General features: G+C 41.8%; 3 protein-coding genes across 5 annotated transcripts in view; 2 read left to right on the top strand and 1 right to left on the bottom strand.

Moving 5' to 3' along the window:
• Window positions 1–22,592: 22,592 nt before the first annotated feature.
• On the top strand, window positions 22,593–51,218 carry LOC134607789 (carbonic anhydrase 13-like). Of its 2 annotated transcripts, XR_010090692.1 has the most exons (8): window positions 22,593–22,822; window positions 31,745–31,939; window positions 42,571–42,689; window positions 45,225–45,320; window positions 47,930–47,992; window positions 48,823–48,978; window positions 50,810–50,995; window positions 51,039–51,218. XR_010090692.1 is itself a non-coding variant. In XM_063450343.1 (7 exons), exons 1-7 carry the CDS (start codon window positions 22,792–22,794, stop codon window positions 50,933–50,935), a joined length of 786 nt encoding a protein of 261 aa, XP_063306413.1. In that variant the 5' UTR covers window positions 22,593–22,791; the 3' UTR covers window positions 50,936–51,218. The 2 variants fall into 2 exon arrangements, 1 of the variants encoding a protein (XP_063306413.1); XM_063450343.1 differs by having other exon boundaries at window positions 50,810–51,218.
• Window positions 51,219–56,993: 5,775 nt separating this feature from the next.
• On the bottom strand, window positions 56,994–69,659 carry LOC134608468 (carbonic anhydrase 1-like). Its single transcript, XM_063451293.1, has 7 exons — window positions 69,357–69,659; window positions 61,861–62,058; window positions 61,071–61,189; window positions 60,298–60,393; window positions 58,856–58,918; window positions 58,272–58,427; window positions 56,994–57,201 (listed from the first exon to the last, which is right to left on the bottom strand). The coding sequence occupies exons 1-7, from the start codon at window positions 69,391–69,393 to the stop codon at window positions 57,085–57,087; spliced, it is 786 nt and encodes a 261-aa protein (XP_063307363.1). The 5' UTR covers window positions 69,394–69,659; the 3' UTR covers window positions 56,994–57,084.
• A 43,928-nt stretch (window positions 69,660–113,587) lies between these two features.
• LOC134607788 (carbonic anhydrase 2-like) overlaps window positions 113,588–119,416 on the top strand; it is a 7,279-nt gene continuing 1,450 nt past the window's right edge. The window contains exons 1-5 of one of the 2 annotated variants that reach the window (XM_063450341.1): window positions 113,588–113,675; window positions 113,930–114,127; window positions 117,842–117,960; window positions 118,180–118,272; window positions 119,384–119,416. The exon at window positions 119,384–119,416 is cut by the window's right edge and continues 30 nt beyond it. In XM_063450341.1, the coding sequence (XP_063306411.1) occupies window positions 113,642–113,675; window positions 113,930–114,127; window positions 117,842–117,960; window positions 118,180–118,272; window positions 119,384–119,416 (477 nt within the window). In that variant the 5' untranslated portion in view covers window positions 113,588–113,641. The remainder of the gene's footprint in view (window positions 113,676–113,929; window positions 114,128–117,841; window positions 117,961–118,179; window positions 118,273–119,383) is intronic. The other variant, XM_063450342.1, reaches the window with a different exon arrangement.

Here is a 119,416-nt window from a genome sequence, read left to right as displayed (position 1 = left end):
TTTACATTGGAAGCTTGGAACACCTCTTGTTGCAGTCAATCAGACGGCCACCAGAGGGACTTCCGAGTTCAGAGGCCCTAAAAAGGCCTCTCGTCTGATGCATTCTGGGTGAATACATCAGACGGGCTATCAGCACACAAAGCACTGTGAACGCGCTTTGTGTGCTGATAGCCTGTCAGCACTGCTGTGGGCGTGGCTTCAGCTGACAGCTGAAGCCCGAACCCACAGGGACGCTTACTGTCCACAATAGTGGTTGAAGGGGGGGGGAGACCTACTCTCCTTCCCCCCCCGGCCCCCACCGCTGTGCGGCGGGTGGGGGCCCTAAAATTATCAATAAGGGGGGACATACTGTCCCCCCCGGCCCCCACCACTGTGCGGCGGGTGGGGGCCCTAAAATTATCAATGAGGGGGGGGACCTACTGTCCCCCCGGCCCCCACCCCTGTGCGGCGGGTGGGGGCCCTAAAATTATCAATGAGGGGGGGGGACCTACTGTCCCCCCCCGGCCCCCACCCCTGTGCGGCGGGTGGGGGCCCTAAAGCTATCAATAAGGGGGGGGCCTACTGTCCCCCCCCGGCCCCCACCCCTGAGCGGCGGGTGGGGGCCCTAAAATTATCGATAAGGGGGGAAACCTACTGCCCCCCCCGGCCCCCACCCCTGTGCGGCGGGTGGGGGCCCTAAAATTATCAATAAGGGGGGGACCTACTGTCCCCCCCCGGCCCCCACCCCTGTGCGGCGGGTGGGGGCCCTAAAATTATCAATAAGGGGAGGTCCAATTGTTCTTTGGAATTTTCCCACGCTTGTAAAATGACACAGAGCACTGTGATTGGATGGGTTTCAAGCCATCCAATCACAGTGCTCTGTGCACTGTGATTGGATGGCTTGAAACCCATCCAATCACAGTGCTCTGTGTCATTTTACAAGCGTGGGAAAGTTCATTGGAATTTTCCCACGCTTGTAAAATGACACAGAGCACTGTGATTGGATGGATTTCAAGCCATCCAATCACACTGCTCTGTGTCATTTTACAAGCATGGGAAAGTTCTTTGGAATTTTCCCACGCTTGTAAAATGACACAGAGCACTGTGATTGGATGGATTTCAAGCCATCCAATCACAGTGCTCTGTGTCATTTTACAAGCGTGGGAAAGTTCTTTGGAATTTTCCCACGCTTGTAAAATGACACAAAGCACTGTGATTGGATGGGTTTCAAGCCATCCAATCACAGTGCTCTGTGCACTGTGATTGGATGGCTTGAAATCCATCCAATCACAGTGCTCTGTGTCATTTTACAAGCGTGGGAAAGTTCTTTGGAATTTTCCCACGCTTGTAAAATGACACAGAGCACTGTGATTGGATGTATTTCAAGCCATCCAATCACAGTGCTCTGTGTCATTTTACAAGCGTGGGAAAGTTCATTGGAATTTTCCCACGCTTGTAAAATGACACAGAGCACTGTGATTGGATGGATTTCAAGCCATCCAATCACAGTGCTCTGTGTCATTTTACAAGCGTGGGCAATTCCAAATAACTTTCCCACGCTTGTAAAATGACAAAGAGCACTCTGATTGGCTTAAACCCACCAATCAGAGTGTTTTTAGCCTAATTGCAGGGCGGGGCAAGGCTTTATAAGCCTTCCCCCGCCCTGCGGAGCTCAGTCTGCGCGGAGCCCTCCATTGGTGAACATGGATTGTTTTTTTTGCGCTCGTTATTTTTTTTTAATTGCGGCGGTTATTATGGCTTTTTACTTGGCCTTTTTGGGGCTGAAGAAAGAAGATTTTAGAAGAAAGAAAACATCGAATGGTAAGTTGTTTTTATCTCATTTTTTTTTTTTTTACAGGTTTTTAGTTAATGGTCCCCCCTCATTATTTTTAGGGTGAGGGGGTAGGTAGGGAGATATATTTTTTTTGGGGGGGGGAGGGTTAACTAGGGTCCCCCCCTTTGTATTTAGGGCCCCCACCCACCGCTCAGGGGTGGGGGCCGGGGGGGACAATATGTCCCCCCCTTATTGATAATTTTAGGGCCCCACCCGCCGCACAGGGGTGGGGGCCGGGGGGGGGACAATAGGTCCCCCCCCCTTATTTTTTATTTTAGGGCCCCCACCCGCCGCTCAGGGGTGGGGGCCGGGGGTGGGGGCCCGGGGGTGGGGACAGTAGGTTCCCCCCCCTTATTGATAATTTTAGGGCCCCCACCTGCCGCTCAGGGGTGGGGGCCGGGGGGGAACGTAGGTTCCCCCCCCTTATTGATAATTTTAGGGCCCTCACCCACCGCTCAGGGGTGGGGGCCGGGGGGGGACAGTAGATCCCCCCCCTTATTGATAATTTTAGGGCCCCCACCCGCCGCTCAGGGGTGGGGGCCGGGGGGGACAGTAGGTCCCCCCCCCTTATTGATAATTTTAGGGCCCCCACCCGCCGAACAGGGGTGGGGGCCGGGGGGGACAGTAGGTCCCCCCCCTTATTGATAATTTTAGGGCCCCCACCCGCCGCTCAGGGGTGGGGGCCGGGGGGGACAGTAGGTCCCCCCCCTTATTGATAATTTTAGAAAGCGAGCTGAGCTGTCAGTCAGACAGCTCAGCTCGCGAACGCGCATTCCGCGCACATGCGCGGTATAGCGCTGACCATCTTCATAGGGCGGCATTCAATGCCGCTCTATGAAGAACGCGATTGGTGCAGCGCGAAGCCGCGCATGCGCACCACATCGCGATGACGCTTCTCTGTGATGCAAAATGATAACCGACTTATGAACAGGCAAATTACTAGAAATAGAACCAAACGTATGACTATTTCACTGGCACCTCGTTTCTCCAAACCTATTGTCCCTGGCCTCTCTGTTCAGTCTGAACCTGAACCCATGCAGTTAGGGGTTATGAGACTGTCAGAGGCAGACGAACAATATAGGAGAAAGGAGGGCCTTTGTTTACACTGTGGCAAGAAAGTACATATGAGAGATACTTGTCCCATACATCCGGCAAACTTCTGCACCTAAGAACTTTAAGGAGACAGGTCTTGGGTGTGATGGATATGTCCTCTGGTAATACCCAAAGTAGATTTCTCCTTCATATCACTGCCCTTTGCAACAAGAAAAGCTTTTGCAATGCCCTGACAGGTGGGCAGAAAACTTTATCAACATGTATTTTGTTGAAAAACTCTTCCTACTTATCAAGGAGAGATCATCACCTCTGGCCATTGAGGCTATTGACGGTAGACCTCTCTCTCAACCTCTGATTGCCCATGAAACCATACCTATTAGCATTTCTATAGGAGCCTTACACAAGGAAGATATGACATTTCAGATAATTGCTTTCCCTTCTTGTCCCATCATATTAGGATTTCCATGGCTCATCAAGCACAACCCTCATATTGGCTGGGCTTCAGGGAAAATACTGGAATGGGGTAAAGCCTGTATTGGGAGATGCATGTTACCCATTACTAAGAGAGTGGGCATCATTACTTTGCCTACTTCTACACCTCAGACCTCTGAAATTCCTATGCATTACTGGGAGGTTAGAGAGGCGTTCAGTAAGAATCAGACTAATACTCTACCTCCTCACAGATCTTATGATTGCTCCATACACCTTCTACTGCCTCCTATGCTTTATCCCCACAGGAGAGTAGAATCATGGAAGAGTACATCAAATATTCTTTAATTAAGGGCCACATACGTAAGTCATCCTCACCTGCTGGAGCAGAGTTCTTTTTTGTATCCCAAAAAAAATGGAGAATTACGCCCATGCATTGATTATAGGGCATTAAACAAGATCACCATAAAAATGCCTGTCCCTTTCCCCTTATCTCCGAGTTGTTTGACAGACTCTTTACTAAACTTGACATTAGGAGTGCTTACAATTTGGTAAGAATTAAGGAGGGTCACGAGTGGAGAATGGCATTTAACACTAGAAGTGGACACTATGAGTACCTTGTCATGCCCTTCTCCGGCCGTATTTCAGGACTTTATCAATGATGTGCTCATAGACTACATTTTTTCTTTTGTACCTGGTTGATATCCTTATTTATTCCACCGACCTCCAGACCCATTATAAACATGTCAAACAAGTACTGCAAACTTTGCTGGAAAATGGGCTTTATTGCAAACTTGAAAAGACCATATTTGACCAAACGGAGGTACAGTTTTTAGGATAGAATAGTTTGGCCTCTTGTTTTCAGATGCACCCTCACAAACTAGAAGCCGTTCTGCACAGGCCTTTACCTAATGGGTTAAAAACCATTCAAAGGTTTATTGGGTTTGACAATTATTAAAGGAGTTTCATCAAAGGTTTCTTTTCTGTAATAGCCCTCATCACCAATATGACACGTAAGGGGGCTATTTGTACTACTTGGTCTAAAGAAGCTAAAGAGGCTTTTGAGCATCTTAAAAAATTGTTCGCATCTGCTGACATATTGGTACATCCTGACACTAGCAAATCTTTTATACTTGAGGTTGATGCCTCTGAGACAGGGGTTGGGACTGTTCTTTCCCAGAGGGAGAGTTAGGATACTCATTTGCATCCTCTCCAGAAAGTTATCTCCAGCTGAGCGTAACTATGATATTGGTAACAGAGAATTGTTAGCCATTATACTAGCGCTTAAGGAATGGCAACATCTTTTAGAGGGTTCCAAGGATCCCCTTCTGATCATAACCGATCACAAGAATCTAGCATATATTGGTGATGCCAAACGATTGTCTTCTAGACAGGCTAGGTGGTCTTTGTTCTTGTCCCACTTTAACTGTATTACCACATACAGACCTGGTCCAAAAAACCTTAAAGCTGATGCCTTATCTAGGCAATTCGACATGTTGTCCCCTATTATTCTTCCTGTGTGTATCATTGCATCCACTGTTCTTTCCTTATCGTCCCCTCTGCTTTGTGCTATCATGGGGGCTCAATCCCAGGCACCTTGAAATGAACCTCTAGATACATTGTTTATTCCATTGCTTAAAAAGAGAGGAGGTGCTGAAGGTATTCCACAACAATGTGACTGCTGATCATCCGGGTATTAATAAGGCTATATTCGCTGTCTCAAGATCATTTTGGTGGGATTCACTCAGGAAAGATATCAAAGAGTATGTGGAGGCCTGTTCTGTTTGTGCAGTTTCTATGGTTCTTCATAAACTTCCATGTGGATTATTACATCCGCTTCCTATACCCAGTTTTCCATGGTCTCATTTGTCTATGGATTTCATGGTTGAACTTCCAAATTCTAATGGTTATACCACCATCCTTATGGTGGTTGACCGCTTTTAAAAAAAATGGCACATTTTATTCCAGTCAAAAAATTGCCATCTTCTCAAGATCTAGTTCATATATTTATACGTGACATCGTCAGACTGCATGGTATTCCTCAAAATATTGTATCTGACATGGGTTCCCAGTTTGTTTCACGATTTTGGAGAGCATTCAATAAACAGTTGGGTATTGAAATATCATTTTCTTCTAGTAAGTAAATAACGTTTGTCGATTCGCATGATATAAATATCTATTTATATATATCTATATATATATATATATATATATATATATGATATCCATGCTTGCCACAAGATTCGCTATTTCCACACCAAGTTTCCTCACCAAGTTTCCTGATCTTGCCTGCCCGGTGGGCGGTCTTCAAGTGGGGGGTAATGTCACATGTCCATCCTTTTAGTGTGGGGATTATGGTGAGGGTTGCCTTCCTGGGAGTAGTGGAGGTTCCACCCGGCGGTCCTGCGCCGGGGTGTCTGATTTTTCTGGCATGTCAGTGGATGCTGGCCGCTGCGGATCCACGCTAGTTTATAGCCCCACGTCCGCCCACGGTGGTGACGACGTCGACGTGCGTGTGACGTCACGCAGAGGATGCACACGCACGTTTTGTGGTCAGGGGTCGGGTACGGCCAATCGGATTTGCAGGAGGGTTATTTGAACTCATTTTTCCATCCACTCATTGCCCTGTCTTGGTTTCCCTTTGCTGGTTATCTGAGAGTGTGTTCCTGATCGTATATTTCTGGTTTTTGACTTTGGCTTCATTTTGACTTCCCTGATTTCTGGTATCCTTGACTTTTGGCTTTCTCTCATCATTGTGTCTCATTCTGTATCCCTGACCTCGGCAAGTATTTTGGCCATTCTTGGGTACGTTAAGTCCGGCCATTCTAAGGTCCGGTGAGACGTTATCTTTAGTCCTAGGTGTGATACAATTTCTGTGTGCTGGATCAAATAGTAATCCTGACACCTAGCCGGCAAGTGAGATTGTTAATCTTCCTACTAGCCATGCCACCCATCTCCTGCAATGGCCTTGTTGGCATTCTGGGAAATCTGGCCCTTGTTTTCACTTTTGTCCAAACTGAAAATGTTCTATTAAGGCCCACACCAGACATATACGCTTGAAGTCTGTCATTTTGTGATAGTTTATAAAAGTGACAATGTAAATTTTCAGAAATCAGCACTTTTATAATTGGGGGCAGAAACATTCCACACTCCACATAGCTAACGTAAGTAGCAGGTGTGCTGAGCTTTCTCCCCCCTCCTCCCCCATTTCAATGAGCTGTACTAATTGAATTCCCAACAATTCTCACTTTAGTGAATAAATCCGTATGGTTATACACGAAGGACATGGACTTCAGTTGAACTTGCCAGTCAAACAAGAGAAGTCACATGCTAATCATTAAACGCACTGAACACCCATACCTTTGTGTAAATTATTGAGTTAAATTCCTAATGTAATCCCTAATTTCAAAACATGCAGAGTTCTCATGTCTTTCTCTTTAATGAATTGTAAACTGGAAATGTGATCAAGGAAAATAGACACACATTTCTAAATCTCTGCTTCCCCTACCCCAACTCAAATATTTTAGAATTTGCTATGCCCTTAAAGCTTCTCCATAATTCCATAACACTGTGATATTGCTGAGCTAACAACTAGAGATGCTTATCTCATGTCCTCTATGTAGCAAGATAGCTACTACATTGACTTTTTTCTTCCTGATTATTTTGTAGATAATTATTAAAATATCGTTATTGTGCACGTATTAAATGTGGCTGGGTGGCTAGATATTAAGTAAAAGAGAGACACTCTAAAACACCTAAAGCACTTTAGCTGGTGAAGAGCTTTATGTGTGAAGAGTGTGTCCTCTTTTTTTCATTTTACAAAAATTGGCACAATGATAAATAAACCTTGTTATAACTCTTTGCTGTCAATCAGGAAACCGATCCAGTTACTGCCTGGTTGTTTAGCTCTGTGGAGCTAAATTTAAAGCGGCACTTATTTCCTCTTTCTCTTACTTTCCGTTTATAAGAATGACATCTTGTTTATTCACACTGTCTCTTAACACTAGGCGACACATACCCAATGTAACTACATGCCGATCAGCTCCACTCGACTGATCTTTTCCCAGGTCGGCCAATAGTTGAAGGCACTAACCAACATACTTAGCTCTCTGGCATGGGGTACACCCCTCTGTGATTATAACACCCTCTGGCAATTATGACCCGTATGACATCCACACAGGGCACACAGGTTGTTATTCACTTCTAGATCACTTAATATGATTACATCACAAAATTCATGCTGCATGTACCTTGTCTTACTGTTCAATTTACTGTTATCCCGTCCCACAGGGACATTATTGTACCGTGTTCATTATGTCACAATATATTGAATATTACACATGCAGTGTGACAAAAATAACGATTTTTTTTTTTTTTAAATAAAATATTTAAACCAGCACTGTCTTTCCACTCCTTAAATATGAATATTTCATGAAGAGAAAATCTTAATGAAATACTCATATCAACTGTGTTGGAATTTCAGTGAAAATCTAACACACTAAAGACATATACTGAGAAAAAAAGGACTACTTTGTCTCTGTATATTTCCTACACGTGATACTTCTTGATACTGGGGGGGAGCTATCACCATCAATAATTGTCAATCCCCCCAGCCGTCACCAGGTTGTAGGGAATTGGTTCTGTCTATGGTGTTGCAGGATCCTCCATAGGTCTCAATGCTGTACTCTTGCGCATGTGCAATTTTTCTTCAGTAACGGCAGCTCCTGTAGCTCTAGCGCCCGCAAAGAGCTGAAGAGGACCCGCCAGAATAAGATGGCAGAGCCTGAAAGGGACAGGTTTAGGTCATTAGAACTCACCTTTGCCTGTCCACTGGCACCTACGAGAGACATGTTCAGGTAAGTAGAACTTACCTTTGCCTGCCCCGGTGTAAATTATTGAGTTAAATACCTATTGTAATCCCTCATTTCAAAACACGCAGAGTTCTCGTGTCTTTCTCTTTAATGAATGAAAAAGGAATGAATCAAAATTCTAAATCATTCTGCAAAAATAATAATTATATAATTGTTAACTAATTGGAAGTATGCATAGCTGCTAATTCAGTTATATTGAAAGCAGACATTGGTGTTTATTCACAAAAAAGGCATCATGGAAAATTAACAGATATCGCTAAAACTCTTCATTGTTTCCCCAAATCAAATATTTTCGAATTCGCTATGCCCTTGAAGTTTTTTCATAGTTTATATTTCATTACATTTTCCCTTCTGCCAACACAATGGTACTCTTAATCTCTTACCAGAATATTTTATTGATATTGTCCAAACCTACCTTGTAAGTCTCCGGCACCTGACTAATGATAATACAGTAATAAAATGTGTTAATGATTTCAATATTAATCTCATATCACATTAATAATTCACTGAACTGTGTCATATAACATTTCTTCTTTTTATCTTTCACCTGAATACTGATCTATTTATTTAAAGAACCTACTTTTTTAGTGCATTTAAAGTGACACTCTAAGCACCAGACAGCCACTGTAGGTATGTACTGTTGTGGTCTTGCGAAGATGATTGGCATCTTCACTCTCTGCATCAAGATGCCTAATGCCCCCCACAGAGATGCATTCATGTCATCTGAGAAGATTTGTGCTTGGTGGCGTGTGGCATTTGCTGCTCATGTTCTTTAGCCCCTCCAATGATTTCCCAAGATAGGCGATTAGATAGGCAAACAATTCAACTTTAGAAATAAGGGTTTGTATTTCTAAGCCTAGAACGGTGTTCCTTTAACATATTTATACTTTTTTTTTTCTTATAAATTTATTATTACTTATACATTCTACAGCACTTTACAACCAAAGAATGATGATAATTGACACCAAAGAATGATGATAATTGACAAGTAGTTTACATATGAACAAAATTAACAGAGATAAGAGATCTATTTCCATAACACTGTAATATTGCTGAGCAAACAGATAGAGATACTTATCTCATGTCCTATATATAACAGGGGAGCTGCTACATTCACGTTTTCTTGGTTATTTTGCACGTAACTGTTAAAATATTGTTTTTGTGCACATGTTAAATGTGTCAACATGGATAGTTGTCAAAACAAAAGCTTAAAGAGACACTTTAGCTTGTTTATTCATTTTACAAAAATTAGCACATTTATAACTTTACCTTGTTATAACCCATGGCTGTCAATCAGGCAACCGGTAATGGTACTTCCTGGTTGTTTAGCTCAGTTGAACTTAACTTACAGCAGCACTGTAAATTAGTCTTTCATAAAGAAAAAATATTTATGAAATATTCGTATTGACTTTTTGGTAATTTTACTGAAATTCCAACCCAGTTAAGAGATATAATGAGACAAAGCCCAGTGTCTAAGAAAGTCAGGCGTAGGAAAAATACATAACGGCATCGTAGTCAGAAATAGATTCAGAATGAAAAAAAGAAAGACACAGTATGAAAGAGTAAGAGAGGAGGAAGCGATTGGGGAAAGGTAAGTAAGGAGTGACAGTGCTACTTTAACAGGCAGACAGCACTGGGCCTCCTTTTATCTATTTGTTCTGTGTCATAACTCCCAAATATCTCTATTTAGGAGGGACAGTCCCTATTTTGGGCCCAAATGCTGCTGTGCCTCTTTTTTGATGTACTGTCCCTTTTTTCTAGGAGCTCCATATTGTTGGTGTGCGTAAGTGTATACCAGAGCTCCACAGCAATAATACTCCCAGTAATGTGTCTTTAAACTACAATATATGTGTTTAGAATTCCGTCTGAATAAGTAAGATACATTGTTCTTGTTATAAATTACATTTTAATTACATTTTTTCAGTGCAGCTGTTATGGTACTTTTTCAGTAAACCAAAATGTTTAAGTGTCTATCTGTTCCTGTCCAAATTAAAGAGAATTGAATTGCGTATATACGCTGAAGTAATTCAGTCTGACACACGGAGTTCAGGTTAAAATAACTTCGAGGAAATTTATTGGCAAGTGCAGAATCAACGGGCGCGCAGGCCCTTTTAAGAGACATTTTCGTCATCATTGATTATCAAGATATCAGTGAATAAACATCATTAATTGGATTAATTGTTAAGTGTCTGGGTTAGTGTCCACCTATCAATATAATTAATTGGATCAAAAGCTAAGTGGTTAGTTCCGTGTCCACCCACCAAGAGGTGGTACTTTTTCGGACACGGGTGGGGGACAAGGGGTCTTGAGCGTCATTTTACTCGGTCGGTGATGTCAAATCTCGTGGTTAGGTGCAAGGTCTCTTATGAATAGAACATTTCATTACTACTGTGTTCTCGTGGCCTTTAAATTATACTTTGTTGCGAGTTAGAGGAAATTCAACAGTTCCTGGGTTAGTCATATCCTTATGGAGAATACTGTCCTTGTCTATTGTATTAGATGTGCTGAGAAATTCTGTCATGTAATGTAGTTTTCATATGAAGAAGTCAGGTTATGAGGACAAAATGGAGGATTTGTCACAGTATCAGGTTAATACAGAGTTAGAGCAGCAATTCAATATAAATACAATAAGATTTTTTTTTTTAATAATTCTACATCAGTCCCCCCTATGAAATGTTAGATTCTAAGAGATAAAAACTTTATTTGTTAATACCAGAAGACGTGTTAGCCCAAAGGCACAGAAACCCCGTGGCCGCTAGCTAGGTGTTAATGCAAAGTGCAAGTCTGTCCCTAGATCTGACCCTAATAGGCTAGCTCATCTGTCAGTATGGCTCTCGAACACTTCACACCCAAGGGTATCCCATGGCAGCTAACCCACCACTTCTCCACATGGGGCCTTTACCATTCACCGACAGATGCTGTCCCTAAGGTGGTCCCTTCCTAGAACTCTCGCACTTTATCATCAAAAGGGATGGATTGCAGCGGCAAACAGGGTGAGTTGAGATCCTGGAAATCTTGGTCATCAACATCAAGTAGTGTGAAAGTGGGTGCCGCTTGGTCAATAGTCTTCGTGAGAGCTTTCCTCAGGCAGGGGAAGACACAACAAAAGAGAAGAGCAAAGATAAAAAGAGAAATTAGTATTGCCATACCAATATGCATTAAAGCCTTTTTCCAACCCGTCATCCAACCAAACCATCTGTCCCAGGGATCTTTTATCCCAGAATTCCTTTTTAATTCTTCTGAGAGGTCATTTAATTTTGCTATGGCTAATGTAACTTTACCATTAGGACCTGTGTTTTCTGGGATGTAGGTACAACATGTCATGGTGTCGGGCAAAATTTTACATACCCCTCCTTTTTCGGCTAGGATCATATCCAGGGCTATTCTATTTTGGAAGGCCATTTGGGATGTTGCCTGCAACTGTTCGGCTAATCCCTGGAGGGCATCTCTGGTGTAATTAACAAAACGCTGTTGATTGTAATAAATGTAGTTTATCCAATTTAAGTTCTTGTTTGCAGTAACTATGGTAAAAATTGATTCAAATCCTGCAGCAACTTCATCTCTTGCTTTAAATTCATTGGGTACCCCCCTAGGCACCCCAATGGCATCAATGTAAATGTGAGGGTCAAAACTTCCTTTTACTGGGGCTTCACGCTTGGCCTTAGTGTGGCTGGACTCATGGGTGTTGGTGTGTGTGTCAGAAATAATGTGTATAGGCATAATGGCCTTGGCCAATGTACACTCCCCCCACCACTCTGTGTCCATTCTGGATCTTAACTGTAAATCCCCACACAACCAGTAAATATCTCCCAGTGACCTAGTGTGCTGCTGCAACAAACGTACAGGAACAGTTCTATACGTAGTACAATAACCTGCGGGAAAGTTACCCACAAATTTACCAATCCCATCATGTTTGACATAGCAAGTGTAATTACCTTTATATACGGTAACACCATGAGGAGGTCTTACATTTTTGGCTATAAGAGGATACTCCGATGTCCATGCTTGACATTGAGACCTGTTGAAATTATATTGGTAGGCAAAAAGACTTAAAATGCATTTTTCATCATCTACTGGCAGGGTTAAAGGTACAGTGCCCAGATGAGGCCGGGCACCACCACACACATAGCATGCGGTTCGGTTATGTTTGTTGGCATTATATTTCATCCATTCTAACCATAGGTTAACATCATTAAAACCTGTTTCAGCGGCCATAGTATCTTCAAAGGTGGGGTTAGCAATGGCCATCATGTCCTTAAAGGACTGGATGTGTGGTTTTAATGGGTTTGTGACCATATGAGTAGCTCCTCGCCACTCAGGGGAATTACACATATCTTTAAGGTAGAAATGCCCTAATTTAGTATAGGAACCCTTTTTCCAGTACATTCCCAATACATACTGGTCTGCATCTGTTGGGCTTGGATGCTCAACATTAAGAATTAATTTCATTGGTGTGCCTCCTCCAGGCTTTCTCAGAGTCATTCTTTGAAGGAGGGACCTACCATGATCATCTACTTTAGATAAGGCACTTTTTGGCTTGTAGCCCCAGGAAGGCCCGGCATTCCATCCCGCCGCCCCCCAATGGCCACAATCATGCCCCCATTGTTTGTCAACTACACAAACATATGGATCTTTTACATGAGGGATATCTCTATAGATATTCTGGATTTGTGTTGTAGTAAATGGGCATTCTACGATGTCACAATAATCAAAGGTATAGGTAGCCACACGGGTACATGATGAATTATACCAGAAGGTGTACCCACTAGCATCTTTAGTGATGGCTACTTGCTGGGCCTTAATTAAACTAATTAAGGAGACAATGTACCAGAGGTACATGGTTGTGCGGTATCTGCTTCCTCTGGGGCCGGAGACTTCTTGCAGTGGGAAGCGTGGATCCAATGTGGCCTACCGGCCAATTTGACGGAAGTTGCGGTGATCAGGAGAACTTGGAATGGCCCGTCAAATCTTGGTTCCAGGGAGCTTTTCCGCACGAACTTCTTAACCAGAACCCAATCTCCGGGAAGCAGGTTATGGGTACCTGTGTTCAGATCAGGATCTGGAATTGAAGAGAAAACTTGGGCATGTATTTTGTTCAAGGCACTTGCAAGTTCAGTTACATAGTCTACTAAAACATCTGATTGAAGCTGTAACTGCTGTGGATAATAACAACCTAGCCTGGGTGCTGTCCCAAATAGAATTTCATATGGGGATAACGAGTGTTTCCCTCTAGGTGTGTGCCTAACGCTGAACAAAGCTATTGACAGACTTTCTGGCCAGGGCATTTTTGTTTCTTGTGACATTTTTAACATTCTGGCTTTTAGAGTGCCATTCATGCGCTCTACTTTACCACTACTTTGTGGGTGGTAAGGGGTGTGGAAGGCTAGGGTCACTCCCAGAGCAGTCCAAATTTCTTTAGTCACTGTTGCTGTAAAGGCTGGGCCTTGATCACTTTCAATGACTTCTGGAAGTCCAAATCTACATACAATGTCTGTAAGTAGGCGTCTTGCAGTTGTTTTTGCAGTGATATTGGCTACAGGGTAGGCTTCTGGCCAGCCTGAGAACATATCCACCATTACTAGTGCATATTCATGAGACCCACTCTTGGGCATTTGGATATGATCAATTTGAATTCTCTGGAATGGGTACATGGGTTTTGCTAGGTGCTTTGCAGGCACCTTGATTGGTCTTCCTGGATTACATTTTGCACAAATGACACAGGCCCTGCAGAAGCTGTTGATCAGGGTTGTGATTCCAGGTGCTTCATAATATTTTTGAATGAGGGCGGCCATTAGGTCTTTTGACAGATGTGCAGGCCCATGGGCCCATTGGACAACTGCTGGGTATAAGCTTCTTGGAAGGCAAAATTTAGAATTGTTGTAGTAAATTCCGTCCTTTAGGACAGCTCCTTTCTTCTTCCATTTCTGGATTTCTTCAGGGGTAATTATAGCTTGTTGTTCTCGTAGAATTCTTAGGTCAGTAGGAAGAGTTTGTAAGGTAAAGATAGGAACTTCTTCTTCTTGACCGGACACTTCTTCGTCCACTTCCTGCAAATCTCTGGCTGCTTGCTTAGCAGCCTGATCAGCCAAATGGTTGCCCTTTGCTTCATCTGAATCCAATTTCCCATGTGCCTTTACTTTCAAAACGGCCACTTCTTCAGGGAGTAGGAGGGCATCCATTAGTTCCTTGATTGCAGAGCTGTGTTTGACTGGTGTACCGGCAGTGGTAAGAAATCCTCTTGTCTTCCAAATGAGGCCGAAGTCATGTGCCACACCCAGAGCATATCTTGAATCTGTATAGATGTTAGCACGCTTTCCCTTGGAAATCTTGCATGCTGAAGTCAGGGCTTGCAATTCAGCTTCTTGCGCAGACATTGCTGGCGGTAGAGGTGATGACTTGAGAACTTCCCCTGTTGTGGTTACGGCATATCCTGTATGGTATTTTCCTTCTTCATCAGCATACCTTGAACCGTCCACAAACAGAGTAAAATCCGGATCCGGTAATGGATTCTCATGCACAGTTGGTAAGTGTACTGTTTCCATTTTCATCTGTTCGAAACAGTCATGAGGAGTTTCTGGGTCATAGTCATTTGTTATAACTAGGTCTTTAAATTCTTTTTCTAGGAAGTGGCGTGGCCATGCTTCCAGGAGGTCAGTTGTTGGGTTTTTGACAATACCATTTTCCTGTAGCTGTTCTTCATCCATGGTGGCCCATAACTTTGCCATGGGCCCAAGATCATTCCATGACTTTGTCTTCAATTTGGTAACAGGAATATGTGGGATAGCAGTATCCCAATGGCGGTAAAGGTAGTTAAGTTGTTGAGGTAATTGGACCAAGACCATGCTATTGCCTTCAGAGTCACAATAGAAGTTTTGAGCAGTGAGCTTAACATCAGTCCAATGGTAGAGCTCATCTTCATAGCAAGGCTCGGGAGTAATGTCTGGTTTGTACCACATGGTACAGAAGGCGTAATCTGGGCCTTCACAGAGAGGCTTTTCATCTTCATAAAATGTCAAATGTGGATGCATGACTTTCTTGATACATCCACAAAGCAGGTAAATGTAGGTTTCATCTGTGATAAATCCATAATAGATACCCCCCTCAGGGAGTGGAAGAAGAGTGGATGGGTTAAGAACTTGACATCTTTGGATGGAAATGTTGTCAGGCAGAAGAAGATGGCACTGGAGGCGTAGGTGTCTGGCTGGAGACACGTGCTTGAGCTGGACTTGGTTGATGATGGCAGAAATGTCATGAGGGGCCAAAACAACCAGGGGGTGGCCAAGGACCAGGTCTGAGGTTCTTTCTATGAGCTCTCTTGCAGCAAAAACAGCCCTGAGACAGGAAGGGGTCCCTCTGGCCACAATGTCCAGTTGACATGAGAAATATCCAATAGGCCTCTGGCGGCCTCTTAAGTCATTAGTTTGGGTGAGAACTCCTGTTGCGTGGCCTTGTCTTTCAGAGACAAATAATTTGAAAGGTTTGGAGTAATCAGGTAGGCCCAAGGCAGGAGCAGAAGCAATGGCACGCTTAAGAGATTTGAAATTGTCCAGAGCTTCGTTGGTCAGGCCGAATGGATCTGACTTGAGTGCATCGTAGAGAGGTTGCATAAGCAGAGAGGCCTCTGGGATCCATGCTCTGCAGTAGGAAATGAGGCCTAAGAAGGCATGAAGAGATTTTGAAGTCCTTGGGGGTTGAATGTCCAGAATTGTTCTGACTCGGTCCCGAGTGAGATGTCTGGTACCTTGAGATAGGCAATGTCCAAGGAAAATCACAGAAGGTTGACAGAATTGCAGCTTGAGAAGCGAAGCTTTACATCCTTGTTCTGCCAAATAGCAAAGCAGACTAATTGAACATTCTTCAGTAGTGGGTATATCATCTCCACAGAGCAACAAATCATCCACATACTGGAGTAAAACAACTTCTGGGTGTTCAGCTTGCCATGGATCAAGAATAGTACACATGGCTTTGGCAAATTGACTTGGAGAATTTTGTGCCCCTTGGGGCATGACAGTCCATGTATATTGTTGCATTTCATGGGTGAAAGCGAACAGGTATTGACAGGATGGATCTAGTGGAACACTGAAAAAGGCATTAGCTAGATCAATGACTGTGAAATACTTTGCAGAAGGTGGGACGCCAGAGAGCAGGGTATGGGGGTTTGGTACAAGAGGGGTGTCCAGGACAGTGGCTTCATTGACTGCACGGAGATCCTGAACCATCCTGTACTTTACTGGCTCACCTTTAAGAGTCTTCTTCTTCACGGGAAATAATGGAGTATTACATTCTGATTTACACTCCACTAAAGCACCCTTTTCCAGGAGCGCTTTGATGTGAATAGAAATGGCTGCAGCCTGTGCTGGTTTTAGAGGATATTGTGGTTTCCTTGGTAACTTAGCTCCTGGGATAAGCTTAACCACCACAGGTGGGACATTTAGATGACCTATATCCTCTGGGCCTGAGGACCATAACTTAGCAGGCACCTGAGTTTTTAACTCATCTGGGAAATTGGACCTAGGTTCTGCTGCTTGCTCATTGGATATATCTAATTGCAGCATCAAAGGTATGGAGCACAGGGCTGAAGTGTCAGAAACAGATAGAGGTGTAGACATTTCTACCTGTCCATCTGGAGTGAAGGTTATAGACGCCTGCAGGCGTGAAAGGACATCAGCGCCTAACAGGTTAATTGGGCATGTGGAGGAAACTACAAAACGAGCAAGTAAGCTTGTGCCAACCCGCAGAGGGGTTGTTAGAGGACTGTGTCTTGGTTGGCCATCCACTCCAACACAGGAGACATCAATACTTGACAAGAAAGATGGGTCTGGCAGGTCTTGTTCTCTGAGAACACTTCGGGCTGCGCCTGTGTCAATAAGAAATGTGGTAGGTTGGCCTTCAATGGGTAAAGTTACTGTGGCAAGTGGCCCCCCTCCCTTATCCCCTGTAAACACTGCCATGACAGGGGTTAATGACACAGGTTTGCCAATTTCCTAATCATCATCTGGTTCCTCAACAATTGGAACCGTTTTCATGGTCTTAGGGGCCGGGGTAGGCTTGGGAAACTTTTTGGGCTCCCCTGTAGGAAACTTTTTGGGCTCCCCCGGTTCCCTTTTGGGTTCTGGACAGTCACTTCTGTAGTGTCCCTTAGCCCCACAATTAAAACATGATACGTCCTCTAACTTGACACCCTTGGTGCCAGGGGTGATGGGGGTGGCACGGGCCACCATGAGAGGAGCTGAATTGGGTCTTCTGGGGGTTTGGGCAGATTCCAAACCTCTAGCAACTAGGAGTAACGTATCTAGGGGAACAACCTTGTATTCAGGGCGTGCAGCAATGATTCCCTTGCGTATGGAATCTTTAACACCTTGGACAAACGCACCTGATAGCATTTGTGAATGAATTTTGTCAGTGAGATCAAATCCCAAATCTGTAAACATTTGATATAATCTTGCATGAAACCTTTCCACTGATTCTCCTTTGTCTTGCACAACATCAGTAAGGCCAGCAGCTTGATCTGCAAGTTTATCCTTAGCCCAATCTCTCAATTGATTGCAAAAGGTTACTCCGGAGGGATAATCAACATCACTTGTAAGCAGATCTGTACTGAGGTGGCGGGCCATGCTGGGCCAATATGCATCCCCTGCTTTAATAGCACAAATGCTCAGTAGGTCACGCCAGGCGGCGGAATAAGTCTTTTGTATCTGAACTATCCCTCGGTAAAAAGGCATAGGCTGTTTCTCTGGGTCAGGGAGAGATTTCATTAAAGCACTAGCTTGTGTGGGGTTAAAAGCGACATATTTAGGAGGGGCCTGTTCTCCCCGACCCTGATGGCCGAAGGGATCTTCAATAGAACGGTGGGCTCTCGCAGCCTCCATTGAAACCTGGGACAGCCTGTCATCCTCTCCCTCATCTAGCTCTATTATCTGGGACCTTCTGCGTGAGGGGATCACCTGAGGAGACAGGGCCGGGGGATAGGAGGGAGCTCCGGAGGCGGGAGTTGCCATTGGGTCATAATCTTGGGACCGGTAATCACCGGGAAGCACCGGCATTAGGGGTGCTGAATGGCTGGGGGCCGCCATATTGGAGGCGGGGAAGGAAGTTGCATTGGGGTTAAGGGAAGATGTGGCGGCCATGTTGGATGTGGGCACATCCGGGGCAGACTGAACCGGACTGGGCATGACCGGAACCTGGGGAGTGGCTTGGGGAAAGGGGTATGGCCAGTGAGGATAGGGGTATGGGAAGGGGTATGGCCAGGCCATTTGGGTGGGAGTTGGGGCGGAACCTGGAGTGGGCAGTGAGGTTGGGGAGGGATTAGCAGAGGGGGTGGGAAACTGGGCTGTGGTCGGGGCGGGCGAGGGAGAGGGTGGGGAAGAGTCAGTAAAGGTGCCTGAAGGAGGAGGAGCCGGAGTGGGATCAGCAAGATTGACAGTGGCAGGAGAGGAGGGGTTAGTGAACTGGGCAGATGCAGATGGGAGGGTAGGATTATCTACGGAGACAAAGTGTGAAGAAGGAATGGCAGATGAGATGTTAGCATTAGACACAGAAGGTGGCTTGGGGATGGATGAGGATGATGGGAATGTTAGGGAAGGAGAAGGGGAAAAGTAGGATCCATCAGAATTTAGGACCGGGCAAACGGGAGAGGTGACGGGATGGGGATTGGGAGGATTGGGAGTGGGACACATAGTCAGCTGGCAATCTCCCATTGCTGACTGGACCTTTGGGATAGACATCCCCCGGGCGCCATTTTGGGGCGCTGGCTGAGGAAGAGCCCCAGCAACACAATTATTATGGTACACAAACAATTTCACACCCTTGTGAATTATTTCTTCCTCAACCCAACCTTCTTGCTGAATAGCCTTTGCTACTCTGTACCATGCTTCAGCTGTTTTTAATAAATTATAATTTGCAAGCTTGCCTTTCTTTTCCATCAACAATCTACGCCAACTTTCTGGTTGTAATCTACCACATGTCGGCACAGCAATTTTACAAACTTTTGCAATCTTTTCAACACCTTTAACCATCTCCTCACCCTCTCTGTCATCAACTAAATCACATGCTAACCAGCCCTTACTGGGCTTACCTAAATCCTGCCCCATAATCCCTTCTCCCCTACACCAGCGTCCCAGATATAGGGAAAGATAAGGAAAATTGAACCAGAACGTCTACAATGCTCGACTGCCACCTGAGAATCGTGGGTCTTTCTCAAGTGCGTCTTCCCAAAACGTAGACTAGTCACTGAATCCGCCTACCCGGGGTGGTAGACACGGATTGGAGCGAGGTGAGAAGTGTGTGACCAATCACTTCTCTATTAAGAGGAATGGGAGTGGATAGTACAATAGTACAGGAAGTGTAGAAAAGGTAAAGAGTAAGGGAAGGAAAATCCTTAGAGACAGATACAGGAGTTTAAATGACTCCACATTAAACAAACAAGACAACAATACAATTGAAATACAGTGCATGCATCACAGTTCAAATGAAATCAACAGTAATCCCTTTCCTTCTACATGTGCTTACTCCAAAGTCACCTTTCTCAACCTCGTAGTGTCCCCGCTCGGAGAATGACTTCCTCAAGTCTCACTACCAGCGGCCAAGGATAACAGCTAACACCGGTCCGAAATCCTTTCTAGCCTCCCTCGTTACAGCAGTCCACTTAAAGTGGCCACGCCACCCTCACTCCCGTAGTGCCCTTATAAAACCCACTCTATAAGTCTCACTACCACGTGATGCGGAAAACAAGCAATGCCTGCCTGAATCCCCCCAGGAAACTGAGTCCCCTGCCACAAGGCTAAGTCTCCTATCACAGTTAAAATAATCAGTGGGCCTTCAACTCAACTAGAGCCGAAGGGTCCGGGTCAGGACGTCCCCAACTCAACTAGAGCTGGATGGTCCGGGTCAGGACGTCCCCAACTCAACTAGAGCTGGATGGTCCGAAAGCACACAGTGAAGCTAGCTAGGCTATCAAAGTGACACAAAATTGGATCACAGGAAACTATGATTCTACACAGATCCCACAATTCCACAAACTTCTTTTTCCTTACAGCCACAGCCACGAGGCTCCTAAAAGAAGTAAACAGGCAAAGAAGACCTCCAGGAACACATTCTCAGGTCAACCCCCCTTTTTCCCTACAGCCACAAACACGTGGCTCCTAAAAGGAGTAAAACAGGCAACAGGACCCCAGGCAAATCCCCCGGGTCCACCCCCCCTTTATCCCAAAAAGGGGAAAACAGACAAACACAGGACCCTCAAGCAAACTACCACGGGTCCACCCCCCTTTATCCCAAAAAGGGGAAACAAATAAACATTCAGCCCGGGCAACCAAACTAGACACACCCAGGCAACAGATAGACTAAATGCAGGTAACAAATGGGTAATAAGACTCCGGGCAAGATATTACCTGTCTTTGATGTCCTCCCGGGAAGCAGTCACAGACACGTGGACGGGTCAATCAAAGGGGCCGGAACGTACCGGTGGCTCTGCAGAAGTCTCTACCGTGTAACTGGAGGTGATCAGTCTCCCTTTCCTTCCCCCTGGATTCCTCCGTCCACCCTTGTCTTCCTTAGGACGGCTCACCGGCCAGACATAGCCCGGAGTCCCTGTTCGGGCGCCAAAGTTGTTATGGTACTTTTTCAGTAAACCAAAATGTTTAAGTGTCTATCTGTTCCTGTCCAAATTAAAGAGAATTGAATTGCGTATATACGCTGAAGTAATTCAGTCTGACACACGGAGTTCAGGTTAAAATAACTTCGAGGAAATTTATTGGCAAGTGCAGAATCAACGGGCGCGCAGGCCCTTTTAAGAGACATTTTCGTCATCATTGATTATCAAGATATCAGTGAATAAACATCATTAATTGGATTAATTGTTAAGTGTCTGGGTTAGTGTCCACCTATCAATATAATTAATTGGATCAAAAGCTAAGTGGTTAGTTCCGTGTCCACCCACCAAGAGGTGGTACTTTTTCGGACACGGGTGGGGGACAAGGGGTCTTGAGCGTCATTTTACTCGGTCGGTGATGTCAAATCTCGTGGTTAGGTGCAAGGTCTCTTATGAATAGAACATTTCATTACTACTGTGTTCTCGTGGCCTTTAAATTATACTTTGTTGCGAGTTAGAGGAAATTCAACAGTTCCTGGGTTAGTCATATCCTTATGGAGAATACTGTCCTTGTCTATTGTATTAGATGTGCTGAGAAATTCTGTCATGTAATGTAGTTTTCATATGAAGAAGTCAGGTTATGAGGACAAAATGGAGGATTTGTCACAGTATCAGGTTAATACAGAGTTAGAGCAGCAATTCAATATAAATACAATAAGATTTTTTTTTTTAATAATTCTACATCACAGCCACACTCGTGGCCACATCCCCACTCACACCCCTAAAATTAAATTGTCCCTCTTTGTCCATTTGAAATGTTAGAAAGTATGCTGTTAGGCGACTGGGGATTAATGTAATAGTGCAAATGCCCTCCTCTCCATAAACAATGAGTCAGTTCCTTTTTAATTCCCATACCCACTGAATGCCAGATGAGTTGTCCATAGTTATAAAGGCCCACCTCCTCAGCTATAGTGTCAAGGGGATGCCCAGTCCCCTTGGAAAAAGAATCCTATTTCCTTTAAAAAATAAATAAAAAAATGTTCTCTTTGTATGGTAAGCAGCAGCATTAATTGCAATTGTCAGTTAAATAGACAATTATCCTACTAAATTGTAAACTTACAAGGTGTCTTCCACAGTGCTTTGTTGGGGGTGCTGCAGGAAGTGGGTACAAGTTCACAGGCAGAGCACAAAATAGAGTAGTCATGGTATTCTAGGACTATAACCACTTCAATTAGCTGAAGTAGTTATGGTGTCTAGTGTCCCATTAAGAACTAGCCACCTAAGAAATAAATCTGTTTGCTATTTTGAAATCTGTGTCCAGCCAAGGATAACATCAGCTTATTAAATTTAGTGTCTGACAAACCCATGTGAACTTCACATTTTTACCGACATATATCCCTTTATTGCTGTATTCTATGAAATGTTGGAAATTGTCAGAAGTTAGTTAGTATTAGTCTTTAGGAAAAATTATCCCGCTACCTACAAAAGAGAAACATTAACTGAACAACATATGGAAAATGGAAAAAAAAAATCTATTTAGTTTTACAATTATTACGACATTCATTATCTCCCTTTTCCTATAATTTAGTGCATTGATTTGATAATGTTTATAATCTGTCGACATAGATTTACTGTGTGTTAGCTCATACCATAAGCCGACCCATGGACATGTGATTGGCATTAACTTACTTCTGTAACAAGCACTGCCTCTTTAAGTCTGTTAGCTTTCCAGCCTTTCTATTGACATTTGATAAAAAAAAAAAAAAAAAAATGGGCAGGACTTAGTGACATTATTATCTAGGGTTATGCAGGACTGTGCAAACCACTTCACCTTACCTATTGGTAAAGAAGACGTGCAGCTTCTGCAAGGATACAAGTAGTTTAATATTGAATTCTGACTAAATGGAATGTAGCTAATGCTAGGCTGTAAAAGCATTACAGTCAGGAAAAAGAATTGTTGTGTATTTAGTGCTGCAATTTACTGAGACACTTTTTGAAAACCAGTTATTAAAAAGTAGCGTGCGACTTGTGGAAAAATGAACCGGTGGGGATATGCAGATCACAATGGTAAGTTCAAAGAAAAGAGTAAAATAAAAAAAAATGTATAATGTAACACAATGGCTAACTTTAACCCTTTCACTATACTCACAGGGTACATGGATTGAACGCAAACATGAAGCTTTTTATCAATAACCAATACTGCAAATAAGATGCGTACATTTAACGTTCATGGTACATACATGGCGTGGCTAGCATTTTTATTCAAATTATTCAACTTCCAACCATTTCTTTGAATGTTAGTAATTTTGTGTTTGAGTTTGTAGTTTAATGTTTTGTCACTCAGTACCCGTGCAATGGGCGAGTAAAAATGTAAGTGCCTTTGCAATAATTTGTATCAGCTCATGATAATTCATTGCTCAGTAAATAAAGCTCTCAATTTAGAGGGTTATTTACTAAAGAGCAAAGATGTGAGTACAGGAGAGGTTTTACAAGTCGGCTATTTTAGTCTAAATTTTACAATTAATTTTTTAATTCCTTAAAAATCTTAAAATGTTAGGCCACGTGAAGCGTAAGAGTGAAAATGAATTGCATTTCTGATAGATCCAGGCTTGTGTGCTTATTTTTTAATAAACAGTATATTAAGCAATGCAGTTATCATTAATGATACAGTAAATAGAACGTTGAGTTGTATTTCTATTCATTTAAGAATTACTGCTGAATTGCAAAACTTTGGCTGACATAATTACATTGGAAAATGATCTACAGTATAGCAGTGTTGGTATTTCATATATATTTTACCGGCACTGTTTGTTGACGTAGCTTTCCTAAGTCGATTCATGACCAGCACATGACACCTTACTATTTAAACGCATTATCTACAGACATTACATACAATAATAGATTAATAATAAGAGTTTTCTATCTGTAGAAATAAATAATTAATAACCAATTTTCCTAATATGCCATTAATTTCTCAGACAATAATGCTATAAGGATGTGAAAAAACTGTTTATGAGTTTTAGATTCACTCTTGCAATGCCTTACTAAAAGGACACTCCAAGCTAGAATTGATCCTTTTTTAAATTTGTATTTGCAGTACATGATATTACAATAAAACCAATATATGAGTTATTTAAGGGTAATAAAAAAGTCATATTAATAAACAAACACGTCCCTGATTGAGGAGGGTAATAAGACATTCTATCTATCTATCTATCTATCTATCTATCTATCTATCTATCTATCTATCTATCTATCTATCTATCTATCTATCTATCTATCTATCTATCTATCTAATGTAACCAGTGGCATACACAGAACCCATGGGGCCCCAGTGCGAAACTGATCCATGGCCCCCCCCTCCCTCCCTCCTCCCCCTCTAACCTCCCCCCCCGACAGACACATACAGAGACACACACACACATACAAACAGAGACACGCACACACAGACAGACAGAAACATACACATACATACACACACGACACATACATACAAACAGACAGACAGGCACACATACATACAGACAAGACACACATACATACATACAAACAGACAGACAGGCACACATACATACATACATAAAAACAGGGAAAAATATATATATTCCTATATCACCACTTAGTGAATAGTGTATACAAGTGAAGAATATACTTATCTTAATATTCAAATAGAGCAGCCTCCCAGGTCATTACCCAGAAAGAATGACCTTTACACAGCAAAATATAGAACAACCAGAAATAAAATAAAAAAAACATAAATATACATAGTGTAAATCAGTATCAAATAGTGAGTAAATGTTTATGAAATGCACTCACAAGATTAGACTAGAAATAGCTCTCTAGGGTGCCTCCCCTGGTAGTAGTGGGGGGCTATTATCTTCCTCCAGTAGCTCCAAAAGAATGGATGGAAAACAGGACTCCCAGGATGGTGGAAAAATGTAAATACAGCCTAGGCTGTATTTTATACTCTGTCATTGTTGTATAATATTTGGTTTTAATTTTGGTCCCTGAGGAAGTTCTATACTGTGAACGAAACGCGTAGGACCTCATTTTAAGTTTATATTTTATTTTTATTGCTGGGTGAAGATTCATCCTTAATAAAGCCATTTTACATTTTTTCCACCATCCTGGGAGTCCTGTTTTTCATCCATTCTTTTGGAGCAACTGGAGGAAGATAATAGCCCCCCACTACTACCAGGGGAGGCACCCTAGAGCGCTATTTCTCGTCTAATCTTGAGAGTGCATTTCATTAACATTTACTCATTATTTGATACTGATTTACACTACTGTATGTATATTTATGTTTTTTTATTTTAGATTTCTCTGCCGTATCCCAAATATTTCTGGTTGTTCTATACATAAAAACAGACAGGCACACACACATACATACAGACAGACACACACACATACGACAAACATACATACAAACAGACAGCCACACATACATACAGACAAGACACACATACATACATACAGACAGACAGAAACACATACACACATGAAAACAGACAGGCACGCACACATACATACGACAAACATACATACAAACAGACAGGCACACATATATACAAACAGACAGACAGGCTCAGATACAGACACACAGACAGACAGACACACACAAGACACACATACATACAAAGACACATACATACATAAAAACAGACAGGCACACATACATACATACAGACACATACAGACAGACACACACATGCATACATACATACACAAGACACACATACATACAAAGACACATACATACAGACACACACACACACACACACACACACACACACACACAAACACAAGGTATACATACAAACAGACAGGCACACATACATACAAGGGGGCCCTGAGGGAGGGGGGGGGGGAACTAATGAACCTATAGGATCTTGCACAGTAAGGCCTCAGAGCGTACAATTTCTGGAACCCCAGGAAGCTGAACATTACATCTGTCGGTCCTCTAAAGAAGCCACTTTCAACGACAGATGAAGAACCTACTGAGTATGGGTGTCCACCTGAGGGTTGATACAGTCCTCCCATATCATTTTGTACTTCTGATAAGTTAGCTTTCTAAATTCTCCACAGGTCGAGCAGCTATCTTTTGATTGTCTTTCTTAAAAAGAAAGTTACTCATCTCATAAATGCTGTTGTAACTGTGGGAGATGGCATGCCTTTCTTCTTCTGTGGAATTAACAAATTCGCTGGAAGCATGAGGGGTCTTGGGTGCTATCTTAAGTGTCTTACTCAGAGACATTATATCAAAGGAGAAGTGTATATTGGGAAAATGCTGAGTATCAGGATGGTGATAATTATTAATTTGTTGTCAACTCTCTACCAGAGGTGGTAAGCATATTCTCTAAAGATCTAAAATTAGAGCACTAATTTAGAATGTCTGACTTGAACACCCCCTACTGACCCATTTCTTGTAAATGCCTTACATAGATAATGCAGTAAAAATATGCAAATATAACTAATCAAAATTTATATAAGATGAAAAGTAGGAGGGGGCTGGTTACTTTTGGCCTAGAGAGCAATTACAAACAAATAGCACAGTCTGAGAAAAAAACAGCACACTATCCCACTTTATTCTACTCTCTTTAAAATATTATACTATTTTTAAAGGGTTATTCCAACCACCATGACTACTTCAGTGATTTGAAATGGTCATGGTGGTAAGAGTCAGTATGTGTATTGTTTCAGTTTAAACCAGTGCACATAGAGATATTTGCACTTGTGTGCTGGGTGCTTGTTGTACCCCCAAAACATGTGACATTGGCAGTCCAGAACTCTGTTCCGGGCTGCCTAATGTCAATTCTGTGCATAAAAAATCTGTCATTACCGTGCACTGCATGCTGCTGACAGACATTAAAATCTTCTCCTTGCCGGCAGAACATTTAAAAAGTAAAGCTATCTCTCCCTTCCCACCTTTCTCACATTGTTCTTCGTCCTATCTCCATGAGAAGTCTGTGATTGGACTATGTGTAGCCCCTGTGATGTCATAGGGGGCGCAGGAGGATCAGCACCAGGAGCATTGCTTGCAGCTGGTTCCAAGTTGAGTATAATCTTTCTATTTCCCTCTCTCAAAATGGTTAAATAAACCATTCAAGGGAGACTAAAATGCAATAACACACAATAACTGTAAAATTACTGTTGAAAATTACACTTTATTATTTGCGGTAAAGTAGTCCAGGGGGCAATTGCACCCTCCTCCCCCCCAACCCCTTCTCCCAAAGTTGTTGCAATCGAAAATAAATTATCAAGCGCTACATTTCAAATAGCTGGCACTGAATTTTATTACATACATCTCTACACAGCAGCATTTTATGGCCAGAGCATTAGAAGATCTCTTATCAGCCTTTTAATTATGAAACCTTTAACCTGAAATAACTGTTGTGCTTCCTGATGGCACAAACAACTCTAGAATTGGAGAAACACAGCGGGTTTATGAAGAGGGAGCAGAAAGGGAACTGTGGCTCCATGTTTGCCGGCAGAGGCGTAACTAGCAACCCATACCTCTCATTTCTCACTTACCAGGCCCCTCCATGTGTCACACTGCTCCTCCATATGTCTCATTCACGCCCCACAGGGTGAGTGTGGCATGGTTGGGGGGATGGGTATGATAGAATTGGAGGGGTTAATGTGATAGGGTGAGTGTGGCAGGATGAAAGGGGCGAATGTGACAGAGTGATGGAGAATGAGTGTGATAGGATTGGGGGTGACTGCGACAGTGCAAGAGAAGGTGAGTGTGATAGGGTGAGTATGGCAGAGCAATCGGAGATGAGTATGGCATGGATGAATGACAGGATTGGTGGAGTTATTGTGAGTGTGACAGGGTGAAGAGGAGCGATAGTGTTTGTGGTGGGTTGACAGTGTATGTGGGGGTGTCAGATACACAGACACACACTGACACACATGCAGATAAACAGACAAACACACTGACAACAATCCTATAACAATACAGATACATACATGGACACACGCTGATACACAAACACACATACAGATACAGACACAGAGATATACACACGAAAATATACAGACACAACTTAACACACATGTAGATACACAGACACACAGAATGACACACATTCAGATATACAAAATGAAACTCTTACAGATACAAATACTGACACACATACAGATAAACAGACACACACAGATACACATACAGACAGATACACACATAGGCACATATTCAGATACAAAGAATAACTGTCAGGGTCTTGCCTGAGGTCTGAGTCCAGTAGGCATAGATTTGTGCTCACCCATGCAGATATACACATTCCAAGGTGATAAGGTTAGAAACCACCAGGACTGTGAATCTGTGTACGGGGGCTTAGACAAGGGCAAATCCAGAAGAGTAGTTAGACACGGTTTCAAAAGTCAGGGCAGACAATGAACAGGCAATAACGAATAATCCAAAAAGAAAGTGTCACAAGCCAAATCAGTCTCAGGAAACAGAATACAACAAACTGACACTGCACTCAGGGAGAGGCAATGTTATATACCTTGGATAATGATCCATCTGCCTCAGGTGGTCTTAGATTGACAGGTGAGAGCCACTGGTGAAGTCCAGCCCCCTAGTGCTTAAAGGCAATGACTGATACACAAGGCTAGATCCAAAGTTCTGAAGTGGCTCAGAGGCAGGAACGCAGCAAGGACCCAGGTTCATATCCCTTGTCTGGCCCCTGTGGGACAACCATGCCTGGCCGTCTGGATGGCACGTGGAGAACCGTGACAATAGCAAACATATGGACACACAGATATACTGACACACATGCAGACAAACACACTGACATACATACAGATACACAAACAGACATACAGATACACACACATGCACAATATAAATATTTTAGTCACCTTCCTGTTTCCTACCTTCTAAGTGCAGGATAGTGGCTTCCCTGGAGTCCAGTGACTGGCTCAGGCTGATAAGAGTCAGAGCTCCCACTTTGTTTCCCTAATCTCCTTCTCTTCCCATCCGTCACTTCCTCCCTGTGCTCAGACATCATCATAGGGGGCCTGATCCACTGTTGTATCTGGGGGGGGGGGGGGCAATTTTCCCTCCCCTGCTGGCTAATGCACTGTCCAAGCGTGGGTGATCAGAGATCTCCCTCCCCGGTCCGCAGGCACATTGTTGGCAGCAGGGAGGGAGAGAGGACCTGGGAGCTTAGCCTGCAGCTCCTCTCTCGCAAGCACGGAGCATTGCCGCAGCTACCATGGCAACGCTCCGAATTTCTGGAGCTACGAGCTAGAGTTTACTCTCACCACTGCAACCACCAGGGATTCCCCACGGACCACCAAAGATCGAGACATGTCTCCCCTCTCCTCCCTTAGTAAAGGTAAGAAGAGACGGGGGACATAGATTAAATATTTTTTTATAAAAAGCCTCCCTACCCTCCTCACCACACATTCACACACTGCCCCTCCATACACACACTGCCCCCATACACACACTGCCCCCACACACACATACACTGCCCCCATACACACACTTCCCCCACACACACATACACATTCACACACTGCCCCCCACTCACATACACTGCCCCCATACACACACTGCCCCCACACAAACCATACACATTCACACACTGCCCCCATACACACATTGCACCACTCACACACACCACTGTTCCTAGGCCGAATACAGCCCCATATCCCAGCAGAACCGTTCTTAAATGGTTTGACTACTTACTCATAGAGCTGTAGTGGTTATTGTGCATGGATTATTTATTTAAATAATCTACAAGTGCCCCTCCCGAGATCAGGCTCTGGATCCGCCACTGGCCCGATCATGCAATTAAAGCACATGCCCCCTGGAAATACTTTACCATTGGGTGGTCCTAACAGCTTGGGCCACTCAATGGACTCCTCAACACGTGGCCCCGGTGGTTGTACCACGCAGGCCAAGGCCGCACCACATTGCCTGCTGCCACTGCGGTCGCAGGAGTCCACAGGGCGGCTGGGCCCTCTGGTGTGAGGGGCCCGGTCACAGCTGCGAACGTTGCGAGCCCTTAGAAACGCCACTCTACGCAGGTACAGTAATCAGCAAGTAGGAAGTTTTGTCAGAATGTGAGACGTGAAACAGCGAAAGAAGATTTAAGATGCAATATGTTGCAGAACATTTGTTTTTCAAAATTATGCAAAATTGAGCATACAAACAGCTAATTAATTATACCACAAGCTTAGTCCAAAAGGCACAAACGTTGCCACTCTCATTCAGCTTGTCAGGCTGATAATTCATAGACAAATTCTAAGATAGAATTATCTCTATTATGTTTAGTTATTTGGCTCACTGCCATTGTTTTTTGAATGTTCACTGTGTACATTTCTTCACAATGTTTTTATTTTTTCTAATAAAACATTATACATAAAAAATAAATAAAAAAAATGTGTGTTACCACCTGGAGTGTCCCATTGAGTCTCCGGAGTTATGGGTGTGTATTCAATTTACAGTCCTGCTTCTATTTACTCATCTGAAAATAACAGATAACAGCAAAGAGGCCTTTTTTTGGAGGTGGAAGATTTTTTTCATAAACTGAACCAAATTACATGTGAAGTTACCAGTTGCCGGAATTCACAACTGAGTATTTCCAAATTTGTCTATTTTGGCCCAAATTTTGACTTGTCAAGTAACCATGACATTTTCTGTATTGTTTTACTACCAATTAGAATTGAGAATTGACAGATAAAATAAACAGGGCCATAAAAATACATCAAGGTGATTGCACATAAATGCGTTATGCAGATGGTATCCACAATATTTTATTTAGTTTTAGTGGGGCTTTGATAGAAAACTTTGCAAAACTGAACCCTTCCTAAACTAACTAAACAAATTAAAGTAATTCAGTATTTAAATGTTTGTATTAATGTATTCTTATACATTGGCCGTAAGGAAGCATGAAGAGTTAATTGGCAATTTGTATCCACTAGTCCTTGAACTTTCAGATTATGTTGTGGCAATATTTTGCTGCTCTCTTTGAGCTACTCTGCTTCAGAGAGATAAGAGTATCTTTATAGTTTTGCATATTCACAGCAAACTTATAAAGGATAACTGGATCAGCAATGCACAATGCATTTCATTATTTACTATTTGTTTACTATTTGTTTACTTGTCACATTTCTTGGATACTCACATAAATTATATTTTAAGATATAAAGAAATGTATGGCAACTCTTGAATATGCTCAACAAACAAATTTGAAGGGAAATGTATTATTTTACACACACACACACACACACACACACACACACACACACACACACACACACACACACACACACACACACACACACACACACACACACACACACACACACACTCTCTCTCTCTCTCTCTCTCTCTCTCTCTCTCTCTCATTCCAATCCCAGTAAATGACTTAAACCTCAATTTCATATTCTTGGATAAACTTTTCAAATGATTTAATATTTTTGGAAAAAGTTTAAAATTGTTTTTTAAAAATATAAAAAAATACAGTCTATCCATATATATATACAAAATAAACAAAATAAACGAAATATTACAAAGTGAAAATGTTTTCCATTTGGTGAAGTTGATGTGCATTTATAGAAAATATATAAATAGATGAACTACCACCTAGTGGTGTTTGGAGTACACATGGATACCCTAATCTGGGGCACATTTCTAATGATGAAAATGGTTGAACAGGGTTACCAATATCTATGAGCTCCTTTTTGATCCCTGAAGGCTTAAACAAACAGAGTACTGTCTGGATTCATATTCCAGAACTTTAAAAATTTAAGTTTTTAGCTCACTACAGAGTCTAAGGATGACTAAGACATAATCTACTTCTTTCACATTTTCATAAATTTATGTTAATGTGGACGTATTCTGAAACATCACAATGGGATGTATCACTCATTTCTAGTTCTCAGTATCATTTTGAAACTCAATGCTTTCTTACGTCTAATAAAAGAACATTTGCTATTAACTAATTTTGTCTTTTTTTGTTCATTTTAACCCAGGTCCTGACCTGTGGCATGAATGGTTTCCCAATGCAAATGGAGATCGCCAATCCCCAATCAATATAATAACCCGAGATACTATACACGACCCCAGCTTACGTCTACGTGTTGCTTATGATCCATATTCTGCAAGAGTTATCATTAACACTGGGCATACATTCACTGTTGAATTTGATGATCAAGAAGACAAATCAGGTTGGCCTCTTTAAGTTCTTACATTCAAACTATTCTATTTCTGTAGAAATGAATAGAGAGAAATTTTTTTGTTTATGAACGCATTTACACAGCAGTATAATCTCTATACAGCTTTGCTGTTAATTAAAGGAAGACTTCAAGCATCATAACGATAATACGCAGGTCACTCCCCACACACGTTAATATAGCAAATGTAATTCATCACTGTGGATTCCAGGGTGCTAAGTGACATTTCTGATAGCAACGCTATATAGTTACAACTAATGCCCCTTTCTATCATATGACACAGAAACCCTATTAACATGCTTTTGCACCATTTGAAACTGATGACCACTCATACAAGCTCATTGTGTACAGTTGATCTCAATGTTTATTCAGTGAATTTGGAATATCAGAGTATGGAGCAGCTGCGAGAGTGCGAAGAGGGAGAGAACAATTGAAACAGACAGACAGCAACAAACAGCATACTAAACCCTACCTGTTACATAGTAAATTATTATAGCAAATATTAATTTATTTTACTGATCCCTTTAATCTGGGAGTACTGTTCCTATAATCTGGTAGTAGATAAAGGATGAATGTGTAGATTTAAGAAACCTTTGGTAAAAACCTTGATCACATAATCACAGCAAGCATGAAATGAGATGAAAATCTTCATAGTTAAAGTAAATATTAACAAGATGCAAAGGTTGAGTGGTTTGTAAATGTCTCCAGAATCCTTAGATAGCATTGCTTCCCCATAATATGTTTCCTGCTATCTTTTCAACTACATGATTTTTTTAAAACTGAGCAGCGGCAGAACTGGTGCTGCTGCACTGGGACCTGCATGATGAGGGGCTTATTGGGTGTTCTCAGGGGCCCAGATGTGCACAGCGGCACTTTATCATCGCAACTTGGTCCTTCTCATAACGGCAGACTGGGAGGAAATGAGAGCCAGTTACTTTCTCCCATCTAACAGACCAAGCTGTTTAGGAGGAGAAGACAAGGCAGAGAGGAGGAGACCCAGTCCTGAAGAGCCTCTGACTCCCAACAGCCTCAGCCAGCAAACTGGACCCCATGGAAGCCACCCTTTCTGTGTGACTTTTTGTGTGTCTGTGTATTTATCTGTGTGTATGTGTGTGTATCTTGTGTCTGTGTATCCATCTGTGAGTCAGTGTGTGTCTGTGTATCCGTCTGTGTGTCTGTACCTGTGTATCTGTATGTGTGCCACTGTTTGTATCTGTATGTGGATCAGCATATCTATCTGTGCATCTGCATGTGTATCTGGATCTGTGTCAGTATGTGTCTGTATCTGCATGTGTGCCTGTGTGTTTATATGTGTGTGTCCATGTGTGTATAGCAGTGCATATGCATACGTGCTTACATCTCCACACTACACTCCTCCATTTCTAATGTCAACACTACATATAGACACACTCCTATATTCGAGGACAAACACTATACACAAGTAAACCATTGCTTGCAAATGGCAACAGTAAATAAAACACACAGCACTACACACAAATACACCCCTACATTCACACATACTCCATACAAAAACATGCTTACATTTAAACACAGAAACACTGCTCAGTACTAAATACAACCCTGCAGGGATTGGCAAATGGTAGATCCCCATCTGGCAGTTTATTGTGGGAGTCATAGATGTCTGCAGGAATTTTTTCCGGGGGGGAAAGGCATAATTGTAATGTCATCCATGCTTGGCCCCTTTTTGCAGGGCTGGACTTGGGATACAAAGCAGCCCTGGAAAAAAATGTATGCCAGCCCCATCTGTTTCTGTCAATATAAAAAAGTAATTATACAGTAAGCATACTCACATGCAAACACAGCCAATCTTACTGACACAAGCACACAAGTTCATTGATATACAGGCTCAGAGACAAACAATCTCATTGATACACATAAGCTAATTGAAATAAAAACACAAGCTCACTGATAGGCTCACTGACAGACAATCTCACTGACACACACAGACAAGCTTACTGGTACACAAACACAAACTTAATACAAACTCTGTCACACATAAAAAGGTTACTACAGACAAACTCATTGGTATAAAAGCAAAAACTTACTACAGACAAGCTTACTGTCACACAAATGTTACTGTTACAAAATAACACAAATGCATACTACAGAAAAGCTCACTGACACACATATACATGCTTACTACAGACAAGCTCGCTGACACACATGCTTACTGCAGACAAACTCATTGGCACACACACCTGCTCACTGACGCATATACACATGCTGACTACAGACATGCTCACAGACACACACATGCTTACTGCAGAAAAGCTAGCTGACACACACAAACTTGCTATACACATAAGCTCACTGACACACACATGCTCACTGACACACACACACACATGCTCACTACAGACAACCTCGCTGTCACACACATTCTCACTGACACAGACACATGCTCACAACAGAAAAGCTCACTGACACACATGCTCATTACAGACAAACTCACTGACACACACAAACTCGCTTACACACAGGCTCACTGACAAACACATAATCTCACTGACATACATACACAAGCTCACAACAGACAACCTTATTGACACACACATGCTCATTTACAAACAAGCGCACTGACACACACACATACAAGCTCACACACACACACACACACACAATCACAACCATGGGCTGAATCCTACCTGTCAAAGAAGGCTGTGGGAGACTGGGAGGTGGTCTCAATGTTCTGTCCTCTTCCTTCATCAGCAGCGTGAGTGTGGGGACGGAGCTTGCAAGGGGCGGGGCTTGAGTGAGTGAGGCATTACCTGAGTGCAGGGGTGGAGTATAGAGGCACATAAATGGTGTGGATTTGGAATAAAGGCTCACAGTGCTCCCTCGGGCCCCCTGACAGCCTAAATACAGCCCCCCAGCACCTCCCTCCTTCTTTCCCTTGGACTGAGCTGTCACAGTCTGAGGGAAAATCGCCGTAAGGAGGGGGCATGTTGAAAAATCAAGGTAAGGTCAAGTGCCCCCCCTTGCCCCACTCTGCAGACACCCATGATGGGAGTTGAACCGCAGATTGTGATCTGTGTTTTGGTCTTTGCGATAGGGGGATCCCAATAAATTCTTGTACCAGGGCTCTCTCTACTTTAGTTCCACCACTGAACTGAGGGTTCAATTAACCTAATTGCAGCATTTAGATATACATGTGCTAACATGCCGAGACTGGTAAGAGTTACTGTTCTGGATAGCAACTGATATTTGTCTGTTTTTTGTTTCTATCCTTAATTCATGGCCTCTTCTGCTACTGACATGAATCAGACATGGTTTGGAAACATGATATAACCATTAAAATAGCAGGCATATCATTCCAATCTTTAGTAAATCTCTGAAACAGTAATAAATTATTTTAAGATCAATATCAATATCAGTTCAAATAAATCTGTAACTTACACAACGTTTTTCTCTTTGCTTATTATTTGTATTCAAGTCACTTGCTCCTTTCATTTAATTATGAACCAAATATTATCTATTATACTGCTGACATATTTTGTCACCTGTCAATGACAAAGAAGTAATACAATTTTGACTTATAGGTAGCATATAGGTCACATTATTCATTCTGCAGCAATTGAAAGTAGACAAAAAAATATTCCCATCTGTCCCTTTAAGCAAAAAAAAAAAAAAAAACAGCCACATAAGAAATATGAATTTTAATATTTTTCAACTATTAATTGATTAAAAACTGTGATTCATCGAGATTTTGGGCAATCAGCTATTCGTCTAAAATCCCAAACTCTGAAATGGTATATGGAATAATCACAAAACAATAAAACAGACGATAGACAAACCATTTTGTTTGTCTCGTGGCTCCAAAAAATATGGTCATTGATGGAAAAAAAGGTGGTTGATGGTTAGGGCACAGCCAGATCATGTGAAATGAAGGAAATGAAAGAAAAAAAATGGAATTGCAGTAAAATAAATCTGTATTTAAATATTATATATTGAATAAGCATTTAATATATAATTATAGATCTTTTACTGCTCCTTCTTTTTCCCCCTCTACTGGTTACTTCTTTCAGCTGAAGCTCTCAACCTATCACCGACCACTCAACTAAATCTTCTTCATATTGCGTGAGCCAGAAGGAAATATGTGAGGAGGCTGAGAAAGGGTCTTTGCTGGGGGGGACCAACATTGGGGTTAAACCATTGGGAAATGGTTAAATCCCTGAATGTAAGACAATGCCCAGACACTCCTGCCCCATAACAAATTCCAGCAAAAGAGTTGAGATTTATATTGTGTTAAATATGATATCCTTGCCTGAAACAGTATGTTGAATTTCTGTTGAAAATACCATTGCATCTCTCAAAGCATCATGGGAAAGTTAGGATATTAACAACTGCAGTAAATAAATGGTGGTCGAGACATTTAACCCCTTAAGGACAGATGACGGATATATTCCATCATGATTCCCTTTTATTCTAGAAGCAGGGGCGGACTGACCGGTCGGGCACTTCGGACATGGTCCGAGGGCCCGGCCAGGAGGGGGGCCCGCCATCAGGGGGCCCGGCCGCCCCTTTAAATGCTGCAGCCGCCTGAGCGCTCTCTTAAGAGCGCTCAGGCGGCTGCAGCTTCTCACCTCCCCTCCCCGTTGCGTAGCCGAGTAGCTCTGCATCCGCGAGTAGCTCTGCTCCCTCTCTCCCTCTCTCTTTTTACCCCCTCCCCGTAGCGTGGCCGAGCTGCTCTGCGTCCGCGGTGCCGGCCGGAGTGATAGGAAGGTGCACACACACTGAGTGTGCACCTTCCTGTCAGTCTGGCCGGGTACAGGAAACAGAAACTCCTGTTCCGCGCGGAACAGGAGTTTCTGTTTCCTGTACCCGGCCGGACTGACCGGAAGGTGCACACTCAGTGTGTGTGCACCTTCCTATCACTCCGGCCGGCACCGCGGACGCAGAGCAGCTCGGCCACGCTACGGGGAGGGGGTAAAAAGAGAGAGGGAGAGAGGGAGTTAAAAGAGAGAGGGAGGGGGGGTTAAAAGAGAGAGAGAGGGAGGGAGGGGGGTTAAAAGAGGGATGGGGGGGTTAAAAGAGAGAGGGGGGTTAAAAGGGAGGGGGGGTTAAAAGAGAGAGGGGGGTTGTTAAAAGAGATGGGTTAAAAGAGAGAGGGAGGGGGGGAGTTAAAAGAGAGAGGGAGGGGGGTTAAAAGAGAGAGGGAGGGGGGAAGTTAAAAGAGAGAGGGAGGGGGGTTAAAAGAGAGAGAGAGGGAGGGGGGGTTAAAAGAGAGAGGGAGGGGGGTTAAAAGAGAGAGAGGGAGGGGGGTTAAAAGAGAGAGGGATGGGGGGGGTAAAAGAGAGAGGGAGGGGGGGTTAAAAGAGAGAGGGAGGGGGGGTTAAAAGGGAGGGGGGTTAAAAGAGAGAGGGGGGTTGTTAAAAGAGATGGGTTAAAAGAGAGAGGGAGGGGGGTTTAAAAGAGAGAGGGAGGGGGGGGTTAAAAGAGGGAGGGGGGTTAAAAGAGAGAGGGGGGGTAAAAAGAGAGAGGGAGGGGGTAAAAATAGAGAGGGAGGGGGGTAAAAAGAGAGAGGGGAGTAGTGGGGGTAAAAAGAGAGAGGGAGGGGGGTAAGAAGAGAGAGGGAGGGGGGTAAGAAGAGAGAGGGAGGGGGGTAAGAGGAGGGAGGGGGGTAAGAAGAGGGAGGGGGGTAAGAAGAGGGAGGGGGGTAAGAAGAGAGGAGGGGGAGTAAGAAGGGAGGGGGGAGTAAGAAGGGGGTAAGAAGAGGGGGAGGGGGGAGTAAAAGAGGAAGGGGGGAGTAAGAAGAGGGGGAGGGGAGAGTAAGAAGAGGGGTGAGGGGGGTAAGAAGAGGGGAGAGTAAGAAGAGAGGGGGGGAGTAAAGGGGGTAAGAAGAGGGGAGGGGGGAGTAAAAAGAGGAAGGGGGAGTAAAAAGAGCTGGGAGGGGGTAAGAAGAGGGGGGAGGGGGTAAGATGAGGGAGGAGTAAGAAGAGGGGGAGGGGGGAGTAAGAAGAGGGGGAGAGTAAGAAGGGGGAGTAAGGAGAGGGGGAGGGGGGAGTAAGAAGAGGGGAAGAGTAAGAAGGGGAGTAAGAAGAGAGTGGGAGTAAGAAGGGGGTAAGAAGAGGGGGAGGGGGGAGTAAGAGGAGGGCAATTGCCCCCTCCCCTATCCGCAGGCACCGTGCGGGCAGCCGGCAGGGGAGGGAGGAAGAGAGGACCCGGGAGCTCAGCCTGCAGCTCCTCTGGGTCCTTCTTGCGCGAGCACAGATCGTTGCCGCGGTTACCACGGCAATGTTACGGCTCTTGCGAGAGTAAACTCTAGCCCTGGAGCTACGGGCTAGAGTTCACTCTCAACACTGTGACCACCAGGTATTCCTGGTGGTCGCAGTGGTGAGAGTGAACTTTAGCCCCATAAACACACTGCCCCCACACACCATACACATTCACACACTGCCCCCCATACACACACACTGCCCCCACACACACCATACACATTTACACACATTGCCTCACACACACACACATACACTGCCCACCCATACACACACAGCCCCCCATACTAACATTGCCACACACATACACAGCCCCCTCGTACACACATTGCCCCACACACCCTACACATTCACACACTACACCCCCTCACGCACACTGAACCTTTCACACACACTGCACCCCTTACACATTGCACCACTGCTCCTATACCCTACTACAGCCTCATATCCCAGCAGACCCCAGGTAAATTGTCAAACTGTTCTTAAACGGTTTGACTACTTACTCTGGGAGGGGGGCCCGGCCCTCCTGGCACCATAACGACTACACAGAGTAGTAGTGGTTATTGTGCATGGATTATTTCTTTAAATAATCTACGAGTGCCCCAGTAGCCAGCAAGCCAGCCAACCCACAGGCCAGCCAGCCCACAGGCAGGCCAGTAGACAGCCAGCCAGCCTACAGGCCACCAGTTAGGCTTAAAGGCAGCAAACCCACAGCCTGCCAACCGCAGCCAGCAAGCCACAGCCTGCCAGCCAGCAAGCCACAGCCAGCAAGCCACAGCCTGCCAGCCGCAGCCAGCAAGCCCACAGCCTGCCGGCAGTAGCCAGCAAGCCCACAGCCTGCCAGCAAGCCCACAGCCTGCCAGCCGCAGCCAGTAAGCCCACAGCCTTCCAGCAAGCCCACAGCCTGCCAGCCGCAGCCAGCAAGCCCACAGCCTGCCGGCAGTAGCCAGCAAGCCCACAGCTTGCCAGCCGCAGCCAGTAAGCCCACAGCCTTCCAGCAAGCCCACAGACTGCCAGCCAGCAACAGTAATTAAGGTAAGAGGAGCCAACTTGGCCTAGGTATCAGCTATGTTGTGTTGCTATATTGTGAATAGGAACCAGAGTGTTGGAGAGACCCCCCTCCAGGCCCCATTAGACTCCATTGTAGTCTCTAATGGGACCTGGAGGAAATTCTTTCTAACACACTCTCTAAAGGACACTGAGATAGCCTCTGCTAGAATGCTCCCCCCCTCCATGGCCCATTAGCCCTCAATTGTAGTCTCTACTGGGGCCTGGAGGCGACTGTTTCCAGCAGGGACACTGAGATGGCCTCTGTTAGAAAGACCCCCTTCCAAGCCTATTAGACTCCATTGTAGTCTCTAATAGGGCCTGGAGGGGATTCTTTCTAACACACTCTCTAAAGGACACTGAGATAGCCTCTGCTAGAAAGACCCCCCTCCATGGCCCATTAGCCCTCAATTGTAGTCTCTACTGGGGCCTTGAAGGGATTATTGCTCTTTTGTTCCTTGTGTCTAAAGATTGTGTAGGGTGTGGCTGGAGGCGGTGCATGGAGGCGGGACATGGGTGGCGCTTGCTGCGGAGTATGGGTGGGGCCTGTAAGGGGGCCCTTGATTTATTTTGCCCGGGGGCCCTGAGGGTTCTCAGTCCGCCCCTGTCTAGAAATTGTGTCCTTAAGGGGTTAAGGTAAATCCAGTGAGCAGATTTATTGGAGCAGATGAAAAGCAATGTTTCAGCCCACAACAGGGCCTTTGTCAAGCCATTGTGGTCCAAAACGTTGCTTTTTAATCTTCTCCAATAAATCTGATCACTGGCTTTACCTTGAGTGCCTCGACCATCATTTATTTTCTGCAATTTACATTGTGAGCATTGACCAACCCTAGGAACGGTTGCACCCTAGGATCCTATATGGTAATTACATTAACAATTGCACCATCCAAGACAACATCATTGTAACAGTTGTTACAAAAAGATGTTAGAATGCACAAAATGCAAAGCAATGCACAGCCTTTCAGACTTTACTCAGCTCACTTTTCAATAAATGTTAATGATTAAAATATCTTAATATGCAGCTATGTGATTATTTATCTAAGAAAAATGTAGCGTAACTCTTTATCACATTGCCTAGATTGACCTGATTAAATGTCCTTTAGTATATTTGCAAATCAGTGTTCCATGCAATAAACTTATAACAAAGAATCACATTCACCCAGACACTTTTTATTGATGGAAATTGTTGATAGTTGGAAATTTGTCCATACGTTTTTTTAGACCCGTACAACATACAAGCCATAGGATAATAATGGTAATATACAGTTACACATCACTGCATAAATTGTGTGGATATAGGGGAGACTATTTGTTGTGTCTCTTTTGAATAGTAGACATTGCACATATGGGTGCACATGGTGTCTTGATAATCACCACAACACGTGATGTGGGAGGTAGAGGAATAAGCACCTACCTACATCAACGGGAGTGTGGTTTGTGGGTGAGTGTTTGTGTGTGTGCATAAGTGTATTTTAGAACACACTGCAGACATTAATTGCACCTTTAGCTACTGCTGAACAAAATTCAGTATTTTTTAAAGAACAAAATATAATGCTTTGTGGACACACTAAGTACTAAAAGCACTTTGCTTTAATTGAAGATAATGTCATCTCATTGTCAAAGAAACATCCATTTTGCACTTGACGCTTGGTCCTATTGTTTATATATGTCTCCCCTTTTGCATTATTTCCCAGCCATAATACGTGCCCGATTGTTATGTATCTTACACATAAACACATGCATATTTTATTTAGCACATCCTTGATGAATGTCATTACAAAAACGGATACTTTGCATCATGGTGAATAACAATAGTCGCTTATACAAATGGATACGTTATGGGAAATTAACATTGTTTTACATTTGTCCACTTAGTAGAAGACCAAACGTCCTATGTGTAAAGGACACCTACAAACATAAATGCTTTTTTCTGGCTCCAGATGGTCCAGCCAAAAACACTAGGCAACGGCGAATATTGAGGCATCCAATGGAAGAGGGCCTGTGGGAGAGAACCACTTTAAAATTGAGGAAATGTTCAAGAGGGTCGTGAGCAATGAAGCACGGCTACTTGGCCTGTGTAGTCATTAGCAGATGCTTCCTGCACTTCAACAAGGCAAGCACATTGAGGGACAGACAGACTTTCTATAGGTTTTTGTTTTATTTTAACATTCCTATTATATTTATTACTTCATCAAAGAAATTAAACAGGAATTCTGTGTCACTAGTAAGCAACCCTACAGCATCTATTTAACGAGGCATTAAATCTTGTTCCATGTAAGTTCTTCTGCAAATCATAGAGCCAAGCCTGCAATTCTCTGTCATTTATACAAGTTTCAGATTATGAAAAGGAAAAGTATTTTTTTTTCAGCATATTAACAACAAATGGCTAAACTAATTAAAGAACAAAAAGCATTAACATTTTTTTTTAGAACTTGGATTCTAAATTACATCTTTTACATGATGACAAGAACACAGAGAAAATGTATTCACTTTAAAGTCCATAAAGATTCATAAATGTACATATAAAAATTTGCTGATAGTCAATTTTAAAATATAACAATTCTTGAAAAGAATAAGGCATGCAAAACACACTTTAGAAATGTTTTGTATGCTTGTTTGTTTTAAAAGCTGGATAGTCATCTAAATATGTGTTAGAGACTATATAAAACATGAAATACATCTTGTTTTATTGTTAGTTGATGAGATATCATTTGTATAATTCTAAAAACATTTATTTTTGTTTCTCTAAAAATGTTTGTTATTTCAAAAACACATTACCTAACATTGACCTCAATTTAATATTGCTGGATAAGCTATTCAAATGATTTACAATTTTTGGATAAACAGATTTAATTTTATGAAAAAATTATAATTGTATAATATTTTGATATATTTTGATATAGTAATATATTTTATTATAGATGTAATATTTTTTTTTTTATAGGCCATTAAGTTTTACCTAAATATTAATATTTCTTAAACATTACCTACCATCATGTCCTGATGAAAGTCCATTCAAGGACTGAAACGTTGACAAAACTTATGGTATGCAAATAAAAATGATTTTGATTGTGTGGACTTCATCTGCTACTTTAACCGGAGGTTTGCACCGTGACATTGGCATTACAGTTTGATACATGGAATGCACCGCACCTGATTTAGTTATTGATATAATATCTATATATATACCGGTAATCCAAAAAATGAGGATGCACTTCAAGAGATTTTCGTGAAATGTTATGAAACGTTTATTGCATCAAAGCAAACATATAAGGTCCCTCTCCTTTATATATGCACATTTCTTTTCTTAAACATTAAATAACATCATGTTTTATCTTTTAGTGATCAGTAAGGGACCACTTAGTGCAAATTATCGATTGCGTCAATTCCATTTTCATTGGGGGCGTTCTGATGATCATGGATCTGAGCACAAGGTCGATGGTCAAGGGTATGCAGCAGAGGTATATGTTTGTTTATTTACTTATGTACATCTTATATCCCTTAGTTTCAGATGTTTTGTGCAGTTTTTCTATGTAGCGTTCAAAAAGGCTTGGGTGCTTGCGCAAGTATAATGGTGTAAATACCGTGTGAGCTCCTTCCTGCCTAAAAACATTGCTTGTTTTAATTCCCACAATGGATCCCACTCATAACCAAAAGATAATGTAGCACAAGATATATTTAATTCCTGCATGTGCTATCATTCTGGTTAGCATAATGTATAAAATAAACTATGTTCAAACCTTAGAGGCTTTGTCACCCTTGATATTTCTACTTTACAAAGAGATGGATTTGTCCAAAGCCAGATATTTTCTTTGTAAATTTATACACAGCACATATTAAGTTGTGTTCTGAGTTGGTTAATGGCTCTGTCGGAGTTACATCTTCGGCAGCAAAGGAATCTAACTCTGTGCAGCGATTCAAAGTGAAAGACTTCACATACAGACTCGAACCACCATGGCCACTTTAAGGTAACCCTTTAAGAATTTAGTCAAAATAGCCTTCTTTCTTCATCCTTAGAGGACCGTTTCATATAGGATAAAGCTGTGATGAATCTGCTGTGACACCAATTTATTGAATTACTTAAATCTAGCAAAGGTCAATCATGTACGAATTAGAAGCCTTTCCCTTTTTAATGACCTTGATAGGTTTGCTCCAGGTTCAATCACCTAAAATGTCATTTAGATACTAACAAACTGATAAATTGCAGTTTACACGCAGTAAATTGTCACTTTCCATAGACTTCAATACTAAATAAATACTGGAGTAAAAAAAATCTATATTAAATATCTTCTATCTTTTCTGTATTTTAGTATCTCTACTGCACATGTGATAGCAGTAATAACATAGTATATGACATATTTAAGCTTTTTTTTTAATAACAGATTTATATAAGAGGTAAGTTTTATAATAAAGAATCAGATATGATTATGTTTATTATGTGGGTTATTGAGTTTAATGCTGTTATATTATCTTTTCACTTTTAGTTTGCATGGTTAGTACATTAATTATAATACGTGTTATTGATCAGCATGTTAAATATAAGCACCATAAATACCACACTTATCAATAACAGCTGCCATATACTTTAGCTTTGCTATAAGGTCAACTTTGATTATTAATCTCCTCTTTAGCTCAATTACATAAGAAATACTCCATTAGCTACACGTGCTCTGCAAAAGATGCTGTTACAATCTAAACCTGGAAAATAATGCATTTTGGAAGGAAGCAATGCCACTTGCATTGACATAACATGACATTTATGGGGAAATGTAATAGACTGGAAAAGCCCACAATATTTGACTTTGCTTATTTTTAAAAAAAAGTATGTCCTTAACACTCATGTGCATCTTCTTTCTTTGGATAATAGTGCTTAAAATGAGCTTTAATTTCTCTAAAAATTATACAATTGAATAAAACATTGAAAGTCATGTGATGCTCCAATTTCTAATACGTAAAGATTTACAAATCACAATTCTGCCCAGGCACAGACAGGGCGCAGATTACAAATGAAGAGGAGAAATACATAATTTCTCCTCTTCTCTGTATGATTTCATTGTGCTGATAGCTAAGTGTGAAGGCAGAAGATTATAAGTATAATTGACTGGGAACTAAGCTCAAAATACTTTTTAGGAGTTAAATTACTTAGTAAGCAGCCACAGTCACTTCTCCCATGCCTGAGAATAACATAACCTCCCTACCGACTTCATGAAAATAGCCTACATTTTTATCTTCTCTTATTGCACAGTGTGTTTAATTTGAATTTCTTACATGTTATCTGCTGTTAATTGTCTACTACAGACTATAGTAGTGTGTGATTAATGTTAATTTAATAGAACAGGATATCGGGACTGTTACAAACACTGGTATAGTAGATACCCTGTTCGCCTATTCCTCCTGAACTGCTGAGCCTGTGTGATTATAGCTGCAGTTCGGGTGTAGAGTTGAATAGTTCCAGACGAATGCAGCATCCAAGTAGTTTCTCCCCAGCAAGTAGACAGTTACCCAAACATGAGCCTAGACTTCATGAAGGGTACAACAGGAATTAATTTTAATGGCGCCACACTGGCTTTTATGCAAGTCCCCATGCAAAGGGCACTCCCACATGGACCTTGTGGGGGACAGTGACACAAAGGTTACAGCCAATAATATTAAACAAAGTGATTTAAAGGTTTAACATTATAGTCATTGTAACCACTTAACTCCTAAACAACAGAGATTTGAGCAATTAAACTATAGGTGAATGATATATCTATCAAAAATGCTTTATTAAGTTAAAGTTGTTTTGGTGCTGAGAGATCCACATAAAATGTATATGGTATTTGAATTGGTAGATGTCTAAAATATTTTAAGGATCATCTGGTATCTGGAATAAAAAAAGGAGAAAGATTGATTTTTACTTGCAGGGCTATATTCTTAACAAACATGGAATCTTGATTGGAAATAGCAAATCATGTTTAAAGCACCAGATCTTAATGACATTATTTTTCCCTTTTCAGCTACATATTGTTCACTGGGATTCTGAAAAGTATTCTAATTTCCCAGAGGCAGCTTGTCAGCCAGATGGCCTTGCTGTAATTGGAGTGTTTCTGAAGGTAAGAGTTACTGTTTTCTTTAGCAGACAATGGTTTGAAAGTTTTAGAGATCCACCTATTAATGGCTGCAATAAGGTTACACCTGATTGGATAAATGCAGAGCCATAGGAAGGGTGTGCAAGTGAGGCACCCAGGGGGTGCAGCCAGGGTCAGTCTTTGGTGAGTGTGAGCAGTGGAGACACACAGAGCACTAAGGCAACAGACAGAGCCAGCTTTAGGCCTCTTGGCGCCCTGTGCAAAAATCCTCACAGTGCCGCTCCCTGGTCACACCTCCTCATCCATTTACAATGTGTATTTGCAAAGGTGCTTTTATTAAATTAATAATGATTTTAAAATAAGCACAAATATTAATTCCTTCTTCCTTGTTACCTTGCAGGGAGGGGTCATGATAATCTCTGGTAGTCCAGTGTGCTGGAAATTTGTCTTGGCACTGGCCCCGCGAGAAATTGTCTCGTGAGCTCAGGCACTTAAAGTGTCGGAGCTTTGCTGTGGTAATCTGCTTGGGAGACAGCTACTTATTGTCTGCAGCCAGCAGAAATGCAGGCCAGAGGTGCCAGACTTCCTCCCTGGCACTACAGAGCAGTAGACTAAGTATTATGTACCGCTGTCACATAATAATGTGAGTTGTTTTGCTTTGGAGCTCTGCAATTTTCATATTTACCTTGACCTCATTGGTATAAAAACTCACAGTAATTTGCTGTGTTTATCCATTTATCACTGAGCTCCACAGCAAAAAGAAAAAGAAGCCCTCTCATTACTATGCGGTTTCTACCAAAATATCACAGAATTTAACAACAATAAAGCTCACAATAATATGACTAATAACATTTTAAAAAGAGTTCCCCAGATTTAAAAAAAAAACTAATGTGTATTTTGTGTGACCTAGCACCACTGTAATAAATCTCACAACAATATGATGTAATGTGTATATATGTGTGCTGTCTGTGTGTGATAGACATGCTGGCTGTGTGTGATATTTGTAATGGGTGTTTTGACTGTGTGGGATATTTGTGATGTGTATTTAGTTCAGATAAAAAAAATGCATGTAGGTCTTTGTGTGAACGCAGTTGTGTATTTATGCAGAGTCACATGCACACAGTCCTAGAATTGGACACACAGTCAGATGCACACAAATATAAACATACACTGTCAAATACATCTACATGCACAGTCAAACACACAGTCATAGTGAGACAGTCACACACATACAGTTTCAGTTAGAAACACTGTCACGGGCAGACAAACACACACACACACACACACAGTTACAGGCAGTCACACACAAATACAAGCAGTCACACACACACACACACACACACACACAGTCACAAGCAGACAGCCACACACAATCACAGGCAAACAGCCACATACACAGTTATAGGCAGACAGTCACACGCATAGTCACAGGCAGAGAGTCATGAACACAGTAACAGGCAGTCACACTCAGTGACAGGAAGACAATCACACATACTGCAGACAGTCAGTCATATGTACACAGTCACACACACAGACAGTCATACAGCCATACACACACAGTCACAGGTAGATAGCCACACAAAGTCACAAGCAGACAGCCACACACACACACTTACACACAGTTACAGACAGAAAGTCACATATACACAGTCACAACAGTTACCTTTTTCCATTAAAGGCACTGGCTAGAGGAGGACTGAAGTCCCTGGTGTGTAGTTGTTTGGGAAGCAATGACACCTTCCTGCTTCTCCTCAATGTGCAGCAGTAACCAGCAGAGGATTGAAGTCACATTTACCTCTGCCCCCACTGCCCACTTTGCTTTGCCCACTGTTTATTACCACTGCCTACCTTATGTGAGTCCAGCACTCACCATGCAAGGTGTGCACCCACAGGGGCTATTTCTTGCCCACCAAGCATAAACTTTATCTCTTTCCTCAAAGTAAGCAAGAGGGAAGGGGGATACAATGTATTCATTTTGTATCATGCCCCACAAACATCTACCACCCTACCCAATACTCTACACTCCCTGTCCCCCACTACAGGGGATTCAGCCAGGCCTCCCTTCACCTCCACGCTACATACCCTGCCCTCCACGCTACAGTCCTTATGAGATGAATCCACTTACTTGGGAAATACTTCCTTACTGGGACTCTCTGCAAGTCAAGGCTAAATAGGGTCCTGGAATAAGGGAATCTGTAACAGGGATGGGTGCAAAACCAAGTAGTTGGCCTGGACTCCCAAATATATAAATGAAACCAAGAGGGCTGCACTCACCTGAAGATGCATACATTCTGGGGTGCTGCTGGGGCCAAAATATACAGAATACACAATCCAGCACACTTTTTTGCCGAGGTGAGGTATTTTTAAATAAAACTATTACAATCTCTAAGATTTTAAATCATTGTTTAGTGAATAAGCGAGTGCGCTGGATTGTGCAGATAGCTCCTTAATGATACCCTAATTGCCATTTTTAATTTTACTTATACTTAGCAAATAGCTCCCTTATTTGATATCCTTAAATGTGTAAGGATAGCAATCATTCTGGAAAATGACTGGACATGTACAAACTACAAAATACAATATTATATATCTCCACATACATAACGTTAGGGGACTTTCCTCTTGATTTTCAGATTGGGGAGCACAATGCAAGCATTGAGAGAATCACCGACGCTATCGATGTCATCCGGCCTAAGGTAACAGGGAAAACACATTTCACAAGTTATAACACACTATAGTACCAGGCAACTGAAGGCCCTATGAACCTTCATTTTTTTTATAGTGGCAGTCTATAAAGACAGATATATGTTCAATGTTTCTTACTTTCTTGGTTCATGCTTTATCTTTCCTTCTTGATCTATGTGCAAATAAAAAAGAAAACAACAAAGTAAGTGTGGGAGAATGTTGTAATATGTCCTCCTTTCCTTTCCTTTCCTTTCCTTTCCTTTCCTTTCCTTCCTTCTTTCCCTTTCCTTCATTCCTTCCTTCCCCTTCCTTCCCTTCCCTTCCCTTCCCTTTCCTTTCCTTCCTTTCCTTCTTTCTTTCTTCCTTCCTTCCTTTTTCTCTTTATGTCTGTGTAACTATAATATTCCACAGTGCAGGGAGCTACGTACATACAGCTTTTCTAGGAAGCTATTACAGCACCTGACTCCTCTGACACAATTGCTATTTAAACGAAAAACTTGGAGCACCTGTAAAAAATCAAATATCAGGGAACTCGTAAAAAAAAAAAAAGTTATAGGAGTCACCATTGAAACAGTCTCACATGTTATTAAAGAAGATTCTTCATAAATTCATGATTTAGGCAGTAATCAATAAAAGAGAAGTAGGAATGATTTTGTGTTACTATTGTCGATACCTAACCTCCCATGTAGAATCTCTGTTCTACTAATTTTCTGATACTTTGTTACATTAACCTATGAATACACATACATTTTATTTGGCGATCTATATAAAAATGCAGTTTTCAATTAAAATTCAGTAAAATAGATCTAAACTAATATAAAACAATGTTATTTATCTGTAGGGGAAACAATCGCCATTTACAAATTTTGATCTCACCTGTTTGCTTCCTGGGTCTTTGGATTTCTGGACTTATCCTGGGTCACTTACAGTTCCTCCTCTTCTTGAAACTGTAGTGTGGATTGTTATGAAGGAACCCATTTCAATTAGCCCCACACAGGTTTGTATTTAATTGTCTCTACTTGTGAGTCAACATTTCTACAAGAATATAGAGAGGAGATAAATAACCATCATTTCAGGCATAATATAAGTTATTCTAGTTCTGATCCCCATACGTTGTTTGCTTGTGATCATTGTTACAGTGAATCTCCTGCATTTAGCTTATTGCATTACATGGGCATTGTACAGGTTCCTTGTCGTATTTACCTCAGTAACCATAGCGAAGAGTGTGACAGATAGGTGAATGTTCTCAAAGTTCCAAATATATACACATATATTAATAAGGATATGCTTCCATCAGGTTGCCAATCACTTGTTATTTCTAATTAGAACAAATAGTGTACTCTATACAACAGACTGGCCAAATTATTAGCACAGAGAAAGACCATATTTTCTTTTATAGTAATACTATTTAGTTTTTGTTTTTAAATACCAAAGACAAAATAATCAACTTTCCTCCATTGTACTATGCATGGCATCCATCAATCTTTAGACTAAAGCTGTATGTTATTAATTTTAGGATGTCACACTATTCATATTGTGGCAGGTGGATTGCTGCTCATTTTGTATTCTGTAAGTGGTTTCATAACTGATACAGAAAATAGTACATATCAGAAATTTTAATCAAGTGCCCACTTTGACCGTAACATTAGCAAATTAGGTACCAATACCCACAATTTTATTTTACTGTGTAGCCTACAGGAATTCATTAAGTTGAATATTTAATTTGTACATTGTCCGAACCACTGATTGTGGAGAACAATCAAGAGAATCAGTCCCTATAAGTGTTTTATAAGCAACCCAGATAACTTAACTGATCAATAAAACAAAGCCATAAGGATTTAATATTTCTCCAGCCAAACTCTGTAGACCAATGGCAGACTACAGAGTATCATAAAAAAATCAATTCTAAATGATATTATTATCATTATTACCCTTTTTGTGAATAGCTCAGACTATTTACACATTTTAATTCAGTTTATCTCTATTTTTGTGCTGATAGATACATTTTGTCTTTCAGGGTTATAGTGCATCATTCTGCAAAACATTTATTTATTTTATGCATTATCTATAACGATTCGAACAAGCTAAAAAAAAAAACAAAATACACCATATTAATGAGGCCGAAACACATCAGATGCATTAAAGTAGTATTGGTACACAGAGTGTTCCTTTAAGTTTACCTGTCATGCTATACATATTTTTTATAAACATTGTACTAGCAAAAGTGCTATCAAAGGTATATACATTGGAAGAGAAAAATACTTAAATATAGATTCCTCCCTTAAATCTTTGAGATAGAGGCAGCATAGATTTCTATGCTGAAGATTTGACTGATGAGGAGAACTCTCGTACAAGTCATGCTCCTGCTCTCCAGCACATGCTGTGCTGTGATTGCTGGGGTTACTCTCTAGCATGGGCTTACTAGACATTAATATGAGCTGAATGACCAAAGTCACTCTTTTCATTTGTGAGTTGGCATCATGAGGAGGGGTTGCTATGCTTGGGAAATCATCTCCAAGCAGGGCAAATAATATCAGAATAAAGAGTGAGATGAGAGAATGAGAACAGGGCAAGGTATTCCAATAGTTATACCCACAGAGCTGCTGATGCGGTGTTGCTGGACCAAAGGTAAGAAAGGTCTCTCGAAGTTTCAATTCCATATATTATTTATGTTGAAGATCATTGCCTACTGGTGGTAGTCATCGTGGACCTCTTGACTTTTGATTTTTACTTCACAGTAATAATAATGCTACAAATAATGATAGGTATTACTAAGATATATCATTTCTTTTTTCTACAATAAGTATAAATACATTTTGTGTTACCAGCTGGCCAAATTCCGCAGCCTATTAAGTTCCTGTGAAAGAGAAAAATGTGACTCTTGTTGCATGCAAACCAACTACCGACCTGTACAGCCTCTGAGAGGCCGCATAGTGAAAGCATCATTTCCATAGCCACCATTTGCTGCACACCACGACTGCCAAAAGTACCCAGTGCAAGAGGGCCGCTACAATGTTGTAGACCATTGTCAAAAGAATCAAGGAGAGACCTTGTGAGCTGCAATTTCTATGAAGTGGATGGCCAAATGCTTCCTAGCTTTGAGAGGAATGGCTGAAAATTAGTACCACGGTTATAAGCTGATGCTTATGATACATTATATGGTATTATTTACGCAAACAATGTGCTAAGGGACTATTGCATTTTTTGGGCATATTGTTTTTCAAAGATTTGTTTTTTTATTATAGTGCTTCATTTATCTGTTATATTCTCTCTTTTTTTTATTTGTTTGCCACATATTCTGGTTATCTTTTAATTATTTCTATATTCTTTTTTTTTTCTATTTTAACATTTCTTCTGTTGTTTGTGAATTCTTCATTCAAGAACGCATTGCCTAAAACCTACTGTTTTATTGTTTAGGAGGAACTTGTATATACAAGTACACTATCACTATTGATAATATTGTCAGAAATAGTCTGCCATGATAGTTCCAATGTGTGCAACATGTTTTTTATTATAAGACCAGATCTGATCATTTCTGTATCTATTGTCAAACGTCATCATTTTATCACAGCCAATAATTTTAAGACAACCAATAACTAATTGCATTACCCACTAACAGCTGAGTATGAAAGAAAACTTTGACAACTTAAGAATTCGATTAACATCCCACTTATAGCACGCTTCATACTGACTGGCTTTAAAAAAAACAAAATAAAACAATTCTCATGGGAAGTATAAAAATGCTGATCTTGATGGCACAAAATAAAAGAAAGATCTACAGGTAGAATTGAATTGGTGACAGGTGAACTAGTAATCTGTAAAATAAATGAAATCACTGGTCATCTCCTAAGCGAAGGCTCTCTGCATTCTGATTTATAGAACAGGTTTTAACAGCTGTGTTGTGGGATGGGGCAATACATTATTTTTCCATCAAGCTGATTGGTGGTTGGTTACGTCTGTGCACAGGTTTGTCCGTTATTGTCCGATAAGTTGTTAGGATTCCATGGAAAATGCCTCACTCCACACTAATATTGCATAAGATTATACTAATATATAATGATTGTATAATATTGTCATGAAATTCCTAAAAAGCAGTGTGAGGACAAATGACTTACTGTAACACAGTAACCAGTATGTAGCCAAGATGGTGTCTCCAGACTCCAAAGGGAAATAGTTATCATGATTATCAATTTTGACAATAATACAAGACCCTTTATATCCATCCAGTTGTTTTAAAAATGGTCTAAAAAGTCATCCTCAACTTTATGTATTTCATTCCTTAATATCCTTCCTGTCCTTCTTTCCTATCCATCTTTCCTATCCATCTTTCCTATCCTTCCTTCCTTATTTCTTGTCCTTCCTACCTTCCTATCATTCCTTCATATCCTTCCTTCTTTCCTGTTCTTCCTTCCTATCCTTCCTTTTTTCCTGTCGTTCCTTCCTTCCTTCCTTCCTATTCTTCCTTTTTTCCTGTCCTTTCTTCCTATCTTTCCTTCATATCCTTCCAACCTTCCAATCCTTCCTTCCTTCCATTCCTTCCTATCCTTCCTTCATTTCCTTCCTTTCTATCCCTCTTCACTTTTCTGTAACTCTACTATTCCACAGTGCAGGGATGATGGAATGATTGGTTTTGCCTAAATGTCTTTTTGTTCAATATCAATAAACAAAAACTAACAAAAAACATGTATGTGTGTTGTTGTTTTACTTATTATTTTTTTATGAATAGAAATAAAATGTAAATTTAAACAATGTCACTAATCTGTCACACTAAATCACTAATTCTGTCACAAACTATTAGTGCATGGGAGATGTTAAAAAAACAAAAAAAAAAATTCCAACAAAATAATCAGGACATGCCATCTGATTGTCTTGGAGGATTGTAGTGAGGATATTTGTTTAAATAATTGGTCCAAACTCCAATGGACGATTGTGGATATCCTTCAGGACGACCACATTTTACCTTTTGCTGATATTCAAGCTAAATTACTTCTCCCTAACAAAGAACTCTTCTCCTATTTAAGAATGAAAAATTTCTTGAATAAGTTCTTACTGAAAATGTCGCCTACAATTGATATCCTTATTCAAGCCATCTTTAGATATACCAAGGTTAATAAAATCCTTTCAAAAGCTACTAACCTGTTATCTACCCTTGACCAACAACCCTCAGAAATACTAGATAAATGGAAAAATGACTTAAATATTGATATAGCTGAGAATGAATGGTCCTCGTCTCTTAAAGACACCTGTAAATATATTCATTGCCAGAACTTAGTTGAATGCCAATATAAGATTTTGTACAAATGGTACTTGACTCCACATAAATTAAGCAAGATGTATCCAGGTCAAATTCCTCATTGTTGGTGTTTAGTGATGTCGCGAACATGAAATTTTCCGTTCGCGAATGGCGAACGTGAACTTACGCAAATGTTCGCGAACGGGCGAACCCGGCGAACCGCCATAGACTTCAATAGGCAGGCGAATTTTAAAACCCACAGGGACACTTTCTGCCCACAATAGTGATGGGCCCCCACCCACCTGAGCGGTGGGAGGGGGCCCTAAGCAAGAATAAGGGAGGACCTAATGTCCTCCCCCTGGCCCCCACCCCTGAGTGGTGGGTGGGGGCCCTAAACACAAATTGGGGGGGACCTATTGTCCTCCCCCCCGGCCCCCACCCCTGAGCAGCGGGTGGGGGCCCTAAATACCAATAGGGGGGGACCTATTGTCCCCCGCGGCCCCCACCCCTGAGCGGTGGGTGGGGGCCCTAAATACATATAGGGGGGGACCTATTGTCCTCCCCCCGGCCCCCACCCCTGAGCGGCAGGTGGGGGCCCTAAATTCCAATAGGGGGGACCTAATGTCCTCCCCCATGGCTCCCACCCCTGAGCGGCGGGTGGGGGCCCTAAATACCAATAGGGGGGGCCTATTGTTCTCCCCCTCGGCCCCCACCCCTGAGCGGTGGGTGGGGGCCCTAAATACCAATAGAGGGGGACCTATTGTCCTCCCCCCGGCCCCCTACCCCTGAGCGTCGGGTGGGGGCCCTAAAAAAATATGTCCCCCCACCAGGTGACTAGGGGTCCCCAAACCCCTAGTCACCCCCTCCCCCCCAAAAAAAATGATCCCCCTACCTACCCCCCTCACCCTAAAAATAATGAGGGGGGAGTCAATAAAGCTAAAAACCTGTAAATAAATAAAAATAAACTTACCATTAGATGTCTTCTTTTTTCTAAAATCTTCTTTCTTCAGCCCCCAAAAAGGCCAAATAAAAAGCCAATATAACCGTCGCACTTTTGTGGAAGTTCGCGTTCGCCATTCGCCAACGGAAAATTTTATGTTCGCGACATCACTACTTTTTAACTAATATATTAACCTACCTCAAATGAATTGGAAAAAGCTAAAATGTTTAATTCATTTTTTGATTGTCGTAAAATTAATGATTGCGAAAAACTTGAAATATAGCAATTAACGCCGGCTATTGAATATCAATTTTGGAATAACCTTGTTGAGATGCCAAAAAAGCCTAGCACGCTCTAACAAAAAACAAGCTGTTAGAATGCATTAACATATTCTACCACTAGATGACACTGATAGATATTTATTTGTTAACCATATGCAAAAATATGGAAACAAATCGTCTTAGATACAAAGTAAAATGCAGAATCAAATTACTGTTATGATTATAACAAATAACATAAAAAATAACATAAATTAGAATATATTCACATATGGTAAATGCTTCAAGTCTTTTCAGCTTGATAAAGTCCATTTGGATAAAACACCACAAACTTCTGGCTTTTAATTTCTACTTGCGAAAATGTTTTTGATCCAAAAATTGCTGATTTGGCAAAAATATCCAGCTATTCTATCGTTATTTCCTGATTATTTAATCTTGAAATTTGCAAATAGGTTTTCAATCGTGCAGGATTTATTATTTAGTGAATAAAAACATGTGTTTGCAAATTCCCTGAGTGTTTTAATTTAAGCAATTCTCCTGCTTGTAGTTGGACAGAGGAAGATTCTTACTGGATAAACATTAGATCCCAAGCCTGAGGACCTGCTTCTGCAGGGCAAGTAACCACACTTCAGTCTCCTTGATACAAATACTTGTGTTATTTGTTGGTGAAGTATTTGTTGTGACTGGTTACAAGTGATTTCTCTGTATAGCAATAGTGTTGCTTTGTGTTTTTTTTTTTATTATTCTTTATTTGGAGTGCAGCTAAGCATATGGTGCTTATCCGAAACGAGGCTTATACAGAGATATATTCTCACCACTATTGGTTGTAGTGGCCAATTAGCTGGGGAAAAAACACTAGTAGGTGTTGGTAGGGGTAGTTAAAAATGAGGGAAAACCTGAGTGATCTTGGAATTCCCCTGTAAGACAGATATGCCTTCTAAAAACGGTTGGTACTAGATACGGAGGACTGCTAAAGCTCAAATTTAACACCTCAGCGCCTCTAAAGCAAATTATGCCTATGGTGAGTTGCATGTAGAGGCAGGATGCTGGGTATGAGACCACTTCTACTGAGTGCAGACGGTGTGATATTGTTCTCTACTAAGATGAACATAAATTGCAATAAAACACAGGTAACATACATAGAAACATGTTCGCCACACAGCATTCATATGTTTGAGAGCATTCGTATGCTTCTCCGGTTCGGTGGTTGTGGTGTCTCCTTGAGTGCTTGGAGCCCTCAGGAAGCGCTAGGAGCATCCTTCAATGGAGGTACCCAGTCGGGGTGCCCATCGATCCGTTACAAACTGCTTACAGGGTTTTTCAATATAGTGAGAATTGTCAGAGTAGTTGACATGGAAGCATACAGGCCTTGCCCAAGACATTGTGCTGCTTGGGTCCAAGGATGAAATGCTGCTCTTGCCCCCTCCAAACCTTGCCAGACACAAAGGGGAATTCGACCTCTCCCGGGAGCCAGCCCAGAGCAACAGCCATGCCGCAAAAGTAAAGTATCCTCTGAACCAGAACTTCAGTGGGTAATGTGTCATAACCCTGAGCCCCAGATTAGCTCCCTCTCCAGATGCCTTTGATTATTTTTTTAGTTTTGGGTGGCCTCCCAGCCCTCCGCAGTGGATGAGCTGATCAGGGAAGACTGGTCTTTCCTGGCATTTTGGACGGGTGAGCATATTTTCAATGTGCCGTCTGGAGCCATGGTCCCACTGATGGACCCTGGAAGCATAGATGACATGGATAAATTTAAAATCCACTTTGAATCCTTGACAATTCTCACTTAAGCGAATAACCTTGTAAGACTAACCCTTCTCTGTCATTATGCAGTTTCAGTTTTAGTTTAAATTCATAAATATTCTGTAAGTTCTTTAATTCAGTAACAGGACACAAAAGGGATAGTATTTAATTAACATTCTCATCACCACAACAGCGCCTGCAGAGCAGAGTGTACTTAAATTAAAGTATGCACACATATTTGGCAATTTTTAATAATCATTGGCATGTAATAGGCTTCAATGAAGAAGGAAGTGATGGAGAGATAGAAGGGTGCTATCTACAAGGAAGAAGTTGACTACATCAGTCGCCAGCACAATGTGGGTTGTTATAGCAGACTTAATTTTTTTTTTAACAGAATTGACATTACGCAGCCTGGACCAGTGTTCCACCATGTCCACTTCAAATCACTGAAGTGGTCATGTTGGTTGGAGTAACCTTTTAAGACTACGTAGCCATGCTATCAGGATAGTGTATGTGTAACTCTAGATTTTACAGAAAAATATGTACAAATTGATACAGCACTAATAAGAAAACATGCCAACCCCTTGTTTATTTCATTGTATGAATGTGCTTTTAGTCTCTCTTATGGAAAACTTTAGTTTGATAGAACCTCGAATGGCCTACAAATTGCACTAATTATTATTCTGTATTCTTTCCTGTGGTTTCTTAATGCATGACTAAGAAGGTGCTAATTACTGCTGGAAATTATTTCTGAGATGTGAGATGAACACAGTGAGGACAAATATTTTAGTTACTAATTTTTTATATTTTATTTGCATCTCAAAGAATAAACAATGTAAGCATGTGCTACCAACACTCAAAATGATGTACAAATCTATTGGTAGTGCTCCGGGCCCTATTCATCTTTTCTTAAAAAGAAGCTTTGACCACTCTGCCTTTTAATGGCTGCGTAGGACGATTGTTCCTTACAACTGGGCATTGTTTTTCTCCATCAGCTGAAGACAGAAGGCTCCGGAATTGGTTTATCTAAAAGTATAATTCAAATATATCATCAATAAATGCACAAATAAACTATTACTCAGAAAATGTGCAATACAGAATATAAAAAATATTTAGTATATTTAACATGTCTTTACTTTATATCTTAAAAAAATACTCTGTTCCTGAAAACAATCTTTGATTTAAAAAAAAAAAAAAAATGTCCTTTATTGACCCATTTTGAACAGGTAATTGGAAAAAAAACTTTTTTGTGTACTTTGTATCAGTGGCTCCCAACTCCTTTTGGACCAAGACGCACCTACTTTTTTTTTTTTACCTATTCTTCATCAACAGCTTAAAAAAAAAAAGAGAGAGATACCTACTTTTAGAAAAATTTACTTATTACCGTATTTATTCGAGTATAACGCGCACATTTTTTTTACCGATTTTTAATTTAAAATTAGGGGTGCGCGTTATACTCGAATAAATATACCTCCCAGGACCGCCGGGCTCATTACAAGCCCGGCGGTCCTGGGGGGGCGGGCAGCAAGCGTTTACTCACCTCCGTGCAGCTCCTCCAGCTTCCCTGTGTAAATCTCGCGAGACCCGTGGCCAGCTCTGACGCTCTGACGTCGTCAGAGCTGGCCGCGGGTCTCGCGAGATTTACACAGGGAAGCTGGAGGAGCTGCACGGAGGTGAGTAAACGCTTGCTGCCTGCCCCCCCAGGACCGCCGGGCTTGTAATGAGCCCGGCGGTCGGTATTATCGAGCACCCACTCGAATATTTATTCGAGTATAACAAGCACCCTAATTTTAGATTAAAAATCGGTATAAAATTTTATACCGATTTTTTATCGAAAATTAGGGGTGCGCGTTATGCACGTGTGCGCGTTATACTCGAATAAATACGGTAGTTGCCAGATGGGAATCCCAATTTCACTGCAGACAGTTGTTAAAAAATTAAAGGGTTACTCCAAGCATCATGAGCACCACAGCCCATAGTAACCATGCACACTGAAACCCTGCACATACAAATTCCAGGCACCATGACCACTTCAAATTACTGAAGTCATTATAGTTATTGGAGTAACCTTTTAAGAATGTTAGTCTGAATAATACCTGGTCAGCACTGGCACTTATCGGCTCTCTGAATATGACCCACGTTACACACTCAAGCAGTGGAGGATGTGTCAGGGAGCCAAAATAGGTCCAGTAGTCCAACGATGTGGGCAGAAAGGAGGCAGCATCAAAATTAGAAAAAGTTGCTTGTTTGTCCTAATAGAAAGAAAAAAAATACATTAAATGTTTTACATGTTAGGAATATTATAAGTGTGGCATGTGATCTGAAGATTATGAGTGCCAGGAGCTTTTAAAATATATGATGTGGTTTTACCAAAACCAACTGACCGATACTTAAAAATAAAAAAATCTTTGATTCAAGAAGTTTTATATCGAGTGGGTCGTAACACTCCCTTTCCTACCAGCTGGTGTTTAGATAGCATCAGCCTGCCCAGATCATCCAGCAACCTTTGCCCTTTTCACTTCACAGAGAATTTTGTGCACATGATCTCTTCATTTTATTAACTGAATCAATCAGATTGAACTGTACTTTAATAAAGTCTACACCCCTGCCACAGGAAACATTTTGGATGGTACCTACTTTGATATGTGATTACAACTAGAAGAATTCTCTCTTGACTTACCTTTGTTTGAATTAGACCTAGTGCATCAACAACTTTCTGCAGGCCTGGATGGGCTTTGCCAACCTTAAATAAAAAATAAACAGACAGCAATTTCCACATGGTTAGAATCACACATAGAAACACAAATTTAAAAATGTTTGCTCATGCATATTTTTCCAACATGATAAAATACAACACTGAAAAAAGTTAAAGGAAGAACAATCATGTTTTTCTAGTAGGCCACAGAACATCTGGATGTTATCTATCAAAAGTAAAATAAATAGATAAACCAATGAATTTCTTTAAATGTCATAAACTTAACCTATTTTGCATAACTTTCACAATGTTTTAGGGAAGATAAGTCGCTGAAGTCTCAATTAGCCACCGAATGGCAGAATTCATATACAGTATATTAGGTACATTGAATTAGTCTCCCTTCTAATTTGGCTCATCAATGTCGCTAAATGGTTGATGAAGTGGCTATTGTCCTTGAATTTGTACATTTATTTTCCGATCAGTTGAGAAGTAAGGTGGATTTCAATAGGAATTCTGAGAATTCACTATTTTTAATTCAACACAATTCATTATTGAGGAAATTAAATTTGAAGTAGCTGTTGAAGTGAGTATGTAACTTCTATCACTCGTCACATGTCTACAAATAATGGGATGTACATTCTATAGATTTACGCTTAAAAGCACGTCTTCTTATAAAGTGCTTAGCAATAGTAACTATACATGAACTTTGCTAATGAATAAATATTTATTTTTTTCATGAATTTTAAATAAACCTAGTCATTGCATTATTAATGAAATTCAGGTAAACCAAGATGGGATACAAGATGGGATACATTATTCAGATGATGTGATTTTCTCTCTGGTGCCCAAGTCTTTTCATGAGTAACCATCTCTGTCAAATAGGGTATTTCATACTTAAATCACTAATCAATGAATTAGAATGTGATTGTTTCTGTATATGCTACTTCTCTCTCTCTCTCTCTCTCTCTCTCTCTCTCTCTCTCTCTCTCTCTCTCTCTCTCTCTCTCTCTCTCTGTCTCTCTCTCTGTCTCTCTCTCTGTCTCTCTTGGAGGGAGGGTGCTTATAATCCCAACTATATTATTCTGTTTGGGTTAGGAAAACGATTTTACTAGGGTCCTATCTGTTTAATTGGGAGCCCTTGGGATCTTAATTGCTATCTCCTAGTTGTGAGGTCCTAAATGAGGTGAGAGAAGTAGAGAACACAAATTATGAAAGGATAGTGGAATCCATACACATCTTAGTAACATGTTTAATTTATTATTTTAGGCTACAATCACTGAACCATATAACATTTCCTGAACTGTATCACATTGTTATTTCACAGAATTTTAACCAATTTGAAGAGTGATGTAATCCTAAAGGACCAATATTACAATAATTCATTAATTGATAAAAAAAAAAAAAAAGCTATTTATGTTTAAACTAACCTCAATGAATACTGTAAGAACAGTGCATCCATCAGCATTCTTAAGGGCTTCAGCAAAACTGCCATATTTATCAGAATTCCAGTGCACCAGGTGTAACTAAAATGAGATAAATATTAAAGTGATATGATGACAAGACAAAATCCGTTCAAAGAAGAAAAAAAAAAGCAAACCAAATTCTGAATGATTGTATAACTCTTGTCTAGTGTTGCGTTGCATGAAATGTTTGAGAATTCCCAAAGCTCTTGAAAAAGACTTGGTCTGGTCGAACCGTTAGGAGGTACACCTTTGAATATTCAGGTAACACTTTATTGGACAATCTATTTGCTTTTTATATGTATTCCGACTTTGCATTTTTTGGTTTATGATATGGTCAACTTATGTACTGGATAACTACATGCATAAATACTAGGTCTTCTTAAACTGTTGCATTGATCAGTGTAAACTTTTTGAATTGTACAAGTAAGGTTTGTTTGTTTTTTGACACTTTGCAAAAGATCTATTTGTGCATATGATATAAAGTGTGCTTCTGATTAAATATGTAAATGTATATAGTCTTACTTTGCCAGCAGAGGGTGCTGGTACATCTAAGATAGAACTCAAGCATTAGTTGTTTTATGATCTCAGAATTTTTTGCTATGTGCGCCTGTGCTCTTATTCATTAAAATGCTTAAGTTTCACAAAATCCCCAACACAACAGATTTGGAAATATCTTTGTAACAACTCACTGTTGGAGAATAGACCCCCAATGAGAAAATAAACAATGGTCCTATTACCTCCGCAGCATAGCCTTTGCCATTCACAGTGTGTTCTGAGCCAAAGTCATTGGTGGGTCCCCAGTGGAAATGGAACTGGTTGAGACGATAAGTACCCTGAAGAGGTCCACCTCTTACCACTGAAAATAATGGGTATATGCTTGTCATTTAACATCACCTGCTCTGTGTCTAGAGAATGTATTTTATTAAACCAAAGTACAGGCTACCAAGAAAGGAGTTGTTTGCTTTATAACTATCTTTGTTAATGTAAATGTATTATTTTATTTGTTTTGCTTAAATTGAGAAAAGCATTTTTTTATAATCTTCCCCATTGTACCACTACCATACAGAAATTAAAATATATTAATGTGAATTCTGTTGCGTGCTTTCAATGCTTTTTATAAATGTCATCTAACTAAACTGCATAAACATAAGACACCAGCAATATCGGTAGGTTATTTATGTGTAGATGTGCATTGCTTATATAAACGTAACAAGGGTGACAACAATCATCAGTCTGAAAGAGTTGATTTAGGCAAAATCTCTCATTTGAGTTGTAGACTTTTCACATTTTACTCTTGTACCCTAAATTTAGCAAACTGATTGTCAGCGCACTGCATCTCTTAGTTTAATGATTTACCCCTATATTATTATTATTATAAACATTACCACTATTAGCATTTATAAAGCACACGCATATTCAGCAATGCTTTACAATTATTGCAGGGGAGTTATGTAAGGATTTGAAATAGTGGATATATATCATGAGGTGTCTGGCCTAAAGACATTATTTAGTAAAATCTGTGATTACCTGATATGTTCTCTTTGTCCTCAGAGAGCACCTGAAACGAATGACCCACATTGACAATTGATTTAATAGCAGCCGGGCTGTAGTTAATGCTAAGAGACTTCAGTGACGCGTCAGATTTTGCATCGTTGCTTTTGATGTCAATTGGTGACTGGAAATCCCCGTTGGCAATTGGATAACCCTTGTGCCATTGCTCAGGACCTGCAACAAATAAAATCTATATTACAGAAATAGGCATTGGCTATTTTATTTCTGTTTGTGTTGTTTTTCTGTTAGTTTTTTTTAACGTTGGTTAATCATTGTGTGCAAATATCATAAAATGTAAGCTGAATAGTTCAAACTGTAACAAAGAATTTTGAAAACGCTCTCTCTCTCTCTCTCTCTCTCTCTTTTCACTGTAATAGATTGAATAGCAGTTAGTTGTCTGCAAGCGTCTGTATGTCAGGCCTACAGCATGTACTCTGCCAACCTCTGCCAGTGCACAGTGCCACTCATATCTAGTGTCACAATAGCGTGCATTTAAAAACAATTTTTTTTTCACTGTAATAGATTGAATAGCAGTTAATTGTCTGCAAGCGTCTGTGTGTCAGGCCAACAGCATATACTCTACCAACCTCTGCCAGTGCACATTGCCACTCAAATCTGGTGCCACAATAGCATGCATTTAAAACCAAAAAACTTTTTTCACTATTATAGATTGAATAGCAGTTACTTGTCTTCAAGCGGGTGTTTCAGGCCTACAGCGTGTACTCTGCCAACCTCTGCCAGTGCACATTGCCACTCATATCTGGTGTCACAATAGCGTGCATTTAAAACCCAAAAACTTTTTTCACTGTTATAGATTGAATAGCAGTTAGTTGTCTTCAAGCGGGTGTGTCAGGCCTACAGCGTGTACTCTGCCAACCTCTGCCAGTGCACATTGCCACTCATATCTGGTGTCACAATAGCGTGCATTTAAAACCCAAAAACTTTTTTCACTGTTATAGATTGAATAGCAGTTACTTGTCTTCAAGTGGGTGTGTCAGGCCTACAGCGTGTACTCTGCCAACCTCTGCCAGTGCATATTGCCACTCATATCTGGTGTCACAATAGCGTGCATTTAAAACCCAAAAACTTTTTTCACTGTTATAGACTGAATAGCAGTTACTTGTCTTCAAGTGGATGTGTCAGGCCTACAGTGTGTACTCTGCCAACCTCTGCCAGTGCATATTGCCACTCATATCTGGTGTCACAATAGCATGCATTTAAAACCAAAAAACTTTTTTCACTGTTATAGATTGAATAGCAGTTACTTGTCTTCAAGCAGGTGTGTCAGGCCTACAGCGTGTACTCTGCCAACCTCTGCCAGTGCACATTGCCACTCTTATCTGGTGTCGCAATAGATTGCATTTAAAAACCCAAAAACTTTTTTCACTGTTATAGATTGAATAGCAGTTAGTTGTCGGCAAGCGGGTGTCAGGCCTACAGCGTGTACTCTGCCAACCTCTGCCAGTGCACGTTGCCACTCATATCTGGTGTCACAATAGCGTGCATTTAAAACCAAAAAACTTTTTTCTCTGTTATAGATTGAATAGCAGTTAGTTGTCTTCAAGCGGGTGTCAGGCCTACAGCGTGTACTCTGCCAACCTCTGCCAGTGCACATTGCCACTCATATCTAGTATCACAATAGCGTGCATTTAAAAACAAAAAACTTTTTTCACTGTTATAGATTGAATAGCAGTTACTTGTTTTCAAGCGGGTGTGTCAGGCCTACAGCATGTACTCTGCCAACCATGCCAGTGCATATTGCCACCCATATCTGGTGTCACAATAGCGTGCATTTAAAACCCAAAAACTTTTTTCACTGTTATAGACTGAATAGCAGTTACTTGTCTTCAAGTGGGTGTGTCAGGCCTACAGTGTGTACTCTGCCAACCTCTGCCAGTGCATATTGCCACTCATATCTGGTGTCACAATAGCGTGCATTTAAAACCAAAAAACTTTTTTCACTGTTATAGATTGAATAGCAGTACTTGTCTTCAAGCGGGTGTGTCAGGCCTACAGCGTGTACTCTGCCAACCTCTGCCAGTGCACATTGCCACTCTTATCTGGTGTCGCAATAGATTGCATTTAAAACCAAAAAACTTTTTTCACTGTTATAGATTGAATAGCAGTACTTGTCTTCAAGCGGGTGTGTCAGGCCTACAGCGTGTACTCTGCCAACCTCTGCCAGTGCACATTGCCACTCTTATCTGGTGTCGCAATAGATTGCATTTAAAAACCAAAAAACTTTTTTCACTGTTATTGATTGAATAACAGTTAGTTGTCTTCAAACGGGTGTCAGGCCTACAGCGTGTACTCTGCCAACCTCTGCCACTGCACAGTGCCACTCATATCTGGTCTCACAGTAGCTTGCACGCATAGTACCACTAATCCAAAAAAAAAATGAAGGGAAATGTCTCAGTCAGGCAGCATAACACACATGGACGTACGGTGTGATGATGATGATGTTGTACCCGCTGCTGCTTCCTTTGCTGAGTTGTCAGATACAAGTGAAGCGGTTGATGATGACGATGCGTCCATGGATGTCACGTGGGTGCCCACTCGGCAAGAAGAAGAACAGGGCGAAAGTTCAGATGGGGAGACAGAAAGGAGGAGGAGGAAACGATTTGGAAGCAGGGGGAGGTCGTCGCAAGGAGCTAGTGGCACAGTCAGACAGCATGCATCGGCACCAGGGGTCAGCCCGACAGCACGCCAATCAACGCAGGCTGTTGCCACCACCGGAATGCCGTCATTGCAGAGCTCAGCAGTGTGGCTTTTTTTTTGTGTGTCTGCCTCTGACAACAGCGATGCCATTTGCAACCTGTGCCAAAAGAAACTGAGTCGTGAGAAGTCCAACACCCACCTAGGTACAACTGCTTTGCGTAGGCACATGATCGCACATCACAAACACCTATGGGATCAACACATGAGTACATGCAGCACACAAACTCAAAGCCGCCATCCTCCTCCTGGTCCAGTATCTTCAGCCACGTCAACCACTGCTGTCCTCCTTGCCCCCTCTCAACCATCCGCCACTCCGTCTCTCGCCTTGAGCAGTTCCCGCTCATCTGCCCACAGTCAGGTGTCTGTCAAGGACATGTTTGAGCGTAAGAAGCCAATGTCAGAAAGTCACCCCCTTGCCCAGCGTCTGACAGCTGGCTTGTCTGAACTATTAGCCCACCAGCTTTTACCATACAAGCTGGTGGAGTCTAAGGCGTTCAAAAAATGTGTAGCTATTGGGACACCGCAGTGGAAGGTACCCAGATGACATTTCTTTTCACAAAAGGCAATCCCCAACCTGTACTCGATTGTGCAAAAGGAAGTAATGGCATGTCTGGCACACAGTGTTGGGGCAAAGGTCCATCTGACCACTGATACCTGGTCTGCAAAGCATGTTCAGGGCAGGTATATCACCTACACTGCGCATTGGGTAAACCTGCTGACGGCTGCCAAGCATGGAATGCGTGGCTCTGCAGAGGAGTTGGTGACACCGCCACAACTTGCAGGCAGGCCTGCTGCCACCTCCTCTACTCCTCCTACTCCATCCTCTTCCATAACCTCCTCGGCTGAGTCCTCTTCTGCTGCTGCGTCTTGCTCCACATCAACGGCCCCCCTCACAGCTCCCCAGGTACTATTCCACATCCCGGATACGGCAGTGTCACGCCGTCTTGGGTTTGACTTGCTTGAAAGCAGAGAGTCACATCGGACAAGCACTCCTGTCTGCCCTGAACACACAGGTGGAAAAATGGCTGACTCCGTAACAACTGGATATCCGCAAAGTGGTTTGTGACAACGGAACAAATTTGTTGGCGGCATTGAAGTTGGGCAAGTTGACACATGTGCCGTGCATGGCACATGTGTGTAATCTGATCGTACAATGCTTTGTGCATAGGTACACAGACTTACAGGACGTCCTGAAGCAGGCCTGGAAGGTGTGTCGCCATTTCAGGCGTTCCTACACGGCCATGGCGCACTTTGCAGATATCCAGCGGCGAAACAACATGCCAGTGAGGCGCTTGATTTGCGACAGCCCGACACGTTGGAATTGAACACTCCTAATGTTCAACTGCCTGCTCCAACAAGAAAAAGCGGTTAATGAATATTTGTATGACCGGGGTGCTAGGACAGCCTCTGGGGAGCTGGGAATTTTTTTGTCACGTTACTGGATGCTCATGCACAATGCCTGTAGGCTCATGCGTCCTTTTGAGGAGGTGACAAACCTAGTCAGTCGCACCGAAGGCACCATCAGCGACATCATACCATTTGTTTTCTTCCTGGAGCGTGCCCTGCAAAGAGTGCTGGATCAGGCCGTAGATGAGCGTGAAGAGGAAGAGGAAGAGTTGTGGTCACCATCACCACCAGAAACAGCCTTATCAGCATCGCTTGCTGGTCCTGCAGCAACACTGGAAGAGGATTGTGAGGAAGAGGAGTCAGAGGAGGAATGCGGCTTTGAGGAGGAGGAGGAAGACCAACCACAACAGGCATCCCAGGGTGCTCGTTGTCACCTATCTGGTACACGTGGTGCTGTACGTGGCTGGGGGGGAAAAACATACCTTCATTGAGATCACTGAGGAAGAGGAACGGGAAATGAGTAGCTTGGCATCCAACCTTGTGCAAATGGGATCTTTCATGCTGTCGTGCCTGTTGAGGGACCCTCGTAAAAAAAAGGCTGAAGGAGAACGACCTGTACTGGGTGTCCACGCTACTGGACCCCCGGTATAAGCAGAAAGTGGCTGAAATGTTAACAAATTACAACAAGTCGGAAAGGATGCAGCATTTGCAAAATAAATTAAAAAGTATGCTTTACACAGCGTATAAGGGTGATGTCACAGCACAATGGGAATCTAACAGGGGAAGAGGTGAAAGTAATCCTCCTCCTCCCACGACCACGACGGCTTTAAAGTCGTGTTGTTGATGGAGGACATGCAGAGCTTTTTAAGTCCTACGCATCGCCACAGCCCTTCAAGATCCACCCTTAGAGAACGACTCGGCCGACAGGTAGCAGACTACCTCGCCTTAACTGCAGATATCGACACTCTGAGGAGCGATGAAACCCTTGACTACTGGGTGTGCAGGCTTGACCTGTGGCCTGAGCTATCCCAATTTGCGATAGAACATCAAGTGTCCTGTCAGAAAGGACCTTCAGTGCAGCAGGAGGTATTGTCACTGAGAAGAGAAGTCACCTAGGTCAAAAAAGTCTAGATTACCTCACCTTTATTAAGATGAATGAGGGATGGATCCCGAAGGGACTGACAGTGGGCGATAAGTTCGACTAAAAAAGGCCTGATGAGATGAGCTGCCTTGGGCTAAAAATGGTGACCATATGTAGGAGGAACAGTCCCTATTCTGCTCTGTGTCAGTGTGTATCAGGGTGCCTGAGGACAGGTGTCAATCCATATCTGCCAAGTGACCCTATGTATGGGGAACAGTCCCTATTCTGCTCTGTGTCAGTGTGTATCAGGGTCCCTGAGGACAGGTGTCAATCCATATCTGCCAAGTGACCCTATGTAGGGGGAACAGTCCCTATTCTGCTCTGTGTCAGTGTGTATCAGGGTCCCTGAGGACAGGTGTCAATCCATATCTGCCAAGTGACCCTATGCAGAGGGAACAGTCCCTATTCTGCTCTGTGTCAGTGTGTATAAGGGTCTCTGAGGACAGGTGTCAATCCATATCTGCCAAGTGACCCTATGTAGGGGGAACAGTCCCTATTCTGCTCTGTGTCAGTGTGTATCAGGGTCCCTGAGGACAGGTGTCAATCCATATCTGCCAAGTGACCCTATGTAGAGGGAATAGTCCCTATTATGCTCTGTGTCAGTGTGTATCAGGGTCCCTGAGGACAGGTGTCAATCCATATCTGCCAAGTGACCCTATGTATGGGGAACAGTTCCTATTCTGCTCTGTGTCAGTGTGTATCAGGGTCCCTGAGGACAGGTGTCAATCCATATCTGCCAAGTGACCCTATGCAGAGGGAACAGTCCCTATTCTGCTCTGTGTCAGTGTGTATCAGGGTCCCTGAGGACAGGTGTCAATCCATATCTGCCAAGTGACCCTATGTAGGGGGAATAGTCCCTATTATGCTCTGTGTCAGTGTGTATCAGGGTCTCTGAGGACAGGTGTCAATCCATATCTGCCAAGTGACCCTATGTACGGGAAACAGTCCCTATTCTGCTATGTGTCAGTGTGTATCAGTGTCCCTGAGGACAGGTGCCAATCCATATCTGCCAAGTGACCCTATGTAGGGGGAACAGTCCCTATTCTGCTCTGTGTCAGTGTGTATCAGGGTCCCTGAGGACAGGTGTCAATCCATATCTGCCAAGTGACCCTATGTAGGGGGAATAGTCCCTATTATGCTCTGTGTCAGTGTGTATCAGGGTCCCTGAGGACAGGTGTCAATCCATATCTGCCAAGTGACCCTATGTAGGGGGAATAGTCCCTATTATGCTCTGTGTCAGTGTGTATCAGGGTCTCTGAGGACAGGTGTCAATCCATATGTCAAAGTGTCAATATGTCAATCCATATCCATTGTGATTTAGGAATGTTAGGTGATTTATGCCCTTTATGGATTAAAACCAGACTCTGCATCAACTGTGTAATTTTCCATGGGAGTTTTGCCATGGATCCGCCTCCGGCATGCCACAGTCCAGGTGTTAGTCCCCTTGAAACAACTTTTCCATCACTATTGTGGCCAGAAAGAATCCCTGTGGGTTTTAAAATGCTGGTATTCAGTAGGGAACTTTTACTATCAAAAAAGATTCCTATGTGGGTGTTAGGTATTACAAGGTTGTTACACTGTTAATTATATTTTTTCGTTTCCCTTTGTAACATTTAAATTTGAGGAAATGGGTAGAGACTATCTGTGGAATGCAAAATCTTGTGCATGGAACCCATACATACATACGTGATGAGGTAGACACATCACATGATATAAAGTAACCGAGAATGGTTTAACCTTTCAGCTGGAGGAGAAAGAGGGTGCAGCTTATGGGGAATCACTTTGCATGTCACCAGACAATTGAGACGCTACATCAAATAGTTGATCTGCAGGATGGAGACAGCTGAGTGTGGGAGGTTGCACTCACAAATCCACCAATGATAATAGAATATGGATGCTTTATAAACAGGCATGTTGGTGGGTAGTGTTTTATTATTTTGTGTTTAATTGTGTTTTTATTGCTATTGTCCCTGAGGAAGTTTATTTGTTAGACGAAAGAGTTCCACATATTTTGTGAGTGCAAAAGGACACACAATTTCACTCTGAAAGTATGCCATCAGATCGTTCTTGTTAGATTATAAAATATACTAAAGTAAGAATTGTCAGAAATCAAACGGCTTCTACTATAATTTACTTAAATTTGAAATTCAAGTTACATTTTCATTACATGCCTGATAATCCTCATTTTAGTAAATAGCCCTGCATGTAATAAACACACTATAAGTACTATACTCACTATAACAAAATTAAAGAAGATTCAACCTACCATTGTGTGCATCATATCCCCAAGTTCCACCACTCATGGTTGCAGATTGTTGCTGAGTTGATGCTACTGTCCTTTCGGTATGCAGGTAGTGAGCATGATTTAATGATTGAGTTTATATAGGCTTCACCATGATTACTTTATAGTCAGTTAATTGTCTTGCATTGCTTAAAAATCATGTGATGCACTATAAAATGCAAGAAAGACGTCATGAGGGCTAGCCAAAATAATGCAGCTCTCTTGTAAATTGATGCAACGGAGCAACATTTTGTTGCTATACATAAAAAAGGCTTGTTCTAAAAGTCCCTGGAAAGTACAATATGCGATTCATTGATTTAACTAAAGGAATGAGTGGTGTTTTACAATTTTATATTTATCCTCTTCAGTCCGGCTTCCGCCCCATCCACTCTACTGAGACTGCCCTTATCAAAGTCACTAATGACCTTATCATAGCTAAATCTAAAGGTCACTACTCCATACTAATTCTTCTTGACCTCTCCGCTGCTTTTGACACTGTTGATCATGTTCTCCTTCCGCAAACCCTTCAATCACTCGGTCTCTGTGTCCTCTCATGGTTTTCCTCCTATCTCTCCCAACACTCATTCAGCGTCTCCCTTTCTAATGATACCTCCACCGTTTGTCCTGTCTCAGTTGGAGTCCCACAAGGCTCTGTCCTTGGTCCCCTTCTATTTTCTCTTTACACTGCCTCTCTTGGCAAGCTTATTACCTCTTTTGGATTTAAATACCACCTGTACGCTGATGACACCCAGATATATCTCTCCTCCCCAGACCTCTCCCCTGATGTCCTGCAACGTGTCACCTCTTGCCTTTCTTCTATCTCTGATCTTCTTCTTTCCGCCGCTCGTACCCGTACGGCCAACTCACGCTTGATGAAATATATCAACAATGACCGAATTTTGCAATCATTCGGCCCTTTATGCAGCTGGATGGTTTTGCCTATTCAGTATGAGACATGGGTGGAGGTCGGGGGAGGGAACAATAGATTCTGCAACCCTCTAGTAGTTATATTAGGGCCCCCACCCTTCACCCATGAGTAGGAGACATGGGGAAACTAGGTCCACCTCATTAATATATTTAAAGTAGCCCCACCCTCTCATACTCTTGACCGGAAGCCCCCACCCGATGCCTACCACAGAAAATGACGCCTCCAGGCCTGGATTTATTTAATTTGATATGGGTTTCAGCCATCTGGTGGCATTCATAAAGTGTTAACTGGTTCATATACATACATAAACATGGCCTATTATGGGATTTCCAAGAACCAAACCTACATATGCTCATTGTGTAGACTGTGGTACAAGGAGCTCCGCTGTCTTCAGAGTCACTTCATTCTGCTCATGTCTGTTCTAAAGATATGCTATGGCCTCAATTATCTAGCTGACTAGTTAAATGTATGTCTTTACACAACATAAACTGTATTACATTTGAAAACAAAGGCCAGAAAACACCGACAGGGTTATTTACTAAAACAAGAATTCAATGAGAGTTTCAAATATAAAGTCATAGTAGCCGAACTAAAACAATACATGAGAGAATATTTCCAGCTCAGCTATTTTGACCTTAAATTTGAAATGTACTTTTAATTCACCTTGAGTTCTAACTCTATTGCAAAATCCTGGAACGCTAAAGGCTTTGTTACCCATGTGCATTATAGCCAAGTCATGATGACAGAGTCATATCATACCGCCAGATGGGTTACACTAAAAAACACATGATTGCACATATTGGGATTTTATGAGAGTAGCTATAATGAAATCACTCATAGATACCATATTAAAGATTTTATTACCTTAGATGCTTTTAGATTTCTTTCTTTACTCTGGTTACAACTATTTTACAATGACTTACTGTACAGTTGACATATTCTTGTAGATAATCATGTATATGTAAAACTGGAGTACTTTGACATAGTTGGCAGGCCATTTTTTATGGCCATGATTGGACTAAAATACAGTTTTTTATTGCAGGTGTTTTTATGTAAGCATGATAAAGTCAAGAAGTTTGTTTTATATTGGGTCTGTACATTTTCCTGTATAATACCAAATATATGCCAAATGTGTCCAGTTTCCTACATTTCTCTTGGTTTCCATTAGATATTTAATATCCATTTCTATTGTTTTATAATAACATAGTTTTTTAACAGGACGTGTAATTATCTGTAATCACCTGTCTTTCCTGGCAAGAAAGTGTTAAACACGTGCTCCACTTTATCTTTAAACAGTGCTGTCTTTTTTTATTAAGATGGAATAAACGCACCTGTATAATATAATAGTGATTGAGCAAATTGTTTTTGTTTCCTTTTTCTTCTCTTGGCGACTCGATCTTTATAATATAAATGTAGCAGGAGGAGAACAAAAACCAGTACAGATGATAAACTGTGCCCAAGATGACATAATCCTTTAAGTGTGATAATATTTCAAAATTTGTATATCAGAGGGGGCCTTCTGTTATAGAGTCCTGAATACCTCAAAATCAAAAGAAACAGCAAAAATACAATAGTAAAATGTATATTGAGTATATATAGCAAACATGTAATAAAGGCACACTCACACTTTATATAGCTACTAAGAGCTCTACTGTATTCAGCGTGAATGGTACAGTCCCTGATTTTCCTTTTTGCAGTGATAGTGGCATATCTCCAAAGAGTAGCATAGAAGGCACTGGCGGATCCAGGGGGGGGCAACAGAGCAATTTCCCCCCCCCCCCCCCCGAGAATCCAAGGTTCTCCCTCTCCCCTGCTGGCTAATGCAGGGCTGGCGCTGTCCAAGCGCCAGCCCTGCAATGTGCCTTCATGGACCGGAGGGGAGATCAGAGATCTCCCTCTCCAGTCCGCAGGCACTGTTTGCTGGCCGCTGGCAGTGGAGGGAGAGAGAGGACCCGGGGGAGCTCAGTCTGCAGCTCCTCCAGGTCCTTCTCTCGCGAGCATGGAGCGTTACCATGGCAACACTCCGGATCTTGCGAGAGTGAACTCTAGCCCTAGAGACCGGGCCTAGAGTTCACTCTCACCACATGGACCACCAGGGATTCCCCACCGGACCACCAGGGATCGAGAAATGTCCCCCCTCCTCCCTAAACAAAGGTAAGAAGGGAGGGGGGGGCATTATGTATATTTTAAATAAATAAAAAAAATCATTTTATCAAATAAAAAAAAACATTAAAAAAGCCCCCCATCCTTATCACACACATACCCTACACACACACACACACACACACACACACATATGCTGCCCCCATACACACTGCACACACACACACACACTGCCCCATACACACTGCACACACACTGCCCCCACACACACACTGCCCCCATACACACTGCCCACACACACACACACAGCCCCCCCCACACACACAGCCCCCCCCACACACACACATCCCCCCACACACAGCCCCCACACACACAGCCCCCACACACACATTGCCCCCATACACACACACACACACACACATATTGCCCCCATGCACACACACACACTGCCCCCATACACACACACTGCCCCCATACACACATTGCCCACCATACACATACACTACTGCTCCCACACACATACACTGCCCCCATACACACACATTGCCCACATACACTGCCCCAATACACACACACCCTACACACATATACACACAAACTCCCCCATACACACATTGCCCCCCACTCACACTGCAACGCACACACACACACTGCCCCCAACACACACTGCCGTCCTCACGTACACACTGCAACTTTCTCACACACACACACTGCTCACACAGTCCTTCTTACACAAACACTGCACCCCTGCTCCTATGCCTTACTACAGCCCCATTTCCAAGCAGACCTCAGGTAAGTTGTCAAACTGTTCTTAAACGGTTTGACTACTTACTCTGGTAGGGGGTCCCGGCACTACTGGCACCATAACCACTACACAGAGCTGTAGTGGGTATTGTGTCTGGATTATTTCTCTAAATAATCTGCAAGTGCCCCTCCCGAGGTCAGGCTCTGGATCCGCCACTGATAGAAGGAGAAAAATCTGCCAAGGACTCCGACATGAGTTATGCGCACAAAGGTTTCCAACAAAAATGGAGATAGTGCCCAGTGTTTTTAGCCTGCAGAAAAAAATTGCCTTTGTAGTACAAAAGGACAGCACTCATGAGTCTTCTGAATAAAATGTAACTATTATTTGGATCGACTTTCAATTTAAAATAATGTATCAGGATCCAAATTCAAAGTGAATTTCTAATTTAAGGCAAAATATCCAAATTGGATATCTGAAGTCAGATATCCATCCAGTGTTGGCATAAAATTTTACATTCACTGTGAATTCTCATTTTAGTGACCTTTGTTAGTGCCTTAAGCTGTAACCTGCTAAGATCAAGCAATGGTATTCCCCTCCAGTCCTATATTTGTTCAGTATGTACAAACCCCCAATGAACCTGCAGCCTCCTATGATTCAGTGATGCTAGTGCTACACTGTCTGAAGCCATAAACTTTCAAATTTAATTAATTTTATTTTCACTTGCTCGTTTAAAGGGGAGCTGTCACTTCCCAATTTCTTTTTAATAATATGTATACTTATCCCTGCATTTGTGAGGTGTAACATTTTAATCAAAATGGATCTGTCACTTTGCAGTATTTTCATAAATATATTCACGGAAATTCCTGCGTTGCCAAATACTGGAAATCATTGAAATGCCCAAGCTGGATAGAAGTTAAAATACAAATAAAAAGTGTTGTCGCAAACCCGAAATTTTCGGTTCGCAAACGGCGAACGCGAACTTCCGCAAATGTTCGCGAACCGGCGAACCGCGCGAACCGCCATTGACTTCAATGGGCAGGCGAATTTTAAAACCAACAGGGACTCTTTCTGGCCACAAAAGTGATGGAAAAGTAGTTTCAAGGGGACTAACACCTGGACTGTGTCATGCCGGAGGGGGATCCATGGCAAAACTCCAATGGAAAATTGCACAGTTGATGCAGAGTCTGCTTTTAATCCATAAAGGGCAGAAATCACCTAGCATTGACACCTGTCCTCAAAGCCCTGCCCTGCTACACACTGACACAGAGCAGAATAGAGACTGTTCCCCGTCCTCAGAGACCATGATACACACTGACACAGAGCAGAATAGAGACTGTTACCCTTACATAGGGTCACTTGGCAGATATGGCGGGGTCGTGGGAGGGGGAGGATGACTTTCACCTCTTCCCCTGTTAGATTCCCGTTGTGCTGTGACATCACCCTTATACGCTGTGTAAAGCATACTATTTAATTTGATCAGCATGGCCACTTGAGTTTTTATAGTTTTCACGCTGCTTGTAGTTTATATATGGTTCACAAAAATCAAACAAACGATAAAGTAAACGTGTAAGGATTCAGAATATTCTTTCAAACCCTTACACATTGTGTGTACGTATTTTTTGTCTTAAGTTTGTGGCTTTAAAGAGGTTTACGTTGTTTCTATGATGTGCATAACATGTTCTTGTAAATGTTTGTTAAATTTTTCCTGGAATTGTAATTTTTCAATCTGAATAAAGATAGTCAAATCCCTGATACACACTGACACAGAGCAGAATAGGGACTGTTCCCCCTACATAGGGTCACTTGGCAGATATGGATTGACACCTATCCTAATGATCCCTGATACACACTGACACAGAGCAGAATAGAGACTGTTCCCCCTACATAGGGTCACTTGGCAGATATGGATTGACACCTGTCCTCAAAACCCCTGATACACACTGACACAGAGCAGAATAGGGACTGTTCCTCCTACATAGGGTCACTTGGCAGATATGGATTGACACCTGTCCTCAAAACCCCTGATACACACTGACACAGAGCAGAATAGAGACTGTTCCCTGTCCACAGAGACCATGATACACACTGACATAGAGCAGAATAGAGACTGTTCACCGTCCACAGAGACCATGATACACACTGACACAGAGCAGCATAGGGACTGTTCCCCCTACATAGGGTCACTTGGCAGATATGGATTGACACCTGTCCTCAAAGCCCCTGATACACACTGACACAGAGCAGAATAGGGACTGTTCCTCCTACATAGGGTCACTTGGCAGATATGGATTGACACCTGTCCTCAAAACTCCTGATACACACTGACACAGAGCAGAATAGGGACTGTTCCCCCTTCATAGGGTAACTTGGCAGATATGGATTGACACCTGTCCTCAAAACCCCTGATACACACTGACACAGAGCAGAATAGAGACTGTTCCCTGTCCACAGAGACCATGATACACACTGACACAGAGCAGAATAGAGACTGTTCACCGTCCACAGAGACCATGATACACACTGACACAGAGCAGAATAGGGACTGTTCCCCCTACATAGGGTCACTTGGCAGATATGGATTGACACCTGTCCTCAAAACCCCTGATACACACTGACACAGAGCAGAATAGGGACTGTTCCTCCTACATAGGGTCACTTGGCAGATATGGATTGACACCTGTCCTCAAAACCCCTGATACACACTGACACAGAGCAGAATAGGGACTGTTCCCCCTACATAGGGTCACTTGGCAGATATGGATTGACACCTGTCCTCAAAACCCCTGATACACACTGACACAGAGCAGAATAGAGACTGTTCCCTGTCCACAGAGACCATGATACACACTGACACAGAGCAGAATAGAGACTGTTCACCGTCCACAGAGACCATGATACACACTGACACAGAGCAGAATAGGGACTGTTCCTCCTACATAGGGTCACTTGGCAGATATGGATTGACACCTGTCCTCAAAACCCCTGATACACACTGACACAGAGCAGAATAGAGACTGTTCCTCGTCCACAGAGACCATGATACACACTGACACAGAGCAGAATAGGGACTGTTACCCCTACATAGGGTCACTTGGCAGGTATGGATTGACACCTGTCCTTAAAGCCCATGATACACACTGGGGGGAGCTACTGTCCTCCCCAACCCCTGCGCGGTGGGTGGGGGCCATAAATCACAATGGGGGGACCTACTGTCCTCCCCCCGGCCCCCATCCCTGCGCAGTGGGTGGGGGGCATAAATCACAATGGGACGGACCTACTGATAGGAGTGGAGTATTGTTCATATCAGTTTAATACCTTCCGCGTCTCCTATCAGTGGACGTGTAAATGGCAGAGATTTTTAATTGTTGAATCACCTCCCCTTTTTAGGCCAAGGTGGGAGGATGCTTAGACCACTGGTATATTGGTGCCATCTTGGAGGATTTTTTTTTGGTTTGGTTTTTGAAGCCACAGTGCTGCACCAGTGGGCCTAAAAATTAGGCATGTACACATGCCTGAAAAATTTGGTATTGTTGCAGCCGCTGCTGTAGCAGCGGCCAGAAAAATTGATGTTTGTTTCACAGGCAGAAAGTGCCCTAAAACATGGCGGCTTGAACCCTAGTTGGTGGCGGATAAGTCACGCAAGTCAAACGTCATTCAGAGCTAAAATACAGCAGCGTGTGGACCATTTTTAGCCCAAGGCAGCTCATCTCATCAGGTCTTTTTTAATCGAATGTATCGCCCAGTGTCAGTCCCTTTGGGATCCATCCCTCATTCATCTTAATAAAGGTGAGGTAATCTAGACTTTTTTGACCTAGGCGACTTCTCTTCTCAGTGACAATACCTCCTGCTGCACTGAAGGTCCTTTCTGACAGGACACTTGAAGCGGGGCAGGCCAGAAGTTCTATCGCAAATTGGGATAGCTCAGGCCACAGGTAAAGCCTGCACACCCAGTAGTCAAGGGGTTCATCGCTCCTCAGAGTGTCGATATCTGCAGTTAAGGCGAGGTAGTCTGCTACCTGTCGGTCGAGTCGCTCTCTGAGGGTGGATCCCGAAGGGCTGTGGCGATGCATAGGACTTAAAAAGGTCCGCATGTCCTCCATCAACAACACGTCTTTAAATCGTCCTGTCCTTGCCGGCGTGGTCGTGGGAGGAGGAGGATGACTTCCACCTCTCCCCCTGTTAGATTCCCGTTGTGCTGTGACATCACCTTTATACGCTGTGTAAAGCATACTTTTTAATTTATTTTGCAAATGCTGCATCCTTTCCGACTTGTTGTAATTCGGTAACATTTCCGCCACTTTCTGCTTATACCGGGGGTCTAGTAGCGTGGACACCCAGTACAGGTCGTTCTCCTTCAGCCTTTTTATACGAGGGTCCCTCAACAGGCAGGACAGCATGAAAGACCCCATTTGCACAAGGTTGGATGCCGAGCTACTCATTTCCCGTTCCTCCTCCTCACTGATGTCATTGAAGGTATGTTCTTCCCCCCAGCCACGTACAACACCACGGGTACCAGATAGGTGACAACGAGCACCCTGGGATGCCTGTTGTGTTTGGTCTTGCTCCTCCTCCTCCTCCTCCTCAAAGCTACATTTCTCCTCTGACTCCTCTTCCTCACAATCTTCTTCCAGCATTGCCGCAGGTCCAGCAAGCGATGCTGATAAGGCTGTTTCTGGTGGTGATGGTGACCACAACTCTTCCTCTTCCTCTTCACGCTCATCTACAGCCTGATCCATCACTCTTCGCAGGGCACGCTCCAGGAAGAAAACAAATGGTATGATGTCGCTGATGGTGCCTTCGTTGCGACTGACTAGGTTTGTCACCTCCTCAAAAGGACGCATGAGCACTTGAGGCGGGATGTGGACTGGGGACAGGGAGCACGTGGTGTCGTTTTGAAAGGGCGCCGTCCTCCGCGTGAAATAGGGCCGTGAGTAATGACGTCACGGGTAGCCTGCCCATAGTATCGCATAGGGTGGAAGAGCTGATAGGACATCTGAAACGTATTGGGATGGAGATGCTTAATTGTTCTCCAAAATGCTTGACACCACCTCATAGTGAATCTCTGCAAACTTTAATACCATCAGAGGAGGAAGAATGTGGCAGCCCACTGGGATTATTCGAAAAATTTCAAATTGATGATTTTCCAGACCCTGGGGTTGACATTAGTCCAGATTTACATCTAGTGACCCATGAGGATTTTCCAGGCACTACTTGTGAAATAAAGACAGATAATAAAGTGAATGATCCTTCTCCTTGGGACTTGCACCCTGTCGTTGAAGGTGGAGTAGGCAATGGCAAGAGCATGCTGTGGGTAGTCAGTGCAAACACTCTCTTCCCGGTGAATAATGAGGAGACTAACTATGATGACGTTATTTGCGTTGAAAGTAATGATGCCAGAGATCTTTTGAAACCATATGGAAGGAACGAATTGGTTAAAAGAAAGGCAAGAGACCACCTGCATATAGACAAGAATACGTATAAGAGAAAGAAGAGAACAGGTGAAAAAGAGAAGCTGCAGACTGCCTATCTGCAAATAGTTGAGTTATGTCCTGAAGATGTCCGTGTTACCACAGTGCAGACTCTGTTTGATACACTACTGAGGAGAGTCAGAGAAACCCCAGATCTTCACGTATTGGATGAGTCGGTGCGTGGAGTTGCAGAGAACGTAGAACAAGAAATATTTAAACTTTTCCTGTGTACTGACAGCAGATATAAGAATAAATACCGGAGCCTCCTTTTCAATTTGAAGGACCCTTAAAATCAGATCCTGTTCCGTCGTGTGGTCCTTGGTGAAATCACCCCACAGTGTTTGGTTCTAATGAGTGCAACGGAAATGGCTGCACAGGAGCTGGCCAACTGGAGAATTCAAAAGAGAAAACATGCACTGGAACTAATCGAGAAAGAGGAAAGACAGCCATACCAGATTCAGATGACAAAGCTGACACACAAGGGGTTAATTGAAATTGATACCGTGCCCGATCAGAACTTGACCCTAGAGGATCTGTCTGATTCTGTGTGGCAGCCTCAAGATTCTCAGCAGGATTGCATCTCAGAGAAAAGGGACACAACATCCCAACACAAGAGCCACCTTTTAGATCAGGACTGCCTTATATGCAAAGGGCTGATAAACCCCCCAGGTGATGCTGACTTAAGCCAATGGGTAATTACCAAGAAACCAGAAAAAATATGGAAACACCATATAACTAATGGCAATCAACATTCTTCATGCATTGAAAAGAAGAACAAGAAATTGTATGATCCAGATACTAGACTCACAGATCCAGCAGACTCAAGTGTGTGGAAGGGATTCCTTCACATGTTCTCTATAAAGCAGTTTAAAGTTACAGCCACGCCAGAGTCTGGTTATAGCAGTCATCTTTGCCAGGATTTACCAAAAGTGTTAACATCCGAAGGATGCATTTTGCAAGAGTCTGTTTGGGAATATGTGGATCGTATCTGGCCAGAGTGCACCAAGGACATGTGTGTGATCCGACTGAATCAAAGAACGTCAAGTGATGCAGTTTCATATGCTCGGCTGTATTCTTATCTTTTTTTTTTCAATTTGACAATTTTTATTTTGCAGTCATGCGGGGTACAGAAAAAAGATAAGGGTGGGAACAGTAAATCAAGGTTTACATATCATACAACATAGTCAACAGTGTATCTCCATTTACTTTCAATCACATCTTATGAGCTTTTTCTTAGTTGCATGGGGTTGGGGGAAGGTGGGGAAGGATAAGGGATGGTTGCCAACAGTAACTTAGCATTATACATATTGTAAGGTCATTCAAACCATTTTTGAGCTATGCCCCTCTGTGTTCTAGCATTCGCCTCCTCGAGACAAAGTACCTTTCCCTCATGGGTTTTAATTAAGCCTCTGTTAAACCTGAGAAGTAGCCTGTGTTGTGGTTTTGGTTTGTGTGTGCTCCCAATATTCTTTCCACATCAAATTAGCTTTTGCCATTGTCTGGTTCATTCCCTTTTGTTGTGCAAACATCGTTTCATATTGCCAATTAGTATGAATTTGGTTGAGAAGAGCGTGGTGGGTTGGTGGTGTAGGTGATTTCCAAAGCCTGGCTATCACTGTTGCTGCTGATATCAGTATGTGGTAGGTTACTGCCCATTGGGCCCTAGACATGTCCTCTGGAGGGATAAATAAGAGGTACGTCTCGACAGTGGGCTCCGTGTCTGAGTTTGTGGATTTCTGAATGAGTTGTGTAACCTTACGCCAAAAGGGCAGCAATTTATCACATGACCACCATATGTGTAACATCGTCCCCACCTTGGCTTTGCACCTCCAGCACTGGTTAGTGGAGGTTTGAGGCCATATTTTGTGTATTTTATCAGGTACCAGGTACCAACGATACAGTATTTTCCTTTGGAGTTCTAAATGGCCAGTGCATGATGTGATGCCTCGGTGTGAAGAGTAGGCTCTCTCCCAGCTTTCCTCATTAATTATGTGTTTCAGTTCTTTGTGCCAAGCCTGTTTATATGTGAGTTTTACTTTAGGTTGTGAATGTATTAGGGCTTTATAACACAATGAAATCACTTTTTTGGGTGGTAGTGCGTTCGTGCATATTTTCTCAAAGCCAGAGAGTGTTTGGTGTTGCGTAAGGGCATGCGGCTGAGGGTTGGTGCCTGTTAGATAAGATTTAAGCTGTAAGTATGGAAATAGCATTCGGTGTGGGAGGTTATATGTTTTTTGTAATACCGGGAACTGCATGAGCTCCGCTTTATCATACAGCTGTGCAATATATTTAATATCATGCTCTAGCCACTTTTTGTGATCCAGTGTGGGTATCGTTCTCGACATTACTTCCATTGGTGTCGCTAGCGGAAAAGGGTGATAGGCTGTTACACTTTTATACACTGAGTCCCAGATTTCGAGTAGCAATTGGGATGTGGGTAGTAAGTGGTGCATTGGGGGTCTACATTGTCTTGGAGTCCATAGGTATGAATATATTGTGGTGTGTTGAGCCCAATGAGATTCTATGTGGAGCCATTGCGGCTGGTCAGGTCGTGGCGACAGTTGCGAGATTGTGTGAAGTATTGCTGCATTGTAATATTTTTGTATGTCAGGGAATCCCAGGCCTCCCTCGATTGTGTCCCTCTGCAAGATCTTTGTGGCTATTCTCAATTTCTTGTTTTGCCACACAAATCTGAGGAGCAAATTTTGGGTCGTGCGGAAAAAACTGTTAGGCAGTGGTATTTGTAGTGTCCGGTAAAGATATTGTAGTTTTGGCAACAGTGTCATTTTGACCGCTGCTATGCGGCCCACCCACGAGATGAACTTGCCCTCCCAAGTCTTTAGAGTATCTTTGAAATGCGACAGGATGTGTAAATAGTTGAGTTTATACAAATCCATTGGGTTTTTTGCTATTTTCAGACCCAGGAAGGTTAGGAAGTCTGTGCGCCAGTCTAGTGTAAATTTTTCTTTTAGTATCTCCATTTGCTGTGTTTTAATATTAATCCCCATAGCTTGCGTTTTGGTCAAGTTGAGTTTATAGTAAGAGTATTTCCCATATTGTGCTATATGTTTCATGAGGTTAGGGAGTGAGATGTATGGCTCTGTCAGGGTCAGAAAGATATCGTCCGCAAATAGGCTTAGTTTGTATTCATCGTTCCCTAGCCGGACCCCTTTTATGGATATTTCTTCTCTAATTTTGGCTGCTAGCGGCTCTAGAGCCAGTACGTATAGCAGAGGCGACAAGGGGCACCCCTGTCTTGTACCATTGGTGATCCTGATGGTATCTGAACAAAATCCTGCTGTCACTACTTTGGCCGTTGGACTGCTATATAGGGCTTTGATCACTTTGATAAATTGTTGCGGGAATGCGAATTTGTTTAACACCTCCTGCAGAAAGGACCAACTGAGGCGATCGAAGGCCTTCTCAGCATCAAGGGACACCAGGAGGCCCCCGATCCCTCCCCTTCTCATGCTGTGCACCAGGTCCAGCACCTTGCGTGTGTTATCTGATCCTTGCCTACCAGCTACAAAGCCCACCTGATCTGTGTGTATCAGGTGGGGCAGTATGTTGCTTAACCTGTGTGCATGCACTTTGGCGTATAGTTTTGCATCGGTGTTGAGGAGCGATATTGGTCTGAAGTTGGGGCAGTGCGTTGGAGGTTTGCCTGGTTTTGGGAGTGTGATAATGTGTGCCATTAGTAGTTCCTCCGGGAGTGTACCTGTTTGTGTAGCCCAATTAAACAGCAGTGTGAGGTAAGGTGATAAGATACGGTGGAATTTTTGGTAGTATATGTTAGAGAAGCCGTCTGGCCCTGGTGCCTTGTTTTTCGGTAACGCTTTAATGGCGGCTGTGACCTCTTGTGATGTCATGGGAGCTGTAAGTTCTCCTATCTGTGTGGGTGTCAGAGTGGGTAAGTAAGTGGTTTCTAGGTATGAGCGTATGTCTTCCTCCTTTTGTTTTAAGTAGGTATCGTCCTCTAAGTTATAAAGTCCTCCATAGTAAGAGGCGAATGCGTTGCTTATATCCACAGGGGATAAGAGTTTTTGTTGTTTTGATCTATTATATATGGTATTCTGCTATTGGTTACTCGTTGCTTAAGTCTGGACGCTAGCAGCTTACTGGCCCTGTTGCCCTGTGTATATTGTTGTTGTTTGAGTTTATGAATATTGTAGCTTACTCTTTTTAGGGTGTGTTCTCTGATTTTATCCTGTATGTCCTTGATTTGGGCTTGTAGTGTGTCCGTCGGTGACGTTTTGTTTTTGGTGGTTAGGTCGGTCAATTGAGTGTTCCATTGTGTCCATTGTCTTTGGGAGCTGCGTTTGATTTGCGCCGCTCTTCGTATCAGCAAGCCCCTAGCGACTGATTTGTGTGCCTGCCATACTATATTTACGTCAGTCTGTTCTGTGTAGTTCGTGTCGAAATACTGAGTCAGTTCGTCCTCTAGTTGTCTGGTGAAAGTATGGTCATGTAACAAGGATTCATTGAGTCTCCACGGACTTCTATGCTTGTAGTCATATTGGTCTTTAACCGTGAGTGTTATAGCCGCATGATCTGACCAATTAATTGTATTGATGTTGCTATCAAGTATCTGGTCTAGGCATGTTCTGTGGATGTGGAATCTGTCGATGCGGGTGTATGTTTTATGCGGGGCTGAGTAATATGTGTAATCCTTTGTTTGTGGGTTAAGTATTCTCCATGTATCATACAGTTGGTGGTCGTCTAGCAGTTTTTGGTATGTCTTACAAGCCTGAGTCTGTTTCCTCTTCGCCTGTGAGCCCGGCTGTGCTGTGGTGTCTAGTTTGGGATCTAAAATGTGGTTAAAATCCCCACAAAGGATTAGCATCCCTTTCTGGAGTCGCGTGACCTTGGTTAACAGCTGATGCAGGAAATTTCTTTGACCCCCATTGGGTGCGTATGCCGAGACAATGGTGTATAAGCTATTGTTTATAGTGCATACTAAGATAATGTATCTGCCCAGAGGGTCTATGAGGGAGTCATGGTATGTGTATGCTATTTTACTGCTGATTAGAATTGTTACTCCTTTGGATTTGTGTCCTGTGGTTGCGTGGTATTGATGGGGGAACTGATCTGGTCTTAGATTCGGGCTGATCTTAAAGTGTGTTTCTTGGAGGCACACAATTTCGGCCGCCTCTTGTTTCAACGCTCTGAAGAGGCAATGGCGTTTATAAGGCGTGTTTAGTCCTTTTACATTATGGGAATATATTTTCATATTGGGATTTTATTGTGTGGGAGCTGTCCATTCCACAGAGTCTATTTTTACTTGTGTTGGGTGTCATTGCGGTTGGGGGGCTGGTGTTCCTATACTTTTTATCTCTAGGCTTCATGGCATACCATGCTACTTTCGTTAGCGTGTAGCTATGTTCATGGGCATACTTGGAACATTTTACTGAGGCTCTAGGGGTATTGGATATCGGTTTGAGGGTCACAGGGGGGTAACTGGGAAAAAACATAACGGTGGTCGTCACCACTAATACCCAAACGTGGGTTTGGTTACTATTCCACGTAATCTCATGGGGGTGGGATTTCTGTCCCATCTTCAGTGTGTCTGTATTCGACTAGGCCCTTATTAGTCAGGTGTCTCAAGCGATTATCTTTTAGCTGTCAGACATCGTCCGCGACTGGTATCTCCCAGGTCTAACGTCTCCTACTGTCCTCCCTCTGTACACCTTGTGCTGCCTACTTGTACCAAATTAACATACTTGTACTTTTACACACTGTAGCAGAATTCGGCTCTCCTAGCCGTTGCAAATATAACATACATCGTTCTAACAATAACATTAAACATTTAACATTCCTATCGCGGCTTCCCAGGGGTTTTTGGGTGTTAGCTCACGGTGCACTAGTCACCTTCTAGCAACCTGTTGTCCTAACCCGTGCTATGTTACATCTTGTGTTACTATCTATGATCTGATTTGCCGCTCCATTTAGCGTCTATACTTAGTCGGTGTCAGCCTGGTACCTTCAGAGGAGCCGTAGTGACTCCCAGCCTATAACCTGCATTATAAAATCGTTGTGCACATGGGACCAATGTCAACCTTCGGGCCTGTTTGATATGGATGCCCATACCGCACTCCTGTTCCTACATTTCATATACACAAACATTGTCTCTGCCCGGTACCTTAGCTCCCATAGCCTGCGCAAGTTATCTGCTCTTAGGCTGACGATCGTGTGAGGCTTGCGCCCCTAGTAGCAGGTTTGTGCTCATGCTAGTGACTATCTCGGAGCAAATCCTGGCAATTACAGGTCTTATTCACAGATTAACATAACTTTACTTATAATTTAACTGAACTTATAATTTCTGCCAACAAAATCAACAATGCAACAGTACATTTGTGTGTGTGCGTATTATCAAACCCTTTCGACATAGTAGTCGCAGCGGTGATCAGTTGTGCCCAGGGTAGGCTCACTTGCGTTGCCTCTTCCACTCTGGCGATAGCCTCTGAGTTGTGGAGCTTTTTTCGGGATGTTGGGGTGTTGCTATCCCCCAGGAGCGGAGAATTTTCCTGCCCTCGTCCGGGGACATAATGGTAGTAATCGTTCCGTTTCTCTGGACCGTGAGGCGGACCGGGTGTCCCCACCGGTACGGTACTTGCTGAGCTCTGAGTGCTTCTGTAATGTCTTTAAATTCCCTGCGTTTTTGCAAAGTCATGGCAGATAGGTCTGAGTAGAGCTGGATGGATTTGTATTTGTCCGGCATGTCTCTGCGTCTCCTTGAGGCCTGCATTATTTCCTCTTTGATGTGGTAGTAGTGCATTTTCGCTAGTACGTCTCTAGGTGCTTCGGCCGGTAGGAATTTGGGCTTTGCCACCCTATGTGCTCTATCTATTAGCAGCATGGCGGCTGGTATGTCCGGGGACATGGTTTGAAATAAGTCTGTCAGGTATGTTGTCAAATCCGGGTGATTCACATCCTCAGGGATACCCCTGAATCTTATGTTCTGTCTCCGTGATCTGTCTTCTAAGTCCATCACCTTCAATTGAAGCTGGTGCTGTTGATTTTCCAGGCTCTGCACGTGGTCCGCCATATCGTTGTGGGCCTCAGCATATTCGTCCATTTTGTTTTCCACTCTGGCAGTGCGGTCACCCAGATCTGGCATATCCTTTCTGATCTCTGCTAATTATCTGTTTAGAGTGTCCAGGATCTTGTTGGACATAGCGTCCAGACACTTTTGCAGTACTTCTTGTGTGACCGGTAAGTTCCCTGCCGGATCAGTGTGTAGAGGCAGTGTATCATCACCGTCGTCGCCATCTTGGTCGCTCTCGTGTGCAGCGGCTTGTTTAGACAGCCGCGATTTGGTTCCAAAGAACGCGTTTTTGTCTCCTTTATCCTGGGGCTTTTGTTTAGTCTTCAGTTGGGACATCTTGTCTGAGGATTGCGGAGGAGTTCAGGTAGATTTCGCTGGTTAAAAACGCTTTTTTGGGCCGTTTGGAGCGGAGCGCTAGTTACATGCGACCGTCCGCGCCATGAGCTTGGCCACGCCCCGGCTGTATTCTTATCTTAATCGGAAGCTGAGATATGCAATCATCAGAAGTCATGGCATGGAGGCGTTCATAGTGCCTCTACCTGCCGGCCAACCCATCCCTCAAAGATTGCGTCCTTTGGGAGGTCCAGGTTTGGAAGACAACCATCCTATTCTGCTTCTGATCTTGCTTCTTCCAAGCCATCCTTCCTGGACAGCTTATCCCAAAAAATCTTCCAAGAAACATAAAGAAGGTTTGGATATCCCAGATGATATTTTCTCTGACATATTAGCAGATGTTGAACAAGAGGAGAGACAAATGGCCGAGCAAGGGCTCCCTCCTCCAGGTTTCCCAAATTTTGAGCAGTGGAATCAGAATTCTGAGGATACAGGAGAGGAAGTTGGCATGCCTGAGATCATGAATATGCTCCAAAATTTGAGCAATGGCCTTCAGTTCCCAGGAGAATTCTCTGTAATTATAGGAGAGAGTCAGGGTGCTAATATTATGCCACCTCTCCATGTGCCAAATACTGTTCCAGCAGGTCTCCCATATCCATCTTTTCCATTGTATCCAGAAGCAGCCTACCCTGGCTGGCATGGTATGTTGCCCCCTACTCATGCAGTAAATCCATTGTCCATTGACCCAGACAATCTCTTCTCTTACCCGCTTTCACAAATAATACCACCTAACTTCTTATCTGATCAACATTTTACTGCAGGACCTCAACCTTTTGCATAAATGTTGTAGTTTTGTTATATTTACGTTTTTTGTTTTTTTTTAACTGTTATGTTTTAGCGAAATATTGAAAAAAATACATGTAATGTGCTGAACATCAAAGCTGAAATTTTAATTTGTCTCAGTAAGTTGAAAGCCATACTTTCTATGGGAGTTTCAAATGTTCAATAATTGTTTTCTGAAGAAAGCATAACTGTCTGTTTTTAGCAAGCAACAACCCCATATTAAGCTGTTTATTCACTGAACATCTATTTGTACTGAATTGAAAACTGAATGACAAAATGTAGGCAAAAAACGAAAGATTTGAATATATTCTTCAAATACCAGATTTTTTTAATTTGTTTTTTAGTTCACTACTATTCTGTGTTTAGTAATGTATAAGTGTGCCAGATGTGACAAGTTTACATAGGTTAATTATAGCCACTGTTATATCTGGGCTACAAATACATGCATTTTGGCAAACACCTCAAAGCCCATGTAAGCTTTGTGTTGTTGAATTTCAGTGATTTATTTTCTGTTGCATGTGTACAGTTGTACTGTAAAATGGGTAAAGCATGGGATATGTTTATACATTTGTATACTAAAAATTTTAATATACGTTGAAAAAAAAAAAAAAAAAAAAAAAAGGACGCATGAGCCTACAGGCATTGCGCATGAGCGTCCAGTAACGTGGCAAAAAAAATCCCAGCTCCCCAGAGGCTGTCCTAGCACCCCAGTCATACAAATATTCATTAACAGCTTTTTCTTGTTGGAGCAGGCGGTCGAACATTAGGAGTGTTGAATTCCAACGTGTAGGGCTGTCGCAAATCAAGCGCCTCACTGGCATGTTGTTTCGCCGCTGGATATCGGCAAAGTGAGCCATGGCCATGTAGGAATGCCTGAAATGTCCACACACCTTCCTGGCCTGCTTCAGGACGTCCTGTAAGCCTGTGTACTTATGCACAAAGCGTTGTACGATCAGATTACACACATGTGCCATGCACGGCACATGTGTCAACTTGCCCAACTTCAATGCCGCCAACAAATTTTTTCCGTTGTCACACACCACTTTGCCGATATCCAGTTGCTGCGGAGTCAGCCACTTTTCCACCTGTGCGTTCAGGGTGGACAGGAGTGCTTGTCCGGTGTGACTCTCTGCTTTCAAGCAAGTCAAACCCAAGACGGCGTGACACTGCCGTATCCGGGATGTGGAATAGTACCTGGGGAGCTGGGGGGGTGCCGTTGATGTGGAGCAAGACGCAGCAGCACAAGAGGACTCAGCCGAGGAGGTTATGGAAGAGGATGGAGTAGGAGGAGTAGAGGAGGTGGCAGCAGGACTGCTTGCAATTCGTGGCGGTGTCACCAACTCCTCTGCAATGCCACGCATTCCTTGCTTGTCAGCCGTCAGCAGGTTTACCCAATGCGCAGTGTAGGTGATATACCTGCCCTGACCATGCTTTGCAGACCAGGTATCAGTGGTCAGATGGACCCTTGCCCCAACACTGTGTGCCAGACATGCCATGACTTCCTTTTGCACAATCGAGTACAAGTTGGGGATTGCCTTTTGTGAAAAGAAATTCCGGCCGGGTACCTTCCACTGCGGTGTCCCAATAGCTACAAATTTTTTGAACGCCTCAGACTCAACCAGATTGTATGGTAAAAGCTGGCGGGCTAATAGTTCGGACAAGCCAGCTGTCAGACGCTGGGCAAGGGGGTGACTTGGTGACATTGGCTTATTACGCTCAAACATGTCCTTGACAGACACATGACTGTGGGCAGATGAGCGGAAACTGCTCAAGGCGGGAGACGGAGTGGCGGATGGTTGAGAGGGGGCAAGAAGGACAGCAGTGGTTGACGTGGCTGAAGATGCTAGACCAGGAGGAGGATGGCGACTTAGAGTAGGCGTGCTGCTTGTACTCATGTGTTGATCCCATAGGCGTTTGTGATGTGAGATCATGTGCCTACGCAAAGCAGTTGTACCTAGGTGGGTGTTGGACCTCCCACGACTCAGTTTCCTTTGGCACAGGTTGCAAATGGCATCGCTGTTGTCCGAGGCAGACACACAAAAAAAAATGCCACACTGCTGAGCTCTGCAATGACGGCATTCTGGTGGTGGACACAGCATGCGTTGATTGGCGTGCTGTCGGGCTGACCCCGGGTGCCAATGCATGCTGTCTGACTGTGCCACTAGCTCCTTGCGACGACCCCCCCTGCTTCCAACTCGTCTCCTCCTCCTCTCTGTCTCCCCATCTGAACTTTCGCCCTGTTCTTCTTCTTGCCGAGCGGGCACCCACGTGACATCCATGGACGCATCGTCATCATCAACCGCTTCGCTTGTATCTGTCAACTCACAAAAGGAAGCAGCAGCGGGTACAACATCATCATCATCACACCGTACCTCCATGTGTTTAATGCTGCCTGCCTGAGACATATCCCTGTTATCTACATCCTCTAGCAGTAATGGTTGCGCATCACCGCTTGAAGACAAGTAACTGCTATTCAATCTATAACAGTGAAAAATAAATTTTGGTTTTAAAAGCACGCTATAGAGACACCAGATATGATTGGCAATGTGCACTGGAACAGTTCTGCAGAGCACACGCTGAAGGAAGGACTGACACACCCGCTTGAAGACAAGTAACTGCTATTCAATCTATAACAGTGAAAAATAAATTTTGGTTTTAAAAGCACGCTATAGAGACACCAGATATGATTGGCAATGTGCACTGGAACAGTTCTGCAGAGCACACGCTGAAGGAAGGACTGACACACCCGCTTGAAGACAAGTAACTGCTATTCAATCTATAACAGTGAAAAATAAATTTTGGTTTTAAAAGCACGCTATAGAGACACCAGATATGATTGGCAATGTGCACTGGAACAGTTCTGCAGAGCACACGCTGAAGGAAGGACTGACAGAGCCGCTTGAAGACAAGTAACTGCTATTCAATCTATAACAGTGAAAAATAAATTTTGGTTTTAAAAGCACGCTATAGAGACACCAGATATGATTGGCAATGTGCACTGGAACAGTTCTGCAGAGCACACACTGTAGGCCTGAGACACCCGCTTGAAGACAAGTAACTGCTATTCAATCTATAACAGTGAAAAAAAAATTTTGGTTTTAAAAGCACGCTATAGAGACACCAGATATGATTGGCAATGTGCACTGGAACAGTTCTGCAGAGCACACACTGTAGGCCTGAGACACCCGCTTGAAGACAAGTAACTGCTATTCAATCTATAACAGTGAAAAACAAATTTTGGTTTTAAAAGCACGCTATAGAGACACGAGATATGATTGGCAATGTGCACTGGAACAGTTCTGCAGAGCACACACTGTAGGCCTGAGACACCCGCTTGAAGACAAGTAACTGCTATTCAATCTATAACAGTGAAAAACAAATTTTGGTTTTAAAAGCATGCTATAGAGACACCAGATATGATTGGCAATGTGCACTGGAACAGTTCTGGAGAGCACACGCTGAAGGAAGGACTGACAGAGCCGCTTGAAGGACACTGACTGGCTGCTATTAGCTTACACTGGAAACCTTTTTTCTTTGTAAAAGCACGCTAAAGAGACACCAGATATGATTGGCAACTGTCAAAGCACGCTGGCACAGGTCTGCAGAGCACATGCTGAAGTAGGCCTGACACCCAGACGCTTGCAGACAACTAACTGATCTTCTATTACAGTGAAAAAAAATGATTTCTTTAAAATCTAAAGCTTAAGCTACTGTTAAAACAGATATGAGTGGTGGCACTGACTGTGCAAATGGGCAAGGCATCCAACCTGACACAGAAGCTGGCAGGCAGGCAACTGCTCTTCTATTACAGTGAAAAAAAAATATTTCTTTAAAATCTAAAGCTTAAGCTATTGTTAAAACAGATATGAGTGGTGGCACTGACTGTGCAAATGGGCAAGGCAACCAACCTGACACAGAACCTGGCAGGCAGGCAACTGCTCTTCTATTACAGTGAAAAAAAATGATTTCTTTAAAATCTAAAGCTTAAGCTATTGTTAAAACAGATATGAGTGGTGGCACTGACTGTGCAAATGGGCAAGGCATCCAACCTGACACAGAAGCTGGCAGGCAGGCAACTGCTCTTCTATTACAATGAAAACAAATTATTTATTTAAAATCTAAAGCTTAACCAATTGTTAAAACAGATATGAGTGGTGGCACTGACTGTACAAATGGGCAAGGCATCCAACCTGACACAGAAGCTGGCAGGCAGGCAACTGCTCTTCTATTACAGTGAAAACAAATTATTTATTTTAAATCTAAAGCTTAACCAATTGTTAAAACAGATATGAGTGGTGGCATTGGGCAAGTAGGCACAGTATCCAATGTGAACCTCACACAGAAGCTTGCAGGCAGGCAACTGCTCTTCTATTACAGTGGAAACAAAATTTTGGTTGTAAAAGCATGCTATAGAGACACCAGATATGAGTGGCAACTGTCAAAGTACGCTGGCAGGGTTGTGCAGGGCACATGCTGAAGGAAGGCCTGACAGAGCCGCTTGAAGGACACTGACTGGCTGCTATTAGCTTACACTGGAAACCTTTTTTCTTTGTAAAAGCACGCTAAAGAGACACCAGATATGATTGGCAAATGTCAAAGCACGCTGGCACAGGTCTGCAGAGCACACGCTGAAGTAGGCCTGACACCCAGACGCTTGCAGACAACTAACTGATCTTCTATTACAGTGAAAAAAAATGATTTCTTTAAAATCTAAAGCTTAAGCTATTGTTAAAACAGATATGAGTGGTGGCACTGACTGTGCAAATGGGCAAGGCATCCAACCTGACACAGAAGCTGGCAGGCAGGCAACTGCTCTTCTATTACAATGAAAACAAATTATTTATTTAAAATCTAAAGCTTAACCAATTGTTAAAACAGATATGAGTGGTGGCACTGACTGTGCAAATGGGCAAGGCATCCAACCTGACACAGAAGCTGGCAGGCAGGCAACTGCTCTTCTATTACAGTGAAAAAAATGATTTCTTTAAAATCTAAAGCTTAAGCTATTGTTAAAACAGATATGAGTGGTGGCACTGACTGTGCAAATGGGCAAGGCATCCAACCTGACACAGAAGCTGGCAGGCAGGCAACTGCTCTTCTAGTACAATGAAAACAAATTATTTATTTAAAATCTAAAGCTTAACCAATTGTTAAAACAGATATGAGTGGTGGCACTGACTGTGCAAATGGGCAAGGCATCCAACCTGACACAGAAGCTGGCAGGCAGGCAGCTGCTCTTCTATTACAATGTAAACAAATTATTTATTTAAAATCTAAAGCTTAACCAATTGTTAAAACAGATATGAGTGGTGGCACTGACTGTGCAAATGGGCAAGGCATCCAACCTGACACAGAAGCTGGCAGGCAGGCAACTGGTCTTCTATTACAGTGAAAAAAAATGATTTCTTTAAAATCTAAAGCTTAAGCTATTGTTAAAACAGATATGAGTGGTGGCACTGACTGTGCAAATGGGCAAGGCATCCAACCTGACACAGAAGCTGGCAGGCAGGCAACTGCTCTTCTATTACAATGAAAACAAATTATTTATTTAAAATCTAAAGCTTAACCAATTGTTAAAACAGATATGAGTGGTGGCACTGACTGTGCAAATGGGCAAGGCATCCAACCTGACACAGAAGCTGGCAGGCAGGCAACTGCTCTTCTATTACAGTGAAAACAAATTATTTATTTTAAATCTAAAGCTTAACCAATTGTTAAAACAGATATGAGTGGTGGCACTGGGCAAGTAGGCACAGTATCCAATGTGAACCTCACACAGAAGCTGGCAGGCAGGCACCTGCAATTACATTACACAGGAAAAAAAAAAAAAAAGCAGCCTGATGTTATAGCCCTAAAAAGGGCTTTTTGGGGTGCTGTCCTTACAGCAGAGATCAGATGAGTCCTTCAGGATTGTAGTGGACACTGAATACCCTAGCCTAGCTATCAATTTCCCTATCTAATCAGCAGCAGCTAAACTTTCCCACCTCTCACTAAGCATGCAGCTTCAGAATGAATCGAAAATGGATGCTGGGAGGGAGGTTGGAGGGTGTGGAAGGGAGGGAGTGCTGCTGATTGGCTGGAATGTGTCTGCTGACCGAGAGGCACAGGGTCAAAGTTTGCCCAATGATGACGAATAGGGGGCGGATCGAACTGCGCATGTGTCCGCCCGCGGCGGCGAACGCGAACACGCTAAGTTCGCCGGGAACTGTTCGCCGGCAGACAGGTCGGTACATCACTACAAATAAATTATGAGAAATTAATGAAAATGGCAAGCTATGCCAATTTGAATCATTTAGAATTATTACATTTGGAACCCTTGAGTAAAATATAATAACTTAGACAAATCAAATATATATGCAAATCACTAAATCTTTAATATAAATTTACAAAAAAAATAAAATTTAATTAACAAACTTAATAAGTTATAGGTAATATTTTACTGTTTTATTATGTTGTATACATTTTAAGGAAGTGTCAGGTCCTCTGTAAGGTCTGAGATCCATACATATCTTCTTTTCATTAACATATTATTAGGTGTAATTTAACCAAGTTATTTAAAATATAGGAGTCGGGGAAAGCATTTGGTCTTGAGCCCCCACCGGGGAGATGATTGAATTGAGTTCAGTTATTTACTGAGATTTTTTTCTTCCAGCCTCTAGTGTGATCCCTTTAACTCAATCTTATATGCTAATAGTGATGTCCCGAACAGTTCGCCAGGAACCGTTCGCCGGCGAACATAGCGTGTTCGCGGTTGCGAACACGCGCGATGTTCGGTCCGCCCCCTAATCGTCATGGAGGCGGGAGGGTCTGGGAGGGAGGGTCTGCTGCTGATTGGCTGGAATGTGTCTGCTGACTGTGAGGTACAGGTTCAAAGTTTACTCAATAATGACGAATAAATGGGCGGACCGAACATTGCACGTGTTCGCGAACATATTAAACATTTTTCCATAACCTTCTGAACTCAAGTTTCGAAAGTTTAGATGAAATGATAATAGCCATTAATTTATAGTGCACACAGCATATGACATGCAATTCCTCTTTTTATTGGACTTGTGATCTTAAAGTAGTAGGAACAAAGGATACAGCGGCCATAAAGTCATTTGATGATTTCAAAGACTCTAGTTCACAGTCAGACACCAATTCTTTAACTCTTTTATCATTATATTGTAAAACTATAACAAAATCCAAACGTGATAAAATTGAGGTACATTGTGTATGCTACATTGGATTTGATAAACAATGTGATCATTTAATAATGGTTTTATTTACATTCAGAGAGTCGTTTTGTTCTGAACTGCAATTGTCCAAATTCTGTCCAAATTTGGGTCAATCAGGTTGAATTTTCAAAATTCTAGCTGTAATGTAGCCGAATTAAGATAGTGTAGATAGTAGATAGTGTAGATTTTGATTGTATGGCAAGAAAGTGAGTACAGGGAGAGTGAAGGGTCATCTCTGAATCAACATCTGAAAAGAAAAGTCTGTATTACTGATGGAAGAAACAAAAATGAAAGGTACTAGGGCAGGCAACAGAACCATTGGTGCCGTATCTGACTCTGCACAACAATATACCACCATCTGTACCTTCTCCACAACTACCAGCCTTAGACAGAGCAGATGTGATGGGAAGCCTAATGTCACGTGTTGACAGATACCGGTGGGCACACAAATCTCATAATCCCAGGGAATAGAACACTAGCTTACTCTTGAACATTTTGCTGGATTTCATGCATAGGTAATGTCAATACAGCCCTAACAAAATCACAAACCTGATTACACAGCTGATTGCTATACGGGCTTTCTTTTCCATGATAGAATGGATGACTTTCAATCAGGGGATGCAGGATCTTGCTACACAACATATACTTCCTTTGTGATTCACTTTCAGATGGGAGATAATCACATCACTGTATCATTCCTGTGTGCTACTATCGATGGGGCAGCTGGCTAAGGCTGTAGGTCAGAGGGTGCCCTTACCTATAGAAGTATGAGGAGCTCCTAGGGGCCAGCATAGCTTGATCTCTCTTCAGTCTCTCTACTTTTACTGATATGCTGAGAACTGGGGAGAAAAAAATGCACTGTCCTTGTCTTCTCTGCTCCCACTATATATATAAAATATTAAGAATTTGGATATGATGTGATGTCCAGGTCTTCTTCAAGAGTTTGTAAAATGAGAGGTGCAATGGACCAACATGTGCTGGTATTTACAAGGATCTGTTGATTTTCTTCAAAACATACAGAGAAAAGAGCACTAGAGACCTTATAATATTCCATGCAATGTAAGGCTGTTCTGCACTACATGGCTCTGATAATCCAATTATAATCTTCTAGATACTATTATTTTTTTTTAAATTATCTATAGAATCTGATAACACAACCTCTTTAGGCTTTTTCCACATCGTTATTGTTATTACTGTAAAGTACCATTTACTCTGCTGTAAACAAAAATAAATTTCTTCCAGTCTCAGTAGGTAACCTCTTGTCTGTTGTATATTTCTGCTAATGAACCAGTTAGCTCACATTGGTTTTTACTGATCCTGTATATATTTGTATCCTGTATATATTTGTATAGTGCTATCATATCCTGTCTAAATTGTTTTATATCTAAAAAAAACCAAACAAAAACAAATCCAGTTTTTCTAGCCTTTCCTCAAAACTAATGTTTTCTATCCCCCTTACTAATTTTGTAGCTCGCCTCTACACTTTTTCTTGTTCTGCAATATACTTCTTTGAAACCAATGTTGTGTTTTGATCATGTGAATCAAAATCCCTTTTTATATATGCAAGCACCTTACAAGTGTTTGCAAGGGCATTGCATAGTAGCATTGCATACTATTGCCTAGTTTGTGATCTATAATTACTTTCAAGTCCTTTTCATTTAATGTCTTCCCTAACTCAACCCCATTTAATGTTAAAGTGGCTTGTGGGTTCATTATTCCAAAATGCATGGCTTTGCCCTTATCTGTATTGAATTTCACCTGCCACTTGCCTGCTCAGTTCCCCAATTGCGTCCATAAGTTCAGCCTTCCTCACATTTGTTTTTTGCTGATGATCCAAAAGAAGGCAAAAAAACTAAACATTATATTATGTTCTGACTGTGTTTTCTTACCTAGTTTTGTGTCATCTGCAAACACCAACAATTGACTTTCAATGCTCACTTCAAAATTATTTATAAACTGATTAAAGAGAGGTGAACCCAGGAGAATAAAAAACCCTGAAGCACTTACGACTTTAGTTCTATGTGAAAATGTTCCATTCACAACTACTCTCTGCACTCTATCTTTCAGCCAGTGTTTTGCCTAAACCAAATTATTTTGGTTTTACTAGTAACTTTTTGTGTGGAACTGTATAGAATGCCTTGGAAAAATCAAAGTAATCACATTTACTAGATCATCCTAATCTATATTTCTACAAACTTCATATAACGCAGTTAGGTTAGTTTGGCATGACTTGTCTTTCATAAAACCATGTTGATTCCTGCTAATAATATTTTTGTTCAAAATGAATTCTTGAATATTATCCCTTAACCATCCTTTATATAATTTTCCAACCACAGATGTTAAGTTCACAGGTATGAAGTTCCTTGGTTGAGCTTTTGGAACCTTTTTAAATATAAGAACTGCATCTGCTTTTCTCCAATACTCTAGTACAATTCCTAAAAAGAAAGAATACTGAGAAATTAAAAAAAGTAGTATGGATATTTTTACACTAAGCTCCCTAAGTATGCATGGGAGAATACCATATGGCCCCATTGCTTTGTTACATTAACCTTGTTTACTTTCTAAAAAAAAAAGTGGGAGCACAAACTCCCACTACTCCTGGATGGCAGCAACGACCGTAGCATGCTGCCCGTGAATAGTAGGAGTTTGAGCACAGGACCTATTTTTGTGTATTTGTATTCACTTTTGTATCACACAGCCATGTTACAATGCTGCCTCCCATTCCATATGTTTCCCTATTAAGGGTTAATAAGTATGTAGGGGTTTAGAAAAATACCTCTCTTTGTCTCAGAAGAGATTTCTTTGCCGAAAGAAGAAGCAAGCAAGGTGAATTTTAGTGTAGGACCCACCTAAGAGGTTTGCCTTGACTTGGCAGGTTGGCCTCCATTTATTTAAATATGCATAGGGATTTGGGCTAGTGCACAGGTAACTCTTTTTTGCTCTGGTTTTTATTTAGTTTCTGAAGCACTTTATTGTGTCATAACCAATCACCTGTTTGCTGTAAGACTTTTGTAACAGAGCTTTGCAAATCTACAGCAATAGATTCTTGTTCCCTATAGGGAAACAAAAATAATACTTTAGAATTTCTGCCTTGTCCTGATCCTCCTTGATTAACTCACTCATCACACTTCCCAAAGGACCAACACTTTTACCCTTAACAGTTTTGGCACTGATATACTTAAAAATGTTTTGGAGTTGGTCTTGCTCTCTTCAGCTAGAGATTTTATTTTTAAGTTTAGCACATATAATTGCCTTTCTGCAAGCCCTATTGGCCAGCTTATATTTGATAGAGGATGCAATCAACTTCTCTGAAATTAAAGGGACACTATAGTCACCCCGACCACTTCAGCTCAATGAAGTGGTCTGGGTGCCAGGTCCCTCAGGTTTTAACCCTTCGGATGCAAACATAGCAATTTCAGAGAAACTGCTATGTTTACATTTGGGGTTAAGCCAACCTCTAGAGGCGCATCCATCACGCAGAGCGTCCATAGTAAAGCATTGAGAAATGCTTTCCTATGGACACTTTGAATGTGCGCGCGGCAGTGCCGCGCATGCACATTCGGCTCAGCTGACGTCAGGCGGGGGAGCTGACGTCGGCATGGGAGGAGAGGTCACAAACGCCGGTGCTGGATTGAGGTAAGCTGCTGAAGGGGTTTTAACCCCTACAGCGCCACGGGATGGGGACCCTGAGGGTGGGGGCACCCTCAGGGCACTATAGTGTCAGGGAAACCGCTTTGTTTTCCTGACACTATAGTGATCCTTTAAATGTTTTGAATGCATTTTTCTTATCTTTCATGATTTGACTGACCCTTGTACTAAGCCACATAGTTTTTTTGTAATGTTTTATTTTGTCATGCATTGAATAGTATACATGCTTGTAAAACACTACATCATAAGAGTAGCTACTAAATAGTGTGTAAACACATGTTTCTAAGGCTTGTACTTTTTATATGTACATATTTCTTAAGTAGAAACCTAGATATCCTAAGTGGGTTGCACCACTAAACCTGCCTATGTTAGCCAGAATAAGAAAAGAGGTTCATAATGATTCCAGGAAAGAGCCTAGAAACTGATATATAAAAATAAAATAACGTTAATAGAAAAGGAGAGACTATGGGGTGCTGCTTCTTCTTGGGGGCATTGAGGCACGAGGTGTAAATTCCCGGATCGGTGCAGGGTCCAGATTGGACAGGCCAGGTCTGGCTGCTCTCAATGCCCCATGGAAGCCACAGTTGCGTAGGTGATTCTTGAGTTCTTGGTAAGTACCCGGTCTGTAGCTTGTCCCCTGGGTCATGAAGAAAAGGGCCATGAAGAAAAGGGCCCTTGGCAGCCCCCATATGTATGGGATACTTCCTGTTCATAGTGTCAGCAGCAGAGGCTTCAGGGATCTCGCCATTTGCCAAGATATTTGTTCCGCCAGGATAGTTTTGAGCAGCGTGGCGGTGACCGGTTCCTTGTCTTCCATCAGTGTGGGCCCAGGCCCTTTCGTTTGGCCATGTGATAACTCTGGTCTCAGTTCCAGAGAGAAAACCTCCAAGAAGTATGAGGAGCAGTCTTCCAGGAGTGCCATTTTGTCCCATGTGGCCTTCTGAGAGTTACAGAACAAGTCACCAATATCCCGGGCCAAGAGGCCCTTATTGGCCCTTGTTTTTTTTTATTTTTCTGTTCCATAGCTTGTCAGCTATCGATTGAGACGTGGATGGCACTGGTGGGTTTATTGTTTCCTTCTAAAATTGGTCTTTTTAGGCAATTCTGCGCGGAGCAGCTAAGAAATGCGACTGTTCAGGTACTCAGCAAACTCCGCCTCCCCAGCCACATTATTCATTTGCTTCTTCTATATTTGTTTCTCAATGCTATGTCTTGAGAAATGTACATATGTAGAATTTGTTTAAAAACCTTTCATCAAGTCAATAATTCCTACCAGTCAATTAGTTTGAAAGATTCCCTTATCCTATTGAATTTAGCCTTTTTAAAATTAATAAATGTGTTTTTTTAGGTAATCTCAAATCATCCAATATTATTATTTCCCAAATGCTCCCTAACTTGAATGTTTGTGAAAAAGTTAACATTATTAGTAACTAGAGATGTTGCGAACATAACATTTTCCGTTCGCTAACGGCGAACGCGAATTTCCGCAAATGTTCGCGAACGGGCGAACCGGGCGAACCTCCATATACTTCAATAGGCAGGCGAATTTTAAAACCCACAGGGACTCTTTCTGGCCACAATAGTGATGGAAAAGTTGTTTCAAGGGGACTAACACCTGGACTGTGGAATGCCGGAGGGGGATCCATGGCAAAACTCCCATGGAAAATTACATAGTTGATGCAGAGATGCATAAATCACCTAACATTCCTAAATTGTTTGGAATAACGTGCTTTAAAACATCAGGTATGATGCATCGATCAGGTAGTGTAAGGGTTACGCCCGCTTCACAGTGACAGACCAAACTCCTCGTTTAAAACACCGCAAACAACCGCAAACAGTCCATTTGCACAACCGCAAACTCCCCATTTGCACAAGGTTGGATACCAAGCTAGCCATGTCCCGTTCCTTGTCCTCACTGATGTCATTGAATGTCTCTTCCTCCACCCAGCCACGTACAACACCAAGGGTCCCCGAAAGGTGATAACAAGCCCCCTGGAATGCCTGCTGTGTTTGGTCTTTCACCTCCTCAAAGCCACCTTCCTCCTCTGACTCCTCTTCTTCAGACTCCTCTCTCTGCGTTGCCTCTCTCTGTGTTATTATAAGGTGTGTTAAGTAGTACTATTCCTATCAGTTTAATCCCTGTTACGTCCCCTATCAGGGGACGTGTATATGGCATCGATTTTAGGAACCGGGAGATGGAAAAAGATCATTGGTCGGTCCTCCTACTTCAAATTTGGGGAACTGCGCGTGCAATCTAATGTGCCACCAGATAGGAGTGGTGTGTTAAGTAGTACTATTTTTATCAGTTTAATCCCTGTTACGTCCCCTATTAAGGGACGTGTATATGGCATCGATTTTAGGAACGGGAGATGGAAAAAGATGCTTGGTTGGTCCTCCTACTTCAAATTTGGGGCACTGCGCGTGTAATCTAATGGGCCACCAGATAGGAGTGGTGTGTTAAGTAGTACTATTCTTTTCAGTTTAATCCCTGTTACGTCCCCCTCATCAGGCCTTTTTTAGTCGAATGTATCGCACACTGTCAGTCCCTTCGGGATCCATCCCTCATTCATCTTAATAAAGGTGAGGTAATCTAGACTTTTTTGACATAGGCGACGTCTCTTCTCAGTGACAATACCTCCTTCTGCACTGAAGGTCCTTTCTGACAGGACACTTGAAGCGGGGAAGGCCAGAAGTTCTATCGCAAATTGGGATAGCTCAGGCCACAGGTCAAGCCTGCACACCCAGTAGTCAAGGGGTTCATCGCTCCTCAGAGTGTCGATATCTGCAGTTAAGGCGAGGTAGTCTGCTACCTGTCGGTCGAGTCGTTCTCTGAGGGTGGACCCCGAAGGGCTGTGGCGATGCGTAGGACTTAAAAAGCTCCGCATGTCCTCCATCAACAACACATCTGTAAAGCGTCCTGTCCTTGCCGGCGTGGTCGTGGGAGGAGTAGGATTACTTTCACCTCTTCCCCTGTTAGATTCCCGTTGTGCTGTGACATCACCCTTATACGCTGTGTAAAGCATACTTTTTAATTTATTTTGGAACTGCTGCATCCTTTCCGACTTGCGGTAATTCGGTAACATTTCATGCACTTTCTGCTTATACCGGGGGTCTAGTAGCGTGGACACCCAGTACAGGTCGTTCTCCTTCAGCCTTTTTATATGAGGGTCCCTCAACAGGCACGACAGCATGAAAGACCCCATTTGCACAAGGTTGGATGCCGAGCTACTCATGTCCCGTTCCTCGTCCTCAGTGATCTCACTGAAGGTGTGTTCTTCCCCCCAGCCGCATACAACACCACAGGTACCAGATAGGTGACAACGAGCACCCTGGGATGCCTGTTGTGGTTGGTCTTCCTCCTCCTCCTCAAAGCCACATTCCTCTTCCTCACAATCCTCTTCCAGTGTTGCCGCAGGTCCAGCAAGCGATGCTGATAAGGCTGTTTCTGGTGGTGATGGTGACCACAACTCTTCCTCTTCATGCTCATCTATGGCCTGATCCAGCACTCTTCGCAGGGCATGCTCCAGTAAGAAAACAAATGGTATGATGTCGCTGATGGTGCCTTCGGTGCGACTGACTAGGTTTGTCACCTCCTCAAAAGGACGCATGAGCCTACAAGCATTGCGCATGAGCATCCAGTAACGTGGCAAAAAAATTCCCAACTCCGCAGGGGCTGTCCTAGCACCCCGGTCATACAAATAGTCGTTAACGGCTTTTTTCTTGTTGGAGCAGGCGGTCGAACATTAGGAGTGTTAAATTCCAATGTGTCGGGCTTTCGCAAATCAAGCGCCTCACTGGCATGTTGTTTCGCCGCTGGATATCTGAAAAGTGCGCCATGGCCGTGTAGGAACGCCTGAAATGGCCACACACCTTCCTGGCCTGCTTCAGGACGTCCTGTAAGCCTGGGTACTTATGCACAAAGCGTTGTACGATCAGATTACACACATGTGCCATGCACGGCACATGTGTCAACTTGCCCAAATTCAATGCCGCCAACAAATTTCTTCCGTAGTCACAAACCACTTTGCCAATCTCCAGTTGGTGCGGAGTCAGCCACTGATCCACCTGTGTGTTCAGGGCGGACAGGAGTGCTGGTCCGGTGTGACTCGCTGCTTTCAGGCAAGTCAACCCCAAGACGGCGTAACACTGCTGTATCCGGGATGTCGAATAGTACCTGGGGAGCTGGGGGATGCCGTTGATGTTGAGCAAGATGCAGCAGCAGAAGAGGACTCAGCCGAGGAGGTTATGGAAGAGGATGGAGTAGGCGGAGTAGAGGAGGTGGCAGCAGGCCTGCCTGCAAGTCGTGGCGGTGTCACCAACTCCTCTGCAGAGCCACGCATTCCATGCTTGGCAGCCGTCAGCAGGTTTACCCAATGTGCAGTGTAGGTGATATACCTGCCCTGACCATGCTTTGCAGACCAGGTATCAGTGGTCAGATGGACCCTTGCCACAACACTGTGTGCCAGACATGCCATTACTTCCTTTTGCACAATCGAGTATAGGTTGGGGATTGCCTTTTGTGCAAAGAAATTTCGGACGGGTACCTTCCACTGTGGTGTCCCAATAGCTTCAAATTTTTGGAACGCCTCAGACTCCACCAGCTTGTATGGTAAAAGCTGGCGGGCTAAGAGTTCAGACAAGCCAGCTGTCAGATGCCGGGCAAGGGGGTGACTTTGTGACATTGGCTTCTTACGCTCAAACATGTCCTTGACAGACACCTGACTGTGGGCAGATGAGCAGGAACTGCTGAAGGCGAGAGGCGGAGTGGCGGATGGTTGAGAGGGGGCAAGGAGGACAGCAGTGGTTGACGTGGCTGAAGATGCTGGACCAGGAGGAGGATGGCGGCTTTGAGTTTGTGTGCTGCTTGTACTCATGTGTTGATCTCATAGGTGTTTGTGATGTGCGATCATGTGCCTTCGCAAAGCAGTTGTACCTAGGTGGGTGTTGGACTTCCCACGACTCAGTCTCTTTTGGCACAGGTTGCAAATGGCATCGCTGTTGTCAGAGGCAGACACACAAAAAAAATGCCACACTGCTGAGCTCTGCAATGACGGCATTCTGGTGGTGGCAACAGCATGCGTTGATTGGCGTGCTGTCTGGCTGACTCCCGGTGCCGATGCATGCTGTCTGAATGTGCCACTAGCTCATTGTGACGACCTCCCCTTGCTTCCAACTCATCTCCTCCTTCTCTCTGTCTCCCCATCTAAACTTTCCCCCTGTTCTTCTAGCGGGCACCCACGTGACATCCACGGACGCATCGTCATCATCAACCGCTTCACTTGTATCTGACAACTCAGCAAAGGAAGCAGCAGCGGGTACAACATCATCATCATCACACCGTATGTCCATGTGTGTAATGCTGCCTGACTGAGACATATCCCTGTTATCTACATCCTCTGGCAATAATGGTTGCGCATCACTCATTTCTTCCAACTGATGTGTAAATAACTCCTCTGACAGATCAAGTAAAGCGGCTGTGGTGCTAGTGTTGGTGGTGGCGGCAGGCGGGCTAGTGGTAACTTGAGAGGTGCCCGAAGCTAAGCTGTAGGAGGATGGTGCGTCAAGGTGCCGAGCGGAAGCTGTAGAAGATTGGGTGTCCTGTGTTAGCCAGTCATCTATGTCCTCAGAACTTTTCGAGTTCAGGGTACGTGGTCTCTGAACACTGGGCCTTATTCTAGGGCCAAAGGGAATCACAGCACCACGACCACGACGGCCCCTGCTGGGTGGCCTGCCTCTGCCTGTCATTTTTTTTCGATTAGTGGTACTATGCGTGCAAGCTACTGTGAAAACAGATATGAGTGGCACTGTGCACTGGCAGAAGTTGGCAGAGAAGACGCTGTAGGCTTGACACACACGCTTGCAGACAACTAACTGCTATTCAATCTATTACAGTCAAAAAAAATTTTTTTTTAAATGTACACTACTGTTACACCAGATATGAGTTGCACTGGTGTGACACTGTGCCCTGGAAGGCCCTGAAACGCACACGTGTGAAGGAAACTGACTGCTATTATATTACAGTCAAAAAAGTTTTATTTTTTTTAAATGCAAGCTATTTTGACACCAGATATGAGTGGTGGCACTGGGCAAGTGGGCACAGTATACGCTGTGAGTCTGACACACACGCTGGCAGGCAGGCAGGCAACTGCAATTAGATTACACAGGAAAAAAAAAAAGCAGACTGATGTTCTAGCCCTAAAAAGGGCTTTTTGGGGTGCTGTCCTTACAGCAGAGATCAGATGAGTCCTTCAGGACTGTAGTGGACACTGAATACACTAGCCTAGCTATCAATTTCCCTATTAAATCAGCAGCAGCTACACTGTCCCTCCTCTCACTATGAATGCAGCTTCCGGGGGGGGGAGGGCGGGGCCTGGCCAGCATGGCGGACGGACGTGCATGAAGTGAACTCCCTGCATACAGCCTGCAAAGTGAGACCCACAGAGGGAATAATACCTTTGGAGGTTGCTCACTGAACACTTACCTGTTCCTGAACACCAGGGAGCTTACCCGATCAAGTTTGTAGCAGCCTTCTGTGGCAGGGAGAAGCTGCCGATCTCCCGTCCTGGAGCTCTCATCGTGTCTGCACCTCATATCTACAGCCCCGTTTCCTCCCACCTCTGGATAAGGCTAAAGTAACCCACAAGGCTAAATGGCCACTACTCACCCTGACAAAACGAGCCATCGTGTCACAGCTAAGATGGACGCCACTCCGACAGAGCAAGCAAGCCCACACTGGGAAGTTAAGTTCCATGCAGCCTTTGATGCTCTCTGTGCAGCCTTCTGGAATCGGATTGAATCACGGCAGAGGGCTTTGCTGCTCACCTCCCCTAGGATGGAAGAGATCTCCAGAGGTGCCCCAGCACTGTGCTCTCCTTCGGAACAGAGAGCCAGGAGGGATGGCACGCCAACCAGCCGCCCACGACTGAACAGGAGCGATCCCAGAACCTCACAGGTTACTTATACTGAAGCTGGAGGGCTGGGGGGTGACCAAGCATCTTCTTCCACAGTGGACTGGGCTCGGGGAGCAAGGGGGCTGATGCGCCGACCTGCTGACCCTCGTGGTCTGAGCGATCCTCTGGTGCACCCAGCAGGCGGTGGAAGCACTACTAAGCGGCACATGGATGCGAGTAGAGACGACCACTCTCTGAAGCATGTCAGAGGAATTGGCTAAAACATCTCTGCTGCTGAGAATCTAAAATGCCCTTGTTGTGAGGTGTAGTCAGTTGTCTTGCATTTAACAGCACTCACTAAGAGGTTATTTAGTCTACTTATTTCTAGTTTTGATATTCTGATTTACACATGTTGATCTATAACTGGTGGTGTTAATCCCCTTACCCCTCTTCAGTTCAAGCATGTGTATTCAAACTTACGAACACTCTTAACATGTCTGACGATTTCCCTATGCCATGCTTTTCACTTATATCAAGACAAGTTTACCTAGCATGATTGTTTTATATTTTAAAAATGTGCAGTTCCTCTTGACATTTTGTTTCATAACTCTAAGTCTGTATTCCAACATTTTGCATTGCACCATATGTCATTGTCACTACGTGTATGTTCACTGCACTTCAAAAATAAAGAATTTAAAAAAAAATGCAGCTTCTGAATGAATCTAAAACGGATGCTGTCCAGGAGATGGGAGGGTCTGGGAGGGAGGGTCTGCTGCTGATTGGCTGGAATGTGTCTGCTGACTGTGAGGTACAGGGTCAAAGTTTACTCAATGATGAAGAATAAGGGGCGGACCGAACATCGCATATGTTCGCCCGTCGTGGCGAACGCGAACAAGCCAGGAACTATTCGCCAGCGAACTATTCGGGACATCTCTATTAGTAACAGAGAAAGAGTCCAGGCACTCCTATAGCTTCAGGCCATTTCTTTTCAAACTATTTTTTTTGAACAGTATTTTAAAAAAACATATTTCACATTAATTTGGTATGTAAAGAAATCAACATTTAACAATAGAAACAAGTTAAAATAAGACGGGAAGGTGAAAAAAATAATAGTCAAAAAGAAATAAAGAAAAATAAAAAAGGTAGGGGACGGGTACTATTCAAATGTATAATAATAAAATAGTGGATTTTTCAGCAAATTTCTAATAACTGTACCTGATGCTATAGGAGTGCCTGTACTCTCTCTGTCACTGGTTATTATATCTGTTGGGCTGGTGCTGGCCCTTGGTCTAGTTTAGCACCCAATGGCTTATGTTCATAGAGTGTGGTTCCTTTCTGTATATTGTAACATTATTAATTATGACAAGATCAAGAACAAGCATCTTTTCTAGTTGGCGCTTCTACTAATTAAGACATGAAATTATGGAAGAGCATGTATGCAAAAATACAGTTTTAAATTTCAAAGGTTACTTAAAATGACCTATCTCAGCGAACAAATATTGGGAATCAGTTCCAACCGTGGTAAAATTTACGTTGAAAGGGCCTTAGTGCTAGAATCTATTTTGGGCACCCTCTTGCACAAGAGTGGTGAAAATGTAGATCCCCATCTGTCGTACAATACCCACAATGCTATGCCCGCTTGGGATCTACTATTTTCCCATTCTTGCAGTGTTGCATTTGTGAGCAGTGTTTGTGAGTCTAAATGTAAGCATGTTTTTGAATAGAGTATGTGTGTGCATGTTTGGGTGTATTTGTATGTATTGTTGCCATTGGACAGCACTGGTGTACCTGTGTGTAATGTTGGTGTTTGAATGCAGGGGTGTGTTTGTATGAAGCTGAATTAGAGAACTATTCCAAATCGACTGTTTTGGTTTGAAATTGGAAATTCACTTTGAATTCTAATTTAAGGGAATTACACTGGCAATCTCCCCCCTGCTACTGTTGTCATGTTCAATTGAACAGATTCTTAGTGTTTAGAATTCATTTTTATAGGAATAATATTATTGGTTTTAATTTTGTTTTGAAGTTTTGGTGATTATGTATTTATATATTTTTCGATATTTCTTTCCTCTTTTTTTGACTTATTGACTCTTTTAAGTTTAAGGGAATGTCTAGATTTTGGGTAGTTTTGTTTATGTTATGCATTTATGTTGTTATGCATGTTCAGTGATGTTCAGATTACAGTATATCCCATTTCTTGCTTTATTTAGTTAACAATGGTGTTACTCTACCCTATATATTTTTATTTTTATAAATTTAGGTCTTATTATATATTAACTTAATTTTCACTAGGTACTATAATTCCTCAAAGATAAAATGAGTTTAGGGTCAATTGATTCTATCCAGTAATATACCCTTTGGGTAAATCCATATTTGTACTCGTTTTAATATAGTATTTTTAGAATGTAGTTTATCATAGTTTTGATTATGTGTCAGACATATATCTTTATTAACAGAAGAAAGGTGGGCACACCCGTTTAACAGCCATATACAATGGATAAAGGCAGGGGTCAAGTCCTGGGGAAAAAAGTGTGGGAACACACCCAAGATTCCCGCCCCCCCTAAAAAAAAATACACTCATATGCATATAGTGCAGTGCAGGGTGTGTATAATGAATGTAGTGTGTTTGTAGTGAATGCAGAGTATGAATAATTAATGTAGTGTGTTTGTAGTGAGTGCAGAGTGCGTATAATGAATGTAGTGTGTTTGTAGTGAGTGCAGATTGTGTATAATGAATGTAGTGTGTTTGTAGTGAATGCAGATTGTGTATAATGAATGTAGTGTGCTTGTAGTGAGTGCAGAGTGTGTATAATGAATGTAGTGTGTTTGTAGTGAATGCAGATTGTGTATAATGAATGTAGTGTGTTTGTAGTGAGTGCAGAGTGTGTATAATGAATGTAGTGTGTTTGTAGTGAGTGCAGATTGTGTATAATGAATGTAGTGTGTTTGTAGTGAGTGCAGATTGTGTATAATGAATGTAGTGTGTTTGTAGTGAGTGCAGATTGTGTATAATGAATGTAGTGTGTTTGTAGTGAGTGCAGTGTGTATAATAAATGTAGTGTGTTTCTAGTGAGTGCAGAGTGTGTATAATGAATGTAGTGTGTTTGTAGTGAGTGCAGATTGTGTATAATGAATGTAGTGTGTTTGTAGTGAGTGCAGGGTGTGTATAATGAATGTAGTGTGTTTGTAGTGAGTGCAGGGTGTATAATAAATGTACTGTGTTTGCAGTGAATGCAGAGTATGAATAATTAATGTAGTTTGTTTGTAGTGAGTGCAGAGTGTGTATAATGAATGTAGTGTGTTTGTAGTGAGTGCAGATTGTGTATAATGAATGTAGTGTGTTTGTAGTGAGTGCAGGGTGTGTATAATGAATGTAGTGTGTTTGTAGTGAGTGCAGGGTGTATAATAAATGTAGTGTGTTTCTAGTGAGTGCAGAGTGTGTATAATGAATGTAGTGTGTTTCTAGTGAATACAGAGTATGAATAATTAATGTAGTGTGTTTGTAGTCAGTGCAGAGTGTGTATAATGAATGTAGTGTGTTTGTAGTGAGTGCCAATTGTGTATAATGAATGTAGTGTGTTTGTAGTGAGTGCAGGGTGTGTATAATGAATGTAGTGTGTTTGTAGTGAGTGCAGAGTGTTCCCATGCGTTCCTGCAGGACTTGAGCCCTGGATAAAGGGAATTAATACAAATAAGGGTGCTCACTCCTAAAGACCTATCTCCAAAAGGATACAATACAATAATATAATACTCAAAAAAGGAGCACAACCAACTAAAAATGCAAAAAAAACGCTTTATTTTAGAAACATGAGAAGAGGGTGAAGATGTTAGCTTAGGTTTTTGACATCTTCATCCTCTTCTCATGTTTCTTTATAGGGTCTATTTTTGGTATGTATTTCTTATTTTACATTTTTCCACAGGTATAATAATATTTTCTTATTATATTGGGGCTTACACCATTTAGTCTGTACTACTTACACCATTTAGTCTGTACCATTTAGTCTGCTCCCTTCTTGTTTTCAGTCATTGTTAGCATATTTGCTATATATGTTTGATTATATTGATACTGCAATATGACTATTTTGATACCAATTTTGTGTATTTTTGTATAATAGAGCGTTTATTGCATTTTTAGTTGGTTGTGCTTCTCTTTTGAGTAGTAGACATATATCTTGCCATACACTCTTCCTAAATATATACTGAGGAAAAATAGTAAATTAAAATATCTGCCTTAACCTGGTCTTCATTAACTAACACACATTCTTTTTTTTTTTTTTTTTTTTTAGAATTTCAGTACTTTAAAAAAAAAATGTAGGGGTTGGTTTTGCTTTCTTTGACTATTACTTTCTCAGTTTCTTTTTTGCCCCATCTAATCACCTTTTTGTATGAATTAATGGCTACCTGTTTGTTTGTTATAACCAGGTCCAAATCAGCGTACTATCTAGTTGGTGCTTGTGCCAATTGTGACATGAAGATGTCATTTTACAGGCTCAAAACCCTGATTCCCCTTGCTGAACTACTAGTTCCTCTATCCCAATTTATTTCAAAGTGATTAAAATCTCTAATAACTAAAGTGTAACCCAGATGTGACGCTTTCAAATTTGGTCTAATAGCTGTTCTTCCTCCTGGATTGCAAGAGATCATGGAAGGCTCGCCAGGCAACTGTAGCAGATATGTCCCTGGAAACGTGATAAGTATTCTTTACTAAACTTTGATTTTTTTAAATAACAAAGTGTGGACAAAATGGGCTGGGCAGAAGGCAACTTATAGTCTTGAACAAAAAACATATTTTCAGAACTAAAGGTTCATTTTAATGTTTCTTAAGAAGGTATATTCAGTAGACATAAATTTACTGAATATATCTTATTAATAAACAAACACATTGCATATTTCAAAGTGTTCCTATCATCATACTTGATTACAGGACGTGATTGCATGATTACAGAATAAACAAACAATTACTAGTAGAGACAGATTTGCTAATAAATAAATAGATTGCAAGTAAAATATATTTGTAAATATGGTGACCAAAGCTCAGTGTATTATTGTTGGATGAGCGTTCACATGATTTAATATTTTTGAATACATTTCTAAAATGTTTTTTGTATTTTGTAAATAATTAAAATTTAATATTTTGCAGGTTTTTTCTATATTGATATATGTTTACAATTGTTATACTTTTTGATATTTTAAAATTTGTATTATTACTATAATTATAACATGTTTAAAAATGTGTTAACTGAGTGAATGTGAATAACTATTTGATGGAGTGGTAGGTGACAATGTAAGTGTACATGAAAACAAAGTGAAGATGGGGAGTGTCGAAGGGTTTTTACACATCAGTGTTATGAAAATTTTATTTAATTTAGTGGCTACACAATCGGGAGTCCTTATTTGCCCACTTCTTTTGTGTTTGATTTATTAATATGAAGGGTGTGGGAAAAAGTGCTTGGGAAATAATCACAAGCCTACTAGGTCCATTGACTCTGCCCATTTATTTTACATCAGTGATAAAATAGTTCTTATTTGTGTATATTTTATACAGTTATCCACTTTACTAAAAGCTCACTCTTGGAATAGTGCATTCTCTCTATGGGAAACCAGCAAGTCCTATTATAAAATAGCAATACTGCACTCAAAAAAATTTGATGGGAAAAAAAAAAACAAGTATCCTTGTAGTGCAGATATATTACAATATTGCGAGCAAGGCATGCCCACTATAATATGCAGTAGTGGTAAGAATTGTAGCTAACATGTCTCTATGGCACTATGCACATGGCATCAAAAAAAGTGAGGGGAGAACAAAAAAAAACCTAAATGAATGTCACAATTAAACACTTTCTCAACAGTATGTGTTTTGTGCGGTACTACTATTTTGTGAGAATTTTCAGAATTGGAGAAACAATGTTGCAGGCACCAAGAACTCGAAGCACATCTACTGCCTCAGTGAAGTGAGTAAAAGAAAAACTAAACAATATTGCGAGCAAGGCATGCCCACCATAATATGTGGCGGTGATAAGAATTGTAGCTAACATGTCTCTGCACTCTGCACTGTGCATCAGAAAAAAAAGGGGGGAGGGAAGAACAAAAAAAAACTAAATTAAATTGGAAACCGAACACGTTTCACGTCACAACTGGATGCTTTCTTAACAGTATGTGTTTTCTGCGGTACTACTATTTTGTGAGAATTTTCAGAATTGGAGAAATAATGTTGCAGGCACCAAGAACTCGTAGCACATCTACTGCCATGGTGAAGTGAGTAATTCGTTTCCTGTTTTTTTTTTTGTATTATTTTATATATCCATTTACATTCGTTTTTAATAACAAATCTTCTTTTGCCTTATTTGGGGTAGCTATTTGGGGTAGCGGCACACACTTTTGTTTTGCAAGTCCTATCATACATTACTACTAGCGGTTAATGCAGAAAAAAGTTGTAATTGTTAAGGTATAGTACTTTTTGCGCTTTATTAATATACTCTTCCTGTTTTCTAAACATACTTAAAACCAAGAGTACTCTCAGTGCATTAACCAAAAAATAAATATTTGTTTTTATATAAAATTACAACAATACCACACCACAATACTCCACTAATTAGGGGTGATTTTTATTTGGTGCTGGGATAAAATTGTTCAGTTCAGGTTACTAAATATAGCACTGAAGAATGCATTTCTAATGACTAACAGTTTTCCATTTCTAAACAAAGATACATAGACATATTGGGGAAACAGCTTTTAAATCATTGCTGTGGTACATATATTTAGCCAGTAGTGGGCAGGAGAAAACCATATTTACGCTGTAATCCTACCCTTATTACAGAGCAAAAAAGATCTTAGAATTATAGATACTGAAGCCAAGTTTCTCAGCCTGAGAAACTCAAAGTCAATGTACAATGTGGGAAAGTACCAGAATTTTAAGGTGAGAGTGGACAGCGCCCTTTAAGAGAGAGCAAAGGACAGGTATGGGAAATGAATGCTACTCTGGGAAGCCATAAGCTTTGCTAAAGAGGTGATTTTTGATGGACTTCCTACATAATTGAAGACTCTGTAGGGAGTAGGCAGGCTGTTCCAGAGAAACGAAAATCCTGCAAGCATAAATTAGCAGTAAGGGTACGAGCAGTGGAAAGACATTTACTGGCAGAACAGAGCAACCGAGAAATGGCGTATCGATAAATTAGTGAAGAAATTTAACGTTTGCTTAGAGTTTATAGGTAAGCGTTAATATTTTGAATTGACTCGTACAGGGTATAGGAAGGATTAATAGAGGGGTGGGATGTGAGAGGAGCGATGAGAGAGAAAAATCTGCATGCTGTTATTTGTATCACTACGTCTATCAGTGTTTGCATGTCACATTGTTTCATTTTAGTTTTGGAAATAGACAAATCTGTCCACATTTATTCAGAGAAGCTTTGCTTCTTGGGGGCAGGGGCCTGCTTGCTTGATGTAGGTTCTGCACTACTAAGTTGGACTTCAGGGTCTTAGTGTTAAGGAGCCACCTGGCCCGTGCTATGAGCAGTGAAAGACAATATTTCAGAAAACAACTTTTTCTGATAAGATTCATTGATTGCTGGAAAGATATTCCTGCCGTGACCTTGGACAAGCACTTTATTTTGTGGAGGTGGATGTCCACTATGGCTGTCAAGAACATGGAATAAAAGAAAGAGAGGAAGATGCTTTGGAAATAGGTCAATTGCACTGGATAGCATTGGGCCGCTATCCTAATTGAATTTTCAGGTGGCAGTGTCCTAGGTGACTTTACGAAGACGAGAAAGGACTAGGGGGATTTGAATCATCACCTAAATTAATTCTTGTCTTTTTTCAAATGCTTCCAACCAACCTGCACTGTTTACATGCTACAGTCAGCAGCATCATGCCTTGCGCTTTGTGGTGGTTGTGCTGTGTGGTATGCGTGGTATGCGTGTTGTGTCGTAAGAATGCTATAATGAAGGTGTGTTGTGTGGTAGATGTGTTGTGTGACATATGTGTTGCTTGGTAGGTGTGCTGTGTGGTATGTGTGCTCAGTGATATGTGCACAGTGTGGTGTGAATGGTGTGAGATATGTGTCCTGTGAGGTAATTGTTTCATGTGGTAGATGTGATGTGATGTAGGTTTGCTGTGTGGCAAGTGAGGTAGGTGGTATGTGGGTTGTGTGACATATGTGCTGCTTGATAAGTGGTTTGTGTTGTAGGTGTGCTGGGAAGTTGGTTTGCAGCAATGTATAAGTACTGTGGTACGTTTTGTGTGAAGTGTGTATTGTGTTCATTTATGTGTGTTGTGTGGCTGGTATGCTGTTTGGTAGGTGTATAGTGTTTTATTTGTAGTGAGTGGTAGGTGTACTATGTTGTATTAGTGATGCGTGTCATTCCTGTAGTGTATAATGTGTAATGTGGTTTTCATTAAGAATTTTGTTGTGTGCACCATCTTTTGGTGTATTTTGCATTGAGATAATATTTTGTCATGTTATGGTGTTTGCTGTAACAGGCAGAGTAAATTTTGTCATCAACATGCACCTCTTTTGACTCCATTTTATTTTGGTCACATTCTATTCTGCTCTGTCAGTGTGTAAGGAGTTATGGTGGATAGTAGCTGCAGTGGAAGAAGAGTGCACTCTGTCAGACTTACTGTGGGGAATGTACCTGACAAACAGTGTTTGAGTATAATTAAAGGCAGTTTTGGAATAACCTGTCCCAGGACTAACAATAAATGCACCCATTTCTGCTGTGTTGAAATAGCTATGTATTTGTGTTGTTTGTGTGTATGTGAAATTTACACACAGAGTTGGTAAGAAAACTTGGATAGGAGGAGTTTTAGTGAAGTGACTTCTACAGGAGACAAACACATTATGACCTTGCTTTGGTCCCAAAAATTGTAATTTTTTTCTCTCCGCCCCTGAACAGGCTTATCTTCTTATCTTTTGGAACCAAACCCACATTCTCTGGTCTGAGGAAGATGGAGACTATAAAACGCCTCAAAAGAAGTCTTTTGGCAGACACTCAACCACTGGCACCCAGAAAGGGAATTTGTCCTGCAGGAAGAACTAACAGCAAAAAAGAATGGCACAAGTCTGGGGATATGGTCCTAACAATGGTGAGTGATGGGAACAAATGTCATATCAGCGTGCGTCTATACAGAGGGTCACTGCTGACAGAATGTGCTTACCTGTGACAAGTTATGGCATGTTACTGTTATTTCTGTAGAATTTTCAAATAAAATGTGCAGCTGATTGTGCCTGAAGAGCTTGGGCAACCTGTGTGAATATTAACAGTAATTTAATTAATCAATGTATACCTTCAGCAATACCTGCTTCAGTATCCTGTATTTTTTTTTCTTTCTCTCACTAGGACCAGATACTTGGCACCTGTCTTTTCCAAATGCCCTCGGAGACTACCAGTCCCCTATTGCTATCAATACAAGTCAAGCCAAGTATGACCCATCATTTAAACCACTCAGCATCCATTATGACCCCTCAACTGCAAAAGTCATTCTGAATAATGGCCATTCTTTCAATGTGGAGTTTGAAGATTCCAATGACAAATCGGGTGAGTTTCCAGTAAAACACTGAGGTATCGTGCTAACTGGTAGAAGTCATTCATAGTCATAGGTTAGTATGGATAAATTAGTTAGCAGGCATATTTCAAGGTCGCATTGTGTGACCTGTTGGAATTATCATCCATGACACCTGCTGGACCTTATGGTACCCTTAATGCAATGATGTCTCTCTCTATTCCTATAACCATACACTTACATGTTTGATTAATTTTGACTAGCATATTATGAGTTTGTTTGAAAAATGAAAATTACATTGCTTTCTTGATAATTCCATTAACTATTTCTATTTTTTTCTGTTTAAGCTTTAAACCAGAATTAAAAAAGGCACAATAGGCACTGTAACCATGTCATCTCATTTAATTAACTTGTTTGCTAAGTGCTTGAAGTTTACTGGCACTTACTATTCCTTAGTCATACCAATTCATACCAGCAATGGACAGTTGTGATGAAGTGGTTACAGTGTCAAGATTGCCCCTCTAAAGACCAAGATTGCATGGTATTGTTCACTGAGGTAGCTATGGATAGTTGTTTTGCTAGAGCTAGTGATGACAGAGCTTATTCAGTTGTCTTGCGTTTGAGAAGTTTCAAATTATATGTTGGACAAAGCAGATAATCTGCCTCGGATGGGTATAGGTTCTCATTCATTGTTTTAAATTAATTCACTCTATATCAATCACATGCATTTTTTTTAGCTAACGTAAAAAAGAGATTTCTTAGATTATCTTAAATTATCTTTTAGCATTCAGTCAATGATATCATTACCCTTCATTAGAGAAACCAAAAGACCCACGTTATTAGTTTGTGGATATTTTCCAAGCCACCAGATATTTTCTGACGTTTACAACAAACATTGTTTTCCTGTAATATTCTAAAAGCTTTACTTATTTTTATTTTTTTTTTTTATTAAAGGACGTTAATAGACTATAAAACATTTAATGGAGTGCTGCTAAAAATTACCCCCTAAAAATAGAACAAATTGTACATTGCATAAAACATATAACTATTTTATATAATAGTTCTTACATAGAGTCCTATCAGGAGTGCTTTACAATTAATGCAACAAGACCATTGGTAATATATACAAACAGGGTATTATTTAATTAGACACATTGATTCAAAATGAGAAATGACTCCCCTACATTGTACCATGCTTTAATCTCCTACAAGGTACTATGCAAAAGGCATGTGAGCTTACGATCTAGAGGGAAACATGGAAGTAACACAGGTTATGTAACACAATGCAAAAGGATGGCATTAACTATAGGATGAGCAATGACATCATAAAGTTATAAAGTTGTAAGAATTGTAGCTCTAATTTTTTTTTTACTAAAAAATGTTTAATGTATGCATGGTAATATCATAATCTAAGTAGAAGAAAAACCCTTAAAAAAACAAACCTTAAATTCCTAGTGTTAAACCCTTTACAGTGTCTGGTGTTGCTGTTGATGCAAATGAAGACACAAAACCAGTAAAAGTAATATCCAATTTTGCTTCCACAGTTGAAAACTATCATAGATTCCAAAAAGATTTTTGTTTGGATCAACAAGCATTTTTTACTTATTGTTATAACTCTGTATAAGCATCTTGGCTGAACAATTATCAAGCTCCTATCATAGACATTTATTAAATTTGAAATCCAACCTCTCCAGGTAATACATTCAAATATTGATATTTTAGTTCTACAAATAGGTAAAAGGCTACATAAGACTACCAACTCCACAACATTAATTTGGAGAAAGATTTAATTCAAACAGCCAAATTGTAGATCCCCAGCTATTGTAGAACGGCTGGTATCATAAGGCATTGTCAATAATTAGGATGCAAGGCATTAAGGAGACTGAAGTTCAATGTTGGGGATCTGTGTTAAGACCATCCCTCGAATCTGAACTTTTAATTTCAAAGTAATTATGTTTTATCTGTGTAATAATAATTAATAATAATAATCCGCCAGTTAATTTGTTTTTGAAAAACGTTAACAATTCTTACCAGTTGAAATGGAATAGAATTATCACGATGAACAATTCCATTAATTAGCAGCATTTACATAGTTACATAGTTACATAGCTAAAAAGAGACTTGCGTCCATCAAGTTCAGCCTTCCTCAGCCTTTAATGCATACAGTTTTATATGTATAGAAAGTAAAAAAATAAAATAAATTTTTAAAAATCCAAATTAAGACTTCAAGGAACAGACAGACCCCAAACTTTACTTTTACCTATGTTTTTGTTTTCTTTTAATTATCTCCCACTTTATTTACATTACACAAAACACTGGAAAGTCTCCGGTTCACTCTGAATTTGTTAATGTTGTACAAACATGAAGTACCATCACCACTACAGTGCACTTTGATTCCTCCATAATATTATTAAATGATAATATAAATATTAATCATAGCTGTAATAATAGAAAGAGAGAAACATGTTTGTAAAGCAAAGACGATACTTGGGTACCTATTAATGAAATAAATAATTGCATGATGGAACTATAGGATAAATAATAGTACAGGAATTGGAAACATTCCCAACACGGCTGAATATAGCCTTTAATTTGCTAGTTTCCAGTTCTCCAGATTTTCTTGTTTATAAATAAACTTTATTTTTCTATCACTTTTGATTTTTTACATTCTATTACATTAGTTGTATAATTAGATTTTTGGTTTTCAAATCTTTCTAATAAAATCTAGTCTTTCTGGCAATGAATGTGTGGAAATGCAATGTACATTGTCATATAAACTGTTCTATGCTGATAAGCTGGTGTATGTGCAGCAAAGAGAACGATAGTGTTTCGGCATTCGTGTCCTAGGAAGATAGGAGCGCTATGTATTCATTACTTATTCTGTTACGTAAGGTTTGTTATTGGTTTCTTTTAGTTATTTGCTAAATTTTACTATTTTACTCTTAAGAATGGGAACTCATAGGGGATTATTCACTAATATATAATTGTACGAAATTGATATTCAAATTGGAAAATTTTACATAACTCAACCAACTTGTGATTAGAGCAGAATTTACTGTTTGTTTGTTTTTTTTTTGTCATATGAGCAATTTTGCTATTCAAATTTCAAATTGCTACAATCCAGACAGTGAAATACAGAGGTAGCATTTCTGGAAGTCCTATTCAAGAATATCTGTCTTGCTTATTCTATTCATCTATTTCTTGTTTTTCAATTGTATTCCTTTCCACCTCCCTCCTCTATAGTATTGCTGTTTATGTAAAACATTTCTTCCATTACTTTATATCTTCAACTCTCAAATGTTTCTCCTCTGCTTTTTTCTCTTAATGCAATATCTGCATGCCTCTCCTAATATATTTTGAGCAATTTTTAGTCCATAATTTTATAAAGTCGTGTTACTTGTGCATGAGATACCTGGACTTAACTTCACAATTTTTTTCAAATAATTTGAGTATCAGTGGATTACAACCCATGCAGTGGGATTAGAAATCCTTGCAGTGGGATTAGAACCCATGCAGGGTTGACCGTGTTAAAAAAGGAAAAGCTCTAAAGATGTATTTAAGAAGACTGGATCGAGCCAGATGTCACAATTTAATTAATTAAGAATCATTACTAACCCTTAGCTGACAGGGCAGGAATTGATACTTCATGGGTCAATAGTTTCTTAAGAGTTTATTAAAAGAATATGTAGAGATCTACAGTACCTCCTCCATTAATACATGAAGTCTAATAATTTGTTTTGGGATTACAGTTCTTAGAGGAGGACCTGTTGATGGAACCTACAGATTGAAGCAGTTCCACATTCACTGGGGATCCTGCGATGGACACGGCTCTGAGCACATTGTCGATGGAGTTAAATACGAAGCAGAGGTAATGAAGCTTGACATTATTATTTGGGTTCCAGATACAAATATTTTGATTCCCAGTCTCCCCAGAAAAGTACTATAATAGTCTTACAGAAAACGCCAGGGCCGAAGAAGCATGGTTCTTTATAATTTTTCTCTTGTGGCTTATGTGCCTAGCACTGCTGTTTGTCAATAACTAACACTGTATTTATAATTCAGTGATTTTATTACATGTTATTAACAGCTGCACTTGGTTCACTGGAACACAAAATACGCCAGTTTTGGTGAAGCTGTGAAACACTGCGATGGGCTGGCAGTAGTTGGTGTTTTTCTCCGGGTAAGCAAACACATTGCACAATTTATCTTTCATTTCTTTATTTTGACTAGGCTATATGTAAACATAGCATCTCTCTCTGAAAGGGTAGGCTGACGGAACACATATATATTTATTGATTCTACAAATTCTTCTCCCTGCAGTAGCTTTCAACATTTAATCAGATGGCTGTTTGATGTCTCTTTTATTGTGTTTGTTTAGCTCTTAACCAATAATGTGCTGTGAGATATTATATTATTCTCATGTGAAAAGTTAATGTTTACATTAAGTAGAAACAGCTAATAAAGCTAGTGCAGGGGAAACCTTCCATTTCCGTGATTCACAGAGCAGATGAACTATAAGTAAATTGCTGTTTGTGGATAATGCCAACGACTCTTCAAAGGGACTTTATTTAGGTCCCCAGATCTCCTTGACCCCCTTATATAAGTAGTGTACTTAACTTTATTCCAGAGCTGCGGGGGTCTACCGGAGCTGGTCCCGCCCCACGAACCACCTCTTTAGCTGAGATCATCTCAGTCAATCCAATGCTTTCCCATAGAAAATATAACTATACATATGTCACACTATCTTTTTGTCCAAATAACATTTATGTGGATGGGCAGACTTACGCATTTCAAAGTTCTCTGTTTACATCCACAGTACTGCTGTGAGCAGAAGTTTCTCGGACTTGCAGTTGTTATTTGCTTTCTACTTATGAAAGCTGTCTGCTAAACTGAAAATGAAAATATATAAAATAAATCTTACAAGATAGTGGAATCCGCTAAGATCTGTTTTAACCTTTAAAATGAGATAATAATGCACATCGCTGAGATTGACTCGTGAAAATGCTTTTTTCTATTAGCTGGTGCATATGTGGTGCATAGTTCGCAATACAACTACGCTGTTAGTCCACTGCTTTTAATGTGGTTTACCATTTATTTTTACCAATTATTTGTTAGCTAGAAATAGTCATATGTTTGTTTGTTTGTTTGTTATACCTTTCTTCTTTTGTTTTAATTTCATTTTCAAATTTATTTTAGTTGTATTTAATTTTAAGTAATTAAATTAACAATGCAACAAAACCATAAAAAAATGACTGGACTTTCATCCAGTATGTGTCATTTTTATGTTTCAGGTCGGAGATACAAAACCTGAACTGCAGAAGGTG

This window comes from Pelobates fuscus, chromosome 4, assembly GCF_036172605.1.
Source record: "Pelobates fuscus isolate aPelFus1 chromosome 4, aPelFus1.pri, whole genome shotgun sequence".
In the NCBI taxonomy this organism is placed as follows: domain Eukaryota; kingdom Metazoa; phylum Chordata; class Amphibia; order Anura; family Pelobatidae; genus Pelobates; species Pelobates fuscus.
Note: the sequence above shows the minus strand (reverse complement) of the source record. Positions and strands in the feature narration are given on the sequence as shown.

Bases quoted from the DNA above. Each gene is read 5' to 3' on its own strand.
- LOC134607789 (XM_063450343.1), top strand. From the start codon at position 22,792: ATGAACCGGTGGGGATATGCAGATCACAATG. The intron at 31,940-42,570 runs GTTGGCCTCTTT...TTTATCTTTTAG, and splicing joins TGATCAAGAAGACAAATCAG to TGATCAGTAAGGGACCACTT. The intron at 45,321-47,929 runs GTAAGAGTTACT...CTTGATTTTCAG, and splicing joins TAATTGGAGTGTTTCTGAAG to ATTGGGGAGCACAATGCAAG.
- LOC134608468 (XM_063451293.1), bottom strand. From the start codon at position 69,393: ATGAGTGGTGGAACTTGGGGATATGATGCACACAATG. The intron at 58,428-58,855 runs GTAAGTCAAGAG...TCTTTCTATTAG, and splicing joins TAGGTCTAATTCAAACAAAG to GACAAACAAGCAACTTTTTC. The intron at 57,202-58,271 runs GTATTATTCAGA...TTATACTTTTAG, and splicing joins TAAGTGCCAGTGCTGACCAG to ATAAACCAATTCCGGAGCCT.